This window comes from Callithrix jacchus, chromosome 8 (assembly GCF_049354715.1).
Source record: "Callithrix jacchus isolate 240 chromosome 8, calJac240_pri, whole genome shotgun sequence".
In the NCBI taxonomy this organism is placed as follows: domain Eukaryota; kingdom Metazoa; phylum Chordata; class Mammalia; order Primates; family Cebidae; genus Callithrix; species Callithrix jacchus.
The window spans coordinates 16,203,975-16,325,870 of record NC_133509.1 but is presented as its reverse complement, the minus strand read 5'-3'; the positions used below and the strand labels follow the sequence as shown (position 1 = coordinate 16,325,870).

Below are 121,896 nucleotides of genomic sequence, written 5' to 3'. Positions count from 1 at the left end.
TCCCTCCTCTTCTAGCTGGTCTCCCCTGCTGGACCCGCTCTGTCTCTTCCATAACACCTTCCCTGAGTACACAATTTAGCATTTTCTTTTTCTGAAAGTGTTTAGTATACATTGTTTCCCCTTGTAGACTAAGGCTCCTTAGGATTAAAGCCCATGCATACTCTTTGTTCTCACACATTGTCTGAGAGGGCCTGGTATGCCTTTGATGAACAACATTTATTGCCTGACTTCTAGTCTCAGGGGTTGAACAGGAAATAGTCAGCAGTCTGCTTGCTGGGCTCAAATAACCTTTGAATAATTTGAGAAGAGCGAGAAATATCCAGGTATATTCCTTTTAAGATAAAAACTTTATTTTACAATTTTATAAAGCGCCTTTACATTAAGCACAAACAATCCATTTACTTTGTATAGAAACAAAATACTTTTCCATCTGCAAAAAATCAAGTTTTGCTGTATATAAAACTAACATGTGCACATTGTGCTTAAACTGCAAAGTCTGTACAGCTTTACAAAGGACTACCCTTCACAAGGGCATCCTGTAAACACATTATTGCATATTTGACACATGGTATATAACCCACATGTACAATGGAAGAGAAACAAGGAAAACAATCACAAGGAGGATGGAAATAGCAGCTTTCAGTGAGAGTTCGCACTGAAAAAGGAAAAGGACTGCCACATCTGGAGAGTTGTGCTTGTGTCTTTTTGCATTTGCTTCTGTACACTGGATGGTTCTTGGATGAAGCCTCTATGTACAATAACCCCTAAAAGGTCAAACTTGACCATCATCCAGAAACTTTTGGCTGGTTTTACAACTGAAGTGGCAATAGATTTAACATCAAAGTGAACTCAAGATGAGTGGGAAAAAACACAAACAAACTTAGTACCTATAATATTAAAGCAAAGAAGAAACGAAACAATAACATTTAAAAAATACCCTCCCCATTCTCTCTAAGCTCAGAATAAGTAAACATTTTACATAATTTTAAACATTAGAAAACTCTGTAGTTTTTTAGAGGCAAAAATGCAATGGATAGTCTAGGGCAGTGTTCCTCCCTGTATGCCCCCAGCTCTCGTGCATCAGAATCACTTGAATGCTCATTAAAAATGCAGACTATCATACTTCACAGGCAGATTTACTGACCATCTGGGATCTGTATTTCAATAAGTTCCCAGTGATACTGAGGCATTTTCAAGTCTGAGAACCACTGGTCTGTACCGACAATGCTGCTATGGGTTCAACTCATCCTCTTAGAAAATTCTGGGATCACAGACAAATCAAGTTGCAGTTGCAATGTGGAAGGCAGTGTAAAGCCAACAGCAAGGAGATTGTAATGTTATTTCTAGATCAAAAGTCTTTCCTTCTTCAGTGGAAAAGGACAGCCACATTGTTAAGGCACTGATATTCATCACAGAAGCAGTACCATACTGTTATTATTGATTCCTATAATCTGAAGACCAGTTTGCAAACAAAGCAGACGTAGGAACCATTCTAAATAATAACAAATATGGGGAGTAAAAAAGGTTCCCAGATTGGAGAAAGTTTATTTTGAACATTGCCACCAGGAATAAAAATTAGGGGAGACCAGATATTCCTGCTGAGACATCTAACATATATGAAATGCGAAGGTCAAAGGCTAGGGGTAAATCTAATAACTCAAAAGTATTTTTATTGTGATCAAAATTGAGAGGAATGTGGTCACATAAATTGAGAGTTCAAGCTTACTTTTCTATGGCCAGTTTAATGTCTTCAGTGCAGATCTTATCTTCTTTGCTTCTGCCCCCTTTGATGCTAACATATATGTGTATATACGTTTTCCAGTTTCTAAGTAGTGCTTGGTAGGCTGAATTCAATTAAAATATAGTGTGTAAGCAGGTAACCTACCTCGCTCCTAAATGTGTACTTGATATAGGTCACAGATCAATGCATTGTGTTTGTCAGACTCAGTCCCCTGAAAGTGTAGGGTATCATATTTTAAAACTGTATAAAGATATAGTATTGATTTAGTGTACTATCATACCCTAAAACAAAAGTCACAGCAAAATCAACATCCCATGGTTTTAACGTAATGCCTGAAGCCCTATAGCAGACACTGCCCCTTGCATGAGGGCTCTGCAATCTATTTATGTGAGGTACAGGAAGATATACAGAACCTAAATAAAGATATGATTACACATGTACAGCAAATGCAGTACCGGTAACATCTCTTCTGTCTAATAACTGGAATAATTTTAAATTAAATTTCAAAGAAACCCCAATGATGCACAGAATCAATGGTTTGGAAAAGCTGATGATCAAGAATGATCTGGGTAGGAAAAAACTTTGCTATGATTTGTGTATGTAGCATTTGACCTAGTATTTTTATTTAAAGGGCGGAAAATCCTAAAAAAATTTAAAAATGGTGGTGGCTTTAAAACTACTAGCTCCTTTCCAAATTTAGATTTGTAGTAAGTTTCCCAAATAATGTCCCAAAAATGTCTTTCTCAAAATATACAAAACTCTAAGGTGTAGTCTGAAATAAAATACAAAATTCTAGATAGTGACAAAAAGAAACTATCACGATGGGGGTTGGGGAGGAATACACTGATTATCAAACTTTTCCTGATTGTAGATCAAATTTCAAAACAGAAACATCTTTAAATTTCTTGTGCAGTCAACAAGTTTCATTTTAGTTGTGCTTACATTATATAACTGTGAAGCCTGAACACTGGTTGTGTTTTTAATTTACACATTTCAAGAAAGCCGTAATTAAATACTCACCATATACAACAAATTGAACAAATGCAACAAATACTCACTTGCTCCCAAGAAATTAATCTATAGAAAAGAAACATCTTTTTAAAAAGTTGAACACAGTCCACTATCCAGGCTACAAGTACATATTTACTGTATTACAGCATATTATTTTTCTTAAGTCTGCTTCCAACATAAATATAAATAATCACATTTTAAAAGAGCTCCATACTAAGTCTTCAGGTAAGTGCTAGACAGTTGGCCAGTAACAACTACTTACCATGATCTTTCTCACACAGAGTGACTAGACTATCTGTGGAACTGTATAGGGTGGTGGGCAAGGCAAAGTGAAGCATCTTTGTTCAGCCTATTGATTAAACATTTGGTTCTAAATGCCACCTACATTTCTAAATACCCAACCCATGGAATGCAATTATTTTAGAAGACTGGTTATAAGGATCACTTATCACTTTGACAGAATCCACAAAAACCTAGTACATAATCTTTTAAAATGTGCCTATGCTCTCCTGAGACAGAGCCTGTAGTTTCTGTGTACAGCAGAGGCTGAGTATAATTTTGGTTGTGAGCTCTAGTTGTGCTTTGCCCTGCTGCCTTTTAAGTAGCTTTTCCACCTCTTGACAAATTCTTTGAAGATTGGGGACTCATCAATGGTACTGAGTAGCTGCAACTGATTGATGTGGGTGGTATGATAGTCCCAGCGAGCCAGGTTAGGAGCGATGCCAAGCATGAAGTGACGGAGGTCGTAGATGGTTCCTGAGCCAGTATCATACAAGGGCAGCATGGCTTTAAGAGATTCCATGCCACGCTCATACAAGGACCTTGCTTCTTTTCCGAGTTTTTCCCCTGCAGTTTCTTTTAAGTCATACAGCCCAATTAAAGAATACATAAAGCCATTTAAAACAAAAGAGCTAGGTGTGGTTGGATATTCTTCATACCAGTCATGTTTATTCATAAACACAGCTTTAACTCCATGCTGCTCAGACAGAAACTTATAAGGGGCTGTTGCCCTTAAAGCTGAATTGAGGAATATATGGTCTTTTGTTAACAGATAGGCCCTGACTAATGTAGAAATGGCTTGCCCTTGGGCCATGGCAGAATACCATCCTGGCTCTAAAGACTTGAACCCTTCCCCTAACTTCCGGGTCACCATAATTGGCCAGCCACCTTTGTCATCCTGGTTCCTTACTAGCCAATCACTAGCAGCAAAAAATGCGGCCATGTGGGCAGTGGTAGAGATGGTAACGTTGTCGAGGAATCCCTTCCCTTTTGCAATCAACCTAACCACCTTCTTGGGCATGATTTTGGTTGGCTTGACAGCTTTTGTGTTGGAAAGACCCACTCCTTTCCTGAGGTCAGTGACCAGATCCCTGGTAACTGTGCTCCATGAAGTTCTGGGCCCAATGCCATAGTATATATCTCTTTCTTTAAAAGCAATTAGCTGAGCATTTGAGACATAATGTATAGTGAAGAGCTGATTCTTTTCTGTGGTCTCTAGAACCACGGACACACTTCCATTAGTCAAGAACTTGAGGTCGAATGAAATAATGAAATCTTTTGTGTTTCCCAGTTGCAAGGATACACCTTCACTGGTTTCTGTAGGAGAGAATATACCAACAAAGACTGGTTAGAGTAAGAACAATTTTGTATTTGAAATTTAATTGCAATTCATCCTTGACAACCCTGACCACACAAAATTAACACTTAAATATTTTTGGTATTAGATTATTCATAATTTCCTTTTTTACTAAATTAACCAAAAACAAATGACAGAATTGGTGAGTTCATGATGGCTTGTGAGCATCAGTACAAAGCTCTTACCTTTTTCCTTGTCTGGTTTATAGTAAAGGATTAATACCAAATGGCTATCGTATTGTTGATTAAAATTGCCTTTCCTAAATCTAGTGCTAGCTGATCAGTAATGAATGACTATTCGAGTACACCCATTCTGTGAACAGGAAAAAAAAAAACAAAAAAAACAGCCAGAAGCTGGCCCAGCACATAATATTGCAAGAAAGAGGCCAGAAAAAATAATTATATAGGGATTTTAAATTGTTTAATGAACATTTCATATGTACTTACTATGTTCTAAGTGCTTTACACCTGTTTACTCATTTAATCCCCTGAACAATTACAAGAGTAGTTGCTATTATTACTTGTACTTTATGGATGAGGAACTGGGACACAAGGAAGTAACTTGCCCAAGGTACAAGACTTGAACCTAGGTTGCCTAGTCTGGTTCTACAATACATTATTGATTTGATTTTGAAAATGATAGATTTGGTTTCACATACTTGCTAGAATTACTAATAAAATTTCTGGAAATTAAGCAACAGGCTCATGTGTACAACATAAAGTGAGAGAATGGCAGGGTGTGCAAGGGTAAAGCACAGGCTTTGGAGTTAAAAAAAACCTCATATTTGAATTTTTGTTCTGCCTCTAGCTTTGAGAAGTCTGGCAAGATGCACCTCTTTGAGCTGCAGTTTCTTCACATGCTAAACAGAGATAATATCACCTTGCAGGGTAATTGCCAGGACTTTAAAAAAGATAATGGAGTGGAATATAGTAATAAATGATAGTTATTATTATTATTATTCTGAAGCCACTAGCTTCAGAGGCTAATAAAACAGTTAAAGCTGTTTTATCTGACAATTTTTTTTTCTTTTTGAGACAGAGTCTTGATTTGTCACCCAGGCTGGAGTGCAGTGGCGCGATCTTGGCACACTGCAACCTCCACGTCCCGCGTTCAAGCAATTCTCCTGTCTCAGCCTCCTGAGTAGCTGAGATTACAGGTGCACGCCATCATGCCTGGCTCATTTTTGTATTTTTTTAGTAGAGACAGGGTTTCACAATGTTGGCCAAGCTACTCTCAAACTCTTGACCTTGTGATCTACCTGGCTCAGCTTCCCAAAATGTTGGAATTACAGGCGTGAGCCACCTTGCCCAGCCTCTGACAAATTATTAAAGAGGTAATTTCTCTTGAATATTTATAGTATTAATAATGGCTAATTCCCAGAAAGATGACTTTTTGAATACTGCTCGTCTAGATCTACCAAGAAACTGAGCATATTAAAATAGCAGCAGCAACAAGAACAAACACATATGTAGCACACATTTAAAAATATTAAAGGGAAATATGAGTATCTTGATCTTTCCATAGCTTAAATGTCCACAGTGCATTCACATGTATTATCTCATTTGATACTTAATCTTCTGAGGCTGGTAGGGCAGGAATTATTATTATTACATCTCTATTTTAGAGATGAAAATATGCAGGCTTTGCCAGGTTAAATGGTTTGCCAGATGCCAAAAGCTAATTAGTGGTAGAGAAGGGACTAGAATCCAGGTTTCCTGGACTCAAGTTCAGACTGTGAAAAAGACAAATGATATTAGAAATGATATTCTTATGAATATTCAATAGAAGGGTTCTCCTAGACACAGACATAGAAGCAGATCTCTGCTTTGCAGAATCCTTGAAAAAATCTTTAGTGTGTCACCAGGAGCAAAGATCAGAAATGTGACCTGGGCCGGGCACAGATGCTCACACTCAGCACTTTGGGAGGCCAAGATAGGGGTCTGCTTGAAGCGAGGAGCTTGAGACAAGTCTGGGCAAGAAAGTGAGACCCTAACTTTACAAAAACATAGTAAAATAGCCCAGTGCAGTGGCTTGTGTCTGTAGTTCTAGGTACTTGGAAGGTTAAGGTGGGGGGATTGCTTGAGCCCAGGGGTTTGAGGCTGCAGTGAGCTATGATCATACTACTGCACTGTAGTCTGGGTGACAGAATGAGACTGTCTCTTTAAAAAGAAAAAAGAAATAAAGGGAAAAAGAAATGTGAACTGATGATAGTGTACACTTGGAGGGCATCAGTATGTTGACTTGATCATTTAACTCCTGCAACACTGGACTCTAGCAGTATGGTTATATTTGGCCCAAAGCTCTTAATGACTTCATTGGACGGAACAGACAATTTTGAAAGATGTATCAAGAATGAGAACATCCTGATAAACTTATGCATCAAACAATGCTCTGAGTGACTTAATAGAAAAACTGATTTCAGAAGTAAACTTCTAATACAGTAAAATTCCATTTTTATCTGGCAAAATGTCAACATGTACTCTCTTATTAGCATTTTTCTGCATTTATAGTAAAATGGGATCTGAAGTTCAAGACAACATTCCTGAAACACTGCAGGATTCTGAATTGACATATGAACCACTCAAGATCAAATTATATTCAGTGGAGAAGACTATCTTGAATGCTACTTATTTTTTCATTCTCATCAGATGGGATTATTATCTATGACATCTATTCTGGCCAAACTGGATAACAATGACCCATCTTTAGAAGTCCAAATGTGAGGAAGCAGAAAGAGTACCTATTTCCTCTCAAAATTTCAACTGTATTTACACAAGTTTAATGAAATGACATGGTTTAATCAGTCATTTTATGTCTTCATATAGCAAATCAGTGCAAAGAACTCAGTCGTGAATGACATCAAGGGATGTAACCTTTTAAAAAGCCAATTTATTAATTTCCCTAAAACCTTAACACCAGCAGAGGGGGTTACTGAGTTATCTAGGAGAAGTGATAGATGTCACAATTCTCAATTTAAATTAACCGACCAACAATTATAATCTTTACAACAATCTTATAAGTCTTTTAATTCTCATTTTATAGATATACAGAGGAGGTTAAATAATCTGCTGGCATCATTCAGGAGGATCTGAATGGTAGCAAATGGGCAACGTCCTGAGCTCTACTGGAAGTACTATGCTATCTGAAGATTCCTCCTGCAAATCTAATAGAAAGTTGTGGTTTTTTTATTGTTTGAAATCCATGACCCATCTTCTCTCTGACCAGTTATTCCCAGGCGTTACTATAACTGTTTATTTTTGGTATATGTGACATATGTATATGCACTTTAAGCAATAAAGGATGGTCAACATTTAAGAATAGTTTTGACACTGGTCTTAGCAATGATTGTTTAGATTTGATACAAAAGCGCAGGCAAAAGGGGCACAGCCAAGTGGGATTACATCAAACTAAAAAGCTTTTGCACAGGAAGGGAAACAATCAAAATGCAAAGCACCCTATAGAATAAGAGCGAATATGTACAAACATGTATCTGATAAGAAGCTAATATCCAAAATCTATCAGGAACTTATAAAACCAAACAGCAAAAAAAAAAAAAAAAGAAAAAGAAAAAAAAATCTGATTAAAAATTAAGCAAATGATCTGAAGAGATGCTTTTTCAAAGAAGATATACAAGTGGCCAAAAGATATATAAAAAGGTGCTCAACATCATCAGTCACCAGAGAAATAAATGCAAAGCAAAACCACAGTGATATATCATCACCTTACACCTGTTGAGATGACTATCATCAAAAACAGAAGAGATAAGAAGTACTGGTGAGGATGTGGAGAAAGGGGAACCGTTGTTTAAATGGAAACGTAAATTGGCATAGCAATTATGGGAAACAGTATGGAGGTTCCTCAAAAAATTAAAAACAGAACTACCATATGATTCAGCAATCCCACTTTCTGGTATATACACCAAGGAAATTAAACCAATTATCTCAAAAAGATATCTGCACACCCATGTTATTTGCAGCATTATTTACAATAGCCAAGGCACTGGAGTAACCTAAGTGTCTAGTATGGATAAAGAAAATATGGTGTGTGTGTGTATACACACACATATACGTATATAATGGCACATTAGCCATAACAAAGAAGGAAATCCTGCCATTTGTGACAACATAGATGAGCATTGAGAGTGTTATGCTACGTGTGACAAGTCAGAGAAAGATACTCTATGATCTCATTTATATGTGTACTCCAAAACAACTGAACTCACATAAACAGTGGAATGGTGGCTGTCAGGCTAGGGAGTGGGAAAAATGGGGAGATGTTGGTCAAAGGGTACAAACTTCCGTTATAAGATAAATAAGTCCTAGGGGGCTAATGTACAGCATGATGACTACAGCTTATAATACTTACAATACATTTAGGTATTGTATACCTAAAATGTGCTAAGATGTTTCTTAAATGTTTTCACCACCACCACCATACAAAGAAAGGTAACTGTGAGGTGATGGATGTGTTAACTAATTTAATTATGATAATCATTTTACAATATACATGTGTATCAAAGCATCACATTATATACATTTACCAGTTATACCTCAATAAAGCTGGGGAAAAATAGCCTTTACATCAGTGTTTCATATCCAATAAAAACTGTTATCAACCCATTCATTTAATCAACAGATTTACTACATAGCATGAGAAGAGGCCCTACTCAAAATCTTGAGAAACACCAAGAGAAAGAAGAATCAGGCAGAAGAACAAAAGCTCCCAAGAAGCCTGAGCAAGAATGGCTACAGAGATAGGAGAAAGTGAGGTCATGGAAATCAAATAAAAAGAGGGCTTGGGGAAGGGAAAGCTAATTTAATTTCATAGAGTAGGACAGGCCTAGTGTGTCAATTATTCCATTTTAAAATTAGAAAAAGGAATAAAACATTATTCAACAAATAAAACAACAAAAATATGCTGCAGAACCATATTACATGACTCTTTACCCTTCGATTTTATCCCCTTTCAGAAAAAAAATTCAAGGCCAAGTAAGAAAAAAAAGGGCCAACAGCATTCAGCTTGTGGTCCTCCAGGGTCTCAACTGACTTAGGCCTATGCTTTTATGTACAAGTTCCAATTTCCTCTTAATGGTGGTTCTCTGAATTTATCTCCCATAAGGTCTATATCCTCCCCAAAGACTCATTTCTCATACCTGTGCTTCAATAAAACAGCCTCACCTCTTTGATTCCCTTCTCCTGCTCTGTTCTGGGCAATAACTCCCATGTAACTCCACCTTACCTTCCCTCATACTCTTATAGTAGGCAACTGCAGGTTGAGCATCCTTAGTTCAAAAATCAGAAATCTGAAATGCTATAAAATCCAAAACTTTTTGAAAGCTAACATGATGCCACAGGTGGAAAATTCAACATCTGCCCTCATGATGGGTCACATATATTATTAAAAATATTATAAAAAGTCACCCTCAGGCTATGTGTACAGCATATGAAATATAAAAGAATCCTGTGTTTAAACCTGGGTCCCATCCCCAGGATCCTATTATGTATATCTAAATATTCCAAAATCTGAAACACTTCTACTCCCAAGCATTTCACATAAGGGTTACTCAACCTGTACATGCACACACAGGATTATCCAAGTGTGCATCCCATTTCCAGCTAGCACACTTCCACCAACAGGGAGCTCCAACTTAGAATAGCTATGTCCCACTCACAGAGTAGCTGTTACAGATAGAGTGCTCTCCTCTATATACTTAAAACCATCTTAGGAGGTAGTTTTTTTTTAGACGGAGTTTTGCTCTTGTTACCCAGACTGGAGTGCAATGGTGCGATCTCGGCTCACCGCAACCTCCGCTTCCTGGGTTCAGGCAATTCTCCTGCCTCAGCCTCCTGAGTAGCTGGGATTACAGGCACGCGCCACCGTGCCCAGCTAATTTTTTGTATTTTTAGTAGAGACGGGGTTTCACCATGTTGACCAGGATGGTCTCGATCTCTTGACCTCGTGATCCACCCACCTCGGCCTCCCAAAGTGCTGGGATTACAGGCGTGAGTCACCGCGCCTGGCCTAGGAGGTAGTTTTATCTCCAGCTATTGGCTACAGAATGAGGGCCTAAGGTGAGGATCCTTCACTTAAGATGTGGGAACCTATCTTTTAGCGTATTACTCAAAGCACTCAAAACTGCACAATGAAATCTATTGCTTTAAATAGAAGAGAGTTCAAAAGACTGTCCTAGAAAACCATCCAGACACTCAAGAAGATCAAGGTGAGGGCTGTTGATTCTACCCTAATCTAGACAACCATCATTAACTATCACAAAAATAAGTTTGAGTGTATCCAGAAGTTCTTTTGCATAGTCTAATCATTTCCTGTTACAATAACCTCTTAGGTATCACAAGTTAATATTCTTAAATTTCCTTGCACCTTCTCACTCAGCTAAACCTGTTGTTTTATAATAAGCAAAGATGCTGTAGGTACCAGAATATCACAGAATGCCATGGGAGAAAAGGAGTTCTAGTCACAGAATAAAAATTAAAGGTCACCCATTATTTTGCACTGCATTCAGTACTCAAAAATCCATTACTTAAGGCTATCTAGAATGAGTAGGCTTGTATTGTGGCTTTCAGGGTCTGTAAATTATACAATCATCAATGAAGAACAAGGAGAAAATACAAAAGAGTCTTATAACCTTTCCTCTCTTTTTATTTATCAACTGCAAGGTTGGTGGAATGGTGGAACAAATTCTGTACTTGACAACATTACCCCATAGAGAATTAAGTCTGAGGTGCTAACTAAAATTATTTCATTGTCTTCTTAAGTAACGGACTCATTAATTCTCATCAATATTGATTAGCACAGGAAAATGCGTTACATTCTAATTAATGAGACTTAGTAAAAGGGGAAATGTTATATAAAGTTAATTTGATTTTGTAAATTATTTTATTAAGGAAAATGGTTTTACATGAAGTTTGAGATAATCTAGTACATTAACAAAATCCAATATGGGAAACAGGCCTCTTCACTAATGATATATTATTCTGAAAAAATTAAAAGCTATTGGCAAAAAATAATCAAAGGAAAGGATGGCTTTGAAACCATTCTATTTACTGCAAAAGTTTAAAAATGAAACTACACTGGACTGAAATATTAAATGGAGGAACTTCATTCCTATTGGATATAGACCCCTGGAGGCAGATACACATTTTACAGTATTCTGGAGCTTAACATTCAATCTATGGCTTGGCTCTTTACATAGTAAATATTCCTTTGTATAACCCTGACATTTTAGCTGTATCTTTTTTAGGGATTTTATTGGGGTGACACCATTTGTTGCTTTATATATGTAATATAAGGGGTCTGCTTAATGGTTTTTTTTTTAAACCATATCAAAAATTTAAGGGAACATCAGGGTCCCCCAAATCAACATAACATTAGCAGGCACACATAATATATAACTTACCTGGTGCAATAAACTGTTTGACATTGGTTAATCTAGACTTATCAGCCACATTAGCCATAAAGCAGCCCTTCGGCACAGTCCAGTCATTAGGCTTGCTGTTTTTGTCTCTGTCTTCTGCTGTTTCATATACCTCTATGTGAGGAGGTTTCTCAGTTAGATTCTTGCTGTAATGACTTAACCCATACTGTGCAATCTGGATTGGATAGAAATAGCCTTGAGGTCCCCATTGTGTAGATAATGGTACACCTATAAAATAAAGAAACAAAGTGAATAATCATATCCAGACATTTACAAGCGTATTCCTAATAACACTCCTCGCTGATTTACTTCTGGGGAATCTTACAGGGTTATCAGGATGTTTTGAACTTCCTGATAATACTGCTCTCATAATGACGAGATCTAGTACCAAATTAACCAGATATGAAAAACAAAAATTAAGTAAGTATTCATTCACTCTCATTCATTATTTGTTAACAAACAGTGACTGCAATGCTATAAATTACCTTTTAAGGACTGACTTCTTATGTGAGTTACTTTTGCTCATGGCTACAGATGTCATGTTTCATACATTCAAATTCTGCACTATCTAGATGTATGTAGTTAATGTCATCACAGTTCTATTTTCAATATTAATCCTGGAACTTTCTTAAACATTTATACTTATCAAGTTACTACACACTCATCTTTTCCTCCAATGTCAAAGTATGATCTACAAAGTATGTCATCTCATGGTTTAAGTATTTGCTTAAGGATCCAGTTGTGGCTGGGCTTGGTGGCTCACACCTGTAATCCTAGCACTTTGGGAGGCTGAGGTGGATGGATTGCCTGAACTCAGAGGTTCAAGACCAGCCTGGGCAACACAGTGAAACCCTGTCTCTACTAAAATACAAAAATTAGGTGGGTGTGGTGGCAGGAGCCTGTAATCCCAGCTACTCAGTAGGCTGACACAGAAGAATCGATTGAATCCAGGCGGCGGAGGTTGCAGTGAACTGAGATCACACCACTGCACTCCAGCCTGGGTGACCGAGCGAGACTCAGTCTCAAAAAAAAAAAAAGAAGCCAGTTGTGATTTGGCAAATTAAAATATAAACACAGCTTAAAATTCTTTTTCCTATCTTTCCTGTTATAATGTAATTCTTAAGAATAAGAAGTGTTTTTTAAAACGTGAATTTAGGTTGTATATTTAACCACATATTCTTGAAATAATTCATTAATGGGATTACCTTTTGTAAAGTTCTAAGTACAACTTTTAAATGTTTGGTATTAGTGTTTATCTTAGTAATTTTCTAGACAGGAGCTACAAACACTACAGTTACACAATATTGTATTGTTGAATCACATATGTATTGAGAGATAAATTATGTGTAGTTTTAAAATTACTAAGAATCTGATAAGCACAGCAGAGACTGGGAATCTACAAAATTTTATGTGTTTTGTTGTAGTTTCAAAACAATGTTTACAGAATTAGGGAAGGCTACAGATAAGCTTTTTAACATTTCTATCTTTCCTCCAAAAGGGGGATCCCCTCTGCCTGCAATTCAAATTGAAAAAAAAGAAAAAAAAAAAAGAAGAAACTACAGGTGAAAAGCTAATCATAATCTGGTGTGGCAAGTGCTTTTCTAAGCATAAAGAGGTACAAAGACCCAAAAACACCCCATAAGTTTAGTAAATGGAACTAAAAACTTCTAAAACCAACAAATCATATGTAAAATAAAAAGACAACCGAATTGAAGAAATATCTTTGGAGTATTGCTACCATTACTATATAAGTTCACACAAATACGTTTTTTAAAAACTCCACTTATCACATTAGAAAAAGAGGTAAAGAACATGAAAATATGGCAAAAAGCATAAGAAAAAGATATCTGACCTCACTAGTTGTTAAAGAGAGAAAATTATAATATCCCTTTGTAACCAACAGATGAAAAAAAAATGTTCCACGATGGCAAGAGTTGGCTGACAAGGGCACCCTCATACTCTGCTACTGGAAATATGAGCAAGTTCTACCTTTCTGAAAAACAGCTGGAAAAGCAGTTAGAAGGATTGGCAGTTTATTTGACGTGGCAGTTAATTATATTCTCAGAATAGGAATGTACTACACTGAGAATAAAATTAAAATATCAAATAAAGATCAACCATGAAAATCTGTAAGATTTATAATAGCAAAAAAAAAAATGGAAATGTAGTCCCTTTGTGCTATCAAATATCAGATTTTATTCTCTCGATCCTTATTTATTATACATTTAAAAGTAACTAAAAGAATATAACTGCATTGTTTGTAATAGAAAGAAAGGATAAATGCTTGAGGTGATGGATACCCCATTAACCCTGAGGTGATGATTATTACACATTGCATGCCTATATAAAAAAAATCTCATATACCCATAAATACATATACCTACTATGTACCCACAAAAATTAAAAATAAAACATTAATTAAAAAACATATAAAACCTGGAAATGACCTAAGTATACAACTAAAGAGAAGGGGTCTTATACATTATGTATATCATGCATAGCATGCCCTTACCACAAATATTAGTTATTAAAATGTTCAATAAATATTCTATAAGGGGAAATAGTCATAGCATGTTAGGTAGAAAATATCAGAATACAAGATTGACCATACAGTATGATCTGCAGCAATAAAAAAGAAAGAGATCATGTTCTTTGCAGAAATACGGATGGAGCTGGAGGCCATTATCCTTAGCAAACCAACGCAGGAATGGAAAACCAAATACTGCATGTTCTTGCTTCTAAATGAGAGCTAAATGATGAGAACACATGGACACATAGAGGACACAAAATAATCTGTAAAACCAACCTCCATGACATGAATTTACCTATATAACAAACCTGCACATGTACTCCTGAACTTAAAATAAACAAAAATATATTTTTACAACAATAAAAAGATTAGGAAAAAAATCAAAATATTAATAATGGTTATGGGTACTTTTTACTTTTTTATTTTAGAATCTAGGCACCTATTACTTTTATGCATTAAAAGAATTGCTGGAAAAAAGGCTTGACCAAGAATATCTTTGAAATCTCTATTACTCTCCTGAATCACTGTATAGCAAATATCATTACAATTATGCTAATACATATGTCTAAGTACAAAGACCTCCAGAGAATATACAAAAATAATAATAATTATATTGAGGTGAAGAGTATAGGTGAATCTGCTTCTCTTTTCTAAACATTTGGTAAAGATACTGGCCAGGAACAGTGCCTCATGTCTGTAATTCCAGCACTTTAGGAGGGTAAGGCAGGAGGATTGCTTGAGTTCAGGAATTCGAGACAAGCCTGGACAACACAGTGAGACACTGTCTTTACAAAAAATAAATTAAAAAAAATTAGCCGGGCATGGTGGAGCATCCCTATGGTCCCAGCTACTTGGGAGGCTGAGATGGGAGGATCATTTGAGCCTGGGAGATCTAGACTGCAGTGAACCATGACAGTGTCACTACAGGCCTAGGTGACAGAGCAAGATTCTGTCCCAAAGAAAGAGAAAAATATATTATGAAAAATTTATATAAGTAGTAAAAACAAAGGAAAAAACTCCTGCATCAGAATATGTAAATTCCAACTTCCAATTTGATGAATAAATACACCATTAACTTCACAGACATGGGTGGGCTATAATCCTTTGGTCTGTGGGAGTCTGAAAACATCCACATGGTCACCAAGTGAGCACAAACTACTTTCCAGAGTAAAAAAATATATTTAGTTAAAAGCTAGTTTCAATACAGATTTTAAAATATTAAGATCTTAAATCACTTTATAACAAAATGAGGAAAATAAAACCCAAACCAAGAAATCTCAAAACATATTAAGCTTATTAAAGCCAAATTGAATTTGGCTTTTTGGTTTGAAAAGCAAATTCCAAAGCATATTAATTGTATCCACAAGGAACCCTTACTGCCCCAGGTTTCAAAGACAATGAAAAACAGTGTCTGATAGACTATAGGAGTTCAGCATAAGTTCAGAGAAAAAGCATCTATGTATTATCTTGTTTCGAAGACTTGAAACCTCCTTCCAGAGATGACACCTAGCTAATTAGGTAACGAGACTGCACTGGTACATTGATGGATCCACTAGATGGTCTCTCTCCTTTTCCCATCTTTCATAGGATTCTAGCTATATATTCTAACGCAAAATTCTGGAGAGGCGTGCTTTACCTTACTGGTGAGAATTTTAGATTCTGAGTTAAGTTAATAAAATAATTCTATTTGCTCAGGTAGTCTCATTGCAGCCCTTAAGTCATAGCATCTAAAAAGTTGCCCTAGGTTCAGACTTAACCTGTTCCTCCCTGCTAAATTAGAGTGATGAAAGGTCTTTTGACAGTAAGCTAGGTACTTGTTGTATAATTAACAACATTTTCTTATTCCTCAACACAATCATGCTTGAAAAATGCAAGTGAAGCAGACAGATACCAACCTTCAACCCCACTTATGCACTTGACTCTGTCTCGGACTTCCACATTGTAGCCTTCAAAAGACATAAACACACCATCGGGGTGATAGGGGGCTCTCTGTGCATAGACTTTGGAATAGCTATGAGAGAATTCAAACCGATCATAGCCATCATACTGAACCACTTTTCCATAAACATCAAAATATTTCTCAACCCAAGTGAAAGGAAGAAAGACTTCGGTCCCCTCTCGTCTCCCTTTAATTGTGTGTTCATCATTTATGAGACAGTCAATTTCTTCATATTTGAGCCCTAACACCTTACTTCCCACATTGCTATTGAAGCCCCCAACAACAGGGGGTGCTTTCTGCTGTTCCTGAGGGAATGCTTCCTCAGACTGTTGTTTGGCCATGTGGTTCGCATAGCTGTTACTCTCAGATGCTGCTGCCCGTTTTTCTAATCCATCCACTCGGAAGCCACTACTCAAATGCCGTGGAAACTGGATCGCTTTGTCGCTGGAACACTTATTCCACAAAAGTACTGTGACCAGAGTGAAGAGTGCGCAGATAATAATCAAAGTCTTATAGTTGACCCGAGCTGCCAAGCAACGCATATTCAGAGCATACCTAGGGAGGCAAGAAGAAAAAAAGTCATATAAAGATGTACTACTGACATTTTATAGGATAAAGGTTTTTTGTTGCTTTTTTTTTAATGTTGAGCGACTGTATTAGGTCAGTTTTGGATCAAATTAAAAATTGCTAACTCAAACTTTTCAACACACAAAGAAAAGGTAAGAGGTGCTTCCTCTTTTTGGTGAAATCCTTAGAATAAGCTTCTAAAGCAGAGATGTTCAAAGTTTCTGAGTTTGTGGCTCTCCTGGTATCTCAGTAATTTTTCACAATGCCCCCTAGGCCAAAAGAAATAGCTAATACAGTTTGAGTATGCTGTACCAAAAATGCTTGGGACCAGAAGGGTTTTAGATTCTGGAATTTTTTCAGATTTGGGAATATCTGTATTAAGCTTAACAGTTCAGCACCCCAAATCTAAACTCTGAAATGCTTTTCTGAGTATTTCCTTAGAACATCATGTTGATGCTCAAAAAGGTTTTGATTTTGAAGCATTTTTTATTTTGGATTTCTGAACTTGGGATGCTCAACCTGTAGTTTCATTTATTAAATAGTTAGGGCCAAATAACTACCTATGTACAAACATTTATGTCCTAACATCTTAGTAGCTATCTGAAAAAACATGGCAGACTTTTCAAGGAAAACACCAACATCCATGTTGCTAAATCCCACAGTGAATTTTTAGTGCTCATCCTACTTGACCTCTTAATGGCATAAAATAGTCAATGATTTTTTCCTTATTGAAACATTTTCTTCCCATGGTTTCTAGGGCACCATTCTCTCTTGGTTCTCCTATTATCTCACTGGCTGTTCTTCCTCAGTCATCTTTGAGTCTTCCTTTTCATCTCCCTACTTCTTAAATGTACGAATACTTTAGGGTCCCAGTCTTTTGACTTCTTTATCTCTGTTCACTTTGATCTCACCCAACCTCATGCCTTTAAATACCAGGCTGACTATCCCCAAATTCTCTCATCAGGCCAGACCTTTCTTCAGAGCTGGATACATATATTCAGATACATATATCTTTGGATATATATATATAGCCAAATACATATATCTTTATTTGGAGGCCAAATAAATTTCTGAAATAACATCCAAAACTTAACTCCCAATGTCTTCCTTAATCTGTTCCTCCCTTCCTACTGCTCAGGCTAAAAATCTTGATTATTTCTTATTCACTCAATATCCAATACATCAGGAAATTCTGTTGGCTCTACCATCAAACTATACCCAGAATCTGACCTCTTTTAACCAACTACATTGTTACTACCAAGTCAGAAACCACTGTCATCTTTTACCTGGAACACAGATGGGATATTCAAACTGGTTTCTCTCCTTCTACCCTTACCCTACTACTCCACCCTCAATACAGCAGTCAGAATGATGCTCTTAAATTTAAGTCAGATCATGTCATTCCAGTCCTGATGGGAGGAAAATCTGATGCTGTCACTCCTTCTGGTCATAGGGTGTATCAGCTTGTTGTGATCACAGTGCAAGTAGTCCTGGGTCACCTATTGCTGGGATGATTGGGAAACATGGGAAATTATGAATAGTTCTATGTATAATATAAGATACATTTCAGCCTGCTGAGAGTAAAGGGAGTAGTTTCACTGCCGTTTGCTACAATAGCTCTGTGATTCATCATATGGTGTGAATCAACGACTAATTTTATTGTTTTTAATCCTCCCTTCTCATTTTCTCCTCAATCCTTTTGGCATCAATGAGATATTTTTTAAAATCAAGTGCTAAATTTCTGTTTCTCAAGAAGTTGGTGGTGAATGTGTAATTCATTCATTTCTTTTACTTCCAAAGGAAGCAAACTTTGCGCCCTTCTGTGTCTGAAAACAACTGTATTCTGTTCTTACCCTTGATTAATAGTTGTATATTATTTTCTTTCTAAATGTTGTAGGCAATACTTTACTGTCTTAAATCATTAGGAGTTATTAATTAGGGTTTTGATTTCAGCCTCTTGTTACTATGTGTGTGATTTATTTCTGGGTCTTTGTTTATCCTAGAAATTCTGCAGTTTTGAGATATGTCACAGTGTCATGTTTGATTCCCTATTTCAGCGCTTGGTGTGTCCCTGCAACCAAAAAACTTGTGTCCTCCTATTCTTGTTTAATGGATATAGTAGCTTCTTGGATCTCTGAATATATTAGATGACTTCTTCTTTTTTTAAAAAATAAAGTTCCTTCTGATTAGTTTTACTTTTTACACTGGCAATTTTCCTGGTTATTTAGTCTTTCGTGCCATTAGTTCTTTCCACCATGCCTGATGATCGTTGGTTACTCATTCACATTTAAGAGAGAATGACTCATTAGCCAACATAGATTTCCTGTGTTATTTTGAAGATAGTCTGATTTTAGCTATATTATTCCCCTGGAGGGGATAAAAAGAGGGAGCTCTGTGTGGGCTGGACATAAGTTGACTGGCAGTATTCCTACAGGGTGAGTGGGTGGGTAGCCAGCAGACCTTTCAAATGCCAGAAAGAAGATGGTGTTTTCTCTTTTGTTACATGAACATAGCACTCACTTTAGAAGCCTTCGTCTTTCTCATGCTCTCTAAAGAAAATCTGCCTACTGTTTGCATGGGATTCTTGCCAGCTATCTGTATCCAAGTGCAGGGGTGAGAAAGGTATAAGGAGGGAAGGAAAGGGTATAGTTGGGCCTACTGGTACTCAAATAGAGATCCTGAAATCTGTTCAACTATCATCTTTGGATTGTCCTTCTATTTACTCTTACTGGTTTCTTCATTTCTCATTTTTAGACATTTTATTTTGGTGGGGCATCAGAAGGTAAAGGAGGTGAATACAGATTTTAAGAGCTGAAAACCCAGTAATATATTTTTAACCCTATTAATTGAGAATAATTCATTTCATCATCTGCATTACTATGAGAAAATGTGTTGAATGCTAAAAAAAAAATCAAAGTGTGTAACAAGCAAAACTTTAGAAGTCATATAAATTGAGGATTTCCTTATATTGTAGTGGGGGCAAACTGATAACACTAAATGGTGTTTATTTTTTTTAAATCCTTCATTAAAAACACTTATATGTCAACAGCTGAGTAATCTGTCAGCTATGCCTAACATTTTAACCAATTAAAATAGAAACAGAAAGCTTTTTATCCTATCTTTGAGAAGCATCCTTCCTCCACTACTCGAATGACAGTAACCTTGCTTATGGAGCAAAGCTGCTGATATAGTTTGGATATTTGTCCCCACCCAAATGTCATATTGAAATGTAATCCTCAGTGTTGGAAGTGAGATCTGGTTGGGGGGTGTCTGGATCATCGGGGGTGCATCCTTCTTGACTGCCTTAGTGCCATCCCTTTGGTGATGAATGAGTTCACATGAGATCTGGTTGTTTAAAAGTATGTGGTACCTTGCTTACACTTCCTTGGCTTCTGCCCTGGCCATGTGACCTGCCTGCTCTTGCTTTGCCTTTTGTCATGAGTAAAAGTTCTGTGAGGCCTCCCCAGAAGCTGAGCAGATGCTGGCACCATGTTTGTATAGCCTGCGGAATTGTGAGCCAATTAAACCTTTTTTTAAAAAAAAAATACATTACCCAGTCTCAGGTATTCCTTTATAGCAATGCAAGAACAGACTAACAGAGCTACCAATATGACAAACCACATGATGGGAAAGTAAAGAAAAATCCAATTTAAAAACTTTCAATAATCCCTATGTCCAGGTTTTACTGTCTGATGCCATTCGTTATTAAAGACACTCAGGGCTTCTTAAAGAAATGAGTAAGCCCAGGACTAGGGATGGAATACCTTGCCACACCAGAAAACAAATTTTCAAGTACCAGTGAGATCAAAATCTAGGGTGTCAAAAAGCAGACTGAAACACACTGAAGCAATACAAATCCATGAATCTACAATAATATTTTAAAAGGAGAAACCCAACAAAAAATTTATATAATCTTCTGAGCTGATGGGTATTACTGGGTATATATCCAAAGGACTATAAATCGTTCTACTATAAGGACACATGCACACGAATGTTCATTGCAGCACTGTTTACAATAGCAAAGACCTGGAACCAACCCAAATGCCCATTGATGATAGACTGGACAGGGAAAATGTGGCACATATACACCATGGAATATTATGCAGCAATCAGACATGATGAGTTCGTGTCGTTTGTAGGGACATGGATGAATCTGGAGAACATCATTCTCAGCAAACTGACACAAGAACAGAAAATGAAATACCGCATATTCTCACTCATAAGCGGGTGATGAAAAATGAGAACACATGGACACAGGGAGGCGAGTACTAAACACTGGGGTCTATTGGGGGGAAAAGGGGAGGGCCAGCAGAGGGGGGAGCCGGGGAGGGATAGCCTGGGGAGAAATGCCAAATGTGGGTGAAGGGGAGAAAGAAAGCAAAACACACTGCCATGTGTGTACCTATGCAACTGTCTTGCATGTTCTGCACATGTACCCCAAAACCTAAAATGCAATAAAAAATTTTTAAAAAATTTCTGTAACAATCCAATGAAATAGTCAGGAAAGTGAGTGCTATTTTACAACAGAAAATACTGAGGTTCGGTGATATTAAACAGCATGTCCAAACTGATAAGGTGGCACGAAGAATAGAATTTAGGTCTTTTGGTTCTAAGCTTTATCAGATCAGTGATTTCCAAATCCAGATTATTAAGTCTCATCTGGGCTGAGAAAAGATGTTTCAAAGCCTTCACAAGTGATTCTGATGATTAATTTGGTTTTGAGAACCAATATAACTGGTTCTAAAATTTCACTGGGCATCAGAATTACCTAGAAGGCTTGTTCAAACATAGATTGCTGTTCCCAAACTCCACAGTTTCTGATTTACGAAATCTAGGTAGAGACCTAAGAACCTGCTTTTCTACCAAGTTGCAGTAAAACCTATCCTCCTGGTCAGGGGATCACACTTTGAGAATCACTGTAATATACCATATGCATTAAATAGGTACTATGTTCAAGTGGAAACATACATGCTGCCCAAACTCAGAACTATCCTGGGCAATTCTGAAAATTAAGGTCATTAGCATATTGATTCTTACAGAATAATTACTTTATGCTCCAGTGAGAATGACTTTAGTTAGCTCTTGAATCAATTTACAAGGCAGTGATTCAGGAGTTAGCTAAACCCTAAAGTCATGCTTGGAAAAAATTTGTAAGTTTTGCCTTTTGCCTGTATGTTGAAGAATGTCTCAGTTAGCTACAGTATGTTTAGAAATAATTCTTTTGGAAGGGTAGGTGGGTGGTATATATATTGAAGTCTTGCAGAATTGAAAATATGTGTTGCTTCTTCATCAAACAACTTGGCTGAATAAAGAATTTTGGGGTCCAAATTGCCTACAGAACTCTGTATACACTGCTCAACTGTTTAATGGTAAGAACAAGCCGATGTTTCATTGTTAAGAATAAGCTGATGTTTCATTGTAAGAACCATCAATCTAGAGCTAGTCCACATTTTCTCCCCTTGTGAACAACTTGTATGTTTTCTTGTTTTTCTACCTTCCTGGATGACCGATGATGATGATGATCATGATGACGATGATGACTTTAACAAGTGAAGGTACAAAGTTTCACCAGAATAGATTTAGTGGTTCAGCTATTTTCATTAATTTTTCCTGGTGTTTGGCAACAAGCCTGTTTGAATTGCAGGCTCAAGACATCCTTCATCTCAGAAACGTTTTTATCCCGTAGTGTATTCAATAATTGTTGAATTTATTCTGGTCTCTTCCAAAATCTCAATTGTATATATTGAATCTCTGTACTCTATCCTTTATATCTATTATCTTTTTCTTCAAATTTTCTTTTTTCATCTCTTCTCCCTCTTTTCTCTGCATTTTGGGAGAGCTTCTCAAACTTGTAGTCTGTATCATGAATTCAATTTTCTAATCTACTCCCTGTTGCTTCTGGTGCAGTGAAATTTATATACTGCATATTTAGGTTTCATTTTATTGTTTCTTATTTGGATATTGCATTTTTTAGTTTCCATCCTATAGGCCTTACTTGTTAATATTGAACACCCTTTTAATGTATGCCTCCCTGTTAGTTAGCCCCCACTTTCACCCCAGCCTACTGCCTTATGAACTTATTTTCTACATCTCACTCCAAAGACTCCACAATTTAAAAAAACCTACAAGCATTAAAAAAAAAGTTTTCTACAATTTTCTTGTCACCAAAGTCACCTTTTATATCAAGAGTATGTGCCTTTGCCCCGGTAGTGAGTGCAACATTCCTGTATTTTTACGGTTGTAGAATCTTATTTCAGAGTCTGTCTCCTCAATATTTCCTACATGGTCAGTTGCTAGAGATCTAGAGGTTAGATAAAAGTAGGGTTTGATTTTTCAGCAAGAATACTTCATGATAGAGATGTTAATTTTCATTAGGAAATATATAATGTTCAATTGTCTCTCTTTATGATGTTAAGATTAATCCCTAGGTTCAGCCTAATCCATTATAAAGCCATTATATGACCCAAGAAAGCCACTAAAGCTTCAGCGATGTCTGTGCTGTGGCCCAGAAAGAAGAGGAAAGTCATTACAAAGTTATCCTTTAGGAGTTCACCCAATGTTACTTTTAGCAATCATTGATAATTATTTCATTAAAAGTTGCAAAGTGGGTGATATTCAATCAGCCCTTCTTAATGTACAGTTAAAATATTTCTATAAGGAAAATCTTGTCCTTGCCAACTACTTGGTTACTTTGAGGTTTACAGTTTGTATAGGAAGGGCAGAATTAATGATTAAATCTTCCACTTATCAATTTTCAAAATAATGAATTGGATCCCTCGTCTCCAAAAATAACGAGCTTTGACAAAAGTAACATATAAACTCATAGATTTTTCACATATTTGATATGTGAAATCTACTGTAGTTATTACTTTTTCTTGAGATATCAGTATTTCAGGTATGTGAACACTTCCTTTTTGGTGTTTTCAATGCCGGTATGCTATTTTTAGATATATTTATAGACATTTCAGTGGTGACTAGATATGGGTTAGAGGGAGTCAGATGCTTGTTCCACACTGCTATCTGTGCCTGTGAGGACTAGGTTTTGCTATTAGTAACAGACACCAGAAATAAACCATCTTATGTTCCTGCCTCTGTTATTTTTCACTCATATAAAATAAATCTAGAAACAGGCAGTCTGGAGCACACATGCAGCTACATGCTTATCAAGGACCTAGGTGCTTTCTACATCACCTTATGCCCCAAGAAAGCTACTGAAGCCTCAGCCATCATGTCTGTGTTGTATCCCAGAAAGAAAAAGAAAGGCAGAAGGGCAAAACAGCAGGTCTCAGTAGAACTAATTCACACTAATGAGACTTTCCTCAAGCCTGACACATTTCCAACATTTCATTAGTCAAATCTTAGTCACCCACCTCTAGCTGCAAGGGAAGCTGGAAAGTACTTCTGTTCTAGGCAGCTGTATGTCAAGTGGAAAAAACAGGGTTCTATTATTCAGGAGAAAACAAATCCTGGGAGGAAACCCACTGCCTCCATCATACCATCTCACCAGGAAGTTTCTCAATATATAAATCACTCTCTCCCTATGTAGCCCTTTACTATATCTCAATTACACAAATTCTTCAAGTATGGTTTGCAAGTAATTATGACTCTGTGGGTATTTTTCTCTTGATTGAGTTCCTTGAAGATGTAGAGCATTTTTTATTAGGTATACATATTTCCCTCTATCAATGCCTATTCAGATATTCAACTCAAACATGCCTTATTTAGACACAGTGAAGGCATGTATTTTGTCACCATCTTTATAGTTATGTATGTTTATTTTCAAACTAATTTATTGGGTTTTTACCTGTATGGCAACCTATTCTTCCAGAGCTTGTGCTGAATGAAAATCATCATCAGCATTCCATAGACAGATCAACCCTGCTACTCTCATTTATCCTCAAACCTTAATAAAACATATTTAGGCTAAAAAAAAATCATTTCAATGAGAAAGGAAGTTGTTCCTTTTTGGGAGGGTGGGGAAGGTTACAGAGAAAAGAAACACTGAACAAGTAGTTTTACCATATATGCTAAGCATTAGATACACTTTTGGTCATTGAAATTGAACCCTAAGAAGTTTTTTTTGTTGTAGTTAATTTTTTATCACCCACATATGGTTGAAGAAACTGAGTAGTTTTTAACTCTGCTGAAGAAAAATTATTAGTGAGCACACATAGTGGGATTTAAACCTAGATTTACCTGGCTTCAAAGTGTAAGCTCTTTACATTAGACCATAGTATCATACTATCTGGCTCCAAATCACCACATACTTTCACGTCAACTAGATAAGAGCAGAAAGATCTGCCCTTGGTTGTGCAGACATAATCTTAAGCTACTAGCATTATGCATCAACTTCTGAAACTAAAATCTGTTTTTAAAAAGAACTTTTAAATACACTCAGCTTACTTTTCTCTAGGATTGAAAGCAATAATATAAGAAAGAGGGACAGGAATTTTTTTTTTAACAGGAAAGAGATGCTTTGTATCCAGAAAAGCTGAACAATTACAGTGTAGCTAAAATGTTCTTTGAAGTATTGTATGGTACTTAACTTTAAAAGCCCTCTGCTTGCTTCTAAGTATTGTGTCAAACTAAGCATATGATATGTAAATAAATCAGTTCAGAAAGGAGTCCCAGGCTTCTCCAGCTGTGTAAGATTTCTCCACTCATTAGCAAAGCCAAGAACAAGTAACTTAATGATGTGTTTACTCTGCATGGTTCAAGCATAGATCCTATAGAATAGTTGTTGACAATCAGTTTTTATGAAACATCTTTTATCATGTTTGGTGTCATCCTACAAATCTGGAATGTCTAAAGGTGAAAGGTTCATTAAGAAGCCTGCTTATAGCAATTTTAAAAATCATAAGATACAGAGTATTAGCCACGCAGAAGAAGTTGTATGTGGAAGAAATCAGTGCCCAAATTGGTTTTTGGAGATAAGAGTCTTGCTCTGTTGCCTGGGCTGAGTGCAGTGGCATGATCTCAACTCACTGCAACCTCTGCCTCCCGGGTTCAAATGATTCTCCTGGCTCAGCCTCCTGAGTAGCTGGGATTACAGGCATGCATCACCACCCTTGGCTGATTTTTTTAATATTTTTAGTAGAGACAGGGTTTCATCATGTTGGCCAGGCTGGTCTCAAACTCCTGACCGCAGGTGTTCCGCCTGCCTTGGCCTCCCAAAGTGCTGGGATTACAGGCATAAGCTACCGCACCCGGCCCCAAATTGGTTTTTAAATGAGTTATTATTAGGATAATTTTTGATATAGAATGCAGTTTTGAGCTACTGCACAAAGCAATTCAGAAAGCATCATATCAGAAATGATTGAGAGAATATGCTGATAGAAAAATGTGAGCATCATCTGGTAGAATAAATGATACCGTATATTCTACTTGCAATTTGACTTAATGTTTTTTCTAATGTTTATGATAAAAAGAAACATTTAATATACCAGCCTTCAGATATTGCATAATCTTTTGTAACCTTAAAGAAACATAAGAGTTAGTATCCATATTATAAATTTCTCTTAGTAATTAAGAGTTAACAGAATGGCAGGTCAAGAGACTGGGAAATGAGGACCTTTATAAAAAGGGGAGTAGAGGAAGATACTAGCAGCAGTTTTGAGTCCTTATTAATGCAATCCCACTTAATTCTCATAACTACAAAGTGGGTATCACCTTCGTTTTTCAGATAAGGAAACTGATATAGAGCAACTGTTAACTCAATCACTTAGTAGCTTTTCTTCCACTGCCAGTTATTTCGCTTCTCTGAATCACAGTTTGCTCATCAGTAAACGGGCACTAGTACTGTCTAGCTCACAGGTACCTCACAGATGTCTTGAGGACCAAATGAGATAAGCATACATACTCAAGAATGTGGAAATGTAAGTTCCATTTTTCTTTCAGAGAGGTTACCAATTTTTTTAAGTCTCAATTTGCTCAAAATCTATTAAGTGATAACAGCTGGAAAATAAAACTAAATTATAGGCTCAGAACCCAAATTTCTCTTAGTCCAGTTTTTGCCATTACACTACATTTCCCTGCACTTTTCATATATTTTCTATGATTACAACATGCTAAATTTTTTAAAGGTGTACCTCAAATGTCATCTCCAGATTTTCAAAGCAATTAACAAATTCACCTCCAATTTCTAACAAAGGGCTCAGAGCCTTCAATGAGGTATCTAATATCTAAAACTAAGGAATCCATGAACTCATTAGTCAGGAGGCCACATCACACCAGAGAATGCCATGATAACCCAGAAATTTAAAAACTAAACAGGTTATGAACACATATGGTTACGGCAGTTTATTAATAATAATTCCAAGCTGGAAACAACCCTAATGTCCACCAAATGCTGACTGGATAAACTGTGGTTAATCCATACAATGGAACACAACCCAGCAATGCACTTATACTGATACCTTCAACAATATGGATGAATCTCAAAAGCATTACACTAAGGAAAAAAGTCAGACACAAAAGCATACCTACTATATAATTTCATTTATGTGACATTCTGGAAAAAGAAAATCATAGGGATAAAAGTTAATCAGCAGTGGCAGGAAGGGAGTTACTATAAAGGGACAGAGATGAGGGGCTTTTGAAGATGGAAATGTTCTAGAGTTTGATTGTTGTGGTGGTAGTTACATGACTGTATTCATCTAACAAAACTCATCCAACTATAAATTTTAAAGGAGCACATTTTATTTTATATACACTATACTTTAATAAATTTGACTTTTAGAAAAACAGTAAAATTAATCTATAATAAATGTGTTTCTATAGTTTTATTTTTTGAGTAATAAATACTATGAAATATATAAAAAACTAAATAGGTTATATAAAGAAAAGGAGAAGGTATATTTTGGGGACAACCTGAGCTTTTGAGTCTGATAGGTCTAAATTTGAAACCTGGTAAGCTTGACTATCTTGGACAAGTTAGTTGACCTTTCCAAATCTCGATTTCCTCATCTGTAAAGCTGACATAATACTTTCTGCTTTATAAGGTAGTTGTAAGATTAAGTGAACAGTTAATTTAGTGCCTGCCACACAGTAGGCACTCATGGTAGGCAAAGAAAGGAAAATGTTTATGGATGAAGTGATATCTAAGTCAATTAACAAAATGAATAATCTTCAAGCTGGGCGTTGTAGCTCACACCTGTAATCCCAGCACTCTGGGAGGCTGAGGCAGGCAGATCACTTGAGGTTAGGAATTTGAGACGAGCTGGCCAACATGGCAAAACCCCATCTCTACTAAAAATACAAAAATCTAGCGGGCCGTGGTGGCATACGCCTATAATCTCAGCTACTCCAAAGGCTGAGGCAGGAGAATTTCTTGAACCCGGGAGGTGGAGGTTGCAGTGAGCTGAGATAGTGCCACTGCACTCCAGCCTGGGTGACAGAGCGAGACTCCATCTCAAAACAAACAAACAAAAACTACCACCATCACCACCACCAACAACAAAAAACCCGAAGAATCTTCATCTGTCTATATCAGTTTATTTAATAGACAAATATTTGTTAAAGATCTGTTATAAGGTATGTTAACATTTTTCCAAATAAGCAATCAGTAAAACCAGACTACATATTCACCTGAAAAGAACACCTTTCTCTAAGCTTCTGTAATTTTTATTATCTCATAAACGTTGATAAGAATAGCAATCAAGAAACAAATACAAGCTGCCTTTCCAAAGAATGATACATTGGTAGGGAACATAAATGTTATCGGCAATAAATGTGAATGAAGTAAGATTTAAATTAAGATTTCCCAGATGCACAATTTTCTAAGCAAATAAAAAGGTTACCAAATTGAATTAACTTCAGCCTACAAGAACTTTCATTAACCTCCTTCTTGAGACCTTGCTACATGCTGAGCAAAGGTTATAGATAAATATGAGGTGAATGCAACTTGCAGCACAGAAACAGCATTTACCTAAAAAATAAGGTGGGAAATAAAAAAATAAGGTGGAAAAGAAGAAATGAAATTTTGCCTCAGATTAATTCTTATTGCATATAAATATATTGCATATACATATCAATACATTTTCTAAGGGTTGAAACTAATATTTCACTGACATTTATATAAACAACTTAAGATCTTGGCACTTGGGATCATTTACAAAGGCAAAACCTGAATTACAAATATTTGGCAAAGAGAAAATTGTATTTACTGTCTTTCTTCTCAAATCAAAAATCATCTTCTCAGGAGCAGCCACCCCACCTTGGCCGTGGGAACAGTGGCCCTGGAAAAAATAAGGTTAAAAAAAAATTTTTTTTTTAAATGTTCTGTCCAGGCATAATGGCTCATGCCTATATTCCCAGCACTTTGGGAGGCATAGATAGGTGGATCACCTGAGGTCAGGAGTTCAAGATCAGCCTGGCCAACATGGTAAAACTTCCTCTCCACTAAAAATACAAAAATTAGCCAGGCACGGTGGCACATGCCTGTAATCTCAGCTACTTGGGAGGCTGAGGCATGAGAATCGCTTGAACGTGGGAGACAGAGGTTGTAGTGGGCCAAGGTCATGTAGCGGGCCATTGTACTTCAGCCTGAGCAACAAAAGCGAAACTCTGTTTCAATTAAAAAAAAAAAAAGGTCTTTTCCACATGTGTGTATATGTATCATATATATTTCACATGTATGTATGTATGTTTTCTTCCTGCAACAAGCTGTACCATGTAGCCTACACACTGCTTCATGTTTTAAAAATTGCTTCCTTAGGACAGAATTTAAATTATTACTCACACCTCATAATAAACTCTAGGTTTCTAATTGTGGCAAATACTGATTGAGAAATTAAGATGATATACAAATCTTTCCTTCTCTATTAAGTCAACCACAAAGCAGCTCTGGTCTTTAAACAGTCTAATAGGGTACTTGGGTTATAAATTGAGCTTCTTATCATACCCTACAATGCACATATGTAATAAGGATAGAGGCTGTTCTTTTCTCCTTAGTGCTAAAACTCTACCTCTAGGAAGCAAAGTAAATTTAAAAAGAAGTTTAACATATACTGAATTTGAAGACATTACACCAATGTTTCCCCCAGTTACTATTGCCCAGGGTAGGGAGGAAGCATTCAATATGTTACTGATATCTATTTCTTGAATTAAAATGTAATTTTTCTAGTAGTTTCTTGGTATAAATTTACACAGCCTGAATGTAGAGATAAAACAAGGGGAATTTATAAACTAAAAACAAACAAAGTCAATACAATTTTGATTTCTCATTTCTCCATGTGAGTCACAAGAAGTGACTGAGGAGGTCAAACTTCAAAACTTTTGAAGCCCATATTGAATCTTTTACATGTTTTTCATATACTTTACCCCTAAATCCTTAGAGGTTATAGAGCAACCAAAAGTTAAATGTGCCCACCTTGAACACACTTTTCTGAAAGGAACCCCCTTAAGATGACTATGAAATTTTAAGCCAGTATTCCTTCTTTCAGCCTTTCCAGGACAATAAGAAACTATCCTAAAATGCTCACCTATGAATATTCTACAATATTTAATAATCAACATCAAGTAAGTCATCTTACACTGTTAGAAAATTGTTTCTCAATTGCATATTCTTGGCTTCTTTCCTATTGTCTGCTGCTCCTCCCCAAACAGCATATTCTCCACCCAAACAGAAATACTCTCATTTAGTCTATGACATTAGAATAATGAAAAGCTTACACTCAAGGATAAATGTCTTACATGTCCTTGCTATTGCATTATGTCAAAAAATAAACTCCTTGAGAGGCGAGGCCATGGGTGAATAGATTTTTCCCCCTTTTGTTTTCAGTTTAATTGTCTAATTGTTTCTGGTATACATATGAACAAATGCTGTGAATATAATTCCCCCCTCAAATTCTACTCTGCTATTCTAAACTTATTTTTTCCCTGTAAGAAGCAGCAGGTAGTTTAGGAAGTATAATGGTTCCAAGCTCTGCAACAATAAAAACTACAAAGCAATGCATCAATTTTTTTAAAAAGTAGTTGAAAGATTTTAGACAACTGGCAAAGGCACAACTCGATTATTTCTATTTTCATGACAATCCAGGAAAAAGAACATATGGACATATTGATGTACACACATACACACACACACACACACACACACACACACACACACACACGCGATTCATGTAGTGATACCAACCCCATAAAACCAAGTGACTAATCAAGACTTTTGTTTCTAGGAAGACATTTTGTAATGTAACACAAAATGTATCGCATCTTAGGAGCCACTGCCTGAAAGTATCAGCAATTACTAAGTACATAGTATTAGTCCTAGATTAGCCCTAGCTGTTAGAAAGGCATTAATGACTATTCTACCACACTCTCCTACCAGACTAACACTATGGCTTGACCCATTAACATACTAGACACAAGAAGTTGTCCTCTAGCTCAAATAATTATAATTATGTTATTTTCTTGCAAATAAAAGGAAACTACAATCACTCAGACAATACCCTACTTTACTCCACCCAAAGGTATATTTAAAAACCTGAGGACAGGCGTGGTGGCTCACACCTATAATCCCAGCACTATGAGAGGCCGAGGTGGGTGGATCACAAGGTCAGGGGTTCAAGACCAGTCTGGCCAAAATGGTGAAACCCTGTCTCTATTAATAATACAAAAATTAGCTGGGCATGGTGATGTGTGCCTGTAATCCCAGCTACTCAGGAGGCTGAGGCAGGAGAATTGCTTGAACCCAGGAGGCAGAGATTGCAGTGAGCCGAGATTGTGCCACTGCACTCCAGCCTGGGCAACAGAGCAACACTCCGTCTCAGAAAAAAAGAAAAAAGAAAAAAAAATCTGAAACACATGTATATTCTAACTGGGAAAAGCTTTTAGGCATATATAAAGATATTTAAAAGTCCTTTAAGAGCCAGAGAAAAAACAAAACAACAAAACAATGAAATCAGGGCATTTGCTGAGGATGTTGCCAAATGCTCAGGGAATATTTCAACAACCTACTTAAAGTGATTTTTTAGGAATGACTGGACAAAAAACACTGGTAGTAAAGGCAAAATCCTTGGCTGCTTATAAAAACTGGCAAAATTAGATGTTTTATCTTCAAAAATCTAAAGTATAATAAAAATCTGTCTCACCCCTTACTTACCCATACTTAAGTAGAGCACCAGGAGAAAAATCATTGTCAGAATTGCAAAGGGGATTTAAATTGATACTTTGTTTCTTTTTCAAAACTTTTACTTTCATGGTCTTGTTTGAAAAAACAAAAAAAGTGATTTTATTCACTCGGTGGATTACATATACCAAGCATTCCATCTGAAATACAGGCCTTTTTACTTCTTTAGGAGAGAGCCATGAGTCAATGAATGCAAACAGCCGCTAGAAGTTGGAAAATGCAAGGAAAAGATCCCCACTACAGCTTCCAGAGGGAACATAATCCTGCTGGCCCCTTGATTTTAGCCCAGTGATATGCATTTTGAACTTCTGACCTCCAGAACTGTAAAATAAATCTGTGTTGCTATAAGCAACTAAGGTTGTGGTAATTTGCTATAATTTGCCATAGTAACAATAGGATACAAATATATCTAGTAAGCCCCAATAAATATTTGCTATTTTTACTGACCTCTGGTTACTGATACTTCTAAACCAATTATTGAGAAAAAATAAAGACTCCAATTATAACTGTATATTTGTCTTTTCCTCCTTTGAATTCTACCAGTTTTCCTTCATCTATTTTAATGCTCCATTATTAGAGGTCTATATGTTTAGGAACTACTATATACTCTTGGTAAACTGACCCCTTTTACATTATCATTGTCTTTCATATTTCTTGCTCTAAAATCTATTTTATGTGATACTAATTGTGGAACTCCTGTTTTTTTCTATTAGTGTCTACATGGTATATCTTTTTTTTTTTTAATTGAGATGGAATCTCGCTCTGTTGCCCAGGCTGGAGTGCAGTGGCGCGATCTTGGCTCACTGAAATCTCTGCCTTCTGGGTTCAAGAAATTCTCCTGCCTCAGCCCTCTGAGTAGCTGGGATTACAGGCCTGTGTCACCAGGTCCAGCTAATTTTTGTATTTTTAGTAGAGACAAGGTTTCACCATGTTGGCCAGGCTGGTCTCATACTCAAGTGATCTACCCTCCTTGGCCTCCCAAAGTGCTGGGATTATAGGCAGGAGCCACTGTACCCCGCCTCATATGTTTATTATTAACCTGTGTTTTTATATTCAATGTGAGTTTTTGTAAAAAATATGTAAATAAATTATTTAAATCAAATTAGATTATCTCCATCTTTTAACTGCAGTGTTTAGACCATTTACATTTAAGGTGATTATTGCTATGACTGGGTATATACCTAATATCTGGTTATTGGTTTACTATTTATCTCATCTTTTGTTACTTTTTTCTTCCTTTTTTAAACAGTAAATCATCCTTAATTTAGTCAGACAATAATTATATATATTTTATACACATATTTTTTTCCCTACTGACATCTGACTCAAGAATATACTAATTAGAAAGCTCACTCTTGGCCAGGTGCAGTGGCTTATGCCTGTAATCCCAGCACTTTGGGAGGCCAAGATGGGCAGATCACCTGAGGTCAGGAGTTTGAGACCAGCCTGGCCAACATGGCGAAACCCGGTCTCTACTAAAAGCATAAAAATTAGCCAGGTGTGGTGGCAGGCTTGTACTCAGCTTGCAAGAGTGGTGGTGGGCAAAAAGGACCTTGTCCTCCAAATAGGGAGCTCTGTACTCTGATCACTGATTGTTGCCAAAGATCACATGGGTGTAGTCAAAGAGGCTGGCAGCTATTGTTGTTACACCTCCTCCCACTGTTGCAAGGGTCCCCTGCTCCCCTGAAATGGCTTCTAGGGAACTTAAAGGACCAGAACCAATTTTTCTTCCCGTATTTATTTTTCTCTTTTTTCCCTTTTTGGAGCCAGACATTAAAAGACTGGGACATTCAAACGCAACTGTAAATATGGACAGAATTGGAAAACGATCATACATGCCCAGGAAAAAGTACAAAGAAAATACCTGAGAAGACCTTAGTTTATATTTCTATCCCTGACATAAGCTGATCCCTGTTTCCTTAGCCAGTCTACAAAAACCAAAAACAATAAACAAAATGATACTAAAAGAACAAGCCCCAGTGAAAGGAGAAAATCTGATTTCCAGAGTTATCACATTATTAGATTTAAATGTCTAGTTTTCAACAACAACAAAAAAATCACAAGGCATAAAAAGAAACAGGAAAGTATGACACATTCAAAGGCAAAAAATAAATCACAGAAATTGTCCTTGAAAAAGACCTGACAGCAAATCTACCATAGCTCTTAAAATGCTGTCTTAAAGATGTGCAAAGAACTAAAGGAAGATGCAGATCGAGTCAAGAAAATGATGTATGAATAACATGTAAACATCAATAGAGATACAGAACCTAAAAGGAACCAAAAAGAAAGTCTGGAGCTGAGAAGTATAAAATGAAAAATTCTTCTCACAGCTCTACTAGGCAGTGCCCCAGTGGGGACTCTGTGTGGGGGCTCTGACCCCACATTTCTCTTCAGCACTGACCTAGCAAAGGTTCTCCATGAGGGCTCTGTCCCTGTAGCAAACTTCTGCCTAGACATCCAGGCATTTCCATACATCTTGTGAAATCTAGGCAGAGGTTCCCAAACCTCAATTATTGACTTCTGTGCATCCACAGGCCCAACACCATGTGTAAGACACCAAGGCTTGGAGATGGTACTTTCTAAAGCAATGGCTTGAGGCTGTATGTCGTTACACCTCCTCCCACTGTAGCCATGGGTGGAGCTGAAGCAGCTGGGATGCAGAGAACCATGTCCCAAGGTTGCATACAGCAGAAGAGCCCTGGGCCCAGCCCATGAAACCATTCTTCCCTCCTAGGCTGCGGAGTCTGTGATAGGAGGGGCTTCTATGAAGGTTTCTGACATGCCCTGAAGACATTTTTCCCATTGTCTTGGTGACTAACATTGGACTCCTCATTACTTATGCCAATTTCTGCAGCTGGCTTCAATTTCTCCCCAGAAAATGGGGTTTTTCTATTGCATCTTCAGGTTGCAAATTTTCCAAACTTCCTCTGCTTCCTCTTAGCCATATGATTAGCATTAGTAGGTATTATGCTGATAGTTCTCTTGTGACTTGTCCAAAGTCACACAACTAGTTCTGGCTGCACCAACACTAGAACCATGTTTTGTGATTATTTATGAAGGCTTTACTTCCCATTGCAGCTTTCTAACTTTGTTGTTCTACCTACAACACTGAAAATAAATACACAGACTCAGATACTACTTTTACATATCCTACTTAGTACTATGATATAATTTACCCTGGGATGTTATAAAAGAAATATTAAATTATTGGACTTTTTCCATTACCAAATGTCAACTAACATTTATCACTTTTTCAACAGGAAGTCTAGAGTTTGACTGCTTATATATACTGAAACAACTGTCCATATAATTTCATTATCCTTAAAACATGTTCTGTATTTTATTGATTTTAAAATATTAATATGCTGGAAATAAATACTAAATAACTAATGACTGGCCTATAGATAAATTTATATTAGATGTACAATAAGACAATAAAATGTTAAGAAAAACCTTTACAACTGATAATTCTACATAAAGTTATTAATGCTCACAGTATAACATTACTACATTACTATCTCAATATCATTAAGATAAAGACAGTTTAATCACTATGCAAATGAAATTTACTGATCTACCATATTGACAAAACAGTTTAAAAGCATCATCTGCAGCTATCTGAGTCTGTTTTGCAAATATTGTACTAAGTATCATTTTAAGAGTTTAATCGGACTATCAGAAAGTTACATTTGCACTGTTGAATCTTTGAGATGAGTATTTTTACTGCTAATAGCAATTCGAATATGTGTATTATTTCTGATTCACAGATAATTGCTGTTTCCAAGAAAACTATTATCATTAATGCCATTAATCTTTTCCAAGTTATCAAATGGATATTTAGCCATATAATTAGCATTAATAGGTAATATGGTGACAGTTCTCTTGTATAACAAACATAAAACAGGTTTTCCAAAAGTGAAGCTCCTTGAGGTTGAGAAAAATACTGTATAAGGTTGAAATTTGAGTCTTGTCTAATTATTAGTTTCCCTACCAGAGGCTTAAGTTTAGAGATATTTTCTAATAATTCTTACTACTTTTCTTTTTCTGTGTTTTCTTTTTTGAGACTGGGTCTCACTCTGTCATCCAAGTTGAAGTGCAGTGGCTCGATCTGGCTTCCTGCAGGCTCTGCTTCCCAGGCTCAAGCAATCAAATAATTTTTGACAAGGGTGGCAAGACCACACAAAGGGGAAAAAAAAGCACAGTCTTTTCAACAAATGGTGTTGAGAAAACTAGATCTCCATATGCCCAAGAGTGAAGTTGGATCCTTACCATATGCAAAAATAGATGAAAGACTTAACATAAATTCTAAAACTATACAACTCTAAGAAGAAAACAGGACAAAACTTCACAATATTGGATTTAGTAATAATTTCCTGGATCTGACTCAAAGACACAAACAACAAAAGAAAATAGAGAATTTGGACTTCATGAAAAATTTAAAACATGCATTAAAAGACTATATTAGCAGAGTAAAAAGGCAACTTACAGAATGATAGACAATATTTGCAAATCATATATCTAATAAGGGATTAATAACCAGAATATATAGATAACTTCTAAAACTCAACAACAAAAAGGAAATGACCCAATTCAAAAATGGACAAAGGCTGCTTCTCAGGCTCCAGTGATTCTCTGGCCTCAGCCTCTTGAGTAGCTGAGACTATAGGTGTGTACTACCATGCCCAGCTAATGTTTTTGTATTTTTTGGCAGAGATGGGGTTTTGCCATGCTGCCCAAGCTGCTCTTGAACTCCTGAGCTCAAGCAATACATCTGCCTTGGTTTCCCAAAGTGCTGGAATTACAGGCATAAGGCAACATTCCCGGCATACTTTTCTAATCTTAGGAGAAGCAATATAGTATAGTTGATAAAAGTGTGAACTTTCAAAAGACAAAAATTCAAATCTTCACTCTAACACTATTAGCTACGTTCCTTTGAATAGGCTAATTGTGAACATTAAATAAATTGTGAGGATTAAATAAAATAATAAGGAAACAAAGTGCCTGAGTCATAGTCAACCAAAGAACAGCTATTCAATAGAAGTTAAATTCCATCCTTCCTCAGTCCCCCAATTTCAGAAGTGCTGATTTTGACAATGAAGGGGAAATTGATAATGTCAACTGTCATACATGCATAACTGCTAGCAGGTGCCACTTTATTATGTTTCAGGTTCTAAAGCATACTCAATTGAAGTCACGAAGTTCACCTTCCTAGTCTCCTATAAACAAGGAAGCAGGCTGCTATCAAGACCTTACAAAACAAATAAAAACTCACATTCTTTCTCTTTTTTTTTTCCTGCTTTTCAGGAAAAGGGAAGAAGGAAATAAAATATGAATAATGTATGTATAAATAGTAATTTTTCTACTTTTACAAGGCTCAGAAAACAGTCTGTCTTATTTAAATCTCATTTACATTTCTAGGAATAAGGATCAATAAAAAGCAAACAAACAAAAACACATCTCATTTACAAATAGGGCCTGAGATGGGAAGACAATGTAAATATACAATGACTACAGAAGCCACTATAGAAAGGTGTACCCTTTCAAATATGTTATATATACGTTTTATATTGGAAAAGGTGACCTTTCTATAATGGTTTTGGTTTAAATCAAAGACTGTCATCGTCATTGTCATCATAACAACACTGGGTTTAGTCATTAGAAACATTAGTCATGTGATCACACTATTAAGTATGACATTTAAAGAGGCATGCTTATTCTAAAGCAGAAAAAGTCTTCTTCCCATATGTGACGACTTCTAATACTAACATTATTTTCAGAATCCGAATATGTAAATAAAACATTGTTTCGTTTGATTTTCTCCTACTGAAATAGGGAAAAACTCACTTAGCTAATTAGAATTATCAACAGAATCAATCATAATTACCTACATAATGTGACAGGAATGCTATCCTTTAAGGCATATAGAATTTTCCAAATTTAAGTATATTATTTTATATAATACAGTAAGTTTTTAAAAGGGCAAGAACTATACAGCAGTTATAAAATTTGCTGTATAACTTTCTATTTGTTATACAGCAAACAAATAGAAAGGCCTAATTAAATAACATGGCATCCCTGCACATATTCTAATGGGTTAAACATAGGTCTTTACAAAAAGAAATAGTAAATATCAGGCTTCAATAGGGTACAAAACTCCCACTGAAACTTGCTATGTCTTTATTCCATTCTGACAGAAACTAAATATAAGCCTTAAGTATTTTGTTAGTTTAAATGTTTATATAAAGTAGCCCAAGTTTAAAAACATTCATTTCTAATCTCTTTCACCTAATATTAACTGATTAATTGTAAGAACATACCAAAGGTTGTCCATATTGACAGATATCCCAAGAGAGCATCAGTTTCTTTGTTCATTTGATACCCAAAGGTGAAAAGATCTCATCAAATACCCTAAAATTTATTTTTCTAAAGCAACATGTCAACCCAATTGTCAATCTTCAGCACTAGCAGAATTTATTGCAGTTTGTTTTATCTTACATGCTGGTTCAGTCAGAGACGTAATCTTTGGATAGATTCCTACACTGCAACGTAGCTTTAGACAACAATAAAATTATCAGTTAGTTAGCTATATAAAACTATACATACATTTCCTTTGAATAGGTACAGATAACCAAAACTCATATGAAAATGTGTATTTTATTATAAAGTATAGATAAATAATCAGAGATAACGGCAGCTAATTTGTGCAAAAAGGTATTGGAGAGACTATCTACCTGGTTGATCATAAATGAAGAAAATACAGAGAAATAAAAGAGATCAACTACCTTTTCACAAACATATAAAGTTAACATATGAAAAGGTACTCAACATTATGAGTCATCTGAAAAACACAAGATGCCACTACACATACATTAGAACAGATAAAAGGCAAAACTATACTGCACAATATCAAGTGCTGACAAGGATGCAGAGAAGCAAAAATTCTTATATACTGGTGGCAGGAATGCAAAATTGTACATTCACTTGGAAACAGTTTAGCAGTTTCTTATAAAATTAAATATACACTTAAAATAAGATCCATAATCTTACTCCTAGATATTCACTCAAGTGAAATGAAAACTTATGTATATACACACACACATAAACCCTTTATGTAAATGTAATAGCCTTATTCATGACTGACTAAAACAGCAAACAACCCAGATGTCCCTCAACAGATAAATGAAGCAAATTGTGTACATATAATAGAATACTACTTAGCAACAAAAAGGTACAAACCAAGGATTGATGCAACAAATGGATAAAACTTAAAATGTATTTTGCTAAATGAAAGAAGCCAGATCTAAGAGGCTACAATATTGTATGATTCCATGTATATAAGATTCTGGTAAAGGCTAATAACTAAAGGGATAGAACACACATTAAAGGCAGCCAGGATATGGGACTGGGGAGAGAGGCTGACTACAAAGTGTCAGCACAAAAAAACTGGGGGGGTCACAGAACTGTTGTAGGTAGATATGTGACTCTATGCATTTTTCAAAATCCACAAAGCTGTACAACACAAACAATGAATTTTACTGTATATAAATTAAATGCAAACAACCAGGATATCAGGGAAACCCAAGATGGAATGCGAACTGTGACAAATGAATCTAACGGTGGTATAAATGAAACAGCACAGTAGACGGAAGGGGATATACAGAAGAAAAGACCTGACAACTAACTTTGGAAAAAAGCATTTTGGCTGGTTAGTGTGAGAATAAAGATAAAAATAACTGTACACAAACACTGTGAGAAGGGACCATTTGGTATTACAGAAGAATTATAATTGATAAATATAGAGGAAATATGGAGAACAGAAAGAAGATCTAGCTATAAATGCTAAAATTAGTGGCCAAAAATTAAAGGAGAAACAAGATATTTGTGAAGCCTCAAAGCGTTTTCCCCCAAATATTTATTAATTAAGGGAAAAGTATTAACTTTTTGTTAATATGGATCAGGTTTTACAAAATTAAGAAGCTGACATTCTCTTTTAGTCTGAATAACTTCAAAGACTTGAACAGAGAAAATTCCAAATCAGTTCCATTCAGGCCCTTTCTTATCTAACCACAATATACTTTAAAAGATAAGCAGTATATTCAATTTAAAGAAAAAATTCTATGCCTGTCTTTAACGTATACATATTTAATTTCAATGATACTATCAAACTGGCAATGACTCAATATTTTATTTTTTTATGCTAAGCTAGAAAAATCTAAATAATCTAAGATTACATGAAAAAGAAAATCAAAGTGTAAACTTTCCTGCAAGTTTATTTCCCCTTGTTTTAAGTAGCACAACTAGAACATAAATCAGGGAAGTTTAAAAAAAAAAAGATGTCTTAAGATATGATTTTCATAGATGCAAAAACCATTAGCATTACCTTCTTGTATCATCCATCATTTAAAAGAAAATTTTACTTATTCATAAGTGTTAGTTTACAAATCAGATACTCTTCACAGCTAAACACACACAATGCTAAGGTGGTCTCATTAACATATTAAAGCTATCAATATTTCCATCCCTTCTGGAGCTTAATTTTATCACCTTTCATAATTCAAATGTATAAGCCCTCAAATTCTAAATCCATACTGATTTAAATATAAAATGCATGATGGCACAAAACGATGCAAAGTATTTTCTTCCTGGTAAGTTTCCAGATTCCCCCCCTTTAAAAAGTAAATTTTAAAAAGTTTTAGATTTGCTTTATAAAAATGCAAGCAAAGATACCTCAAGTCTATTAGGAAACCAAATATATTTCAGGTTAGGCATGATATACAAGAGGCTGTTTTTAAGTCAAATATAGTTCTTTACGTGATGAAGATTTCAGAAGCTTACTTTATTTTGCTATAGAAAAGAGCAAAAATAATTTGTTTCTGATTTTGGTAGCTTGAACAGAGAAATTTCTTTATGATACTGATTTTGGTGCTGTAAACAGAGAAATTCCTTTATGATATTGGTTGGAAATTCTAACTTACATGGCATGTTTTTAATATATACTTTTTTTTTTCTTTAGCCAAGAGAGTCCTGAGGAGTGTAGCAAAAATTTTATAGACTTTCTAGGTTCCAATTTTAATTTCTCCTTCTATCTTATGTTTTTTAAAATACTCATAATTTTAGGAATCACAAACAAGTATAAGCAGTTCCGTTTAAATCTCAGAGAGAAACGTAACTCCAACTTTAGCCACTAAATATAGTTTTATATTAGCATGCTTTCAATTAAGTTTATATATGCTAAACCACTTAAATACTAGAATGGATGTTAAAAACACACAATCATCACTCTGAAGATACTATTTGTTCAGTTTAAATTTAGTAGGAAACACAAATATAATTAAATGCATTTGTGTGAATAGTTTTTAGAAAGGGAACAAACTTGACCTTTATCATATAAACTTTTATTTTTGAAAATCTAAGCAAAATGAAGGCTTCTACTTAAAAAATAAGCACCTAATATTTAACTGCTAACAACATTAAGTCTTATTTTAAAAATCAATTACTTCAGAAAACTAGCACGTCCTCTAAGTAATAATACAGACACTTCACTTCAAGAAATTAGAGTTCCTGTAGCTCCATATATACTTATATGCATATTTAAATCTCTAATAAGTTTTCATACATTATAATTACATAGCGTAAGATACCCTGCTCCAGTTTTCTAGGCCAAGGGTCAGTAAACTTTCCTAAAAGGGCCAGATTTTAGGCTTGTGAGCCATACAGATACTGTTCCAACTAAAAACTCTGCCACTGTAGTGCTAAGACGGCCACATACAGTATGTATTAAGTGAGTGTGGCTGTGTTCTGATAAAGCTTTTTTATGAAAACAGGTGGCTGGCCTATAGGCCATAGTTCACTGACTCCTGCAAACAGATTTGATATCAGTATATAACACTTTCAGTGAATGTATAATCATGTTTTCCTTGCATCTAGTAGTTGTTACAAGGAACATTAGCTATTTAAATGGTAAAGAAACCAGGAAAATACTTCCTGAGGTCAGAATCTCAGATTAGACTGGGAAATTTAAATGTGTTAATAAAATACACATTAAAATGTCTAAAAATGCATAGTAAGGGTATAATTAAATTTTATTAAACAATCTTACCCTAATCAAATGAAAGAATCTAAATTCTAATACATCTCTGAAAATGTATAGTAAAGGTATGATTAAATTTTATTAAACAATCTTACCTTAATCAAATGAAGGAATCTAAACTCTAGTACATCTCTGGTTTCAATTCAAAATATATCTGAATCAAAACTTCAGTTTCTTGTCAAATTCCTAGAGAAACAAAATTGAAAACCTTAAGTCAGGTTCCAGGTTCAGATAAGATGGGGTAATCAGATGCCAACAAGTTAATGTAGCTATAAGACCTGGACAGAAGGCATTGAGCAGCTACTAGGGAACTTTGAAAAGTAACAGTAGCAGGCAGATTGAGTAAGACAATCAGAATTTGATGTACCACTGAAGCAACCACAGGTTTACCATTTACATCCCCCTGCCCCGCTTTCATCCAGACTAAACATAATACAGACCAAATAGAAAGCTTCAGGAGAATCCCTCTACCACCGGCTCGAGAAGAAGGAAAGAAGACTCCTAACACTCACAAGAAAGTACACAAATCCTCCCCCTTTTCTACCCTTTTTTCACTCTCAAGGCCAGCCATCCATTGCAGCTGTGGCAGCAGTGGCACTGGAGGCCATTAGGAACCTAAAACTCTGAGAGAGGGAATCTAACTCTCTGAACACAGAAGCTGCGGTCCCAAGAGGATGTAGTGAATCCCTATTGCTTCTTTCTCTGTCCCCTTGCCACTTGGCCCTGATTATGGGCATAGTTGCAGGGAGTGAACATTAAAGAGAGAAAGACCCATTTCATGGTCAGAAAAGGGGAGCCAGGCAGAATTAGAAATTACTGGGAGATAACAGACAAGGAACATGGGAAAGCAACACCTCAAAGTTGTTTTATGAACTACTGGACTCACCCTCATGTGGCACTTGTGTGCATCTGACCCAAACAAACATACATAGACTTTGAGAATTATGGAATAGACCCCCACCCGAGTTCCAGACTGGCAATGGATGACACACATGTGGGACAGAACCAAGTAGTATGGTAAACACTTTGAAAATCAAACTGATGCTGTAACTATAACCTATAGAAACTTGCAGTGTGAATCTAACTGGGTTGACTGTCTACTAAAACAAATACATCAGCATTCTGCATAGTATTTAAGCAAGACCCAATGTCTCCTAACATAATAGTCAAATGTCCAGGATATAATCCAAAGTTACTAGGTATACAAGGAATCAACAGAATCTCAACTTGCACAGAAAAAAATGCCAACATCAAGAAAACAAAGATGTTGAAATTACCTAAGATATTAAAGATAATAGAGCCATTATTACAGAATGCTTTAACAAATACAAACATTCCTGAAACAAAGGATAAACTCAGAAAAAAAAAAAAAACAGAAGATACAAAGAAGAATCAATTGAAAATTTTAAAAGAAGAAAAATATCAATAACCAAACAAGAAGCTCACTAAATGAGCTCAATAGTCAAATGAAGATGACAGAAGAAAGTCAGTGATCTTACCACAGATGAATAAAAATGATCCATTCTGAATAGAAACAAAGATTGGGGAAAAAAGGTCAACATCATTAGTGTGATGATGTCGTTCTGTATGATACTGAGGTGGTATACATATGGCGTTGTGCATTTGTCAAAACCTACAGAACTGCACATCACAAAGATTAAACTTTAATGTATGCAAACGTTTAAAAATCAACTAAGATGTTGGGGACATTTTAAGATAGAAGGCAGTCCATGACAAATGAATCTGGCTATATTATAAATGAATGACATTACCCAACTAAAGGGTGTAGGGTAAATTTATTTCTCACAGGGGTACTGGTTAACAATTGTGAACTTGCTTTACTGAGATGGAACAAACAAGTAAATGGATGATCAAGGCCAGGTTTCTGTTAGAAAGGAAAGCTACAGATAAAGTAGAAAAGCCTAGAATGAATCCTGTGCTACTGGATTAGTCACAGACATCACTATGAACTTGATATATATGCAACATAACATATAATACAAATGGATACAGAAACAATTATAGATGTACATAAATACATGATTAATAAAAAAATGTATTATTTCCTAGCTCTATCCTTTGAGAAGGCCTTGAAATGGTGATACCCCTATATCAACAAGTATATCTAGTACCCAGAGAGACAATGGATCTAAACATAATTCTCCAACACAAGAAACCAGGGCTCCTAAAAGGAAATCGCTGATTCTACAGATAAGGCAGAGAAAATATATGATGAACCTGGAGTATCTTGTAGAACCAAAAATTAAGAAAGTATTCAAAAAAGGAAAGGATGGGGACATGTCAAAGGAATACAGGGACCAACACTGGAACAATTATTTTAGCAACAAAAATTTTAGCAACAATACTGAATTATAAGCCAATGTATAAAGTAAGTATACATATTGATATAAATAACTGAATAAATTAATGGAAAAGAAGGAACAAAAGCTTACTTACAAGAAGAAATCTTAATAACAAATACATATACCCCATCCATAAGACGAAACAATCTCCCAAGCCCTTGGATTGTGGGCTGAAATTAGCAATTCATTTATAAAGAACAGAATACAAAAAGACAAAAGCGTCAACTTTACAGTGAAGACATCTGATAAACAGTACCTTAACTAAGTAATACTGTCATTATGTACTTTGATAAGATGTGAGGGAAAGGGCATTTCCCTCTGTGGATTCTTCCCTAAAACTTATAACCTAAGTCTAATCACAAGAAAAACATTAGACAAACACAAATTGAGAGACACTTTGCAAAGTATCTGACTGGCACTAGCACTCAAAACTGTCAAGTTGATGAAAAACGAAGAAAGGCTGAGAAACTGTCACAGACCACATAAGATGTGGGGAGAGTGACAAATGTAATACGTAAACCTGGAATGGATTCTTGAACAGACCAGTGGAAAATCTGGCAAAATCCCAGCTTGGAATCTGGAGTTTGGTTAGTAGTAAGGTACCAGTGTTGGTTTCTTGGTTTTGAAAAATGCATTTGGATTTGTAAAATGTTATTATTATGGCAAGCTATGTGAGGAATATAAAGGAACTCCTTGTAACTCTTCTATAAATCTAAATTTCTTCCAAAATAAAAAGGTTGTTTTTAATGGTCAAAAGACCTGAATAGATCCTTCACCAAAGAGAATGTAACAAGATATATGACAAAATGTGCAACATTACTAGCTATCAGGAAAGTGAAAATGAAACTCATTATCAGGTACCACTGCAAATCTATCAGAATGGCTAAAATGAAAAAGATGAACCATACCAAGTGCTGACAGGAGTGCGGAACAACTAGAACACTCATACATTGCTGATGTAAATACAAAGTGGTATGGCCATTTTAGAAAACAATTTGTCAATTTCTTCACAATAAACACCATATGACCCACCAATCCCATACCTACGTATTTTTACCCAAGAGAAATGAAAACTCATTTGCACAAAATCCTATACACAAATGTTTATAGCAGCTCTATTCAAAATAGTTAAAAACTGGAAACAACTCAAATGTCCTCCAATTAATAAATTTAAACTGTGGTACACATCCATACAACTGAATACTACTCAGCAATAAAAAAGAATAAAATATCAATACACAGAACAACTTATATGAATCTTATAAGGCATACTGAGTAAATGCACACGTAACAGTCTTAACTGCCCTCATGCTCTATTATTCCACCTCATGACCATTTTTGAAAAGACAAAAGTAAAATGGCAGAGTTACCAGGTATTGAGGGGTAGGGAGGGAGCACAACTACACAGGGATAACAAAAGGTAGTTTTTTTAAGCTAAGGAAACTTATTCCAGATATTGACTGTGATGGCAGTGAGATAAATCTATATACGTGCTAAAATATACACAGAAAAAGTTTTCCTGCATGTTCATTTGCAAAAATAAAATTTACGATACTTAAAAGACTTTTAAATCATCAAGGCTTTTTCAGAATTATTTAGTTTGGATTTTATAGTCTGTAAAAATCCTCTTGTTTATTCTGCCTATTTTTAAGATAGAGGAAGTGACAGATAGCTCAGTCCTGACATGTAAAATCACTAGAGGGATCAATGGTCTAAATGTCAGTTCTCCTAAACAATGTATCACCTACAAAGGAGTCTAATCTGCTCATCACCACTATCCCACCTAATTGAAGAGTAAATCCTGACATCTGCTTAGTGGTATCATAAAAGAACTTTCATTAATGATTAAAAAAAATAATACTGATTTACAGTCAGTATTTACTGATTTACTGCACATTGTGGGGCGGTAAGAGGGCTGTGATTAATTCTACTCTCATTGCATAATAAGCATTCTGAAGACAAAAAACATAAAACTGGCCAGGTAAGGTGGCTAATTCTTGCAATCCCAGCACTTTGGGAAGCAAGGTGGGCAGATCACCTGCAGTCGGGCATTTGAGACCAGCCTGGCCAACACGGTGAAACCCCATCTCTACAAAAAAAATCAGCTGGGCATGGTGGCACACACCTGTAGTCCCAGCTACTCGGGAGGCTAAGTCACAAGAATCGCTTAAGCTCTGAGGCAGAGGGTGTAGTGAGCCAAGATCACACCATTGCACTCCAGCCTGGGTGACAGAGTAAACCCCCTCTCAAAAAAAAAAGTAAAACCATCATTTGTTTCTATCTTTCTTATTAGGGAAAAAATAGTCGCTTTATTTGAGTACACAGGATGAGGAATACAAGCTGGAAAACAGTATTTCAGAAGTAATTCCACTCTTCTGCAAGAATTACTTTATCGTACTTCAACTAATACAGTACACTACAAGCTTACAGTGAATTATTACTATGCTATACATACATGTGGTCATAAAACAGTAAAACCTACATAATACAGGCATTTAAATTAAAAAAAATTAAGTACAAAGGTAATACCTCTTCTGAACACTTTTTGTCATACAATAATACATTTGGTTCCTACATTTACCTTAGGCATTATTTTTAAAAATCATATTTAGCCAACTATTTCCATTTAACCTAAACTCGATTATTTGTTTTTAAGGATTCTGTTCTCAGTTGTGTTACTAAATTCAACAACACCTTCAGGTTACTATATTTAAAAGAATATGAGATTTAAAAAAAAAAACAATCAGCAATTGCACTAATTTTAAATGGAAAACTAAAGGCCTCTATAAGGAACAGTTTTTGCCCTAAGGCCTTTTGTTCTCATAATATCACATCCAATTATAAGTGAAATGATTTGCTTCAAGAGTTTAGGTTATTTTCCCCAGAAACACATTTGGAAAAACTGATGACATTACCTGGTACCACATCCTTTCTAACCGAAGCCATTTGTGTGTAGTAGCTACAGTAAAATTCACTAAAGTCAGTTTAGTTTTGACACCCAGTAAAACCCACTGAATGGAGTACCTACTGCAAATCTGTATGCTTACTGCTCCATGTAATCTTCTCACTAGATTTTCAACTTACTAAACAAAGGCTGTTTTATTAATAATCAAAATCTGACTTCCACAGAGGCACTGTACCCATCAAAAGTTTCAGTAGGTTAGTAAATTTCCTGTCTCTTCTCTCTGTAACACAGCATATGTTTAAGTCACTACTATATTTTAATGACCATAAACAAAGGAGTTTTTTCCCCTCTCTTTTTCAAATAATCAAGAAAACTTCAGTGATTAGTATTGCACTACTCACAGTTAAACTTCCAGCTCTCTTCAAAAGTTGCCAATTAATAACAATTTTTACATATGAACTAAACCCAACAGGATGCCTTACCTTACTAGTCACTGAAATGCTAAATTCACATAAATCAACATTACCTAGTAACATTTTAAAGATTACAGTACAATAAACTACCTATCTCTATAAGAGAGGCTATTACTTTCCTTCACCCAAATTAATATCATCTAAACTTAAATAGCACAATAGCCATCTCTACACTTAAGCAAATCAAATGAACTTCCCACCCATTATTCCAAAAGTTCTTGTTTAGAAATGAAGTTTATATAAAATATATTTAGGCTATTTGTTAAGAAACACAAAAGGTCAGAATAAGAAATTATCCATAAATAATGTTAAAAAGAATCGAGAAGGGATTTGGAATAGAGAACTTAGTATGTACTGAAATTAAGAAAGCCTCATGATATCTACACTCTGTAGCCCAAACCTGTGTTACAAGTATATTCAGCCACTTGCTAATAGTTCTATGCTGGCCAAGTTTGAAAGCAATGCCTGGGTAGACTATAAATCTCATATACCTGTGCTTACTCCAATCCACCATTACTAAAGTTCCCTATTGCTGCACTGGGAAACTACATGATACAGAATTATAACCACGACTATTACTGAGAGAACTACAGATAACTATCTTTAGAAGGCATTTAACAATTGGTAAGAATACTGCAGTTTTTCCATGAAGAGTAGACCCACACTCAGCACACAGTGGGAGCACAACAGGGAATTGTATATGAGAAAGACAGAAGCTCCAAGAGCAATAAACAATAGATAAAATAAGTCTGTCTAATAAAAGCCATATTGAAAAATTTATTTTAATTTGCTTCTGAGTTGGTAATTTTTCACTATAGGTGAATACTGGCTTAAAGCAACTGCTGATTACTATTTTTTAATTGGGTAAGTACTTTCTGACTGTTAAATCTAGGAGGAGAAAGCAAGGCTGGGCACTATGGTTCATTCTTGTTATCTCATCATTTTGGGAGGTCAAGGTGGAAGGATAGCTTGAGCTCAGGAGCTCAAGACCAGCCTGGGCAACAGAATGAGACTCCATCTCTACAAAAAATTTAAAAATTAGCCAGATATGGTAGAGTGTGCCTGTAGTCCCAGCTAGTTGGGAGGCTGAGGAAGGAAGATTGTTTGAGCTGAGGAGATCAAGGCTACAGTAAGCCTGTGTTCATATCAGTGCACTCTAACCTGGGTGACAGAGCCAGATTCTTTCTCAAAAATAATAATAATAGGAAGAAAAAGCAAAACAGAACTGCCCTTAGCACTTTAGAATCTTTACTAAGAAAAGTAAAATGGAGTACATGATCATTCTTAAGGCCTTTTTAAAAATTCCTCAGTGGGTATCTGATTAAATCTTAAATTGTCCTCTAAGTCTGGATTTTTTATCTCAAAGTTTTTTCAATGCATTTGAAGCAGAAATAGCCAAAAAGAGAGATAAGTGAGGTTCCTAACTCAATGCAAAGAAAAACAAAGTAAGTCTTTGTTAGCAATTCTGTAAAGCATCTAGTATGTAAAACACTATTGTAGTGATGGGATAAGGGTCAAAACAAAGAACACTAGTACTGGCTTTCAAAGAGCTTACATAATATGGAATACAGGAAGAATTCTTTATAAAGCAATGCTATACGTTTTGCTTGTTTTTATAAGTATACTGCTAGACAAGCAAGGGCAGTTACTCTGTCTGCCTTGTTTACCACGATAGCCCCAGTGCCTACTACAATGACTAGCACATAGCAGTCACTAGAAAAATATTTGTGGATAAATGAAAACTCAACAGCTATGTGAATAATGACACTTGGCTTTCTTGACTCCAGTGATGTAGTCCTCTTTGACAGACAGAACAATGGCCCTCCAAAGATGTCTGTGCCCTTAACCACTGGAACCTACGTTACCTGCCATGGCAAAAGGGATTTGTAGTTGTAATTAATGTTAAGGAACCTGAGATGGGAGAGATTATCTGGTATTATCCAGGTAGGTCCAATCTCATCACATGAGGCTTTTAAAGTGGAAGAGGAAGACAGAAGGTGGATCAGAGAATTTAAATGAAAGGAGAAGGAGATATCAGAAGCTTGAGAGGGACTTGACCTTTGTTACTGACTTTGAAGATGAAGGAGGGCGACATGCCAGGGAATGAGAGTGGAATGTAGATACTAGAAAGGGCCCTGATCAAGACAAATGTTACAACCACAAGGATCCCAGTGGTACAACCACAAGGAACTGAATTCTACCAAAACCCCTAATAAGCAAGGAAAGTGATCTTGCCCTACAGCCTCCAGAAAGGAACATGGCCCCGCTGAAGTTTTTATTTTAGCCCAATGAGACCAGAATTGGCCTACTGACTCACAGAGCTGTAAGATTAAAAAATTTTCTGTTTAAGCCACTAAGTTCGTATTGATTTGTGATGGCGGCAATAGAAAACTAACACGCTCCTTATCGCTTCTACTCTAGCAACCCAAACATATAGCTTTTCTTGCCATCACCCTGAAACTGCTTCGACACAAGATTTTAAATTCTGAAATGCTTTGACCTGATCATAATCTCCTATTCTTACTTATTCTACTTCATAATCCCTACATCTGTCCTTATCAAGGAAAAGACCTTGTTTAAAAGAACAACATATAGAAACAAAATGCCACTTACCAATCATGAATTAGTATTTTCTAGTTAGAATGTTTGGTCAGCCTTATATCCAAGAGTATAAAAAGGCACCACAGAATGGTTATAACCAAACTACAAATTTCATATTCCTTGCAACATTGCAGTACCAAGGACCCACACTGAAATGTGTTATTAAACAACCCGGTGTGTCAAACTCTGATTAATTGACTTTCAAAGAAAAAGTCTTTGGTTTTTAAATCTGGAACCATTTCTTTGCCTCTTTATATGTTTGCTCTAAAATATTAAAAACAACCTCATAAACAATCTGTTTAACAGTAATTAGAATTTTATCTAGTTAAAACAACAGCAGAGCATGCCACAACACAGATGGCAGAAAACTTTCTCCTTGCCTGATCAGTGTCAAAAAATTGTTCTCCTATTTCATAATTAGGAAAAATTTTGTCACAGGCTATCTCCCAAAATACTAGTGAAAGGACAGTTTTATTATGAAAATCTTTGTTCAGCACAAATCTTAATTATTTCTCAGTGTAAAAATGTTTCTTATTACTCTTATAAAACCTAGTCAAATTTGTGATTAGGGAGTCATAATGGATAGAAATCTGTACTACTGATTTCACTCTAGTTCCAATTCCTTAAGCACACTAATTCTCTGTGGAGTAGAGGTTCCCAGACTATGATGCACATTGAAATCACCTGGAGAGTGTTTAAAACTTCCAATGACCAAGTTCCAACCCATACCAACTAAATTAGAAGGTCTGGTTATAAGACAGGCATAAAAGTTTTTAAACTCCCCCAGTGGCTCCAGTATGGTTTATTACTAACAATAAGGCATGGTACAGTGCACTGAATGGAGTCAGGAGGCCTGGGATCTGGCACTGGCTGTGCCACCAACAAGCTTGGGCACGTCACTGGGTAGCCGTTTCCTCATCTATAAAAATATAGGATTGGACAAGTTATTTCGAACATCTAACATGTTATAAGTCTAGGATGAGATTCCTTAGTTTTTTTAGAAAGATTAAATCACCTCAACATTTAAACTACGAAAAAAAAATTGAAATCCATGATCTGATGATGCTTATTCCTACCTGTTAAAATCTTATTTTCATAAAGATTATTCCATAGTAGAGATCAAATTTCAATTGCCCTAATTTTTATATATTCTTATCCTTTTATGCTCATCCATGTCATAAAAGGTTATATATGTTAGGAATGACTGGAAGCTTAAATTATCTTAAAATATAGCTTGCTATCAGATTATTTCTAGAATTCCTATTAAAATACATTGCATGTATTCTGATTTTCTTCAATAACATTCCTGGTTTTGGTTGGCTCCTGAAGATACAAAATGACTTTAACTTTTCATTATTTCATAAAAGCAAATCATTAAGGAAACCAGAAACATAGTTGAAATAATCCCTGAATATCGTTATTCTGTATAGTCTCAAACCGAATTCTTACCTTTGACCAGCCCTTACAAATGTACACTACCAGTTATTAGGGTGCTTGGAAAAAGGTTATTTCATTCAACATGTTAAGAATTTTATAGTTCCAGAGCTTGGGGTCTAGGTGGCAGACTTCTAATGTGTCCCTACAGTGATCCCCACCTTCTGATAGTCACTTGTTGTGTAGCCCTTCCTTTAAGTGTGGGCTAGACCTAGTAACCTGCTTATAAAGAAGAAAATACTGGCCAGGCATGGTGGTTCACACCTGTAATCCCAAGATTTTGGGAGGCCAAGGCAGGAGGATCACTTGAGCCCAGGAGTTCAATGTGGGCAAAATATTGAGACTCTGTCTCAATTTTTAAAAATAAAGAAAATGTGGAAAAAGTGATGGGATGTCAATTCTGTAATAGGTTATAAAAACTGTGATGTCCTTCTTGCTACCACTCTGTTTTGCTGACATTCTTTCTTGCCCTGTTGCTTGTTTGCTCTAAGTCAACTGCCATATTGTGAGATACTCTATGGGTTCATGTGGCGTGGGTCCTAGGGAGGCCTCTGGCCAACAGCGTGAGAAGAAATGAATCCTGCCTTGTGAGTGACCTAGAAAATGGATCGATGAGGCTTCAGGCCTTGTCAACACATTGGTTCATAACCCTTTAAAAGACCCACCACCTATGCTGTTCCTGGATTCCTGATTCACTGCAATATAATAAATATGTGTTTTGAGTGGGTGTGTTTTAAAGTCATTTGTTATGCAGCAATAGGTAACTAATATAGGCATGTAGCAATGAATAAAAACACTGTAGTCAAAGAACCAATAGTTGAATAATAAGAGAGATCAAGGTATCAACAATCCAGTAATGGGTGAGGCATGTAAATACATGTAATAAAGTATTTTAGGAGCTCTGATAAAAGTATACCTGTGTTTGAATGCCACATGCAGGTTTTAAAAAAAGAAAAAAGTATACCTGTGAGGGGTAAGGTATAGATATAAGAAAGGATATATATATAGGATTAGGCACTGATATTCCTTAAAAGGGAAGAATATGAGTTAAAAGCATCAAAGAAACATAATGATCATGTTGGAAAACTAAAAGTAATCCCAATTATTTCCCACCTATTCAAGCAAACTGCTGCAGCAATTATCTATTCCTTCTACTGCACTGTCAAATATTCCCCTATTCCTGGATTATTCCTATCACATTAAATATGGAACCAAAATAATTTTTCAAAGCCCACTCTCTTAACCCTACACACCAAATGTGCATAGTTCCCCCTTTACAATAAAACTCAAAAGTGTTGTCTACACTCACTGTCTCCACATCTCCCATTTTCTCCTGAATCCGTATCAACCAAGCTTTTCGTCCCATCTGTCTACCAACTTGCCCTTATTAAGGTCACCATGTCTTCCACATTGCTAAATACAACAATCAATTCTCTGACTTCCTCTTATTTTACCTATGAGCAGCTGCTGATACAAACAATGATTCTGTCCTTGAAATATATGGCTCTCAAAACATCCAACTCTTTAATCTTATTAGGTTGGTGTAAAAGTAATTGCGGTTTTGGACCATGAATTTTAAATCATTATATTATAACTAGGCCCAAACACATCTTTATTAATCAAAACAGAAAACATTACAATCAACACATTTTTCCCAGTGAAAGATAAATTTATTTATCCTTATAGTGTAAAAATCCGTGCTTTGGGATTTGATAAACTCTTGGAAAGCTTTTGCTGCATTCTGGTTGTAAAAAAATTTTCCCGGCAAAAAGCTGCTGAGTCGCTTGAAGTGGTAGTTGGTTGGCGAGAAGTCAGGTGACTATGGCAAATGAGACAAAACTTTGTAGCCTAATTCATTCAACTTTTGAAGCATTGGTTGTGTGACACACTGTTGAGACTTGTGGAGAGGAATTGGGCCCTTTCTGTTGACCAATGCTGGCTGCAGGCATTGCAGTTTTCTGTGCATCTCATTGATTTGTTGAGCATACTTCTCAGATGTAATGGCTCGAATTCAGAAAGCTGCAGTGATCAGACCTGCAGCAGACCACCAAAGTGATCTTTTTTGGTGCAAATCTGGCTTTGGGAAGTGCTCTGGAGCTTCTTCTCAGTCCAACCACTGAGCTGGTCCTTGTCAACTGTCATACAAAATCCACTTTTCATTGCATATCACAATTCAATCGAGAAATGGTTTGTTGCTATTGCACAGAGTAAAAGAACACTTCAAAATGACAATTTTTTTAAATTTTCGGTCAGCTTGTGAGGCACTCACTTATCAAGATTTTACACCTTTCTAATTTGCTTCAAATGCCAAATGACCACAGGATGGTCAATGTTGAGTTGATGTTGAGTTCTTCTAGTGTCATTGTAAGAGGATGGATGATTGCTCTCAATTGGTTGTTGCCAACTTGCAATGGCCGGCAACTATGCTCCTTATCTTCAAGGGTCTAGTCTCCTTTGCAAAATTTCTTTAACCACCACTGCACTATACCCTCGTTAGCAATTCCTGCGCCAAATGCATTGTTGATGCTGGCAGTTGTCTCCACTGCTTTATGACCCATTTTGAACTCGAATAAGAAAACAGCTCAAATTTGCTTTTTGTCTAACATCATTTCCATAGTCTAAAATAAATATAAAATAAACAGCAAGTAATAATTAGCAAAAACAAAGTGAGAAATGCACATTAAAATGACGCAGAACATAATATTTATTTAAGAAATGTGTTCCAACATCAAATGGCAAATTTCCAACAATGTAAAAACTGCAATTACGTGTGCACCAGCCTAAAACTTTATATTCAGTCCACTTCAGCCACACTGGTCTCCTCCTTGTTCCTTGAACACACTAGGACACACACTTGGCTCAAATCTGTTACCCCTGTTATACCTTAGAACAGGAATGCTCTTCCCTGAGATATCCATAGAGTCCTTTCAGGTCTTCACTCAAATGTCACAATCCTTCCCAGGCCTGCCTTCCTCCAATCTCCATGCCTTCCAACACTCCCCGCATTCCCTTTTCCTCTTTTACTTTGATATCTAATAAAGTATACATATTTTATCCGTTAGTTTCAGTTTCTCTCTCCGCTAGAATGTAAGCTCCATAGAGGCAGGAATTTTTGTCTGTTTTGTTTACTGTTGTATATATAATATACAACAGTACCTGGCAATAGTAGGCATGGTATTAATATTTGTTTAATGAATGAATGAACCAACCAAGGGAATTCTCTCACCCATCTCATGTAATATAGGAGAGTAATTTAATAGTTTCAAAGGTACCAAAATATCGCATTCATGTTTCAATCACTGTGATTTATGTTCTGACAGATTTAACACCCTCATTATACATACCAGGGCTATATTAAATTATCCTGAATTCCCCTGAAAACACACCAATCAGGAGAAAAAGTCCAGAATTGTCTCAGACAACAAGGAGCAACAAGACTGTTTTATAAAATATTTTCCATGGTTAATCCAAAGTAGAAAATCCACATACAACATGTCAGAAAATCTAACTGATACAGATTTTTAAACACTAGGGATGAAAGAGAAGGTAAGTAAAAATTTCAAATTCTGTTAATATGCACACACAAATACTCTAAGGAGACATTATCAATCCTCTTAGGTAACTTTTAGCCTTTGATAATGTGTTTTCCAACCATTTTCCAATATACATATCTTTCACTTCTCTTTTTCTAACCTATCGGTGATTTTTTAAAAAATTAGCTGAAACTATATTTAGTTTCCCAAAGATAAAAACAAGATTTAGTTGCGCTGAGATAAAATAACTTTATAAATATCATTTTTACATTTGTATGTATATGTTCTTTACACATTTTCCCAAGTGCTTTCACATCTTTATTATGATCTTCACACTGACATGAATAATAGGCAGGCAGATTTTATCACTTCCTTCTCCACCTCCTACATACATACACATACTTTGCAGATGGAAAAAAACTGACTCTCAAAGAGATTAACTGGCCTGCTCAAGGTCACAGAGCTACAGCAGTTCAACCTGGACTACAATTAGGTTTTTTAAAAATCCAGATTCACTGTTTTCCTTCACAATGTATTACCTCACCCAGTAATTAAAGAAAGGTACATTGCATGTATCTACAAAGACTTGACTACATAAGCATCTTCCTTCTGGATTAGAGATTTTTACATTCCAATCCATTATAAAAGTACTTTGCAGATGGCACAAATATGCTATTATTCTTATTTTTTAAAATAGAAAAGCCGAAGAAAATAAAAGAAAATTGAGTATCTAGAGCAGTAGCAAGATGAGATTAACGGTTACTTTCTGCACACAGGATCAATGTTTTAGAACCTTTGAACTATCAAACAGATACCAAATACCACTTCCAAGTGACAGAAGAAGATATTTAACAGAGGCCATTCTGGGTTAAATCACTGTTTATTACAGAACCCATACCTACATCACTATCTGAAAAATCCTGGCAATGTGGACTAAAATTAGTAAGAATTAATTATTTTTACCCTTCTCTCCTAAGATTTAGCTCAGGATCAGATAAACAAATGGTTCCACAAGTTACTTCATCTGGACTTCCTGTCTCCTTTAATATTCTAAGAAGAGAGAAAAGAGATTCCTTTATCATTCCAGCTGCAAAGAACACCGTAAAGAATACCAAAACTGGGTCATGAACCAAAGATCTCAAAGAGAGTATATTTTATGTAAGATTAAAAACTTTGTTCTTCCCACCAACAGAGACCAACTGCATGTCCCTGACCCATATTAAAATTGCTCTTAGTAGAAATCTAGATTTATTCTGAAGCCTAGTCAGGCTTACTTGGGACTCTCAAACTGCAAATACGGCTGCATGCCCAATGGGCAACAGCCCTCATGGAATTAATGGAATCTGGCCTAGGTAGGGAGAGCCACTGTTTTCTAGGGCCAAGGCAGACTAAACTAAAAATAAGTAAGGCTTCAGTAACATAATTTTGGCTTTGGGGACAGTATTTGCTATCTTGAATACTCTTTTCTTTCTTTATTTCTCAGCCAATACTAAGGAACTGACATTTTACATCAGACTTTATTACAGCTCCTACAAGAAAATAGATGGTTAGAGAGAAGTTTAAATAATTTAAATATGAAGGTAAAAAAGACTTACACCTACTTCAAAGGAAATATATGATCTAGTTAATAATGGTTGGAGACTAATGCCTTAGGGTAATAAAAGTGATCAGAGTCTGAAATATCCACTGCAAAGCCTGCACTAGACTGAGGCAAACAAGGCACCTAGAGTACAAAATTTAAGGAGACACTAACTCTTAGATGTCAATCCTGTATTTATAATACCTGGAGAGTAAGTGTCTCCTTAAATTTTGTACCCTAGGTGCCCCACTTGCCTCACCCTCCTTGAAGCCCAGATCCACAGTAATATCTAGATGTTCAACAAAGGCATAGATTTTTGTGACTATAAAAATTTGAAGCAGTATCTGAACAAAATGTGAGCAAAATCTGAAGTTTGAGATCCCGATTACATCCATCATTATTATTTCTGAATGTAATAAGAAAAAAGTAGAAGAGGCTTGACATTTTCACACGTTACGAGGATGAAGTTGCTTCAGAAAAGAGAAACATCTATGGTATAAATGGAAATGTCTGAAATGCTTATAGGAGATTTCTACTTCTGAATATGAAGGACAATGACTGTCTGGAAATATTCTTCTCCAGAATTGGACAAAATAGAGTAAACTATTTGCTGGCACTGAATGAAGGCAGTACAAGTCTATGATACCAGACTATTGCCCTAAAGGGACAATAATGAGAGGGCTTTCCAGCTTCTGCCTGGAGAAAATTTATAAACAATGGCACAGGGAAAGGTAATCTCCTAAGAACTTAGCAACACTGCTGAATTGAAAAGACACGTATCAGAGTTTAGGGAGGCCAAAAGAGGTAGAATTCGGGGGGAGAGGGAGCAGATGCCTAAGAAAAGAGATCAATACAGAAAGAGATCCTAAAAAATGCACAGCCATCCTACTGGATCTTGGGCTGAATACAATTTATACGTGTGAAGGTTGAACCCCCAAGAGGGTGGACAAAATAAAAATTAACCTTTACAAAAAGAAAATTACCAAAAGTTGTAAGATAAACAACTGTCAGAGCTCACAAAGGGCCAGGAATTGTTAAAATTCCTATTACCCAAAATGGGGAAATCTTGCTGACTAGCAGGGCAGCCATGAGTGACTCCAGAAGGACCATGCATTAGAAGTGAGGTTAAATTAGTCCTTAAGCCTACCCTAGATTCTCCCTGAAGCAGCATAAAAATAAGCCTTGAAAGGATCAAACTTATCTGTAAGTAACAGTGGCATACTAGAAAAAAAAATCCAACATCCTTTAAATAATGCAACCAAATTCAGCAAATAACATAAAATTCACAATAATGAGCATTCAATAAAAATCTATTAGACCTATCAAGAAGCAATAAAATGTGACTTGTGAACTAGAAAAACAGTCAATATTAACAGAACCGGAAAGAGATGATCAAATTAAGAGATGAGAACATTAAAATAGCTGTAATAAACATTTCCTCAACAGCATAAGAGAAAACCCAAACACAATGAGGAGACAAACAAACATAAAAGAATCAAATACAACTTGTACATATAAAAAAACACAACACCTGAAATAAAAATATTATTAGGTGGGATCTGTAGCAGATTCGCCACTGCAAAAGAATATATTAGTAAATTGAAGACACAGGAATAAAACTAACCAAAAATGAAGAAATGAAGACCAAGAGAAATACACACACACACACACACACACACTCTCTCTCTCCAAAAAATAAAGATTCAATGACCTCTGTAACAGTGTCAGCAATCAAACATAACCATAACAAAAGCATGAAAGTAAAAAGAGTAAGGCAATATTGGAAAAAAATAATAGCTATAGAAATTTAGAAATTTCCACTTTGTTGAAAACTACAAACCCACAGTTCCCAGAAGTTCAAGCAATAACAAGTAGGATAAACATAACACACATTCACATATATATTGCTGAAAATAAAGATAAAGAAAAACATTTAAAGCAGCCAGAGGTAAAAAGGTACATTACATTCAATGGAGCAAAGATAAGTCATCACAGGTTTCTCCTTGAAGCCATACAATCAGAAAACAATAAAATAAAATCTACAAAGTACAGAAAGGAAAAAACAAGGCTACCTAGTATGCAGGAAAAAGGTACAGCAGGTTCAAGAGTGCTATCTTTAGAAAGGCCTACTTGCAAGGTTAGGCCTTGGCTGTTGTCTAAGAACTTGAATTTCAAAAGGGTTCCTGACATTCCCTAACTAATAAGGGTGGTTCGTTGTGCCTAAAGTACTTATGCAAACAATATTCTGAACATCTACTTTTCTTCTGGGAAACTGGCATTTTGGTACATGCTAGGCAGAGGACGTTTATGTGACCAGCTCCCAATAAAAACCTTGGGCACTGAGTCTCTAATAAGTTTCCTGTTAAACTGTATTCACATGTGTTGTCACAGTTCACTGCTGGAGAAATTAAATGTGTCCTGCATAATTCCACTGGGAGAAGATTCGTGGGAGCTTGTGCCTTGCTTCCTCCAGACTTCACCCATGAACCTTTCCCATATGCTAATTTAGCTTTGTATCCTTCTGCTGTAATAAGTCATAACCACGAGTTTGACTATATGCTCAGTCCTGAGTCCTCCTAGCCAACCACCAAACTAGAGGTGATACACTACAATTTCAGTACCCGGTAAAAATATCTTTCTGAAAGGTTGATGAAAATTTTCAGACACATAAAAGCTGAGAAAATCTGTCACTAGTAGACTTGCACAATAAAAAATGTTAAGAAAAATTTTTGCAGAAGAAAATTAATATTAAACAAAAACATGGAACTATACAAAGAAATGAGGTACAGTGGAGTAAATATGTGGATAACTATAAAAGATATTTCTTATTTTTTAAAATCTTTAAAATAAAATGGTCTAAAACAACCATAATTATAATCTACTGTGGGGTTTTTAACAAATACAGAAAAAAGTAAAATATAGTAGTGGTATAATATGTGTAGGAACATTGTGTAAGTTAAAGATATAGAATGTAATCCTAGAACAACCATTAAAAAAGAAAAATAGGTACAGTTCATAAAAAAATAGTGCAAATAAAATGGAATACTAAAAAGTTCTCAATCCAAAAGAATGCAAGAAAAAAAACAGAAACATGCAAAGAACAGATGGGACAAATAGAAAACAAACAGCACAACAGCAGACATAAGTCTAATCATACCAGTCATCATATTAAGTGTAAATGATCAGAACTCCTGATTAAAAGGGATAGAGATTGTCAGATTGTATTTAAAAAGAAGCAAGACCCAACTACATGCTTTCTACAAGAAACCCACTTTAAATATTAAAAAAAAACATAATGGTTAAAGGATTATAAAGATCTACTGGGCTAACACTAATCAAAGAAGAGCCACAGTAGCTGTGTTAAGATCAGATAAGGTACATTTTACAGTAAAGAATATTACTAAGAATAAAAAGAATCATTTCATAATGATTAAAGGGATGAATTCATCAAGAAGACAAATCCTAAGCTAGTAACAGAGCTTCAAAATACATAAAAAACCTGATAGAATTACAAGCAGAAATAGACAAATTTACAATTATTGTCAGAGATTTCAACAAATCTCTCAATAATGACAGAATAAGTAGATAAAAACTTAGTAAGGACATAGCAAACTTGAACACCACTAGCAACCAACTTCATGTAATTAACATTTATACAATATATTACCCAATTACAGCAGAATACACATCTTTTCAAGTACACATGTAACAACACCCCAACATAGACTATATTCTGAGCCATAAAACCATTCTCAGTAAGTTTTAAGAACTTCAAAATATACAAAGTATATTCTCTGATCACAATGAAATTATATTAGAAATTAAAATCAGAAAGACATCTAAAAAAAACCCCAGACATCTGGAAACTAAACAATATACTTCTGAATGTTAAAAAAGAAGGTCTCAAATCAATGACCTTCAGAAATTAGTTGGGGCCTATTGGAGGGTGGAGTGTGGGAGGAGAGAGACGATCAGGAAAAATACTAGGCTTAATACTTGAGGGATGAAATAATTTATACAACAAACCTCCATGACACAAGTTTACCTATATAACAAACCTGCACATGTACCCCTGAACTTAAAATAAAAGTTAAAAAAAATTAGAAAGAGAAAAGCAAGCTAATCCTAAGTAGTAAGTGTGTCTTCCTCTTCTGTAAGGGAAATACGCAGAAGAAGAAAGAAAAGATAGGTGAGCAGGAATTAAAAACACCCACATACAACAGAAGAGAAACAGAAAAAAGTCAATAAAACCAAAAGCTGGTTCTCTGAGATCAGTAAAATGCAAAACGGTAAAGCCACTTTGGAAGACAGTTTGGCAGTTTCTTACAAAACTAAATATACTCTTACCATATGATCCAGCAATCATGCTCCTTGGTAGTGACCCAAAATGAGCTGAAAACGTATGTCCCTATGTTTATAGCAGCTTTATTCATAATTGCCCAAACTTGGAAGCCACCAATATGTCCTTCAGTAGGTGAATGAATAAACCATGGCACATCCAGACAATGGAATATGATTCAGTGCTGAAGAGAAATGAGCAATCGAGCCATGCATGAAAAGACATGGAAGAACCTTAAATGTATATATTACTAAATGAAGGAAGCCAATCTGAAAAGGTGACATATTGTATGATTTCAACTGTATGACACTTTGGAAAAGGCAAAAACTATGGAGAGACTGAAAAGATCAGTGGTTGCCAGGGTTTAAGGGGGAGGTAGGGATAAACAGAGCACAGAGGATTTTTAGGAGAGGGGAACTATTTTGTACAATACTATAATGGTAGATATATGCCATTACACATTTGTCAAAACCCACAGAGTGTACAACATCAAGAGTGAATCCTAATGTAAACTATGGACTTTGGGTGATAATGATACATTAGTATGGGTTCAATTGTAACAAATATACTACTTCTGATATGGAATGGGGAAGACTGGGGGGATATAAGAACTAGGTGGGGAAGATTGGTGGGGGATATAAGAACTGTATTTTCCACTCCATTTTGCTGTAAACCTAAAACTGCTCTGAAAAATAAAGTTTATTTAAAAAAATTTTTTAAGTCAATGAAACCAAAAGCTGGCTCTCTGAGATCAATAAAATTGATAAATCATTAGCCAGACTAATGGGGGAGGGGGGGTGTAGAGAAAGTACATAAATTACTAATATCACAAGTGAGAGATAAAGGCAGACATTAAAAGGATAAGAGAATGTCATAAGCAACTTTATGTCAGTAGATTTAACAACTTAGACGAAACGGACAAATTCCATGAAAGATAAATTAATAAAGCTCACTCAAGAAGAAACAGATAATCTGAATAACCTTATATATATTAAAGAAATTGAAATTGTGGTTAAAAACATCCCCACAAAGTAAACTTCCAGGTCCAACTGACTTCACTGGTTAATTCTAATATTTAAGGAAGAAATAATACTAATTCTTCTAAAAGGTTTATTGAGAAAATTGAAGAAAACACTTCTCAAGTCATTCTACAAGGCCACTATGACCCTGTATCAAAAGTAGACTAACATATTGCAAGAAAACTATAGACCAATTTTCCTATGAATATAGATGCAAAAATACTTAATAGTCTATAAATCAAATTCAACACCATGTAAACAGTACAATATCTCATGATCAAGTTGTGTGTGGGTGTGTGTTTATGCTTTTTTTTTTGTTTTTTTTTGAGACAGAATCTCACTCTCACCCAAGCTGGAGTGCAGTGGCGAGATCTTGGCTCACTGCAACCTCTTCCTCACCAGTTAAGTGATTCTCCTGCCTCTGACTCCTAAGTAGCTAGGACTACAGGCAAGTACCATCACGCCTGGCTAATTTTTTTTTTTTTTTCTTGAGAACAAGTCTCCCTCTGTTGCCCAGGCTGGAGTGCAGTAGTGCAATCTCTGCTCACTGCAACCTCCACCTCCTGGGTTTAAATGATTCTCCTGTCTCAGCCTCCAGAGCAGCTGGGACTACAGGTACATGACACCATGTCTGGCTAATTGTTTGTATTTTTAGTAGAGACAGCGTTTCACCATGTCAGCCAAGCAAGTATTGAACTCCTAACTTCAAGTAATCTGTCTGCCTTGGCCTCCCAAAGTGCTGAGATTACAGGCGTGAGCTACCATGCCGGGCCCCAAGCAGTGTTTATACGAAAAAAGCAAGGTTGGTTTAACATTTGAGAATCAATCACTGTAAATAAATATAATTTTTATATAGGTTTCTAATCCCTAATGTAGTACACATTTTCATTTTCTTATTCTTTAAATTGTACATTCATGTTAATGTTTTTCTTCATCTGCAAAATGAGAATAACATCTTCCTCAAAGAGGAGTTGTATAATTAAATGAAAGCAGGTATGAAAAACGCCCAGTGAAGGTAAAAGGGAAGCAGAAAGCTTGGAATTCCTCCATCATAGTTAATTTTGTTTACTTAATCTCTATGTTTCAATGAAATGTGCTATCTCTTTGGTAATAACAATGTTTCAATGTTTCCTTTCATAAAATGTGGACATTAATACTTTCATCAGGTTGAAGGGAGAATTAAATGATACAAATGTTAAATGTTTGGTATGGTTGTACATAGTAACACAGTCAACATACATTAGTTTCCTTCTCCTTTCAAGGCTTGTATATATTCACAGTATCTCTTACATAAAAGAAAAAGATATGGTAAGATCAGGCTTTTCATCTAGAAAAAGCTATTGACCCCAGTCTAACATGACATATAACAGTGACTAGCTCAAAATAAAAAGGTGAATGACAATTTAAGAACCATATATGCTCTGTTTTACCAATAGTAATGAGATACAGAAACTATAGCTAATACAGTTTATTAGGATACTCAGATTCACCATGAACATTAACCTAAGACATGAAGGATGAAGGATATATTAGTTTTTTAAAAAGTCTAATTCTTTAGTGTCATCTTAATTTCATTCTACTCCAAATATAGTCTTGCTCTTCAGGATTCTCAGCAATGAAATGTGCTATCTCTTTTGGTAAGAACAACCAAACTCCACCCAGTGTGAAACCCTGTGGTTCTTCAAAAGAATGATATTCCAAGAAAGGAAAAAAAAAAGTGTACTTGATAAAAGTCAATAATTTGAATAAATGTGTCTGTCATACCTTGTAAGCTACATAAAGCCCTAAATCTTACAATACATAGTTGACACCTTTAAAAACAGCTTTAGAAAAAGGGCAAAAATTTAAGTAAAAAAAATTCTAGGGAATACTTGAGACGTAGCCAGTGGATACACTAACTAGTAGCTAACTATTCATTAAGCATCTACTTAAAAAAAAACCGCACACATCCTTGTCTTCTACTGATATTCCTTAGGTACTCAGAAACTAAGATCAAGTATTTATTTTTTAGCATCAGAATCTCCAGTGTTTTTCAGGTTTCCTCTCTTTAACTGCCAACCCTTTACTATTAGAATATAATAATTAAGGCAATTTTAAATTGTTTACTACTCTATATTTATCAAATTTCTTTCATATTAGCTTATTTTGTAGTGGGAAATTAGAGATTTGGAAAGACTGATGGGGGTTGCAGGAGGATTTTATTTAATGTGATTATGAGCTTAGTGGAACTGCTTTTTAATTTTGAGCAAAGGAAAAAGAAAATGGCGTGCCTTTTATGCACCTAGGTGGTACAAGATGATGAAGTGGGAAGCAGGTTTTACAGAAGCCAGAACAAACAACAGTTACTATTAACTTGTGACATGTTTTGTGATGCACTTTACATTTGAAAAGTAACATTTTGAGAAACACATTTTAGCAGTTTTGAGCCTATTTGCTTTGTGACCTTGCAGCTGGTGAGCAAGAAACACAGGCACTTTGCTAAGAATGTGAGGAGAATAGATGAGGTTAAATGGTTTACAGAGAGGCAGTTAATATTTTGCCTTAGAGCTAGGGAGGTATTTTATTAAAAAGCACACAACATAGCAAAATTTACTTTATCATATAGCAACTACAAATTGTAAGGCTTTGTTTTATTATTGTTATTATTTAATTCCTTTTTTCAATTTAACTCTGTGGCATTACGATATATATACATTGATTTTCATTCATGGTTTCTGGCTCCTAACCCCAAAGCCCTTGTTTGTCTTTTGTTACAATGGTGGGGGTGCGAGGCCTCAGAGGCAGGCCTCCAATCTTCCCAGTCTTTCTGACAGTAGGTCTTAAGACCCTCCCCTGAGAGTGTCCTTGCTTCATAACCTGGAGGAAGAAATGTTGATGTCATGAGGCTTCTTTAAAAACCCAAGAAAACTGGTTCAGAGAGCTTCTAGAGAGCTGAATGCTGAGGTTTGCAGGAAGTAGCGTGCCCAGGCAAGACATGAAAGCTCTGCACCCCTTCCCCCATACTTGACCCTATGCATCTCTTAATCTGTATCCTCTACATATATCCTTTATAATAGACCAGTAAAGGTAAGTAAGTATTTCCCTGAGTTCTGTGTACCACTCCAGCAAATTAATTGAGCCCAACTTGAAGCCAGTCAGTCAGAAGTTCCAGGGGCCCCGATTTGCAATTAGTGTCTGACGGATGGGGTGGCCCAGACTTGTGACTGGTATCTGAAAGACAGGGTGGCACTGTTCCTAAATTCTCCAGGTATATAGTGTCAAAATTGAACTTAAGGACACCCAACTGGTGTGCACTGCTTTGTGTAGGGGAAAACCCCACCCTTTGGTCACAGAAGTCTTCTGTGTTGCTATTTTTTGCGGTGGTGTAGGAGTAGAGGAAAACAATGGTTTGAGAGTTTTCACTACACTAACTCCAATAAAAACAACTTGGCAAATAAACCTAGCTCTCTCCAGGTTTACAGAGAAAAAAGCAGAAGGTCTGAGGAGAGTTATCTATCCATGATCACACACATCTGGAAAGCAGTGGAACTAGAATTAATTAGTAACTTAATCACAACCTGGTCCACTTTCTACTTTACCACAATGCTTCAGGCAACTTTTGACAGAGAGAAAGGACATACAAATCAAATTACTAAAGTTTCTACATAAATGATAGCCAAGTCAATTACCTGGAAATGAAAAAGAGGTTAAAAACTGTTGGTTTTAAGGAGGTACAGAGTCAAACTTGCCAACTATCCTCAATCTTTTCACTATTCTAATATTTTTCCCTTTTTTGTAGACAGGAATGCTTAATAATTGCTGTACTCTACATGACAGAAAGCTCTGAACACAGCAATTAAACCAATAAAGTATGTCTAAGCATATTTTAACTCACTATAAAATGTAACAGATAAGAATGAATAAAGAACCTCAGAGCACACAACCAAGGCAGACATTGTAAGCAGACACTTGTGACTGTCTTCTCCAATATCCACACCACAACTCTGAGTGGCAAAAACTGGGAGAACTAATTTTAGCTCAAGGGTGGATCTGTCCTTACTGCCATAAACTGACTCAGATTCAAAGAGGAATCATGTCAATGAGACAGGATAAGAGGTTTGCTGGTGGCCTCTGGTTAAGGCTGTCCTTTCTGTTAGGAGGAATCCAGACTTCCCCCTTATAGAACATATGGTTCCTTCTTGGTAATCAAGTTACAAAGAGAATCTGAGAATCTCACTCTGGTATAAAGCCAGCACTGTGGACAGCAGAGTAGAACCATGGAAATGATCTGAATCTTTGGTGTCTTCAATTAGGTACTGACTGACTAATCCTAAAGACTGCCCTTCCTCTGGACTTCCAGTTATGTTAAGCTAATAAATTTCTTCATTGCGTAAGGTTGTTTGCATTGGGCTTTCTGATACCTAAAGTTGAAAGACACCTAACTGAAACATATTAATGGTATAATACACTTAGCTGATGGACAAAAAAAGGTGCTTAAGAACCAACATGGCCTCTTGGATTTCTAAAAATATTTTAAGAACACTTATTCTATTAGTGGGTAATTTAGATGTAGTAATATAAAGTAGGTGAAACAAATTCTAGAACAAACTTTGGGAAAGAGATGGAACAAATCTATGTTTATTTTTTATATAAGATTTTTCTGTGATTTGGATATTCCTGAAAGAATTGGTGGGCGGTAGGGTTTATAAGGGAGGAGAGATGTCATTATTCTACATTGCATGCCCAGAGCCACAAGTAAATTGAAGAAATGGCTGGAAAGCTGTAACAAAAATCATTATTAATGTTCAGGATCAGTATTAAGCCATATCCTACTGATTTCAATCTTGGGGTTGATGTTCATTCTTATGAAATAAAAGAACATATAGAGAATGCCTATAATTCTACGTGATACTAATAGGAATATGACTACAAAGATATCAAGCTGGGATAAAACTTAAATTCTAAACTGCACTAGAGTTTCTGCTATTCTCTAACACCAACCAGTAGACCTTTTGTGCTCCTGTTTATGGTGTTTCCTCTATTTGGGATGTTCTTCACTGGTTCTACTAGTGAAAGTCATTCTTGCTCTAACTACAACTTGGCTCTTCATTACCAGCGTTTCCCCAGAAGCTTTCTCAAGTGTTATGTATTTTCCCTCTCAACTCCTCACACCACAAGGCTTGGAAGTGAGGTAGGTCCTCCTTGATCCTACTGACCTAAAAGAAGAAACAGAAGTAAAACTAATTTAGAGAATTTATTTGAGCCAAGTTTGAGACCTGCAGCCTAGGACACACTTCCAGTTGCCTTAGGGAGTGCTCCATTCAGCCCTAGTTACCAGCAGGTTTTTAAAGGCAAAGGGGGACAAGAAGCAAACAGGTATATAATTGTTTGACAGGAATTCTCATTGGCTTACAGAAACAGCATTGATTAGTGATTGACTACATATTGTTGAACTATAGGGTATGAGTTATGGCATCTAGTACATGACATTTTATGGCTACCTGGTGTCAGTCTACAGTCCACCCAGCAAGTGGCTTCCAGAAGTTATTATTTCATTTCAATGCCTCTCTGGGCCTGATAATGGTGGTTCGATTCCTCAGATTAAAAGCTTCTATTCTTTCTCAATCCTGGTTGCCCATTCCAGACAATTCTTCCTCACTCTTCCCTAAAAATATCCAAACTGAAATTTCATCATCAGACTGTAGCCAGTCTTTATTGCAGTTATCTACCAAGCTCTCCACTTTATTTCTTGAAGATTTTAGCTGCTTGCTCATTACACCATCTCCAACAACATTATTGTCATAATGCTCAAGAATCTCATCATCCACACAATCCTTTCCAAACCATTGTTTGTCAGTTTCTTGTTATCAGAAAGGAAGTTTTTGCCCTTCAGTAAATCTAGGATATTCCACAGATCCTACCCTCAACCCTATTTTATACTCATTCCCATAGTCAAACCTTAAACCTTCTCAATTTTAATAAATACAACCCTTCCAAAATACCTTTTTGTTTTTTTTTTATGAGACAGGTCTCATTCTGTCACCGAGGCTGGAATACAGTGGTGCAATCACAGCTCAACGGACTCAAGTGATTCTCCCACCTCAGCCTCTTGAGTAGCTAGGACTACAGGCACACAACACCACACCCAGCTAATTTTTGTATTTTTTGGTAGAGACAGGGTTTCACCATGTTGGCCAGGCTAGTCTCAAACTCCTGACCCTCAAGTAATCCGCCTGCCTCAACCTCCTAAAGTGTTAGGATTATAAGCATGAGTCACCACGCCCAGCCTCAAAATACCATTTTAAGCATCGCACCCTGAAACTAGCTCACTACCTCTAATATCCTAACTCCAACAATCCGCCAACCTCACAGACCTGTAGTCCACTAATCTGAGGACCTCTGCACTTCCCTTTACCTTCCCTGTCCTCAATCCCCTTCTTACCCAAGTTAAATCCATATTCAATCATTTACTCAATTCCTTCCTTTGCATAGACTCTTAACTACTTGTCTTCCTTCTGACTGTATCAATCTTGCTTGGCTAAAGTTGGTACCAAGGCAATTTTCTGACTATTCTACGTTGATACCTACATAGCTGCATGTGGCTGGCTGGACTCTCATTCTCCCACACACACGCTTACACACACACACGATGTCTGATAACTGGTTTCTCTTTAAATTCATGACCAGGAGCCTCAAACGAGTCCATAATGTTGACTGACAATTATACCTTATTTTCCTGATTCATTCATTTTGCCACTCTTACATAACTATTCTATACATTTTGCTCCTCAATCTTCCATCACCTTCCCTCTCATCCTCACTTCTATCTGATGACCTTGTTTCCTTAATTTTACTAAAATACTAGAAGTAATAAGAACTTTTACAAGCTTTCACAACCACATCTACCTAGCTACATCTGTGCCTACATATTCTGATTTCTCTTTCATCACTAGCATGAACTATTTCTGCTCTACACAAAACCCAACCTTTTTACTTATGCACTAGATCTCCATTAACCACCTCTTCGCCCATCCCATCAAATTTTCCATCTTTTTCTCAGCCTCCTACAAACACATCAAAACAAAAACAAAAGACAAAAAATCTCTTGGAACATCTCCCACAAGCTACTATTCCACTTCTCTCCTTCCCTCGTTAGCAAAATTCCTCAGAATGATTCTTTCTGCCTATCTCCAATTTCTCATTTCCCTTTCTCTTGAATCCATTCCAGTGAGTCTATTTCTTCACCGTTCTATCAAACTGGCTCTTGTCAGAATCACTAATGAATTCCACGTTGCAAACTAGAATGACCAATTCAATTACCAGTTCTCCTCTTACTGGAACTACAAGCAGCATTTGACAAAGGTTCATTACTCCCTCCTCTTGAAACATTCTCTTCATTGGCTTCCAAGATTCCATGCTCTCCTGGTTTTACTCTTGCCTCAGTGATTTCTCCTTCTAAGTTTCCTTTGCTGGTTCCTCATTCCCCAACTTTAAATGTTGTAGTGCCCCAAATCTCAGTCCTGGGACCCTCACCTCTCTATGCTTACTCCTGTAGTGAAGTCATCTGATCTGATTTCTTTAAGTAGCATCTATTCATAACTCCCAAACTTAAATCTCCAGCTCATTCCTTTCCTTCAAACTCTAGACTCAGATATTTAGCAGTCACCTCACTTAGATACCTAAGATGTGTCTTAAATTTATTTTGTCCAAGATCCAACTTCTCTCCTCCAAAATCCTCCATCATAGTTGTACCCATCACAGCAAATGGGTAACTAGCCTTCTAGGTACTCAGGCCCAAAACTTTGTACCACCCTTAACCTCTGTGCCTCCCCCTTTTTTTCTCCCCACTTCCCAGACCCTCAAATCCTGCTGACCTCAATATGTCAATTACTCACCACCTCTACTACTACCATTTTGGTCCAAGTCATCACCTCTCACCTGAATTACTGCAACAGTTTCCTAAGTGGTTTCACTGATTCTGCCCTTGTTTTCCTTCAGTTCTTAACAGTTGCCAGACTGATTCTTTGAAAGTCCAACCATGTCACTATTCTGTTCTAACCCATCCAATGTCTTTCTATATCATAAATTACTTCGTCTGAAAGCTGAAGTCCTTAAAATGGTCTAGAAGACCCTGCTTGACCTGGCATCAAGACCAGCCCATCAACACCGCCATCATTACCTTTCTGACTTCATCCTGCATTACCCAGTCCTCTACTCAACTCCAATGACAGGCTTCTTCAAATGTAAATACCTCAGGCATGCTCCAACCTCAGGGACTTGACATTTGCTATCCCCTGGTCTGAGAATGCTTTGTATTTGTGTACATATCTCATTCACTGCCTGCCTCCATGTTATTTAAAAGTCACCTTAGTGAATTTTCCAGGCCATCCTTTAGAGAAGTGTAACTCCTCTCATACTTCATGGCCCCTTCCCTGCTTTATTTTTCCTCTTTACTACTTATCTTCTAACATGCTATACACTTACTTTTTTTTTTAAATTGTGTCATCTGAAATGTCTGTCTTATCAGGATAGGGATTTTTGTGTGTTTTGTTCACTGAAGTACTTACAGACCCTAGAGCAGTTCCTTACATAAAACGGTCAAATATTTGATAAATGAATAAAATCATAGCCCTCCTTCAAAGATGACGCCAAGTTGTCCACAGTATTTACACTATACTAAAAGGGATCATTAAAAAAAAAATCTTTCTCTCAACTTTCTTATTTTATACATCCAGTAAGTTAGTGGTGTTTAATGCAGGATCAGAACTGCAGCCAGTTCTCTTATAACTATACTAATTCTTTCCACCAAGAGTTTTCTGATCCTTCTTTAATATTGGCTCACTCATAACTCTCAAAGCAATAAATAGGTTCTTTTGGCACTTATGTTTTTGGTTTTGGTTTTTGAGAGTCTCGCTCTTGTCGCCCAGGCTGCAGTGCAATGGCGCAATCTCAACTCACTGCAAGCTCCACCTCCTGGGCTCAAGTGATTCTTGTGCCTCAGCCTCCTGAGTAGCTGGGGCTACAGGCATGAACCGCCACACCAGCTAATTTTTGTATTTTTAGTAGAGACAGGGTTTCACTGTGTTAGCCAGGCTGGTCTTGAACTCCTGGCCTCAAGTGATCTGCCCATCTTGGCTTCCCGAAGCACTGGGATTGCAGGCGTGAGCCACTGCACATGGCCATTTGTTTTGTTATTTGTACTGGATTGTTAGTATGTCTCTCTTATCTCCCCTATAAAACTATATGCTCTTTAAAGCCAGGGGTTAGGTTGCCAGTGGTTAGGATGACAAAATATGACTATAAAGGGATAGCACAGGGGTTTCTGATATGGTGAAACATCTTTATTGTGATGGTCAAAACTACATGTGAAGAAAGTGCAAACAATTACACACATACAATGAGTTTTCGCCTAGAAAACTGGTGAAATCTGAATAAAGTCTGTGGATTGTACCAACATCAACTTCATAGCTTTGACAGTGCACTAGGGTTATATAAGATGTTACCAGCAGGGTTTGAAATTGGTTGAAGGGTATATAGTCCCTCTCTGCACGAATTTTCCAACTTCCTGTGAATCTATAATTACATACCACGAATTTTTTCAATGTAATATTCTCTTGACAAGAAACAAATATTGAAGCAGTATAAAAGTGTACACAACCAAACCCAATCACAGACTTATTGAGATTTGATTTCCAATCTCCTGGTCTCTTTTTTAGTCCTTCTTCAGAAGCTACTATTCCCTTTCTTATGTATCGTTCTAGAAAAGTCTATGCATTTTCAAGCAAAATGTGTTTATTAATTGTGCATATACATGCGTATTTACACCAACACATACACAACTTATTTACAGCAGTATCAGCAGCACACCATAAACACTGCTCTGCAACTTATTTATTTATTTTTTTTACCTAATGTGTCTTAGAGGTTATAGAGAAGTTCTCCTTTTTTGTTGTTGTTGTTATGGTTATATGAATTGTGCACCTGCAGTCCCAGCTACTCTGGAGGCTGAGGCAGGAGAATTGCTTTAATCCAGGAGGTGTAGGTTGCAGTGAACGGAGATCGCACCACTGCACTCCAGCCTGGGCAACAGAATGAGACCCTGTCTTAAAAACAAAAACAAACAAACAAACAAAACTTCCACTGAAAACTACTAGACCATAAAAATTAACTCCCTTTAGGCTTTCACATGATATAATCACATCCCATGCCAAATAAAAAGTGGCTCTGCCCTACACACTGGGGTCTGTTGGGGGAAATAGGGGAGGGACAGTGGGGGGTGGGGAGTTGGGGAGAGATAGCACGGAGAGAAATGCCAGATATAGGTGAAGGGGAGGAAGGCAGCAAATCACACTGCCATGTATGTACCTATGCAACTATCTTGCATGTTCTTCACATGTACCCCAAAACCTAAAATGCAATAAAAAAAATTTTTTACATAAAGAATAAAAATGAAAAAAAAGTGGCTCTGAATTATCCATGTTTCATTATTTCAATTACTTGAGAGATATAGCTCTAGTATATAATGCACATGTAGCTAGCTTCTAAAATCAAAGTGAATAGTGTTACATGACAAAGTACAATGTAAAATTTCCCAGCCAGTATACTCACCTCCCTAAGTTGTGATATGATATTTTTCAACTCAAGGGTCCTAAGGTTATACTCAGCAAATTCACACATTTCCCTAGTGTCTTCCGAAATTTTATTTCTTTTAATTTAAGTAAAATAATAACTGAAAAATAGCAATTTACATTGTAGAGATGCTCCCAGATGAAGAAGCAGTGAAAGCCTATCATATAACAGGAAGTCATTAGCTTCAGTGAAGAAGGCAAACAGATCTCTGATATGGACCCAAACATTCCCTGAGCAAAAGCCAATCAACACAAAATACAACAATGCTACCTTGATTTTAAAACAGCTAAGTCTGGAATACCCACTTGGTATGACAAGTATTTTGTATGGGGAATGAAAAATATAGAAAATGAAGCTGATGACTATAATTTAATCAACAGTTCAATGAAATGTCATAGACATACTTCTCAAACAAACATTTAAAAATATATTCTATTTTATTCATTAAACTTTTTGGTGTTCATATTAATGTAACAAAGTAAAAAGTACACCACTGAGGTACAGTAAGTACATTTACTATAATGTATCTCCTGATTTTTATTTCTCATAAAACAATTCATTTTGAAATAAGCATTTTAAAATTATTTGCCACTTTTGAGGTCTAATGACAAAGACATTGGCATATGCATTGAAAAACAACAAAAGGGAAACTCCAAAATTTAGGAGACCGTGATATTAAGAATATGAAGATGATGAAAAATTCTTTTTCTTATTTTTCAATTTTAAAGTGGGTATATTATTATTTGTAAATTTTATAATACATCAGATGAAGACAAAAAATAAAGATATTGCTGAAGAAAAAGGCAGAAACTAAACATGGAAATTCCACATAGACTTTTTCCTGTGCTACTGTTTCAATATCAGCTAAAATTCAACGACTGAGTCTCTCAATTTTAATTTCATTAAATAGTTTTCAAGCCCCAGTAAAAGAGTTCTCAGGGAACTTATAATGCTGTTTTTTTTTAAACTTACACATTATAAAGCAATTAGTAACAGTATATGATATAGTACTAATAAATAACCAGACTGTTAGAAAAGAAAGAAAATTATCAGTGTTAGATAGAGGAACCTGAGATGACTTTAAAAAATGGATCACGAGGAAGTCCTGAAAATTAGACTTTAGATCGGCTTAAAGAAAGAGAAAAAATATAAGTATAAAAAATATTGGTTCATAATGAAGGATAAAAAAATATGAGGTCATGAAGGCCAAAAAAATCTATTGGTTTGTACAAGGGATGACAGTGAATAAAACAGTTTATTATTCCATTTTGCATTTAAACAACTGAATGATTTAGAAGTTAATAACCTTTGGTTTCTTTTCTTTTTTTTTTTTTTTTTTCAAGAAATAGTTTCACTCGTCAGCCAGGCTGAAGTGTACTGGTGTGATCTCGGCTCACTGCTACCTCCACTTCCTGGGCTCAAATGATTCTGCGGCCTCAGCCTCCTGAGTAGTTGGGATTATAGGCATCTGCCACCAAGCCCAGCTAATTTTTGTATTTTTAGTAGAGACAGGGTTTCACCATGTTGGCCAGGCTGGTCTCACAGGTGATCTGCCCACCTCGGCCTCCCAAAGTGCTGAGATTACAGGCATGTTGGTTTCAGTTTTTGACATTAACTTTTTTTAAGATACACAAAAGAGAAACCACAAGCATTTGAATTTAATGATACTTAGGCCATCATCTTTAAAAGCAACTTCAAATAGTTATTTGTAAATTTTAGAAATGTGACATTTCTAAAACAAGACTAAAATCTTATTTCCTTTGGAATTGTGAATAAACATTTTTAAAATCATCTAAGGCCAGGAGCGGTGGCTAATGCCTGTAATCCCATCACTTTGGGAGGCAAAGGCGGGCAGATCACTTTGAGCTCAGGAGTTGAAGACTAGTCTGGGCAACATGGCAAAACCCATCTCTACAAAAATACAAAAATTAGCTGGGTGTGGTGGCATGCACTACTGTAGTCCCAGCTACCTGGGAGGCTAAGTCTGGAGGATCATTTGAGTCCAGGAAGCAGAGGTTGCAGTGAGCCAAGATCACACCACTTCACGACAGCCTGGGTGACAGAGTGAGACCCTGTCTCAAGAAAAAATTAATTATTTCATATTCTAATTTCAGATTTTGATTGTCAGGAAGGTATCCTTTTTCCTAATAGCATCTGATATTATATGAAGCCATAAGTATTATGAATAAGTGGCCAGGAAGAAGTTTTGCCAATAGGAATTACAACCAATGAAGAAAATGTTTGAAAGGTTGGAATTGGAAAAGTCCTTAGAGGATAGCTTGATTAAACCCTACTCAATCTATGCTTAAGTGTATCAGTGAGTGAAAGTTTACTCTGTTCAAATTATCTCCAGCCTAAGCAACAGAGCAAGATCCATCTCTTAAAAAAAAAACAAAAAGACTTCTTCATTATGAACCAATATTTTCCTTCCTCTTTCATTCATTGTTCCCAGTTCCATCCTCTAGACTGCAATGCAAAAGATATGCTTAATCCTTCTTCCATGTGCCATCCCTTCATGTTTCACAGAATCCCAGATTTCCAAACAGATGGAAAAACATTCCATGCTCATGGTTAGGAATAATCAATATCATGAAAATGGCCATACTGCCCAAAGTAATTTATAGATTCAATGCTATCCCCACCAAGCCACCGATGACTTTCCTCACAGAACTGGAAAAAAATCACCTTAAACTTCATATGGAACCAAAACAGAGCCCGCATAGCCAAGACAATCCTAAGCAAAATAAGCAAAGCTGGAGGCATCACACTACCTGACTTCAAACTATATTATAAGGCTACTGTAATCAAAACAGCATGGTACTGGTACCAAAACAGAGATATAGACCAATGGAACAGAACAGAAGCCTCAGAAAGAATGCCACACAACTACAACTATCTGATCTTTGACAAACCTGACAATAACAAGCAATGGGGAAAGGATTTCCTATCTAATAAATGATGTCGGGAAAACTGGCAAGCCATAGGCAGAAAGCTGAAACTGGATCCCTTCCTTACACCTTATACAAAAATTCACTCTAGATGGATTAAAGATTTAAACATGAGGCCTAACACCATAAAAACTCTAGAAGAAAACCTAGGCAATACCATTCAGGACATAGGCATGGGCAAGGACTTCATGACTAAAACACCAAAGCAATGGCAACAAAAGTCAAAATAGACAAATGGAATCTAACTAAACTTAAGAGCTTCTGCACAGCAAAAGAAACTATCAATAGAGTGAACTAGCAATCAACAGAATGGGAAAAAATTTTGGCAATCTACCCATCTGACAAAGGGCTAACATCCAGAATCTACAGAGAACTTAAACAAATTTACAAGAAAAAAATAACCCCATCAAAAAGTGGGGAAAGGATATGAACAGATACTTTTCAAAAGAAGGCATTTATGCAGCCAACAAACATATGAAAAAAAGCTCATCATCTCTGATCATTAGAGAAATGCAAATCAAAACCACACTAAGATACCACCTCATGCCATTTAGAATGGCAATCATTAAAAAGTCAGGAGACAACAGATGCTGGAGAGGATATGGAGAAATAGGAACTCTTTTACACTGTTGGTGTCACTGTAAATTAATTCAACCACTGTGGAAGACAGTGTGGCAATCCCTCAAGAATCCAGAAATATAAATACCATTTGACCCAGCAATCCCATTACTCGGTATATACCCAAAGGATTATAAATCATTCTATTATAAGGCTCATCCACGCTTATGTTTACTGCGGCACTGTTCACAATAGCAAAGACTTGGAACTAACCCAAATGCCCATCAATGATAGACTGGATAAAGAAAATGTGGCACATATATACCATGGAATACTATGCAGCCATAAAAAAGGATGAGTTCATGTCCTTTACAGGGACATGGCTGAAACTGGAAACCATTATTCTCAGCAAACTGACACAAGAACAGAAAACCAAACACTGCATGTTCTCACTCATAAGTGGGTGCCGAACAATGAAAACACATGAACACAGGGAGGGGAACATCACACACCAGAGTCTGGGGGGAGGAGACTAGGGGAGGAATAGCAGCGGGTGGGGGGATTGGGGAGGGATAGCATTAGGGGAAATACCTAATGTAGATGATGAGGTGATGGATGCAGCAAACCACCACCATGGCACGCATATAACTATGTAACTAATCTGCATGATCTCCCATAACGAATCTGTACGATCTGCACATGTACCCCAGAACTTGAAGAATAAGACAAAAATAAAAATAAAATAAAATAAAAAATAGAAAAGTAAATCCCAGATTTGAGTGAGGAAGAACATTAAAGATCATCCAATTACCCAATTCAAAAAGTATTATCATATACCCCAAATCTTCTTTCTTCCATGCTAAAAAACCTCAAATGTTTCAGTTACTTTGCAACCATCTGTTTCAAGACACTGCTTCATTCTGATTACTCTCCTCTCACTATATTGTGTATCAATGCCTACCTTAAAATGTGGCAAATAGAACAGAACTAAGCTAGATGCTGAGTCGAAAAGAATAATCAACTGTTTTGGACAATATGCTTCAAAATAATGTAGCTTAAGCAGGTGTTAGCTTTTGGGATAGTTATAATAGGCCATTGACTCACCAACTACAGACAAATAAGGAGACACACCCAACCACACACCTCTGCTTAAAACAAATGCACATCTACTGCTGTCAGCCCTCCAAGTTTCCCACCTTGTATTTATGCAGACTTCTGAAAAAAAAATTCATTTACAGGCCTGTCTTTATCAAATATCTACACAACAAATATAAAATCTTATAACGCATTTCATAACAAATATTTTCTTAATACAGTCTGTCATTCTATTAGAAATAAGGCAGTAAGAGCGAGTGAAGATCCTGATTCTGTACATATACCAGCATTCCCTCACAATTTTGAGAGTAACTGATAAAAATCTTAAATAATACATGATAGCTTCTTGAGGCACACCACTAAGAATGCACTGCAGTTTAATTTTAATATGAGCCCAGTAATCATCAAGCTCCGGATATGGCCATGTAATCAATTACAAATCCACCTATCTATGTAACTCTTCAGACCACATTTTCTATCTAGTCTAAAAAGACATCATAAGAGGATGTCAAATGCTATATGTATAATATATACATATATATTGTATGTTCCTCTCCACATCTGAAAAACAACTTAATGAAACAACCTATGTAAAAGCATTTAATCCAGTGCCCAGCACATAATTTAAAATCCAATAAATGTAGTAATAATTCTATATACACCATGGCCAAAATATCTTCTGATATACCTACTATTAATAGTTTACTTATCCTGTAAGAAAAGAAGTGAAGCTAGGTGTCATGACTTGTTCTTTGTGAACCCATGATGTCTCCTAGTGATCAGTGCCTTCTTTTGTAAGTACCACCAACATATGTGTTCAATAATCTGTTTAAGAATTTGTTCAAGGAATGACACCAAGCTCATCAGTCTATTGCTATTATTTGTAAACTGTACTTGTTTTCCCATCTTGTACATATTTCAGCAGCCCAAATACTCTTATACATAGTAGGTCTTCAAAAAAAAAAAAAAGGTTATCAGAATTACCTTTTTAAAAAATCAGTATGAATTTCTTAGTTTTGATCAATATGATATGATTATATAAGACGTTAACATTAGAGAAAGCTGAGTGAAGGGTAGATGGCATATGGAAATTTTCTGTACTATCTTTGCAATTCTCCTAGAAAGACAACTATTTCAAAATTGAACATTTTTTAAAAATCAAGATGATCTCTTCCCTCTGATAAATTGTTTCTTCAAATTGCCCAAATATTACCAACCACAATTAGGTGTAAATTCTTTCAGCAGCCCTTAAGAGTTTTATACTCTATCCTTAGTAGGAGACATGAATTGGAATTCCTGTTTACAGGAATTCTTATAATACCCCAACTTATCCTTGGCTACATCAATGAGTTAGTATTCAGTAAACAATAGTCATCCCCAAATTTCAGGTTTTGAAATAAGGGCCTTAAAAATACTCTATCCCAAAAGTAAATATCTTTTCCCTAAACCATTTAAACCCTGCAGAATCCAATTAAAATTTTTAGCTCTTGTTGCTCAAATCATTTATTTAACAGTGACATTCAAGTCAAGTTCAAAAATATTTTCTGTATGAGACAAATTACTACTATATATTATCATGAAAATGTCTTGAAATATTTTAAAAATATGTTTATATTGAGGCTGACGGTTTTTTAATTAGGTAAATAAAAGTTTAAGAAAATGAGGAATTTAATTTGCAGTTATTCAAGCTCAAATTTTCACTGTTAAACGTAGTCATAGGAATTCTGCTAAAACTATAACTGTTAAGCAAATAAATCCTAAAATGCTTAAATAAAGTATCTTTCCCCTAAATGTTCTCCTAAATACCTCCAAATAGCTTTAGTACATTGAAAGAGTTTCTTTCAGGTATCATTTGTCTAATTTTCAAAAACTTGGCTTTTCACTTTGGAACAGCACTATAAACAGAAGTGCCACTGTCAAAGAACTGATACAATAATGAGAGCTGCCAGACCCTGCTTTTCTTCCTCCAGGGCCAGTAGCCAGCTACTAATCATAGCAAGACCCTTTCTAATTTTTAGTACACAAAATGGTACACAATACCACATCTAAAACAGCCAATATTTTAATGAATGGTTTCCATAATTCATCTAATGTTTGGGCACATATATACACATACTACACACATATATGCACATGCACTTACATATTATATATACATACATTTACACACATATACATATACACACATTTATACACGTATACATATATATCCATAGTCTGTAATATTTTTAGAAGTATATATAAAAAAACTGGTAACAATGGCTGCCCCTGCGACAACTGTTTCTGTCTCTGAATTTTGTGTTTTTGTAATAACTATTCAAAATTTATCTATTAAAAGGAAAAACTACAATAAAGAACATTAATTGTTAAAATATCTTTTGCCTTACAAGACAATATCTGAGGCATTCTTTTAAAAATCATTTTATTATAAATATTTTAACATTGAATTGTTTTTAAAACAATTTAGAATGTTTCAATTTCACTTACAATCAAAGAAATACAAATTAAAATAAGATATTTTGCTTATCAAATTCCAAAAGGTTTTTTGAAACTAATGTTCCATATTGGCATATAAATTAGCATCTTTCTAAAAAGCAATATGGCAATATCTAATTTTTTTTAAGGTCTTACCTTTTGACTGTATGTTTTTATTCCTATTCTTTAAACAAATTAGGTATGGAGAAAGACTATGTACTAAGACTTTCATCAATGTTATTAGCACAAAGAAAAAATTATTTTAATACATCTGAAATAACCTTAAAAGATTAGTTAATAATTCATCTTTAATCATTTAATGATCATCTCTCATGTGATAAGAACCACATGAGCATAAGAATTACATGCATATATATGTGTATATATGGAGATATATTTTATTATATATTTAAATGAAATGCTTTGCCAAATTATGAATTTTTATGCCCACCAAAACACATGTACAAAATTGTTTATGGTAGCTTTGCTTCTAAGAACTAAAAACTGGAAACAGCCCAAATGTCTGTCAACAGTAGAAGAGACAAATAAATACTCATACAATGAAATAATACAGAACAATGAAAAAGAATAACTACTACTAACTCAAAAACCATGGATCTCACAGATGTAACGTTCAACAGAGGAAATTAGACATGAAAGAATGATTTTATTCCACTTATATGAAGCTCAGGAATAAGCACAACTAATCTATAGTGATGGGGATCAGAAAAAAGTGGTAACTTTTGTTAAGCATTGACTAAGAAGAGGAGGGAGGATTCCAAGATCCTGGAAATGTTCTCTATCCTGATCTGATCGTTGGTTACATATATTTCATTGAGCTGCACACTTATGATTTGAGTACTTTATTGTATACTTTTTTTCTTCGAGTCCTATCAATTTTTTTAAAAAATGGAATGGATGGGCCAAGTGCAATAGCTCACGCTTGTAATCTCAGCACTTTGGGAGGCTGAGGTGGGCAGATCACCCAAGGTCAGGAATTCGAGACCAGCCTTACCAACGTGGAGAGACTCCGTCTCTACTAAAAATACAAAACTAGCCGGGCGTGGTGGCACAGGCCTGTTATCCCAGCTACTCAGGAGCCTGAGGCAGGAGAATCGCTTGAACCTAGGAGGCGGAGGTTGCGTGAGCCAAGATCGAGACATTGCACTCCAGCCTGGGCAACAAGTGCAAAACTCGGTATCAAAGAAAAAAAAATGGAACGGATGGAATGGAAAGTTCCTCTTTCTCCATGCCTGCCAGCAAGAAAGAAAGAAAAGAAGAGAGGGTTAGATCAAATGATCTTTTAAGCTCCTGCTTTAAAGTCTCACTGTCTTATTAATTTAACAAAAATTTGAGCACCTACTTTGTAAAAGATACTGCTCTGTATGTTGAGGATATAGCATTGACTAAAATGGGTAAAAATCCCTAGCCTGGAGGGTCTTGAATTTTTTCATTTTTCATGTAATTTAACTTACTTTTGAGCCAGGGTCTCATTATCTTGTCCAGGCTGGTCTCAAACTCCTGGGCTCAAGCAATCCTCCAACCTCACCCTCCCAGGTAGGTGGGACTACAGGCATGCATCACCATGTCTGGCTCTTACATTTTTTTTAGTAAGGGTAGAAAGACAATAAAAATTAAGAGTATGTTGGATAGTAAAAAGCACAAAAAATAAATAAAGCAGGCAAGAAGGATAGAAAGAGTACGTGTGGAAGAGACACTGTCGTTTTGAACAAGGTAACCAGTAAAGTCCTCAGCTAAAGAATGATACTTTAATTAAGACCTAAAGGAAGGGAGGGAGGGAGACATTCAGATATCTGAAAGAACGTGTTACAGACCTTATGAAACAGTGAGGAGTGTGACTGAAGGAAAGTGAGCAAGGGTAAGATTAGCAAAAGCTGAGATTAAAAACAACAACAACAAAAACTTTTCCCAAGTGTTTTTCTCCTTCCACACCATTCCAACTCTTCATTTAAAGAATTAAGTAGAAACTTTTCTATATAGACATTTCTGTAACCACTAACCCAGCCCCCATTTATCTAATCTTCTGAGCTGCTAAAGCTGTGTTACTCTTGGCATCTTTATGTACTACCTTGCAATTAGATCTATACTGCTTCTCCCTCCCAAACAGATCAAGCTTCTTCAGGGCAGTGACTAGACTTTATACATTTCTGTATTCCTATTAGCCCATAGTTGGCACTTAAATGATAACTGGCAAGGCTGATGCTCTAACAATCCAGCAGGCATAAGATCAGTCAACTGTGGACAAATTTTTAAAAAGAAAAAGTGGAAGGAAAGAGACCAAGATTAGGGAACCATGTGAGTAAAGGGCCTGGCGTTTCTCCATGTATCAAGATCCAAAGTCAGGATTTTCTCTGATCCATGTCCTTAAGGCTCTCAGATCCTCAGCATCACTTTTCTAAAAAGCCATTCTAGGCTTCTTTTTTCCCTTGGGGGTAAAATCAGGCATATGGTATCCCTTTCAGTTTTATAACACCAGTGTTCACAACCAGCTTAACAAAGAAAATCTTATAGACCAACTAGGCATGTGACCTTGAGCACACCATGCCACCACTCTTGCATATGTGTTTCCTCATATGCTAAAGGAAGGAGTTGGATTAAATGGTCTCTAAAGTCCAATCAATCTCAAATTGTCTACTTTAGCTTTTTTGGAATAACTGAATGGATAAACCGTACAACCTACTTCTTCAATTAACAAAATGAATTAAACATCTGTTAATAATTTTAAACACTGAATAAGCAGTCATATTCAGAAAGCAGTGTAGTAGAAAAAGCATAGAGTCTAGAGTCAGTCAGACCGAGATTAGCCATAGTCTGCATCTAAGGAGACAATGACACTGAGCAAGTTATTAAATGTTCAGGATTTGTTTTGAAAATTAAAGTCAATGTATGTAAAGCAATTATTAAAGCCTATATAAAAACCTGTACACATCAGCTACTATCATTTTCCAAGTACAAAGTAGCCAAGGTAAAATATCTACCCAATAATGAGATTCAAGATTTAAAACACCCAAACTAGTTAATATCTCTCCTAGCAATTTTGGAGATAAGGATTAGTAGTTGCCTCAAAATTCCACAAGACTTTTCTGCAAGTTTAACAGAGTAACCCTCACCTTTTAAAGTGCTAGAAATCTTATTTCTTAAACACAAAGCTAAGAACTACCATTCTCATATCAGTTTGTGGTAATGGGGCAAGAGAATAAGACACTTTAGAAACCCCCAAATTTTAAGAAAACAGGACAAGATTGAGATTTGAGTTTAACTCAATGACATTATGAACATATCAATCTTGGTACTGAGAGTTCAAACATGTAATGATAGCCAATTATGTATAAATAAGCAACAGGAATTCAAAAAGTAGTAAGACAAATATAAACCTGCCTTTGAGTCCAAGAGGAAAGAGGGACATAATTACAACAGATTAGAAAATACAACAGAATGAATGAACATGATACAGTGACTAAGTAACACCTAGGGTTGGGAAGAGGAAGGACCAGAAGACTTAAAAAGCAGACAGTAAAGAAAGAAAAAAATGGTAATTAAAAAAAAAAAAAAAACGCAGACAGTGCTTATGTTGTATCTCGAAAAATCAGTAGACTGCCAGCAAGACAATAGAAGGAAAAGCACTCTAAACAGTGGAGAGAACATATGTGAAGGCTCTGAGTCAGGAAACAGCATGGCTCATTCAGTAAACTGCTCATATTAGTAAAGGTGGAACTTGAGATTTATGGTGGGTGAAATGCATAAGATGAGCCAGATGATGAAAGGCCTTGTAATGATAGAGAGTTGAGGCTGATAAAGTACAAGCTTTAAGAAAGAAGGGTGGGGGTGGGGAGAGAGAACATCAGGAAAAGAAGAATAGCTAACGGATGCTGGGCTTAATACCTGGGTGACGGGATGATCTGTGCAGTAAACCACCATGGCACATATTTACCTGTGTAACAAACCTGCCCATTCTGCATATGTACCCCTGAACTTAAAAGTTGAAATATAAATAAGTGATGATCAAATAAGCAAAGATAAAAAGGCGACTTGCACTTTAGAAAAATCACCTTGGCAGTAGTGTAAGGATTAAAGAGGGTCAAATCTGGAGACAACCACTAGAGACCTCATTCTATATCCAGAGTTAAATAAGGACATATTATCATATAGATAATCTACTATAGAACCAGGGATCAGAGCTAAAAATAATAATGCTTTAACAGATAAAGCTAAATTATACAAAGAAAATCATCTACCTACATGAATGTATATTCTGGAATTAAATACTTGTCATGTATCTTTAAAAAGAAGAGGCTTCTAAAATTAGGTATAATATGTAAAAATTATATGGAACTATTTGTATCCTGAGAACTAGCTACTCTTAAGGTATCTTCCTTTTTGTACATATAATACTGCAGACTTGCAACATAAAAACTCTATGTATAGATGTGTGTGTGTATATATATATCCTTTATACATATTTTATGTATTATACATATTATATTCATATATAACATATGTATATAACGTATAACATACATATATGTTATATATGTATATATGATTAAAACAAATATATATATGTATAATTCATATAGGTATATATGAAAACTGGGGCCCTGAAAGACTAAGGAATTATCCAAGGACACACCATGAGTAGCACAGTGTTCCTTTCTAGAAACTGCTTTAGTATATCACATTTATGATTCTAGAACTCTGAATGATAATTCAAAAGACACTTTGACACTTTGGTACTGTCATTTGCAGCAGCGTAATAATGAAACTATAAAAGTATTTTTATGGTTTGTATGCTTCACAAGCAAAATGTATCTATTAGATGTGTATATGTTTGACAAAAAGAAACTTCCTGAAGCCTGTACCACAATAAGAATACCTATTCCCCCACCCTATTCTCCTCTAGAAATCTAAAGATTATCTAAAAAAGTTCCTTTTTCCAACTCAGAAAACAATTAAATTTGATAAAAGAAAGTCCTAAAATTAATTTATCTTTACATAACTAAATATCCAACAACCTTAAAATGTTTTAACATTTTCCTTAGGTCTATGTCTTTTCTTATTTTGTAGTGCCACCACCCCACCCTGCGCCCACCTATAATTTTCAGATACTTGAAATACCTTTTTCCTTCATTAGTATACACAGGTGGAAGTGGCAACATTGACAAAACCTTATAAATACTGTACATTTCACCAATTTGCATAGTGACTGAAATGTTTTATTTGGAGGCTTCTATAACTTGTACTTAAAAGTAATGTCTGTTCATTGAAATAGATTCAAGTAATAGAAAACTGTAAAAACTAAACCGCTCTCTTCCATTCCTCTGCAGCCCCCTCCTGAAGAATCACCCAAACATGGTTAAGTCTGATGTGTATCCTTATAGACTTTTGTAGCTTACACAGCACAAGCATCTACGGTCATCATATATTTAACACCTAAAACTCTAGTGATCATTTCTTCTTTAATAATTCAGAAGGTGGTTAACTATTTTGCTTGGTTTCTGATGATCACAACAGATATCAACTGCATTATCATTCAGGGGTAATTAAAAAAAAGAAGAGCTGAATCTCAAGTATCCTGTGTATTTCTTCCTTAGCAGCATCACAATTTTTAACTGTATGTATTTGTTGTCTTCCTCTCTGTTGACTTAGAGAGGAAAGTCACATGACAGCTTTAATCAGTGTACCTCCAAAGCTGTGACACCTAGCAAATAATCAAATATTTGTTGACATATCAGTCAATGCCTTACTTAGAAATCATGAAAGCTGCTTTTTAAAAATGTTCCTGAAACCTGCTTAATTTGTTCTTTTTCTCCCAAAAATAGTCAGGAAAAATAAGATCTGCTTAAGGATTTTGGGGCTGTCATGCCAACTGAAAATCTGCTCAAGCAATCAGTTGTGACAGCTGTAAAAAGTCAACCAGGTTATTTTGGTCTGAATAACAACAACAAAAAAACTTATGTTAGTCCCTTCGAAGTATTAAATATTGCTGTGTGGGATTCCCTTGTTTTTCAAAATGATGTAAAGTTCCAAAATTAAGTACATTATCCCTAATCTGTCAGATCAGAAGAAATGACATCTTTTTAAAAAGTGTGTCTAAGATGACTGGCACGTTGACTCACACCTATAAATCCTGACACTGTGGGAGGCATAGGCTGGAAGACCACTTGAGGCCAGGAGTTCAAGACCAGCCTGGGCAACAGCACAAGACCTGATCTTTAATTAACTGAATAAATAACTAAAATTAGTCATGCATATGCCATGTAATTCCAGCTACCCCACTGGGAGTGGGGGTAGAAAGTTGAACTGGGAGGGCTGCTTGAGCTCCAGAGGTCAAGGCTGCAGTGAGCCATGACAGCGATGTTATAATCCAGCCTGGGAGGCAGAATCAGTCCCTGTTTCAAAACAAACAAACCAAAAAACAACAAGAAAAAAAAAACTGACACGAAGAAAAACTAAGGCAGGCAAAATTATTTGCTTTGGTATACTCAAATTTGTCTGTTATCCCCAGATTTCACATTTACAGAATAGCTCTGTATACGGACTTCACTGCCTGCCACATTAAATTTCATATACAGGCCTCTGTGATAGAGTAACTAACCAAAAGAAATGTTAGGCAAACACACAGGCTTTCTGACCTATACATTTTTTTAACCAAAACGCAGAAATGCCTATCATTTTATTTAAATCTCGCCTAAGCCTGCGCTAGTTACCAAAACCTCTGTAATATCCAAGGCTAAATACAGTTTTACAATACAATAAACTGCTAAGCGAGATTCTCTTAAAGACCTCGATTAACCATCCTTACAGGTCACACAAAACGCTTTTGCAGAGCTCTAGCTTTGAGATTTCAAATTCCATTGTTTTCTGGAAGTTGAATTCGAAGTTAACCCTCTAGACAAATGCTTTTCAAAGGACAGAAAGACGCCAGACAGAATGCTTTCCAGCACTATCTGACTGCCTAACACTCAGGCAAGACTTCAGAACAGATCTAATGCAGGATCAGCAAGGCAGACGACCACTAAAGAAAGCAAGCCAAAATCAAACCGTCTTCCCTACCCTCGACAGATTCCAGTTGCTCAGGAGCTGTATCCACGCTCAACCTGCGGACACTGGTCTCTTAAAGAACCTGCAGACCAAATGCCCACCTAAGATGCTGCCCCTCTAGCTCCCTGAGCTCCAGGGAGATCCCACAGGGATCCCGGGGCAGAGAAAAGAAAACTGCAGAACAAATGCACTGCTTCTTCAACTAGGCAACAACACCGATCAATCCTCCAACTAAGCATTGAGTAAATCTCATCCAGAGGGAAGGAGACCTGAACAAAAACGTTTCAGGATGTTGCCCGGCCGCAGACTGGGCGGGCTTGCGGTGGCACTAAAGCCCTCTCCCGCCCACAGTGGACCCAGAGCCCACTGAGCCGCGCCCACCCCGAGAGATCGCCCGGGGACCAGCTAACTCGCCCCGTCGCCTCCAAAAGACTGGAGGCCATGCCAAGTTACCGCCCCCCTCTGGGCAAAGCAGAAACCCCGGTACAGACGCTGGTCGCCGCCGCACACCCTCAGCCCCCAACAACCCCCGAAGGCGGCCCCGGCCCCCGTGGAGCGGATACACAGCTCTCGGAGACACCGATGAACAGACCCGTCTCCCCAGAACCCGGACACCCCGCTTCTTCATCCCAGCAATGCGAAACTGACGCCCACGTCCGCTCAAAGAACCCCCAAGACCCTAACGGTCTGCCTTACAGCCGTGTAAACCTTGCTAAACTGCATTCTCTGCCCCCAAAGAGCTCGGGACCCGGAAAAAAGGACCCCTTGTCCCGGAACCCCACTACACCACCTCGAAGAAGCTCAAGACCCTAATTAATCTCCCTCAACGTCAAAGACCCGGGACCCCGTGTGCCGCCACCCACCCCCACCTCAAGCCGGAAGAGCCCCCAGAACCCCTAATAAATTGCCCCCTCACCTCGGGAGCTCCGGCACCCGCTAACACCGTCCTTGGGCGCCCGCGCCCGGATCCCACCGCACCGCCCTCTCGCCCCCCGTACTCCCAAACACTGCCAAGCCTCACGCCCACCAGGCAGCGCCGCGCAGCCCCCGGAGCCGTCCCCGTCTGGAGCCCGCCTGCCCCGGCTGCTCCGTGTCCCCGCTCCCTGACCGCTCTTCAGCCGAGACGCGCTCCGGGCTTTCTAACCTGAGCAGCGTCGGAGAGCGAGCAGACCAGGGAGCCCTGAGAAAGAGAAGGGGACAGCAGGGAAGGGACGGCTCAGGCCTGTGGTACTGCAGCTCCAGCCTCTCAGCTAGGAAGCGCTCGTGTGAGGAAAGCCCTCCCGCTCCGCGCGCAGCCAGGAGACGGAGCCACCGCCGTGCCCGCAGCTCTTCCCGCGAGATCCCAGCCACGGCGATGGGCGGGGCCACGGCAGGGGGCGGGGCGGCAGCGGCAGCTACTCGAGTGACAGTCCTGACAGCCTGTCGGCGGCGGGACGGGAGGCAGGCCTCGGAATCTATACGACCAATTGCAAAAGAAGAAAGGTGATTCGCCCCCGCCCCTTCTCCGCCCCTCCTTAATAAACTGAGCAAAGGCCGTAGTGATCTGAAGTAGTAGGAGGCAGTGGACGGTCGCGGTGGGGTATCTGAAATGACGTGCTTGGTTTGCGTGTGGTCCAGCTAAGCCACCGTAGATACACCTGGTTTGGGGAAAAGGCTGGTCTTCACACCAGTGTAAACCGAGGCGCGGTTACCCTTGCTTACAGCGTTGTCTGAAGTGCGCAGACACCACCTCCCGAGGTGAGGGGGTTCCCATCTTCCAGGTTGAAGGCCCACCCACTCCGGTTACCCGCGTCTAAACCTCCGTTTAATTCCTTTCCCCGATTTTGACCTCTCCTCCCTGTCCACCTCAAACAGGGCACCATTGTTAAGATGCCCGTGTTTTTCAAACCCCAACCCGGGACATCTGGTCTCACAAAGGACTCCTCTGATGACTGCATTTATTTCTACTTACAGCCTTCCAGAAGAGTAAAAAGTAAATCTCGAGTTACCAACATAACAAATTCCAAAATTAACATGAAAAGTCGTGCCTTTATAGACCCCAGTGCCCAGTAGTATTTGGCACACCCGGGGCACTAAATAATGTGAGAGGAATAAATGAAGACTGTTATACTTAAATATGTGAAATCTGGCCTGGCCCCAGAAAATTCGGCTTTCCTAGCCTTTCCTCTGTAATGGCAGCCCATGGCTTCACATTTAAGTCCAGTCTTTTCATTATTATGCCTATCCTGTAGCTTCATTCATCTTCCCTTCTTCAGTCCCTTCACAGTAAGAAGTGCCTTTTCTCCTCAAGTTTAACCCCTGCACCTGTGCACTGTCGCAGCCATTCCCAGATTTTATTCAGCTATTCTTTCCCCATTATTAATTTCTTCCTCTAACCCAAATTCTTTCTCCCACATAGTCTCACCCATCCTTTGAACAGAACAAAGCCACCCAATCTCTTCCACCCAAACTACCTTCTCCTTTCTCATAGGAATCACCCTTCTTTAGAAACATTAAAGTCTATTTGCTGCTGAACTCTGTGGCTCATAACTGTAATCCCAGCACTTTGGGAGGCCAATTTTGGAGGATTGCTTGAGCCCAGGAGTTCAAAACCAGCCGGGAACATAATGAGACTCCCATATCTATAAAAAAATAAAAACAGAAAATTAGCCAGGTGTGGTGGCACACATCTATAGTCCCAGCTATTGGCAGGGGTTGGGGGGACTGAGAGGGTCGCTTGAACCTGGGTGGTTGAGGCAGCAGTGAACTGTGACCTTGCCACTGCTCTCCAGCCTGGGTCATAGATTGAGGCCCTGTCTCTAAGTCAATTAATAAAAGTGTATTTGCTGTCTCCACTTTCCCATCTCTTCTTTTTCCCGGCTACAGAGTTGCTTTTGCTCACACAATCTGCTATTCTCTCAATGGTCACAAAAGACCTCTTTCCTCCTGGAATAATGGTCTATTTTTGGGTATCTTTACCGGTGACCTCTCTCAGCTTATTGACAATGTTGACATCTCTTCCCTTAGTAGCTGTCGAACTACATTCTCCTGATTCTTTGGCGACTCCTTTTTTTTTCCCTGGCCACACACAGTTGCACACTTTGAGTGCCAATAAGTGGCTGAGACAAAAGCTGTTAGGAGAGTCCAGAGGGAGGAGACATGGCTGTGAGGCTTGAGCTGAGTCCTAATGAAACAGTAGATTGGGCATATAATGGAGAAATGGAGGCCTTTCAGAGGAGAAAAATAATGTGAACATGAACACAGAGAAAAGGATGTGGCTGAGCCTGGGCTGTGGATTGACGGGTTGGACAGATAGAAGATTCCTGCGGAAAAGTAGCAGGAGGTAAGATCAGAGAAAAACCAAATAGTAAAAGGCCTTAAAAATCAGGCCAAGCTGATTTCACTTGGATTCCATATTAAATGGGGAGCCGGGACCAATGTTAATATTTGTAGCGGCCATGAGAAGGCTAAACATGGAGACCCACACACCAAATGTCTAAATATATAAAAGTTAAAAAGCTAACAAATGGTGAACTAAAAGCATTGTATCCTTTCACCTTGACAAATATACTATCATAACAACTTGGAAGACCCAGTTTGAATTGAGGATTTTGAGACTTCTCAGAGCTCCTTGCTGGAACAAGGCAGGTCAGAGAGAGCTGGTCCCCACATGGAGCAGCCTTTCCCCCTTTGCTTCCCATGGCCCCTTCAGCCCTGCAGTGCCAAGTACCCTCCATTCCACAGACACTTCAGCCCCCACGTCCAAACTCCGTCTTCACTTTCTTCCCTCCAAAACAGTCATTTCTTGGCTATTCCACAGGTCCAGGATGCACATCTCAGGATGTAGGGGAGAAGCCTCTGCAGGCTCTGGAAGTGGCTTAGAGCCGTTTGGGTAGGGAATGCTGGCTCCTGGGTACCTGATGTGGGGTCTGAAGGGGTGCAGTCACCTCCAGGTAGACACATTTCTTGGCTTAATGGACTCCTCCTCAGATGTAGAAACACAGCTGGAGAAGGGCCAGAGCAGAGCCTTTAAAGGGAATCCCCGCCTGCTTGCATCTAAAGCTGGTACCAGCAGAGCCACTGAATTTCTTGGTAGGGTAATGACATGTAGAGTTGATCTACATCTTGAAGTATAAATCTGTGCATTTTCTACGTTTCCCACCCCCTCTGCTCTTACACAGGAGTCTTAATAGCAAGAATGTATGGGAAAGAGTCTATCCTTATGTGACATCTTTTCTTCAATGCTCAGTTTCATAAGTTATACCATTCTATGATTCCCTTATTACTTAGTGTATCGGAAACCTGGTAGTCTCTAAATGTGAGGAAATAGCAAAGCTATGAAGTGCTCGCAGCCTGGAATCAAGTTTGGAACACTTATATTTGACTTCTAGATAAAATGCTTTGGAAGTAGAAGCTCTTGAAGAGGCCCATTTGAAGGGTACACAGGCAGTAAGAGTATTCAAAAGGCAGTGAGCTGTCACAGAGTGGGACACCCCTCTCGGCCATCTGTCTTTATGGTGCGATGCTTCACTCTGTGGTCTGACAGTCATGCTCTGTTCCCGCAACCTCTCCATCTGGTACCAAATGTTCCCTTCCTCATGTTGTGGGTGTAGAGCCACCAAGGGGCCAGAACCACTGTGGTCTCTGTTTTAGCTATCCAAACCTAGAATTCTGCCTATGGATCCTGCACATTGCTCGGCGGTGCTGCGGATAATTTTAGTGTGAAGCTTTGGCACTTGCTTGATCCCAGAAATGGGATCTACTTGTAGCCTCCCTGTCACCATCTGTGACTGGCCTTTGCCAAGCGGCAGACAGAACTGGTGAGCTTCTTACTCAGGTCTTACCATCTGCTGCCTCCATTTTGACCTAATAGTCTAGGTGAGTATAGCCAAGCAGTCCTATCCCCGTTCAGAAGCCTTCCTGGTGTCCCATTCTCTAAGCACTGCCCGAGAAAAGCTACCTTCTGGCCACTACATATTCACAAGGGCACAGAAGACAGTATTGTTTAAAAATCTGGCTCTCTCAGTCGGAGTTTCCACTTTGTCCTTTTAGAGCTTTGAGGAGCACCTATTTGGTTAGGTTGGAAGCATGAAATTCTGTGTGAATTACCCCAAGATAGAGGGAACAGTATTTATCTGTTCCTATGCTGACTCCAGACTAAATCCCTGACCTTGGTTTGTTTCTTTGTCTGTGTGTTTGTGTTTTGCAGATAGCCAATCATAAAGGAGGGAAATCAAGAGAATAGTAGCAGTTTAAAATGTGTCCCAAAATTATTCGATATACCTTCTCTCAAGAAGTGGGCTCAATTCCCCTCCCCGAGTATGGGCTATACCTAGTGACTCACTTCTAGCAAGTAGAATATGGCCAAAGTGACTGCTTCTAAGACAAGGTTATAAGAGGCATTGCAGCTTCTTCCTTGGTCTCTCTCTCTCTGATCACTTACTCTGGAGGAAGCCAGCTGCCATGCCATAAGGGCCTTCAATCAGGGGCCTCCATGAGCAAGAAACTTAGGCTTCCAGCCAATACCCATGTGAATAAGCCATCTTGAAAACCCCAATCAAGCCCCAGAAAAGCCTTGAGATGACTACAGCCCCAGGCCAACACCTTGACATAACCTCGTGAGACATCCTGAGCCAGAACCACCCAGTTAAACCTCTCCCGGATTCCTCACAGAAAATGTGTGAGATAATACATGTTTATTGTTTGAAGATACTTCATGTCAGGATCACTTTTTACACAGCAATAGATAGCTAATACAAGGGTGTTGAGTGTAGCTCAGCCTACTCCTGCTCCTGGATGAAAGATGTAAACATTTACATCCTTCTAATCATCAGGCCCTAACGTTATGTGAAGAGCAAAGGATAACGGATTTGTAGCCGTAACTCTTTACAACTGAAACTCAAGTGGTACGGCACCAAAAGAAAGTAGAAGCCATTTCTTGGTGGAAACAAAGATTCCAGTGCCTTCAGACTCTTCAAAGCATCACAGCAATTAGAGATAACAATAACTGTGGAGCCATTTGGAGATAGTGAACAGTAGGTGTTGAGAACCGGAGGAAACGTTCTCTCTTCAAAGCTTGGAGTGCTTCACAACCATACTGTTTTCCTCCAGTCTTGTGGGAAAGTATGTTTTTATGAAAACAGAGGAGAAAACTCAAACATCCTCTTACCCATTCCTATTAACTAAGAATAAAAAGTGGAAAATTCCATTTATAGGGACTCTGTCAAAATAGAATTGACATCCTGACAACATTAAAGAGATAATACATGACCTCTTGCCCACATGAGAGCAAGAGCTGTTTGAGCAGCAGGAAGACTGAAAATCTTTCTGAATATAATACTGTATTTCTGAAGTCTTATCATTGTGAATTAAAATTCAGTGAAAGAGTGATTTCTTTATTAAAAGTGAGGAAAATCCCCATAAAAATCTGGCCAAGTTATGTACATTGCCTGTATGACTTCGTTTTACCTACGTAAGAGCCATATAGATGGGCCATACATACAAAGAGTCAAATGACTTCCAAGTTAACCAGGAGATGACTTATGGCTAAGAAAATATATTTGAGGGCCGGGTGGGGTGGCTCATGCCTGTAATCCAACACTTTGGGAGGCCGAGGCAGGTGGATCACGAGGTCAAGAGATCGAGACCATCCTGGTCAACGTGGTGAAATCCCATCTCTACTAAAAATACAAAAAATTAGCTGGGCATGGTGGCATGTGCCTGTAATCCCAGCTACTCAGGAGACTGAGGCAGGAGAATTGCCTGAACCCGGGAGGCGGAGGTTGCAGTGAGCCGAGATCGCACCATTGCACTCCAGCCTGGGTAACAAGAGTAAAACTCCGTCTCAAAAAAAAAAAAGAAAGAAAAGAAAAAGAAAATATATTTGAGATATATTGGGATCTCCAAGTTGACCAGGAGATAACTTATAGCCAAGAAAATATATTGAGATAAATTTGGATCTCCATGATCCAAATGCCATAACGCAGATATGCTGACCTTTGATTTCCTTTAGCAGTGAGGGCAAAAATTAAGTCTTTGAACCACACAATCCCAGAGAAAACCTGAGTCTTCCACCCTTCCCTCAACCCCTCATTGCTAAATATAATCAACTAATACTTATTGGATGACTCCAATGTGTAAGAATGCAAGTATAAGCTAGAGCTTGCCAGAAGCTGTAGGAAGAAAGAAGCAGATGGAGAGAGGACTTCCCCCAGAGACAGAAAAAACTTCCACTCCTGGAACCCATGGGTGGGGTCAGCCTCACAGAACTGCATGAATGGAGCATGAGGTGTGGGTGGTTCTCCAAAGGAAAACTGAGATATATGAGCAGAGGAATAGGTAAAATGTCTCAATTTTCCTTTGTGGAATAGGGGAGAACCCATGCAGACTCAATTAAATTCAAAATACACAGTCCTTTGCATGTATTTACAGTAGGTTCTCTTTTGTACTTAGAGAAATTTGAGGTCAGTCTCATCACTTGCACCTGAAAGAGTCCTAACACTAGTGGCCTGAGACTATTGAACAGAGAAGATGGAATATGAGTTGTTCTCTCAGAATGGGTAGAAGTTTTATAAACAGAAAGACAAGAGGTGCTTCTGGGTAGAGAAAATAAACAAAAGCTTAAAGTCAGTGAGTGAAGATGTCTGCTAGAATGAACAATTCATCTTAGAAAGGAAGTTAATACAGAAATAGAGGTCAGGATTGACACACAGAAGGGCTTGAGGAAGGCCAGGTGGAGTCTGAAGTTTATTCTGTAGCCAACTCTAATCCATCAGAGGCTTTTGAGCAGGAGAACGACCTGGTCAAAGCAGAGTGTGGGGGAAGGTTAACCTGGTCCGATCTCACGAGTTGAAGTGGGGAAATCCCAGACATGAGACAATGAGGGCACAACCCAAGTAGAGATTTCTGTCCAAAATGGAATTACCTTAACAGGAGGTGACCACTCAGCAAGACACAGCTAATCCACGTATTACCAAACTGCAAGGGGACCCTTGATGAAGTTTTGACTTAGAGATTTAGTATTTAAGTTTGGTCGTGTATCCATTCCACAGATATTTACTGTAAGCCCACCACTCTGATAGATGTTTGATACAAAATAATAGACAAGACAGTGTGAAGACCAAAATTAATGAAGTATACTTCCATGAAATAAGCACAACTATGAGAAGGGCTATAAAAATTATTGTGTTATCAGATCATATATCAGGGAGCTTAATCCCACTCTCATTAGGTTCCTGAGACTCAGTGAAGGCTTGTCAGAAGAACTAACATCTAAGATGAGACGTGAAACAGGAGTAGGAGTTAGCATGATGAAGGAGGTTGACAAGTAGAACGCTCCAAGCAGAAGCATGCTAAGATTAGATGGTATTTTGATCAAAGATCTGACAAAATTCCAATATGGCTTTCCTCCAATGACACAGAAAGAGTCTAAAGAGTTAGGTAGGAGGCAGGATTATGCAGGGTCTTGTGTGCTATGTAAAAGGCTTTGGGACTTTATCCTAATAGCAATGTTGGCACGTTCTTCTGAGGTTGATCAATTCCATTATCTGTTTTGATTATACAAAAAAGCAAAGGAAAGGGCCAATCTCATGCATATTCCAAGTAGGTGGTCAACAGATGGTGTGACTCTAAGGTTTTGGAGAAGGCCTTCTACTTTGAAAATATCTTCCCTGCTTGCAAACTGTGTCTAAAATTTCTTGAACAGGGAATCGTTTGATGCAACAACAAAAGATTAAATTAAAACAACTTACATTTGCACCAAAGTGCAAACAACTCACAGCTCAACTTTCCTAAGAATAGGTTTTGTGGTCACAGGGAAGTGAAGGACAGGAGGAAATCTGATACCTGAAGTAGGAAGAAGAAAAGCTACAGAGAGGGAAAAGAGGCACAGAAAACAAATACCAATGGCACCAGAGAGAATACCTTGTACGTAGTACATGCTCAGCAAACATTTGCAGGAAGAAGTGAAAGGAAGAAATAGAGCTCATAATTTTATCCAGACTTGCCTTCTATTTCACATAAGCACACTGGCTCCTTTCTCCCTCAGCCCGCACATATCATGTACTAAGACTAAGGTCAAGGAAAATAAAGAACAGAGCACAAATCCATGTTCCAAGCCGAGTGTGGTGGTTCATGCCTGTAATTTCAGCTACTCAGGAGGCTGAGGCGGAAGGATCACAGGAGTTCGAGGCTGCAGTGAGCTCTGATTGTGCCACTGCACTCCAACCTGGGTGACAAAGTGAGACTCTGTCTCTGACATGTACAGTAGACATATAAATTTTCCAAAAGGCCTCAGAATGCATAGTTTGTAATTTACTATCCTGGGACTACAAGATTGAACTCTGGCCATGCCTTCCAATGAGAAAGACATCCTTGCTTTCAAGGTGTATAATGAGAGAGAGAGAGACAGACAGAGAGAGAGAGAGACAGAGACAGAGAGAGACGAGACAGAGAAATGGGAACTTTTTCCCCAGAAAAACTGGGAACCTGGAGAATGAACAGGGATGAAGCCCCGTGAGACTGGTGGGCAGATAACCATGGGCAGACACTACCTTTCTGTGCCTGCAAGGTGGAAGCCCAGCACCTAGATGGTGGTGACCCTCCATCTGACGTATCACTTGCGAAAGCCACTGCCTTCCTTCTGACATTTCTTTAGAAGCCCCTGGAACAAACCGTTCATTAGCATCCCCTAAAGATTTTGTTTAAACAGCCATATTGAATCATTATTATTGACCAACAGTCATCCATACCTGTAGACTTTTTCACATCTATTAGGGCAGAAAACTCTAAGAAAAACTGCTTTCGCGTAATTAAGAATGATTTCTTTTTATCTTACCATGCCACACAAAAGACAAGCCTCCTATTTTCCTTGTTCACATTTCAGCTAAATATTGGCCATATTCTTACAAGCCTCTGCTGTCAGAATAAAAATACTTCTAAAATGGCTTAGTAAACTCACTGTGTTAATGGTAACTTGACCTTTCACTGATTTCAAATTAACCAACGGGGAAACAGTAAGTTGCCTTAATTAAAGCATTATCTTCGTTAAAGGTTATTAGATGAGTAAGAGGAAGGTTCCCAGAAAATCAGCATGTGCTGTGGTCATAACAACCCTGACATTTTGAAGGTTGCATGATTGAAGGGTCTAAAATTGAATTTGGTGATTAGACATCTCTGCAAAATATGAGCCATGTTAACAATGATTTCCTCAGTGTGTTCTAAAGATGGTTTCCATGGTGATCTACATTGTTTTGTCTAAATTTTTTCTCATGCCATTTTCCCTCTCCATCTAGATATTTGCAAAGCACCTATCACTTGAGTTTCTCTTCTCTGAACAAGTCCCCAGGAGGGGAAAAAGAATATTTCTTGGAAGAAATGAAAGGCTGTCACTTGTCAAAAAGAGCCCAAATTGCAAGATTGTGTAGGGCTTGAGGGTCCCCCTAGGGGGGCTTCCCCTTGGGAACCACCTTCTGCTCAGGTGATAGGAAGGCAAACCCTTGTCCCCATTTTCTGTCGCTTCTGAAATGTCTTCTCAGGAGTCCAGTCATTTCCAGACTTTGGACACAATGAGAAGCTGGAGTGGGAGATATAAGCTGCGTTGGGAAGAGATAGCACTTAGAAAACAGATGTTCCACTGCGTGGCAGAGACAAAGCCACTCCTACACCAGATCATTTCATTTTCCCCTGGCACTCAGGAAGACTTCATCTTCCAGGTAAAGTCAGGTACTGGTTTTAGCCAGTGACGATGAAGTCAAAGCAATGAACATGACTTCTTGGTCAGCCCCTAAAAATCTCCTCATATCTCCTTTGCTATCTTGCCTCTCTCATCCACTGGTTGGCTGGATACAGAGGAACCAGTTAAGGATTCCAAGGTACTAGAAGATGGAGGGCTCACTGGATGGAAGAAGGAGCAGGTCCCTGAAATCATCTGTTGAACACTTGGACTGATTTGAGAAATAAACATGTCATTGTGTGAAATAAACATGTCATTGTGTGATGTTGTCTGTCACAGCAGTTGGCCTGTCCTGGCATTAATCAGTGAGATATGGCAGATTTCTGGGCAGACCCAGCAACAGATGGCAGGAAGAAGTCCATGCAGGGAAACAAAGTACAATGACCAGAGATGAGATGGACAGGAGAGGGATCAGAGCCAGATTGGAAGTCAGGGTCTTTAAGGTGGTCCCAGAGCCATAGCCTGGCATTAGCTGAGCATGACAGCAGGAATCCAAGGACTGGAAGTCCCACTAGACTCCAGTCCATGGGAACACAGTGTTCATGGTGAGGGCAAGATAGAATCTCTATTCAAGGATACGACAGGAACACTTAGAAAGGAATCAGGCAGGGTAGGGGTTCAAGCAGAAGGATGAGATGTAGATCTGGTGACTTGGACCATGGCGCAGGCAGAGGCTTGGGACACAGGGGACCAAGACAAGAACCTCTTTCCCGGTGCAGGGACCCTGTCCGAGGAACAGAAGTGACAGCCACATTACAAATGACTCAATGTTTGGGTAATAATACTGGAGGAGGGATTGGATAGAGTTGTGTATAGAAGGGTACAAAATAGCTTTGGCAACCACAGAGGACAGCAAGGCATGGAACAAAGCTCATCAGTGCAGTGGGAGGTCAGGAAACCAGAGATCAGGATCTGAGACAAATCAAGAAGCCATCTACGGGGATGGGCCTGAGAGATGGCAGAAAGGAGAGGTTAAAGGAATAATTGAGAAAAATCAGTAAGAATGGAGTTTAACAATCACCCAAGTGCCTTCTAATACCAAGTCAGGTAGACCTCAAGGATGGCAACAAGGGGAAGATGAGAACACCACTTACGAGTTAAGAGATAAGGCAGTACCTGACACCAGTCAACAATGAAAGAAGGGCCAGGCATGGTGGTACATGCCTGAAGTCCCAGCTCTTCAGGAGGCTGAGGTGAAAGGATTGCTTCAGCCCAGGAGCTGAGTGCAGTGAGCCACGATCATGCCACTGAACTCCAGCCTGGGTGATAGAGTGACACCCTGTCTCAAAAGGAAAAAAAAAGGGAAAGAAAACCCTAAGGAAATTCTCTTCTCCCTCCCTTGTAGAACTGTAAATGAACTGTGTCCATATGTTGGCAAAATCTGGCTTTCCCCGAATATCACTGTAACCCACATGTTCTCACATAGAGAATCAACACTCATCTCTTTCAGGAAAGAGGAGCTGGAATAATCACTCTAGCTGTAGGCAGTGGACAATCACCTGTTACTTAGACACACATTAAAGAGTTTTTATAGGCAGTGAGCTATGAGACTCTTAACATTTACATTCTGCCCCATGCCAAGGAGTTTGGCTTGCTGATGTTGATCATTCTGGGTTGTATATTGTATTTTATTGGGAGAAGTGGTTAGCAGCTCTTGGAATAGTTAAGCTCTTATCCAGAGACCAAGGGAGCTCAAAATGACCAGGAATGATGCAGGCACATAGAGTTGAACAAATGGTTAGTTTGGCCCAGGATTCTGTCTCTGGTACAGAGTGGTGAATGTTTCCCCACAAGACTCTCACTCTGGTCTGGGATTTCATTGGCCATAAGAAGAATCTCCACAACATTCTTTCAAACAAGAGAGATGTAGCCTTCTGTTTAATAAGCTGAAATAAAATTTCTAATTAAGAAAATGCTCTAAGAAAGAACACATTGGCTTTTAGTCTATAGATAATATAATTTATACTATAGTGTAAATGACTGATATCCAACATTCTCCAGAGTAGGTTTTAATTGTGGAGTGGTAGAGATCAAGATCTCAGAAGTAGGGGTAAGGTGGGACTATGAGGAAGATAAAGTGTACAGAAAGTACATATCTAGGGATGCTACTGGCACGCCTTTACAATCTGACCTCAGTTTTCCAGTCTGCTTCCCTGCTTGTCTGCCCACCCTTCACAGCTACCCTCCCACACTGGCCAGATGTCTATCTTTCTCAAGACACATCATGTCCTTTCATGTCTCTGTGTTTCCTCATGAGCGTTCCCTATGCTCAGGTCTATTGTCCCACCTCACTGCCTCTGCCTGGACAGCTCTTACCTCTCCCTCCAGGTCCAGGTTAAATGTTATCACCTCTGTGAAGCCATCCAATCTCCCAGGCAGTGCCCATTCCTGCTTTCTCTGTGTCCCATCAGTGTTCTGTTCAGGCCCTCTTTCAGCACTGATGATACTGGATTACCTAAATGTCTCCCGGAGACTGTGAGGCTCTCGATGGCAGGGACCATGGTCACCTTGTCTTTGGATTCTGTGTCGAATGTAGGACCAGGCATTGTCATTTCCCAACTGATGGCTGCTGAATTAATAAAAAAATAAATCCTATTTCGTAAGTTCCCTCAAATTCCAACTCTTTTCTCAGACTTTACCTTGTGTCCTTGGCTCTCTTTTTGTCTCTCATCTTTCATTTTTCTTGTTGGTAAATTGGAAATAAATACACTTAGGTGTTGTCAGAATGGACGAAGATAAAAGTAAACTCCAAGTAGGAACCATCAAAGAATCAAAACAACCTTAAAGAATTGTTTATATGGCTTTGACTTTGGAAAGGGTTTAAAAGCAAATGTTGATTCATAAGAAACAAAACACACACAAAAACCCAATCCTTTACTAAGAACCAATTATTTTCCTGGTGCTGAGCTGGAGGCTAGAAAGAGACATGAACAGCCTTGCCTTTTAACTTAATTTTACTGGAATTTATATACATTTTTCACTACAATTTTCTGAGAACAGATGAGAGAAGTGTTCCATCCATGAGAAGATACAGCTTTCCTGGGGTGGCCATGCATTGCCATCATGAGGATTCATATTTTAATGAGTCTATTCACTGAATTAATAAAGAGTTCACTCAGAAAGATGAAATGAAGAACCCAAACCAGCATGGCAAAGAGAGGGCTCAAATCTGAAGTAATTGGCTCTAGTCCCAGCTCTGCTCTTAGTAAATGTGTGTGAATTCTCCTCTGTCTCTTTCCTCATCTTTCACATGAAGAGGGCTTGGCAGATTCTATTTTCTCAAGAAAATACAACACTGTCTCCCATTCCACATGCTGTTCCTCCTCTGTGACATTGATTCTTCTCCCATCTTGTCCCTCCTTTGATCCTGGGTGAAACTTTGGGGCTGCCTCAACCAACAGGGTGTGGCAGAAGCAACACTATGTAACTACTTCTGAGTTCAGATGATAAAAATACAGTGCAATGCTGCCTTGTTTTTGGGACCAGCCCTTGGAGTTCAGCTACCTTTGTGTGAGGAAGCCCAAACTCGCCCATGTGACAACCCCAGAGAAAGGCGGTGTGTCGGTGCTCCGGTCAAGAGCTCAGCTGACATGAGAAAGGACACATCCAGATGAGTCTAGCCTGTGGCTGATTAGTCACCACCAGCCTTTAGTCTCTCTAGCCGAGGTCTCAGACATTATGGAGCAGAGAAGAGCATTTCCTGTTGTGCCCATTCAAATTCCGGGGTCAAAGAATCCGTGAACATAATAAAATGTTAGTCTAGCAACATAGAGTCTTCAGGTGGTCTGTAACATAGCAATAATTACTGGAATAGTTGGTCGTATCTGTCCTAATTACCTTACAAATCGTGAGGACCAAATGAAATTAGAATGTAAGACCATGTTCTGCACATTTTAAAGTAGTCTACTAATAAAATTCAATGAGCCAACATGGAGCAGCTGTGCCTGGAATTTGCTAACCTCCTCACCTCTGCCTTTGCAGGAAGCATGCCCTGGCAGGGTCTGGGGTGCCTCTATGAACCCTGACACTCTGAGAAACCTGGTCTGAAAATCACTGTTCTCATCTACTCCTTCATTCTATGGATGAGAAAACAAAGGCCCAGAGTGACCTGCCCCAAATCACACAGTTAGCTATGTGCTTGCTCCAATTTGTCATGCTGTCTCCAAAAAGAGAACTATTTAAGGTAGGGCCATCCTTGTCTGAGAGCCAGAAAGTCGCGAGCAGGAACAAGCAAGATCATTATGTGATATTTCTCTTCAAGTTTCCAACAGACACTTGGCGCTGTTGCCCAACCATGCCAAAGACAAGCCTATTTCATTTCCCTCCTTCCCTCCCCTGCTCCTCTCCCACTCAGTCCTGGTAGCATAGATCATTTCACTGGATAAAACAAAGACAGAGCCGCATGCTCAACACTGAGCTCTGCAAGCTGTCAGCTCGGTGATGAATGGAGAGCTGAGCTAATGCAGAAGTACGCCTGGTTTGGGTGAAGCTCTGTTTGATCGCTAGTTATTGGCATTCAGGGAGAGTTCCTAATTGTCACTTGGTGATGGGGTGCTGCACTGTGGTTAAGTGCATGGGGGCCTCTCTCAGTTATTAACCTTTATGTCGCCCCTATTGCAGTGAGGGCAAAGACAGCCTGGGATTCTGATCAAATTATATTTAATGCACTGCCTCTCTTACTCAGCTCATATCCCAACTATTTCAGTGGAAGAAAGAAAAATAAATAAACCCCCAAACCAAAGCAAGCAGGACGGATAAAGGGGAAAACTATTGACCCAAGTACAGTAATGTCTTTCCATCAGATGTGGTATGTTTCAATACCTGAGAAGACCCTGTGGATATTGATGAAGGACCCCTGACATTCTGCAAGCCACGGATACATAAATCATTGAGTTTGAAAGAGGCTTTGGTACCTGTCCCCTGAAATAAGGGTGTCATTCATTTAGGATTTATGACCTTGGGGAAGACAATTTATCTAAATGGCTTCAGAGAACATTAACGGGAGACTTTAATGTTTCCAGTCCCGTGGGAGCCATGGAGCTGGGAGCTTTACATGGGAACCCAGGAAGGCCCGATTTAAATGAACTTTCAAAAAATCTATGGATTCAGCAATGACCAAATAATCATTTGGCTGAAATATTTGTGTCTGCATACTGAAGGCAGAGACAATGAATTACCTTTGAAGACAAAATAAGATGTTTATGAATATTGTTTCATGGCAGAGGATGAGCATTTTAAATTTAAAAAAATTTTTAATGAACACTTTTATTGCTATAAAAGTGTGTGCTCACTGAACATAACTTAGTAAGTACAGAAAAGGAAAAGTCTAAAGCAAAACTTACCCACATTCCTCCTCTGTGATGATAACCACGGTAAAGATGCTGTCTTTCCTTCCATCATTTTTTCTGTGTGTATACTCACATATGATTTTACATAATATATACATACATATAATTTAAAAGCATGAACTGTGGTACTATAGCTTTTTGCATTTTGCTTCCTTGTTTTGTATTTTTGGGGAGGGGGTTGTTTTGTTTTGTTTTCGAGACAAGGACTCCCTCTGTCACCTAGGCTGGAGTGCAGTGGTGTGATCATGGCTTACCCCCCAGCCTCAACTTCCCAGGATCAAGTGATCCTCCAGCTCAGCCTCTCAATACTATGCACCACCACACCTGGCTAATTTTCGTGGGGTTTTTTGTTTGTTTGTTTTTGTAGAGACAGGTTTTCGCCATATTGTCCAGGACAGTCTCAAACTCCTGGGCTCAAAGGATCCACCTTCCTTGGCCTCCCAAAGTGCTGGGATAACAGGCATGAACCACTGTACCTGGCCCGCTTTCTGCTTCTTGACATTATATGAAATCATTACACATTTTTCAAAAGTATGTCCTGTAAAGGCTACATAACATTGAACCATGTATATGTGCCATAATATATTCAAGAATTTTCCTATTATTTTGACATTTGTTTTCAGTTTTCACTCGGTCTCTGAAATTTTTGTTAGTTTAAACCCTTGAAGAGAGATTCCTGGATGAAAAGACATATTCTTTTTTGCAAATCCCTTGACACAGTTGCCTTTAGAGTTTCTCAGTCATTTTCCTTCCTTTTTTCTTTTGCAGCAGGCCACGTGTGAGCTATGGGACTTCAACTGACCTTTCATCCTATTCCAAGAATGATCACTGGGTGTTTCATTGACCCCACCACTCCCTAGTCCCACAGTTCCACAGCTTGGATGTTTGCCCTTGGATTTAATTACTCCCGTACTTTACTTGGGAATTTGTTAACTCAGTGTCCCCTGCACCTGTGTTGCCTTTGCCACCTACACTCACTTTCCCTCTTTCCCACCTCCTTCACGTCCCACTGATCCTCAGGATCCTGTTTAACTCTCTCCTTCCTCACAGAGCCTTCCCAGACCACTCCATCCTCAGGCTTCTCTCTTTCCGAACTGCTTCATAATTTATGTTCTTCACACCACTCCTCTGACAATTAATCACCACTTACCAGCTGTATGACCTTCAGTAATCCCAGAAGCTTGTCCTGAGGATTTAATGAGATCAAGCCTATAAAATAAATACCTATCACAGTGTGGGGCACGCATTGCAGTTGAGCAATAAATGGAAGCTGTTATTATTATTACAGCCAGTTTGCCTTGTGATCTTTCTTCTGTTTAATGTTACGTATGCCCTCCTCTACTGCTATTTAACTGTGTGTGACCTGGATTCCAAATTCCCTGAGGGCAGCCACTCCATAACACCTAGAGCTGTGTCATCTCCTAAGAAGCTCTCAAGGAATCTTGCTGCTTGTCACCGATAGCAGGGTCACCGAAGTCTCTCTCCTTTGCTTTCTCCACCCAGTTTGCTTCTTACATAACCCTGGAACCCAAAGCACTGAACTCTCCTACTTCTTGAGTGTCTATCTAAGCTGCTGAAGTACATAGCGAGATCCAGCAGGATGCAGTGGTTCAATGCTTGGAAATTATCCCATCTTGTACTTAATTTGAGCAAGGGGTACAAATGTGACTGTGTATGTGACTCAGAGTTTCTGAATTGGAAGGAAGCTTAAAGATCACCTTATCCCTTGTGCCCATTTTCTGGATATGAGAAGACACCTTAGTGCTGTCCTTGGGTTGGTTTCTAGGAGACGTGGTCTCTGGCTCTTCTATTTATAAAGCTTTGTGTCCTGGACGAGTCACTGTTCTTTCTGGTTTTCAGCTTCCTCATCTACCAAATGAGCAGGTTGCACTAGATAATATCGAAGGTGACTTTCAACTAAATTTCACGGTTCTATGAAACTAAAGCCCAGAGAGGTTAAGAAATCTGTGCTAGATTGTAGAAAACAAGGATTAAAATAAAAGTTCAATTCCAGAGCTTTGTCAGTCACTCTAGTCTGTCTTGCCAACCAGTGGTACTGATCTAGTGCCTTCCTAGAAGGATCACAAAACAGGTGTAAGTCAGGGGCCTAGTTCTCATGGAGCTTTTATAGTCTAGCTAGGAATACAGGCATAGATGGAAAATTACAACCCCAAGTAGAAGTTGAAACTGCTAGGTTGTTCCCCAATATCCATTCTCCCATCCAGTAGCACAATTAATAGAACCCTTCGTTTTCACTGGGCATGTAGTGATGCAAAATAAAGTCAAAATCTCTCAACCTTGGTTGCAGCTGAGTGTGGCTATGTGATCAAGTTCTGGACAGTGGAAGGGGATCCTAATTGCTGTGTGTAATTCTTTGTCATTGCTTTTTCTGACTCCATCTCCCCTTTTTCCAGTGTCTATGGGCATGGTGATGAGCCATCTTGGGCTACTAGAACGAAGGCACCATTGCAGGGATGAGCAACCAGATTGCAGGAGCCTGGGTCCCTGATGTCCTGGGGCCACCAATGGACTGATTATTCCTGTACTGTGAGAGAAGACAGGGATAGATTTCTAGGTGTTAAAACTGCTGTTTTGGGTCTCTCAGGCAGCTTCTAAACTCTCATCCTGACTAATATATGTTAGCTGAGAGCCAAAGATGTTAATGGAATACAGATGATGGAGCATTCCTGGAAGCTATGGGAGCCAAGATCGTTACAGAGGTGATAGAGTGTGAGCTGGATGAGAACAATGAGTGGGATAGAAAAAAAAACGATCTGAGTGAAGTCCATGGAATCGAGCAAGGTCACACAAATGGGAATGTGGATGGGAACTTGGAAGTGACTTTCTGTGTAAGATGATAGTTTCTAAACTAACTGATGACCACAATCACTTGGAAGCCTTAAGAATAAGATAATTGGTTCCGGTACCAATTATTTGGATGACAGTAAACCAAGGATGGATTCCAACAATCTGTATTTTAAAGCTTCCAAGTAATTCTCATGATGAAAAGCGTTGTGTCTGATAAGAAGAATCAGATCACAGAGGGCCCTAAAGACCATAGGAAGAACCCATTGTGCCCCAAGACTGGGCTTGGCACCATCTACACTTCCCAGATTATGCTTTTAAATATGATTGTCAGGAAAGAGGAATTCTAAGAGAAATAGCACATGGTTTCTTAGAAATGTCAGACCTGGATCTTGTTCCAGCTCTGCACTTTGCCAACTGTATAACCTGAAATATAAGTTTCACTTTCTTTATCAGGAAAGATATGAAAAATAAAGATTGTTTCGGAGATGCAGTGGGAAATTGCATACACAAATGTCTAGCTTAGTGTAAATACCCAACAATGTCACTGAAATGTTAGTTGCCCTCCAGGCACAGTGCTTGAGCTCTGCCTGCTTTACACGGGGTGGGATGATGGTGGGGTGTGTGCCCTGATGGTCCAGAGGCCAGGACTGCAGTCCTCCCTCTGACACCCACTCACCTTAGACCTGGAACCCTGGTAGAAGTGGACCATGCCATCATGAGTCATTAGCCTCTGGATAAATAATTCAACCCTATTATTATTTAGCACTCTGTGGTCACTGCTGGAGACCTGCCAAAGTCAGGCCAGGCCTCTGTGGCACTGAAGGGCTCTTGTGGACTCCCCAGCAGGCTCAGCCTTCAGCCTTGATTTCCATTAGTTTAGGATGGAGGAGAAAGGGCACATCCTCGAAGCTCCCAGGGTTTTGCATTGTGACTTCGAGCAAATCAAAGGGCATAATTACTTTGGGCTAAAGTACACAGGCATTTGACATTTTGAAAAATAGTTTTATGACATTTCTTTGATAGGTCTGGACCAAAGGCAGCTGCTTATACTTTAGGGAGGCAACGGAAAAGAAGAAGGAGACAGAAAGCAAGTGAGGAACCTCAGCATTTCAGCAATTCTCCCTTATGTTTACAGAGTGCTTTTACTTTTCAAAGAAGCTTTACATTTGTGGCTAAGTTATTTGATTTTTGTAGTAACTCAGCAAGGGAAGGCAGAGGGTAAAGAGACTCTGTCACTTACTAGCTGGATAAGCCTTGGTAAATTAACTTCTCCTAGGTCAGTTTTCTCTTCTTTGAAATGGGGATATCATCTGCAGGCTTGTGTTGACAGTTACAGAAAAGGCAAACATAAATGAAGCCCCTGACATAGCTGCTGGCACAGAGCAGATGCTCGCTAGCCCTGAGTTTCTGTCTCCTCCCATTACACAGATAAGAAAACTAAGGAGAGAATAATAATGTGAGATTATTAATGTGAGTCCATAAAGAGATAGGAAACATGTCTGTATGTATGCTTAGTTTGGGGATTTTTTTTTTTTAACTACAACAGGTAGATTCTCGAGAAAGACTTTCACAAAATAAAACAAAATCCTGCTTGGCATATTTCCTCTAAGTTCCACTCTGGTGGTACAGTTGAGACGGATTTGTGGGGCTCCTACCTAGTAAGCGGGACAAGAGGCAAGTGGGAGGAAAAAGACTCACGTGGGAGACATCGGCCAGGCAGACAGACGGGGAGAAGGAAGTGCGCATGCGTCTGGCTTCAGACAGTGCGTGTCCTCTGCCAGGCTTGTGGTGGAACACACTGGCACAAGACACAGAATGAAAAGCACCCAGAGCTCAAGAAAATTCCATACATCAGCCTGACACAGGCCTGGGAGGACCTGCCACTGCAATGCCTCACAAAATCAAGCTGGAAATTATCTCGACAGATTGAATGAAATGAGTAAGATGAAATCCCAAAAGGCTAAACCCAGAGTCATGCGTTGGGTTCAAACATCCAATAGCATAAAACACTGCATGAGAAAAACTGACTTGAAAGTAGAAGACGCAGTCTATCCCCCCCACCCCACAAAATGACTGCCAATCAGGAGGCAGCCTGGTGTCCTCGAAAGAGCACTGGATCAGGAGTTAGGAGTCCTGGCTCTGCCCAACTCCACACAGGCTATGAGACTTTGCACTGTCCCGTGACCTCTCTGGGCCTCAGTTTCCTTTTCTGTGAAATTAGTAGATTGGACTAGTAGATAATCCTTGTGGATTATTTTAACCTTAATATATAAGGCTATTTTATTTTATCCATGTCAAGAAGACTTGGTAGTTTCGGCTGCCTCTAAGTTCAATAAGAGCTACTAATATGTATATCATAGTTAATAAAAACTTAGGGTGCAGACGTAGGAATAGAGTGGTCACTTAAAACTAGGCAATAGGTTGGGCACAGTGGCTCATGCCTCTAATCCCAGCACTTTGGGAGGCTGAGGCGGGCAGATCACAAGATCAGGAGTACAAGACCAGCCTGAGATGGGTGAAACCCGTCTATACTAAAATAGGAAAAATTAGCTTGATGTGGTGGTGGACGCCTGTAATCCCAGCTACTCGGGAGGCTGAGGCAGGAGAATCGCTTGAACCCAGGAGGCAGATTGCAGTGAGCTGAGATTGTGCCACTGCATTCCAGCCTGGGCAACAGTGAGACTCCATCCCCCCCAAAAAAACAAAACAAAATTGAAAAAACCAGGCAATAACCCAGCTGACCTCAATTGCTGGGCAGCCCTCTTTGCAGTAGTCAGTTTGGGGTAATGGGGCACATTTTGAGGGGTCTCTAGAGAAACCAGAGGTTGTCCAGAGAAACATCTTCAGGATTGTGAGAAGTCATATTTGAATTTGGAGAAACTGGAAATATTTATCCTCAAGAAAATCCTGAAAAGGAACGTAATAGCTATAATTTTAAAATCTGAACGGCTGCAGTCCAAAAGATGAATCAGGATTATCCTGAGCTCTAACTTATGCAGTCCAGACAAAGTGGGTCAACTTGAGCTGACCATGGGAACGTGCCTTCATGGAGCAGGACAGGAGGTTCATGAAGCAGAGAGCAGGCTGTTGCTGGAGGTGGGGGCCACGGTAAGAGACAAGCTTCTGGGAGGCTGTGGATGGGGCACCTATGCTCCGCACTGGAGAAACAGAAGCTCCCCAAGATCTCTTCTAATTCTGAGGTCAGAGGATTCAGATGAGGAAGGAGCAGGGGAAGACTGAAGATGAGGCAAGAATCAGGGCGGAGGGAGGGAGCGAGCAGATAGTGCCTGCCTGCCTCTGCAAATGCCATATTAATTATGTGGCCACTGCAGACAACCTGTTAGACCAATTAACAGAGGACAAGAGGCTAAACAGCATGGGGTTTGGAGGTGGGTTGACCTTCACAACCTGAAGGGGGGGACAATGATCAGGGTGGACGCAATGGGTCAGCAGCGCTCAGTGTTTGCTGGTTTCTGTCCATTTTGTCATTTAGATGTTGGACGCCAGAGAGCGGGGATCTTGCTTAGATCTTTCTGTTTCCCCATCGGTTAGCTCCTGGCACCACATCAGACACACCACTGGCGCTCAATAAACAGCTTGTCAAGTGACTGCATGAATAGACAAAGGAACAGCTGGAGCTCAATAAACAGTTATTGACTCAATTAATTAATGAATTAATTAATGGAAAATTGACCCGGCTTTTCATTCTGATCTCAAGAGAGTGAAATTATGAGAAAGGACGTTCACAATGGAGCCAAAGATGGGGTTGGTGAGAACTAAGAAGCAAAAAATATTTGAAGGAAAAGAGGGTGGGAGGAAAATAAAATGCAAATAGTAATCAGTCATAGAGGACCATCAATGCTGGCTTGCAGGGTGGCACACCATTCATCCATTCATTCACCTACCTATCTGTTTATCCACCCTTCCTTCCTTCTGTTAATTCATTCCTTTGACCAAACTGTTTTTGAGGAACTACCATTATACCAGCCTGTACTGGAGACCATGGAGGACACAATGAGACATAAAATCCAAGTACTGCTTCTAGGGTCTATACCTTCTAGATATAGAGGAGAAACCAAAGTGTGTTTTTTCTGTTCTCACCACAACATAGCATAGAATTCTTCTGTGACCCCAGATGTGTGGGGGTATTTCTCCATACACCAAGCCATCTGTAGCAGACACCAGCTGGGTGAGCTCCAATGCAATGCCACACTATTCCCGGGAGATAGTGCCAGATCCCACAAGACCACCCCCCTTTCCAGATACCAGTCACAAGCCCCCGGCTGTTTGCTGTGCTTCTGACCAACCTACTATAAATCCAGGTTCCCATGACTCCCTCCTTGGGTTTGATTAATTTGCTTAACAGGATCACAGAACTCAGAGAAACACTTTACTTACATTTATCCATTTATTATAAAGGATGCTACAAAGGATACAGAAGAACAGCAGATGGAAAAGATGCTTAGGGAGAGCTATGGCAGAAGGGGCATGGAGCTTCCATGCCCTTTCTGGGTGCACCACCTTTCAGGGGCCTCCACATGTTCAGCTATCTGGAATTTTCCTGAATCCTGTCCTTTTGGGTTTGTATGAAAGTTTCATTGCACAGGCATGAATGATTACATCACTGGCCATTGATGATCAACTTAACCCTCAGCTCCTCTCCCCTCATGGAGGTTAGGGGATGGGGCTGAAAATCCTAACCAGAGGGACTTCCCTGTGACCAGTTCCCATTCTGAAGCCATCTAGGGGCTTCCAGCAAACAGTCATCTCATTAGCATTCAAAAGACACTCTTCTCACTTTAGAGATTCCAGAGGTGACTTATAAAAAGAATACTTGAAAAATGACATGAGATGCATGATGGCTCAATATCATACACTAACTCTAGTTTCCTAGGCCACCAGGGGCTGGACTGGAGGAAACTCTAGGAAGACTATTTTAAAACCTTTCTCTGGCTGCTTCCTATTCATTCTGTGACACCTTAAATTCCTTCCCAGGTTGCTCTGGGGGCTCCCAATGGGTGACTCGCTGTGCTTGTGGAGGACTCAGAGCCCCTGACGCCAGCCTGCTCATTTGCTCTGCCCCACTGCGCTGAAGTCTTTGGTCACCACCAATGGCACAAGCAGCAGCCACAGAGGGTATCTGCCAATGCCTGGTGCATTGGGGGTGCCACCAAGGGCCCTGCTGTGGCTGGTGCTCTCTGGTGCCTATGCTGAAGATGCCCATGCTCAGCACCTGCCCGTGCCCATCACCTGCTGAGCCCAACACCTGGCATGGGATCTAGGCTGGAGGCACTATGTCCACTCCCATAGAGGAAGCAGTTGCAGGTCGCAAAGCAGCAGCAGTCTCTGACCATCACTATCTATGACAATTATTGAGAAACTGCCTTTATAATTTTTGTGTAACTCTTCCTATAAAAAAGGGCTCAGGCGTCTGCCTGGTAGGAATGGGCAGAGGTCATCCTGATTGGCAGATTCTATATCCCCACTTCTAGCACCATGGTCCATTATCTTGAACCTAACTTCTGTGACTCTCTTCTCTCTTCTCTTAGGGTATATTCTTTCCCAGGAGACTCCTTAGTCCCTGGGAAATAGACCTAGTGGGCCTGCCCCAACAGTCTGTTGAACATTCTGGGATCATAGCTTACACTTCAGCTGGGATTCCTCCACCATGAAGGGATGAACTGAAAGAGCTCTGCAGGCACTGGTCTAGGTCCTAGCAGGTTGCGCAGCATGGAAAACCATGTTGAAGATTCTGGGGACTCATTTAAGCTTCGCAGAACAGAGGACAGTGCAGTGATTGATTACTGATGCCTACTGCAGGCACTGGAAGAGAGAGGAGCAGTATGTGTGCCACATCTATGTCCTCCCTTGTCTAGGTTACTGTTTGCCTTTGGAGACTGATATGGTTTGGCTGTGTCCCCACCCAAATCTCATCTTGAATTGTAGCTCCCATAATTCTCATGTGTTGTGGGAAGACCCAGTGGGAGATAATTGAATCATGGGGCAGTTTCCCCCATACTGTTCCCATGGTAGTGAATAAGTCTCATGAGCTCCGATGGTTTTATAAGAGGAAATCCTTTTCACTTGGCTCTCATTCTCTCTTTTGCCTGCTGCCATATAAGATGTGCCTTTTCCCTCCCACCATGATTGTGAGGCCTCCTCATGCGAAATTGTGAGTCCATTAAACCTCTTTTTCCTTATATGTTAACCCAGTCTCAGGTATGTCTTTATCAGCAGCATGAAAATAGACTAATACAGAGATGAATGGTGGACAGGAAGGGAAGGGACTTAAAGTTGGTTGTACAAATATTTAATAGTGGCTATTGCATTATGTTTCACAGGAACCTGAGGAAGAGGTATTATTAGCAATTCTTTTTATAGATGAAAATCTGAGACTCAGAGAAGGTGAGTAATTTGCTTAAGGCTAGACAGCTGCTAAGTGACAGAGTCAGGATCCAGACCTAGGTGCCAGATTCCAGAGGCCAGGCTTATTCTACCACCTCACCCAGTCTCCTAGACTGGAATGGGCTGGATCACAAGATGATTGAGGGCAGCAGTGAGGCTTGTCCTAGACAGAGCTTTATCTAAGTACCATACATAAGCAGGCTTTTCAGGAACTCACCCTGGCAACCACGAGGGCTGATAATGATGATAAACCCTGTGGTAATGATGCCCAGGAGCCCCTCCTCATAAGGGGTTGAACTTCACTGGAGCAGAGAAAGGGTTAGTTGCTCCCAGAGGCATCTTTACATGTGATGGATTATCAGGTCTCTCCTGGTCATTTCAAAATGCACATATTCATCAGCATTATCCAAGCCCCGCAGGAGCACTCAGCCAGAGATTCACCTAAATGCTTTTTCTAAAAGCAGACCCTGTCTTTATCCTCGTTGCTAGCACCAACCACAGAGGGCCAGTCACCTCTGACTGCTGGCTGCTCTTGATCGAGATATCTGTATGCAGATCTATAGCTTTTCCGTGTCATTTTTCAACCTAACAAAATATGATACATGTATGCTTCATTTTCATGTGTATGCATCTCCAAATCCAACCTCTTTAATTCAGGAGTGTCAAAGTTTCATGGGAGACAAATAGGCTATGTTCCATGTCCTTCCGACTCCGTGGACAATACCAGACCACCCCCTCCCCCCCCAACCACATCCTTTCCATGCCCTTCTGGGTGCAGGAAGCAAAGTTACAGCCTAGAGGAGTTACTTTCTTTCAATCAACAATGAATCATCACCGATACACTGAGCACTCAGCCCTGTGGGGAAGACAGAAAAAATGGAATTCACGGACCTTACCCTCAAAAAGATGAGAAGACCACTGAGGCATAACAGTACCATGTAGCATATAATTAAGTGCTGGTTTCAAAGCCAAGGAAAAAGTCAATAGTAAATGTAGACTTTCATTCTCAGGGAAGACTTCCTGAAAGGTGAGAGGCTGTCAGGAGATTATACCTGGGTCTTAAAGGAGGTTAGGATTAGAACTTGGAGATAAGTCTGGATTTGGGTCTGGGCTCTGCTCTTCACTAACTCGGTGGCCTTGGCCATATGCCAGCTCTGAGTCCCAGTTTCCTAATCTGCCAAATAGATAACCACACCCCTCATAGGACTGGAGTTCCTCTGCTCCAGTGCCCAATAAAGTGGCAATAGGACAACACAGTTCTTTTTTTTTTTTTTTTTTGAGACAGTTTCGCTCTTGTTACCCAGGCTGGAGTGCAATGGCGCGATCTCGGCTCACTGCAACCTCCGCCTCCTGAGTTCAGGCAATTCTCCTGCCTCAGCCTCCTGAGTAGCTGGGATTACAGGCACGCACCACCATGCCCAGCTAATTTTCTGTATTTTTAGTAGAGACGAGGTTTCACCCTGTTGACCAGGATGGTCTCCATCTCTTGACCTCGCCATCCACCCGCCTCGGCCTCCCAAAGTGCTGGGATTACAGGCGTGAGCCACCGCGCCCGGCCACAACACAGTTCTTTAGCGACAATTCTGATACCCCTAATGCTCTGACATCTAAAACTAATTTTTGTAACTCATTTTGTAGCCACATCTGACATGACCTGAATACATTAGGTGGTAGAACCCGGCTTGCATTGATGGGAGCATATCTGTGGTCTTATTTATTGTGTGTAGAGGGAATCGTTATATATTTCACTATAGAAAAGTGAATATATTTGATTATGGCATGTTGTCCCAGACCCCACCATGGGTGATGTCTGATGGTTCCATATATGCAATGCATACACTGAAATCCAAGCCGCTCTGAGCTTTGAAACACACCTGGCCACAAGAGACATGTATTGTTACACAGCCTTGGCCAAAAGGAGAGTGGCAGGCAATTCCATAACCCCTGCAACTGTGAGGATAGCTAGGAAGAGCAGGGCTTGGTAGGCTTTTTCAGTAATGGGCCAGATAGTAAATATTTTAGGTTTTGTGGGCCACATATGGTCTCTGTTGTAACTATTCAACTCTGTAGCATGAAAGCAGCTACAACAAATGGGCATGGCAGTGTTCCAATGAAACTTTATTTATAAAAAATAAAAAAGGCAGCTGGCTAGGTTTGACCTGTGGGCTGTAGTGTGCCAACCCTGATGTATGGAAACAGGTTTAAGACCTGAAAAGACCACCCAGAGGTCACCTATCCATTCAACCTCTATTTCCTAATCTGATCTCTAAGAGGGGCAGGAAAAAACAGAACCAGGTTCAGAGTCTAGGCCTATGACTCTCTCCATACTTCCCTCTTGCTAGATCTCCCCTGCTCTCTGAAGTGGATTCTACCCTGCAGCACAGACCTTCTGACTAGTGGGAGCAGGGCAGAGGGCCATGGAGCCTCTTTTGACGCTGATCCAGGGCCAGAGAGCATTGGAAGTAGAAGAGGATCTGAATTTCCTCATCCAACAAAATGAAATTGCCAACCATGAAATCAAAAGCGGTGAGAAGTAGAAAACCAAGTCTCAGAGCTCCTTGTCTGTAAAGACCATTTGGCTGACTGGCTGGGCTGCAGGGTGGGTGCTGCCAACCAAGCAAGACTGCAGCCAGAGTGAGGGTGGCAGGTGATGGGCCCCCTGGGTCGGGGCAAGGGCAGCTTTGCTCACCATCTGCCGTGCTCCTTCCCTGTCCTCAGCCAGATGGGGAAGAATCTGGCCTTTTGGCCAGGCCTCACAGGATGCCACTCCTCCCCCAAACTTCACAACAAGAAGCAGGAAGAAGTAACAGATGCTCACTGAAGGCCCTGGGGTAAGTTGGGAAGACAGAGCTTTGGAAGAAAGCCATAGCCTGTGCCTGCTATTGAAGGGACAGCTGCGGGCAGGAGCTGAGCAGTCAGGCTGGGCCCAGGAAGCCAATGAAAATATGAGGTCCTGGGAACAGTGCTGGAATCCTAGAGCCTTAGCAGAAAGGAGCTTTAGTGATTCTGCACTCCAACCCCTGCTCCTATTTTACAGATGAGAAGACTGAGACCCATCACACACTTGTAAGCTGCAAAGTAGGAGCTACAAGCCAGGTGTCCTGATTCTCAGGGTCTTTCCACTAACAAATGTTCATCTTACCTTAAAGACTTTTGTTCACAGGGAATGTGTCAATGTGCAAAAATGGCCATGATAATAGTACCTGCCTCGGGGGGTTATTTTGAAGGTTAAATGAATAACTACACAGTATAAGCTTTCTTAGGGGTGTGTTTCATCCGTTGGGCCATGCTGCTGCTCCTCTGTTAGTTCAGACTGACTAATTGATTTTTGTGGATGTGGATGAAAGGAATGCTCTGACTGGTCATTGATCGGCTCAGCATAAAGACTTCTGCCTGTGTATTAGCCAAGAGAGAATGGATGATATGCTGCTGACTCTGTGTGTGTGTGTGTGTGTGTGTGTGTGTGTGTGTGTGTGTGTGTGTTTGTGTGTACATTTTAACATATATTTAACCTTGTCCTGGAGACCAGCTCCGTGACAAACAAAATAAAATGGTCAATTTCCAGTGCCCTCTCTGCCCTCCCCAAGGACAGGAAGAGTATGGGCAGGTATCAGAACATTCTCAAACCCCCCACCCTCTGCGGTAGCCCTGGCTCTCAACTGACTGGTCCACCTCAAAGCAGCAAGTCCCAAATTGCAATCACCACCTTCTCAGACACTGGCTCCCTTTCCTGATTATACTGATGGAGACGGGATAGCATGGTGGCTCAGGATTCAAGGCCTGGGACCCAGGCTGCTGGGTTCACATTCCAGTTCCATCATTTACTTGCTAGGTGACCTTGGGCTAGTTACCAAAGTTTCTCTGTACCTCAGTTTGCCTATCTGCCTAATGGAGAGAATAGTGGTACCCACCTCATCGAACTGTTCTGAGGGTTACATTAGTCAATACACTGTGTATACAGATTAAGCACCATGCAAATGTAAGCTATTAGCATTTCCATGGTTCTGCCCAGAGGGCCATTCTGACTTTTCCCAGGCCCAAAATGTGGGGCAGGCTTGGCTCCAGTCACACTGGTTCACGACTCTGGGCCCCAACTACGCTTTTTACTTCCGGCCTTGCCTCTCCTTACACCAAAGCCTCCTCTGAGAACGTTTCCCATCCCTTCCCCTATCCTTCATCTTCTCTCCCATCCCACCTCTCCCCTGGCGGCCCCTGTGGGCCCCTGCGGAGGGGGGATTTCCCTCTTCAGAAGCCTTACACCTCCCCTGCCTTTTGCAGGGTTCACTCCCAGGCTCTGCCTTGCACTGCCGGTTGCCTTCTGTTTTTCATGAAGAAGGTTCCCTTTTCAAAAGTTTAATTTTAGGAGCCTTGAATTTAGCTTCCTGCCTCTGGGTGGGCTCTCCTAATAGAGTTGGACACTGCAGATAGTAACACACTGTTCCTCTTTCCTTCCTTTAATGTTTAAAGTTGCTGATTCACTTTCAAGAGTGGCTCTTTTTAAACTGTGTGAGGACATTTTCTCCCTTGCAAAGGCCTTGAGGGCATTGTTCAAGCACCTCCCCAGGATACCTTGAGAAGTGCTCAATAAAGATGGCTCTATCTGTTAATCAAGACTGGCTGATCAAAAGGCCTTGCTGCAATCTGTGTCCCCTGCTAGAGCCAGCTCAGGGGGCAGGAAGCCTTGTCCAGGGGCTGTAGTATTCTAATCCCAGGGAGGAAGTGAAACTCAACTTCAGTAAGCCCTCTACCCTAGTGGCTCTCATCTTACTGCAGTTTTCTGTTTCCTTGGGGTGCCCTTAGGTCCCAAATTACTCCTGCAAGCAACCTGCTGGGCTCCTGCTCCACCAGGGCCAGAAAAGCATCTCCTGTAAATGCTGGTGTTGCCTTGATGAATTCTGCCTGGCAGGAGGATGGTGGCCCGGGTGTCCAATCGATAATGCTCAGCAGAGGCCTTTTGAGAACAGAGCCAAAGAAAAATAGCAAGCGTTGTTTGCTTAGTAAATGAAACTTTGCTAGAAACAGTATTTTCTTTCTTTTTCTTTTTTCTTTTAGCTACTTGTCAGTTATTCTCACTTCTCTTGCCTCTTCTTTTGCCCCTCCTCTGCCTCTTCTCCCTCTCAACACTGTCCTATAGCAGCAAGGCAATAGCTTTTAGCATTGTTACATCTGCTTCAAATAATTTTTGGAAGAAGATAAAATATAACATAAGTGAATGAATGAGGCCAGGTACTGTGGCTCACACCTGTAATCCCAGCACTTTGGGAGGCTGAGGCGGGTGGATCACCTGAGGTCAGGAGTTCAAGACCAGCCTGGCCAACATGGCAAAACCCCATCTCTACTAAAAATACAAAAATTAGCCAGGCACCTATAATCCCAGCCACTTAGGAGGCTGAGGCAGGAGAATCCCTTAAACACAGGAGGTGGAAGTGTGGTGAGCCAAGATTATGCCACTGCATTCTTCCTAGGTGACAGAGCGAGAATCATTTCAAAAAAAAAAAAAAAAGAATGGATGAATGGATGAATGAATACATCACAGCAAGCTGAGTACATATCACTTCAGCTTGTCTGCCCATTCTTTAAGGGGACTCTTTTTTCCTGGTTTTCTAAAGTCATAAGGATAGAGACAAATTAAATGCTGGACAAACCTTCCTAACAATGCTGTTTTCTTTAAATTAAGCAATTTAATTAAATTAGGGATTTCTCTACTCGTGTTTGTGGATTGAGTTTGTCAGGCTACTGTGTCCTTCCTGGGTAATCTAGGTATGCTGTCACCAGGAGGCGGGTCGGTGGTGCTCTCCTATAGCCCACTATCCAAATGTCTAGGGTTTCCATAGTCAATGCTTAGAAACACAAAGTTAACTTACCTTGTTCAATTAATTCCCTTGTTAAACAGACGGGGAAACTAAGGGATAGTGAGATTAGGGGTAAGGTTTAGTGGAATTAGGGGTATGGGTTAGCGGGATTAGGGACTGGCCCATAGTAATGCAGTGAGTTAGCAAGAGCCAAGACTAAGGCAGACAAATAGCTTGAGTTTCCTGGAGCCTGGATGCCTGGAGCAGAGTTATTTGGATTGGAATCCATCGAGGGCTGTCTTTGCCTGGAAGAGTAAGGAAAATCCCGATGATGAGAGTCTCAAAGAAGGCCCTAAACTTAAGCCACCTCCCTCTCTACTGTCTAATTTCTAGTTTGCTAACATTTGGTTGAAAAGGAGAGTGAAAGTTTCTCCTCCTTCAGATTTTTTTTTATTTTTTAAGGAAAAAGAACCAGAAGAGAAAAAGGAGTGGTGAAAATCTTCGGACAGTCTAGAGAGAAAAGAAGCTGGTTTGTAGAAACTGGAAGAAAAAGAGGCTGACATTGTTGGGCAGCCCAGGCAACCACCGGGCTGAGAGGTCCTGAATCTGGGTTGTGAAGGAGATGAGACGCTGCTGCTCGGGGCTTAAGCCACGGGGCTTCCTGGGTCCGCCATAACCACTCCATCCAATAGAAGGCACCTGTGTGTGGCCTCAGTTCTTTCTGTTCATCTGAGCAGCCCTCCGCTTGCCCAGCCCCTCAACCATCTCTCAGAGCATAACAGACTGTCTGAGGAGTCACAGAAAAGACCACCCCTGGGCGGGGTGCGGTGGCTTAAGCCTGTAATCCCAGCACTTTGGGAGGCCAAGGCGGGTGGATCACGAGGTCAAGAGATCGAGACCATCCTGGTCAACATGGTGAAACCCCGTCTCTACTAAAAAAAAAAAAAATACAAAAAATTAGCTAGGCATAGTGGCGCGTGCCTGTAATCCCAGTTACTCAGGAGGCTGAGGCAGGAGAATTGCCTGAACCCAGGAGGCGGAGGTTGCGGTGAGCCAAGATCGCGCCATCGGACTCCAGCCTGGGTAACAAAAGCGAAACTCTGTCTCAAAAAAAAAAAAAAAAAAAAACACCCTAAAGCTGCCGTGGATTCTGAAAACTGTCCTATTAGAGGTTCAATCTTTTGCCTAAAGCAAACTCTAGAGCGCATGGGAATCACCTGAATTACTGTTAAAACACAGATTGCTGCCCCTTCTCTTCTGTCTAGGTTGGAGCCTGAGAATTTGCATTTCTAACAAATTCGTAGATGACGCAGATGCTGCAGGTCCTCATGCTGAAAATCCCCGGCCTGACGCATTGCCCTTCTCAGAGGCTGCATCTCTCAGGAGAAGGGAGGTGCTTAGACAGGAAGAAGATTCAGCGTGGAATTAGACATGCGAGGTTTCGCTCTGGTGAGGTGTCCTTGGGTAAGTCATTTCACCCTTCTAGTCTTAGTTTTCTCACCTATAAAATGAACGCATTGAGTATTCTTTCTGAACCTTGTCTTAGACACACTGAAATTGATGTGGATTTTTTTTTCAGGACTCCTATCCCCCTGAATTAGAATCACCCAGGCACTTATTAGAAATACATAATCTTGGCTGGGTGGGGTGGCTCAGGCCTGTAATCCCAGCACTTTGGGAGGGCTAGGTGGGTGCATCATGAGGGCAGGAATTTGAGACCGGCCTGGCCAACACGGTGAAAACCCGTATCTACTAAAAATACAAAAATTAGCTAGGCGTGGTGGCATACTCCTGTAGTCTCAGCTACTTGGGAGGCTAAGGCAGAAGAATCGCTTGAATCCAGGAGGCGCAGGTTGCAGTGAGCCGAATTGGCACCACTGCACTCCAGCCTGGGCAACCCAGCAAGACTCTGTCCAAAAAAAAATACAAATTATCTTTATTCAACCATCATTTTGGTTAAAGACTCATAGTTTTTCTTCCAAAACCCATTGTCTCCATTTCTTTTGTTAGCAGACTTACTGAACTTAGCTGATCCCATAGCACTCAAAATAAAGTGAGTGTTCTTTGCAGTCAAATATGACCATATGACTAATTTTGGCTACTGGGATGTGAGTGGATACAATATTTGCCACTTCTGGGTCATATGCATACAGGAAAAGAGTTTGGGTTACCATTGTGCCTTTGCCCTATCCCTGCCAGTACAAAAAAGTAGTGAGACAACTTCATTCAATCAATCTCTTCCTCTCTCTCTGTCTCTCTCTTGATTGTGTGCCCAGTGAGTCAGCCAAATGGCCTGTACAGACAAGGAGCTCTGAGACTTGATTTTCTACTTCTCACTGCTTTTGATTTCAGGGTTGGCAATTTCATTTTGTTGGATGAGGAAATTCAGATCCTCTTCTGCTTCCAATGCTCTCTGGCCCTGGATCCGGGTCAAAAGAAGCTCACTGGCCCTCTGCCCTGCTCCCACTAGTCAGAAGGTCTGTGCTGCAGGGTGGAATCCACTTCAGGGAGATCTAGCAAGAAGCGAGTAGTAAGACAGTCACAGGCCTGGACTCTAAACCTGGTTCTTCCTTTTCCTGTCCCTCTCAGAGATCAGATTAGGAAATAGAGGTGGAATGGAATGGGGCCGGGGAGAGAGAAAGAGAGAGAGGGTCTTGCTCACCCAGGCTAGAGTGCAGTGGCATGATTATAGCTCACTACAGCCTTGAGCTCCTGGGCTCAAGCAAGCCTCCTGCCTCAGCCCCCGAGTAGCTGGAACTACAGGTGTGTGCCGCCACACTTGGCTAATTTTTATTTTTTATGTTATTTATTTATTTTATGAGACCGAGTCTTGCTCTGTCACCCAAGCTGGAGCGCAATGGTGTGATCTTAGCTCACTGCAACCTCTGCCTCCTGGGTTCAAGCAATTCTCCTGCCTTAGCCTCACCAGTAGCTGGGTTACAGATGCCCACAGCTGCACCCAGCTGATGTTTGTATTTTTAGTGGAGATGGGTTTCACTATGTTGGCTGTGGTTGCCTAGGCTGGTCTTGAACTCCTGACCTCAGGTGATCTGCCTGCATCAGCCTCCTAATGTGCTGGGATTACAGGCGTGAGCCACTACACCTGGCTTAGTTTTTTAAAAAATGTTTTGTAGAGATAGGGTCTCACTATGTTGCCCTGGCTGGTCCCGAACTCCTCTCTTCAAGCTCATGCCTCAGCATCCCAAAGCAAAATAATAATAATAATAAATTAATAAACTAAATAGAAATTTAAAATATTATTATTGAGCATCAGGCATGTCCCTGGAACTATTCTAGACACTGGTGAAGACAAAAATCCCTGCCCCAGTGGAGTTTCTAGCCCAACAGTGGAGACATATAATAAACAATAAACATGATACAAACAAACTATATTGTATATTAAAAGATGTGCTATGGGGAAAAATAATTGGGACAGTGACACAGTGCAGGGGGGCAGAATAGGGGGCGGTTGTTATGTTAAATCAGTCAACCAAAAGGCTGGCCGTCATTGTAGGTGATGGTGGAGGCCAGGTCCCTGACACCCAGGAGCTACCTTTTCAGCCCTCACTGCTTATGCTCAGACTCTTATGTGAGATAGAAATGCACTCCCATTGTGTTTAAGCTGTATCACTATCTGGGGTCTTTGCTGTGGCAGCAGCTCCTGTACCTCAACTCATCCTTATTTACAGAGTCTGAACCTATCAGTGTGTTAGGCCCTATATTCGTTTTCTGTGGCTGATGTAACAAATTACTACAATCTCGAT

General features: G+C 38.7%; 1 protein-coding gene across 4 annotated transcripts; it reads right to left on the bottom strand.

The window, feature by feature from the left end:
* Positions 1 to 328: 328 nt before the first annotated feature.
* GLCE (glucuronic acid epimerase) lies at positions 329 to 88,381 on the bottom strand. 4 transcript variants are annotated; one of them, XM_002753281.6, is made up of 5 exons: positions 87,985 to 88,381; positions 42,172 to 42,262; positions 16,246 to 16,844; positions 11,803 to 12,048; positions 329 to 4,348 (listed from the first exon to the last, which is right to left on the bottom strand). In XM_002753281.6, exons 3-5 carry the CDS (start codon positions 16,829 to 16,831, stop codon positions 3,324 to 3,326), a joined length of 1,857 nt encoding a protein of 618 aa, XP_002753327.1. In that variant the 5' UTR covers positions 16,832 to 16,844; positions 42,172 to 42,262; positions 87,985 to 88,381; the 3' UTR covers positions 329 to 3,323. The 4 variants fall into 4 exon arrangements, with proteins under 4 accessions (XP_002753327.1, XP_035114930.1, XP_009003376.1 ...); XM_035259039.3 differs by having other exon boundaries at positions 88,096 to 88,381; XM_009005128.5 differs by having other exon boundaries at positions 88,213 to 88,381.
* Between the last annotated feature and the right edge of the window lie 33,515 nt (positions 88,382 to 121,896).

Bases quoted from the DNA above. Each gene is read 5' to 3' on its own strand.
- GLCE (XM_002753281.6), bottom strand. From the start codon at position 16,831: ATGCGTTGCTTGGCAGCTCGGGTCAACTATAAGACTTTGATTATTATC. The intron at 12,049-16,245 runs GTTGGTATCTGT...TTTATTTTATAG, and splicing joins GTGCATAAGTGGGGTTGAAG to GTGTACCATTATCTACACAA. The intron at 4,349-11,802 runs GTAAGTTATATA...TCTCTCCTACAG, and splicing joins CAAACAGTTTATTGCACCAG to AAACCAGTGAAGGTGTATCC.